The sequence below is a fragment of the Prionailurus bengalensis genome, chromosome A3, assembly GCF_016509475.1.
Source record: "Prionailurus bengalensis isolate Pbe53 chromosome A3, Fcat_Pben_1.1_paternal_pri, whole genome shotgun sequence".
In the NCBI taxonomy this organism is placed as follows: domain Eukaryota; kingdom Metazoa; phylum Chordata; class Mammalia; order Carnivora; family Felidae; genus Prionailurus; species Prionailurus bengalensis.
In genome coordinates this window covers 120,671,428-120,788,726 of record NC_057354.1, presented here as the reverse complement: position 1 = coordinate 120,788,726, position 117,299 = coordinate 120,671,428, and the positions used below count along the sequence as shown (strand labels likewise).

The window sequence follows — 117,299 nt, the reverse complement described above, 5'->3', positions numbered from 1 at the left end:
CAAAGGCTCTTCTCACAAGGACCTTACAATCAGGTAGGCAAGACAAGCAAACCAGTAAAATTTTCCATGCGGGGCCACAAGAGCAATGATAGACAGGGACATAGGTGCCATCAGAGCCCTCAAAAGGCACCTATTTAACTCTAGGGTCAGAGGAGCTGATGCATGAGCCAAAGCTTGAAAAACAGGTGGGGGTCAGATGATGTTGAGGGGTGTGGAAGAGTCTTGCAGGCAGAGGGGCTCGTGGTGCAGGGGTTCAGGGGCATGAAACAGGGTACTATGTTTGAAGAAGTATAGATAATTCGAATGGAGCACAGGAGGGGTGCAGGGAGAGAAAAGCTGAAGAAAGCCAGATCACAGAGCCCCACGCCAAGCTCACAGAATGGAGTTTACCCCTGAAGGATTCTAAACAGGGCAGGGATGTGTCCAGATTTGCAATTGAGCGTATGTTGCTCCTGGCAGCAGATGGAGTGAAGTGAGCCAGACTGGAGGCAGGAGGAGCATTCAGAACACTGCCATGGGAGGCACACAAGATATGAGGAAGACTTATTTACCGAGAATGCCAGCTAATAAAATAGGAGAAGTGGCAAAATCACTATTTTGCGATCCCAGTTCAGGCAAGGACTATGATTATCCACAGATACTAGGATAGCATGTTTCCAATGGAAAGATAGATCTTTCCAATGGAAAGATCTAGTGGCCGTCACATGAACCTCGAGGTCAAACTTAGCACAAGGAAACAATTCAGTGTTCTTGCCTTCTGTTGTGATGCAGGAAGACACATAACACCTCTTATCCAGTATTCTTTCCAAAGATATTTAATCTGAATTTAATCATGAAAAGCAGACAAATCCAGAATGTGGAAGATTGTCTAAGAAAAATGGCTGGAACTCTTAAAAAATGTGGCATATAGAAAACAGAAATACAAAACGTGAGGGGAATATTCTAAGTTGAAGGAGGTTATGGAGACCCAACAACCACGTACATATGGAATCCTTAATGAGATCTTTGATAAAAACCTGGAAACACCCATAAAAAACATTTTGGGGACAATTGGGGAAATTTGAGTATGAACCAAATATTAGATATTAGTTTTCTTAGTGTGATAATGACATCATTCCTACATAGAATATCTTTATTCTTAGTTGATCTGGAGAATTGAAGAGTGAAGTGTCTTGATATTTTCAATCTACTTTCAAGTGGCTCCATAAAATGTGTGATGTATATATATGTACATATGTGTTATATATGAATGTTTGGGCATATATGATATATGTGTGATATGTATGGGTGCTCTTTCATATCTATGTCATATGTGTATGTGTGAGAGAGAGAGAGTGCAATATGGCAAAATGTTAATAATTTATGTTTAGGTGGAGAATATATGAGTTCTTACACTATTCTTTCAAGGCTTTTGTAGGTTTAAACACTATGAGAAAGAATAAAAAGGAGAAGAAGAAGACCTAACGAGGGCTTGATCCAAGACAATGACAGCAGGTTTGGGGAGGAAGGTTGGAGTCCAGAGAAACACAGAACTCCCAGGAATCAGTTCCAATCTGGAATAATGGTAGGGGATTCACCTGGAGTGAAGTTATGGGAGTAGGCCCGGTCAGGAGTCCCAGCCCTGGCTAAAGGTTTAATGAGGTACTGTCTTTTTTTTTTTTTTTTAAGTTTTAAAACAGATTTTACTTTTTTTAAGAGCTATTTTAGGTTTACAGCAAAGTTAAGTGGAAAGTACAGACAGTTCCCATAGATCTCCTCTCCCTGCCCTCCACAAAGCCTCCCCCACCATCACATTCCCCATAGGAGTGGGACGTGTATTGCAACCCATGAACGTGCATTGACACATCGTTCTCACCCAGAGTCTACAGTAGGGTTAATGAGGTACTGTCATAATGCAAACAGTGGCAGCACCACAATAACAGCAGCACTTAACTTACCCCACGGGGAGGCGGAGGGCAGTGACTAGGCATCGGGATCCTGGGTTCTAATCCCAGCTCTACCACTAAGCAGCTATGTGTGGATGAGTGTAGCTCTTCTGGGGCTCTTCCTGACAAGAAGATTGGACGAGACATCCTCCGAGGTCCCCTTTAACCTTCTGCAAGTGCATAGTTGTACTTATCCTTCCTTATTGATGTTACTCAGAGCCATCTGAGCTAAGCATTAGTGAAATTTTGTCATGCCTGCCATTTCATTCTTTCAGGCTTGATTTATTTCTCCAACCCTTTTGGCCACCCTCCTTTGAGAGGTGAGGTTCTCGCTGAACATCTTGACTAGATGAGGTTCTCGCTGAACACTGGTCCTGAAGTAAAGCTTTCATAGCTGCCAGCTCCTGACCCCATCTGCCCCCTGACTTCACAGCAGGACTCCTTCCCAGACTCCTGGATATGGCTTTCTATTGACAGCTCTTCTGATTTTGTCTTTGTTACAAAGCTAATACACACTTATGATAGAAAATGCAGAAAATGTGGGAAACTATGTAGAAGAATATTTAAATTGCCCACAATTACATCATTTCACTGATAGTACTATGAATTTTTTTCTGAATGGATAGGAGTGGGTTTATATACGTGTGTTGCATGGCTGATCTCTTATATACATATTTTTGTATTCTTATTTTTAACTGAATTGTATACATAATTTTTTTATTTTTAAAGTTTTTATTTATTTTCATTTTGATTATTTTATTTTGATTATTTAAAAGTTTTATTTGTTTTGAGAGAGAGAGAGAGAATGAGCAGGGGAGGGGCAGAGAGAAACAGAGAGAGAGAATCCCAAGCAGGCTCCACACTGTTTAGCACAGAGCTCAGTGTGGAGCTCGAACTCACAACCTGAGCCTTTGTGGAGGGCGGGGGGAGGGGATCTATGGGAACTCTCTGTACCTCCCACTTAACTTTGCTGTAAATCTAAAATGGCTCATGACATGAGCCAAAACCAAGAGTTGGATGCTCAACTGACTGAACCACCCAGGCATCCCTGATTTTTTCAGACTTAACATATCTTGGGGACTTTCCTGTGAGCAAATGGGACAGATTTCTTTTTCAAAATTTTACAAGCATGGGAGGTCATTTTGGATCCTTATTGTAATGAAACATATTGTATACTCAAGAATGAAATAAATGAAACATTTAAATGTTTCTTTATCCTTATTTGTATCTCTGTGTATAATAAAAAGATTCAACTGTTTTCATATAAGATATTTTCCAAATGATTTGACAGCTCTTGGATGCTTTCTTCTTGTTCTGATATAAGGCTGGCCTGTTACATCATCAATGCAATACCAGGGAATACCAGGATAGAGAAAGGACAAGGGGAAAAAAAAGAATTTCTCAGTTTATGATACTCTATCATTAATGGTAGACCCATATAACCACTTCTGGATAACAGTGGTGGGATTTGTAGGGGGTGTGTGTATAGTGAGTGAGTAGTCGGGGACAACCAGTTGAAGGGAATAAGGAAATGAATTAAATAGGATAGGGATAGGTGTGGGGACACATACAATAAGTACTTGGGAGATTTCTTCTCTTCTTTTCTTACTAATGCTAAATAACAAAGTTTAATTTTAATGTATTGTGTGTGTGTGTGTGTGTGTGATTGTGTGTGTGATTGTGTGTGTGTGTGTGTGTGTGAGAGAGAGAGAGAGAGAGAGAGAGAGAGAGAGAGAGAGGGAGGAGTGGGAGAGACATGTGAGGGGGGGATGCATTCTAGAACTTTTTTTTTTTAAACCAGCACTGGGGCACCTGGGTGGCTCAGTTGGTTGAACATCCTACTCTTGATTTCAGCTCAGGTCATGATCCTAATGTCGTGGGATTGAGCCCCACGTCGGGTTCTGCACTGAGTGTGAGCCTGCTTGGGATTCTCTCCCTCTCTCCCTTTTCCCTTCTCCCCCATTTGTACTCTCTTTTTTTAAAGTAAAACCTTTAAGAAAATCACTAATCATGAGCACTTTCTAATGTCATGAAATTAATTTTAAAACATTCTAACAGTTGACAGATGGATATTGCTTACTATTTCCAAGGAAGATCCTGAACCATTCAACACCCAAGCACTTAATATTTTGAGTCAAGAAGTTCAAACCACTTAACTTGTCTTCATGGCTTCCCTGGGAAACAAGGAAAAATAAGAAGTTATTCTATACCCCCTCTTTTATATGCTATTTGTCTATAAATGCAGAAATTGTCATTATGCACTTCACAAAAAAGGAAATTCCATAAACAAGTGCATCTCTCTGAAATCACTTCTAACTATCATAGAATATGTACATTGACCTGGCATTGTTTCCTACACACTCCCTGTAATCCTGCAACTTTCCAAATATACACATTTCTCTGACCATCATGCTTATTGTTTTAATGGCTATATAATATTCCATTTTATTGATTATGCCACAGTTTACTCAGTTATCTTTATTGTGACATCTTTAGGGTCATTTCTAAATTATTTTAAGTATCATCAGTAGTGCTATGAATGCATCATTGTGCAAATGGTTTTTTTTCCTTTCTTGTCTCATTGATGTTGACTTTTATCATTTCATTTTTTCTAGGCTTGCAAGTATAATAGAACCTCTAAGATGTTTGATTTGTATTTATCTAATTCCTATTGGTGGTATAGGCCATAGTTTCTATTTTCCTGTTTATGAAATGGTCTATTCTCATCCTTCTATACTCTGACCAGTTGCCACAGAGAAGCTAAAGATTAGCCATAAAAATTGTTATTAGATCTAGATTTTTTAGCAATCTAAGCTCCCACAAGTTATATTTGTCATAAATCATTTTTACATTCTGTGGTCTTTCTTTTTTAAACTTTGTTCAGTTACATTATTTAATTTGATGCATGAATAGATGTTAAGAAGAAACTGTAACAGGATTTGCTTACAGATTCATTTCCAATGACTTCCCTTGCCCTTGGAGACCTACTTATCACCCCTGCGATTCCTAACACCTGAATCCTCTGGTCTCAGAGCAAGAAGAGAAACTAGCATTGGCTCAAGGTTGAGGTGGGGTCTGGGACATCCTAGGAACATGGCCTCCTCCATGTGGAACGTGACTCAGAGCTGGGCTGTCCATCCCCAGGGACATTACTATCAGCACTCTACTTTTCCACTTCACTATTTGTTCCAGATGATCGTGATATCTCAGAATCAAGCCTCTGACTGTCCCTTAAACCATGTAGTCAGGGACCAGAACGTATTATTCCCAGAGTTGCCTGTGGGTCCCAGGGGGAAATGAACGAGGCTGGTGTGTTTGTTTTGGCTCTGACATGCTTGCTCCAGGTCACTGTGATAACACAGCTGTCTCCCTTCCCTTATCCTGGGCCCGAACCAGGCACTGCACGCTTCCCTGGCTTGGGGCTAGAGGTGTGAGACAGATCCCAGCTCCACACAGAAGATGATCTTTATGGCTATTTCGGGCAGAACACACTACGTGTGTGTTGCCTGCCTCTATTCTCTGTTGTGCATCATACCTGCGTGGCAGCGCCTTATGCCCAGGGAGCCGTGATGTTTGGATGCACGCTTGGCCGCAGCAGCTATGAAGTGAGAGGTGCTCACATGGCTGCTGAGCCATATTCACAGACGCAGTCATTCTGCGCGGCTCTGGGCACTTTGACCACAGTGGGTCATCACACCGAAACTAAGCTCGCCTCTCTGATTCTGCTGAGGTGTAAATGATATGACCTGGGGTGAGAATCCACGAGATGCCGGAGAGGCTGGGGAACATGATGCTTTGCGGATGGGAGTGCGAGAGGGGGAGAGGAGTATACCAATTGTCTACCACTGTATTTCAAAGAAGGCTTATTCTAAAACTTTAAGATAAAAGGATATATGTTTGTTTGAAAAAGTCCTATTAAGAGTTCTGAAAGGCATATCAACAGCCTGAATTAGGGAACTGCAGAAGCCAGTATGATATTCCTCGACTTACAGGGGGGTTACATCTTGAGAAATCCCTCATAGGTTGAAAATACCGTAAGATAAAAATATATTTCGTACTCTTGACCTACAGAACATCATCGCAGCTCAGCCTCACCCACTTTCCACGTGCTCAGAACACTTCCATTAGCCTAGAGTTGAGTCAAATCATCTACCACAAGGCCTGTTTTATACTAAAGTGTTGAGTATCTTGGGGCAGCTGGATGGCTCAGTCAGTTGAGTGCCTCACTTTGGCTCAGGTCATGATCTCACAGTTTGCGGGTTCAAGCCCTGCATGGGACTCTGTGCTGACAGCTCAGAGCCTGGAGCCTGCTTCGGATTCTGTGTCTCCCTCCCTCTCTGCTCCTCCCCCACTCACACTCTGTCTGTCTGTCTGTCTGTCTGTCTGTCTCTCTCTCTCTCTCAAATAAATAAACATTAAAATAAATAAACATATAAAGTGTTGACTATCTCATAATTTATTGGAGACTGCACTGAAAACGAAGAACAGAAGGTATGGGTGCAGATGGGTTGTCATTGTGTTGGCTGTTTACCCTTGGATCACGTGACTGGGTGCTGTGCTCACTGCCCCCGCCCAGTCTCACAAGAGAGGGTCGTCCACATATCGCAGTCCAGGGAAAAGATCCAAATTCAAAATTGGAAGTATGATTCCTACTGAATGTACGTTGCTTTTGCACCATCGGAAAGTCGGAAATTTATAAGTTGAACCATCAGAAGTCAGGGAATGCCTATATTGAGGACATGGTTAGAGAGAGCTGTTCACACATGGAAAGAGAGAGAAATTTCAAGAATAAGACAAAGGAGGATAAGACTCAGGGCAAACACTGTGTAAAGAAAGGGTCCAGGGTGGGTAAAGGGAAGGGCAGGACAGGGCTGTTCTTGGGAGGGCTGACCCAGGGCAATATGGCACACCAGCAATTTTGCAACCCTGTTCCCCACCAATAAACAGCTCTCTGAGTACAATGCCACGAGTACCATTATTTGCCCAATATTTATCACGGACGCTCTTTTTTAAAATTTAAGTATCTAGCTTCATCTAATATAATATTATCTGGGAAATCAGGTTTGATATGCTAGCTATATATAAATTTCTTATATATATTAAAACAAACACATAATTATTATATATATTATATATTAAAGGATAAATATTGGTGAAGCGCCTAAAAAATCTCGGGTACTGATCAGTAGTATGTGCGCCATTCTCTGGAAAATCCATCCACCCTTCAACCCACAGCCCATACGTAAGCCGTCATCATGTCTTATTGGAATTATCTGAACTTTGCTCAGAAAACTCTCTTCCTTCTCTTCATCTCCTACTGTAGGCAAAGTCAGGCTCACTCCTCAAATTTCAACCTGGCCTTCACTTCCCAAGGAAATGCACCCTCCCCCCAACTGCTACCCCTCTAGACTGGGGAAGGGCTCTTACCATATGATTCCATATTGCTCCCTCTTTCCTTATTTACTGACTACACTTGTTACTATCACTGATTTCATTATAGCTGCCCTGTGAACAACACAAGGGTTGGGGGCACTGACCCCTGCACAGTAGAAAATCCACATGTAACTTTTGACTCCCCCAAACTTAACTACAAATGGCTTACCGTTTTCCAGAAGCCTTACTAGTAACATCAACATTTGATTAACATGTTTCATATGTTAGATGTATTCTATACTGTATTCATGCAATAAAGTAAAGCTAGAGAAAAGAAAATGTTATTAAAATCATAAGGAAAAGACATTTACAGCCCTGCACTGTATTTATTGAAAAATATCTGCATATAAGTGGATCCACATAGTTCAAACCCGTGCTGTTCAAGGGTCAACCGTATTTCCAACCCTCCATTGAAGGTGAACTCTGCCGGGGCAAAGAAACATTCATCTTTTTCATCATTATATTAGCAGGCCGAGCTCATTGCCAAGTACGTTGTAGCACTCAACTAGTTGTTGAATGAATGAATTCCACTGTTTGGCACCCCTAAACAATTCTCCCTTTTATCAAAATCTTTTCTTAGCTGACTTTCAATTTTCAAAATATTTAGACCTCTGGATTTAAAGGCCAAGTGCATAACTGGCTTATTTGTGCGATCCAGCTAGCCAGTGAGATGTTTCCTGGCAGACAATCTACTTGAAGTTCTTCAAATCACGCTATGTTGCAGGGTCCTCTATGTGTGGTGGCTGTCAGCAGCCTTCAGGGTTAGACTCCAGGGTTCCAGCCTCCAATTTCTCACTTATTGTGTGACCTTGAGCAAGTTATTGAACATTCCATGACTCGATTTCCCCATCTGTAAAATCATACCCACTTCATAATAAGTTTTTAAAAAATGTTTTTAGCATGGTGCTTGGCACACGTAAGCACTCAGTAAATTATCATTATAGCTACTAGATGCCTTTCTCTCAACACACTCCAGTTCATTACCATCTCTTTTTAAAAGTGTAACCAGTCAAAATTAAACCCAACCACTCTAGTCTGACTAGAGTAAAAGGTGCAGGAGGCTAGCAACACCCGAGTTTTAGATATTTTACTTATTTTAATACACTGTAAGATCACTCTGGTTTTGGTTTTGGTTTTAGTAGCCAAATCATACTGTTGAGCCATATTGACCTTGCATTTACTATGGGGCACCTGGGTAGTTTAGTTGGTTAAGCATCCAACTTTGGCTCAGGTCATGATCTTGCAGTTCGTGAGTTCGAGCCCCACATCAGGCTCTGTGCTGACGGCTCAGAGCCTGGAGCCTGCTTCTGATTCTGTGTCTCCTTCATCTCTGCCCCTCCCCTACTCATGCTGTCTCTCTTTCAAAAATAAATAAAAGAAATTAATAAAACCTTCAGACCTTTTTGTGTGAATTTCTGTCCAAATAGCACTCACTCTTCCTGTCTCTTAACAATTAATTGATTTTTTTTAATGCAGAACTTTTGCATTTGTTCTTGTGAGTTTTAATTTTGTTGTCTTAGACATGGTATTTCAGTTCATAATGATCATTTTGAAGTTTGATGACATTCTGCCATATTTGTTATCATTCTTAGATTGATGGCATCTGCAAATTTAAGTACATTTTAAAATGGTATATATAAATCATCCATAAAGTTGTTGAACAGAAAGAATCCAAGGGAAAAATCCACATAACTTTAGTAAAGTCTCTGCAACTCAACATCAATGGACCAGCAGCATTCTTCATATGAAATCACCCAGCCTAGAAATCATCCATCTTGTCCATTAGGATTCTAGATTCCACTTCTCAATTAAGATGCCTGCAAAAATTGGGGTCCAAAGATGTTTGTTGAGGTACTATTTATAAAAGCAAAAAATAGAAAACAATCTCAATGTCCCACAAACGGTAATTGATTGAATACATTTTCGTACATACTTTCAATGGACTATTCTTTGTCATTGCAAAACAAAAATTAAAATTCTGCAGATTCATGGTTTCCAAACTTATTTTTAGCCATAGATATTACAGAAATTTGCTGGGTTTGCTCCCTAGTTTTTATTCCCTCTTCTAATAATATCACTCTGACATTCCAAGGGGGAAAGTTCCCTTTCCCACTGGTGTATTGTTAGTGAAACTAAAAATAAATAATAGAGTGACTTTTGCTTTCCTAGCCAGAGGGTGTACCCCTGACCCAACCTAGACAAGTGGACTCTCTCTTCTAGCACTTTAAAAATAAAAACTTGGAAGTGATGCATCATAGCAGCCATGCCCTCATCCAACTGGCTATTAATCCTTGCTGCCGGGAGCCCAGAGCTGCCCTGGCTCCTGCCCTTTCTGATTCTAACTTTTTACCTATGCCTTTGGTTCGATGAACTACGCATAACCTTCTAATGAATTGCATTTTTGTTTAAGCTACCTAGTGTTAATTTCTGTTGCTTAAATCAAAAACTCTATGTATGGTGACAGACGGTAGCTACACTTGTGGGAGGCATAGCATAATGTATAAAGTTGTGGAATCATTACGTTGTACACCTGAAACTAAGGTAACATTGTATGTCAAGTATACTTCAATAACAAATAAATTTAAAAATTAATTTAAAAACTCTAACTCTAGAGCCCTTTAAAATCTTGTTAAACCATTTTAAAAATTCCAATATATAAAACAAACAAGCAAAAACAGAGTGTCTGTGTTAATGGGAGGTCTAGCCACTTGACTACCTCTTGCCCTGTACAGCAAACGGACAAGGCTCTCTAAATACAGTGTAAAATACAACAAATACAGTGTAAAATACAAGTCGCCTTTCACGGATGTAATATCTTCCCTTCCCTTGCTGGTGATGCTAATGCAGTTTTCTTCGATTACCTGCATTGTCTCTATTTTCTGCAAGTCTTCTTCTACTGTTTGTTTTATGTTTTGTTCTCTATCTTTCATCTTAGATGCTTTTCTTAAATGTCTGATTATCTTTGGCTTTCAGTTCATATTTAAAACAACTCACTAAAATATGATCAGAAATGTAGATGGACAGGAATGGTATCCAATTCTCCTGTTTTCAGCTCCACTCTTAACATCTGGTTCTTAGTGCCTTTGATTCCTGAGAATTCCTGGAGCTCTGCTGTCCAAATTGCCTTGTTTTCACTGGCATCTTCTTTGTAGGCACTTGCTTTCCCCTTTCTTCGTCCTGCCAAGTGAGTTCCATGCATTCACTTATTTTCCATCTTCCAAAAATGTGTTGTCATCAATGGCCCTGTTATCTCCTCTCCTAATCTTTTTATCCTTGTGGGTTCTTCTCTTTCTTATTCCCTTCATGTAATTCTAAGGTTTGTTTGTTTGTTTGTTTGTTTGTTTGTTTGTTTTTAGTTGAAGCAGGAATAACGGTTAGAGTTCATTTCACTAGAAAATTCTATCTACCTTTTCTATAATAACCATGGTTTCTTTTTATAGTAAAAGCAAAGAATGGTGTTTTTAACTTTTTTACATGTTTTTTAACATGTTTTTTTTTCTTTTTTACACGTTTTAACATGCAGTACCTGTGACATTCTCATTTTGCCTATCAATAGTCAAAAACCAATTAACTAATTGATTAACAAATTGATTCAAAAAGGAAATAAAGATGGTTACTATGACTGGTCCTTGGTAAATTCATATTGGTTCCAAGTGTTCATTTAATTATTTTCTAGGTATTCACAACAAGCAACCCTGTTTAACCAAGTGATTCTATTAATTATCAACATTTAACACCAAACTGGTAATTAGCAGAACCTACAATTTTCCTTCATACAAGGTCAATCCAATTTCAATTCCTCTCTAGTTTCTCATGAATTTTTAAGGTTTATTGATAGTTACTTTGCAATCCTTTCTCCAAGACTTCTTAGCATCTTAGAAAGTAATTTATCTAGACGTGGAGGTTTTGTTTGTTAAAATAATTAATTCTAATAAATTGCATCACCTACCTTAGGCTTTAATTGTCTTGTTGCTGTTTGTTCTAAATGTTTTCAGTTTAAAGACCATGGTAGACTTTTTCTGAGGGGAGTGGAATGAAACCACCTAGTATCCAAACTCTTCCTATGTGAGGGGATCCAAGATATGTAGGAGACAAGGCTCCACCTTCCACTATGGAAACCAAGGGAAACAGGTCTCCATGTTCTCTACTAAAGATATTAGCATGTGATCTACAATCAGTGAATCAGCTGCTACTATACAGGATTTTGAATATCGATGGAGTACTGTGAAGATACAGAAGGTGGGAGTTCTTTGTTTGTGCAGTGGTGAAGGAGTTGAAAGAACGGATGCAGAGGAATGGGCATCACAACAGCAAGTAGCCAATGGTAGTGGTGTCAGTGATGGTGGCCTTATTTTGGTGGCATGATCTGGATGGTATTTGGATACCCAATCACTCTTGGTTCCTGGCTGGGTTTTGATCTTGGGCTTCCTATTGACTGTATACTATTCTAGTGGATTTCTTTCCTGCTTAAGGTAGCCATAGTTAGTTTATGTTATCTGGACCAAGAACCTTGACTAGTATAGAGAAACTGGTGCTGGGAAATGGTTGCTGGCAACAGAACCTTGGGGGAAATGGGTGGAAGAGAGAATCTGCTACCTGACCTTCTCTCTTCTTAAGACAATGGGGCATGTGGCCCCATTGAAGTCCTAGGGCTCTTCCTCTGCTGGTGTCAGTACTTTTAAGCCTTGACATGTCAGTAATCAATATCACAAACTTCACTCACTCTCTGGTTGCTTAAGACCAAGAGCAGCAAATATCATTCATATACAGGGGTGATATGTCCATGGCATACAATGATTGAAAAAAAGTTAAAAGATAAATAATGCCTCTGATCACTGTTCATTAAAAGCAACTATTTGCTCCTGCCAAACTACAGGAAAGTCAAAAAGAATGAAATCAGTGTGGAATGGTATCACTTCTTCTTTTGGATGTAGTTTGCCTAAAAGAAAACAGGTTACAAGCTCAAATCCTTAAGTTCTCAGATTGTAATACAAATTTTCTAAGACTAAAAAAGACAAAGGACAGAGGTAACTGAAAGCTAAACTCCATGAGTTGCCAAATTACAAAGTCAGCTGAATTCACAGCCTCACTAGGTCTCTGACGTCAAAGTTAAAGCATTGATCAGGAAAGTGTTGTACCTCAAACACTAGAAACGGAATATATGCAAAAGTTTGAAGAACTGAGAAAACCCTATTCCCCTAAACCTCACTGAGCCTCCACCAGCCCAGACAGGATCTGCTCCTATGTCTAATGAGGTTATTATTGCTTTACATGAAGATATATCTTGCAAAGAGAAGCCAATTATCCTTTCCTACTCTACCCCCTTCACTCCTCATTATCTCCAAACATAAAACTAGAATTAGGTACCAGCATGCCCAGGGGGGCCAATTAGAAAGGACAGCCTATGAGTTAATGATTAGCACACACTGTGACAAGTTGCATACACACACACACACACACACACACACACCACACACGCACACATATACACCAAGTTTTGTTAATTTATATGATTATGGGGAAAACACACATGGGAATAGATTTTTTAACAAAAAAAAACAAAATTTTAGATTCAGACTGAATTTATAGACATGGATGTATTTTCTAGAAATTTGAATTTAACATACTAATTTGAGTAGCTGGAAATGTTTCCACATATTTTCTTGGTGGGCTTTCTAAAATCTAGTCACAGTAGAGAACAGTGCTAAATAAGGCTGAGATACAATGTAGTGTAATGTTGAGGAAGGAGTTCAAAGACACTGGAAGGTAGAAATATCAGAGGACATTTATCTAATGTCCTCTTTCTATGTCCCCAAAGCAGTCCAGAAAATGCTCATGAAAGAAATCTTTGAGAGTGCTTTGGTGGCTATTCTAAGTCATCCAGGAATAGCTGTGATATGCTACAGCTGAAATGGACTCACCCCCCCACCCCAATTCAATTATGGTGGACAGGGAAATGGGCCTGGCCAAGGATTCCTAACTATAGGGCTGCCAAGGGTTGAGCGTCTTTCGGGAGAAAAGGAGGGAGTGGTTTTCCAAAGCCAATGCGAGGCCATGAATAGACAAGGCTGGAGAGCCTGGGTTTGGCTCAGGCAGGACAGGGTAACTTCCTTAGAGATTTGGCATCTGGCCCCATTGAAGTCCTAGGGCTCTTCCTCTGCTGGTGCCACTTTTCAGATCTTAGAGTTCAGTATTTCACAGGTCCTTTCTGTATTCTTCCTTAGTGGTCAGGTTTGTAATTTTCTGAAGGTGTTTTTCCCCCTTCTCCAATTTCATTTAAACCATGCTCTGGCCAGGTTAGCCAGACTCTGGGCAAACCTGTTCCTTCTGGCTATGGTGCAATGCAGGTCTCCTTAGCCAAGGTCTGGAAAGCCAGATCTGACCTTCAGAAATCAACTGTCTGACTAGCGAGCCACTTCCCATGTTCTCTTCTCTCTTCTAAGCCATGCTGATCAATGGATGAAAATGATGCCATGGGTCTTCAAGTCCTTCAGTGTGTCCCAGTGGAAGCAAGCATCAGGCAGGCTGGAGATGGGAAATGATGGGTGGGGAACCGGTGGCTCCTGACAGTTGGGAGCAAGGACAGAACAAAAGGACGGAAGAGTGCGGGGCAAAGGGCATGGTAATGTCTGAGCTGTTTACTAGAAGCAAATGGATATGGATTTGAACTTCTCATAGGAAAGGAGTCTCTTCTCCAGGGACCACAGGCAATAGCAGCTAATGAAAGGAACCTGACTGTGCTCTGGAGGGTGAACATAGGGGAACCAAAGGCAGCAAAGAGGGCGGGTCAGGAGAATTTGCTTAGTACTTTTAAGCCTTGACATGTTAGTAATCAATATCACAAACTTCACTCACTCTCTGGCAAAATCTGGTTTAGTGGAGGTGAAATCTGTCTGCAGCAGTCGTCTCCACCCCAGATGCTCAGGCCCTGATCTCATGGCAGCAGGCAGCTCTGTCCCCCTGTGTCCCTCCGGCCACCCAAGGCAGCTTCCAGGAACCTGGCCAAGAGCACGTCCTACTGACCCGGCCCGTGAGCTGTTTCCTGTGTTGTGGAGAGGCATTCTTTAGCCCTTGGATACCCACCTGCTCCTATACTTGGATATTGTTTTTATAGGCTATTCTTTCCCTGCGGCTTCTGAGAAGTAGGTCAAAGTACCTGCTTCAAGGGAGAAGTGCCAGGGGTTCAAGTCACCAGGCCTGGAGTCAGGAATCCTGAGTTCTATTTCAGGCTTCACAGCTAACCAGCTACGTGACAATCTTAGGGGCGCATTCTCCCCTCTGTTTCTCCCTGGACCCTTCTCTAGGCCTCATAATTTTTTTTTTCCCTCTGAAGCTGAATCCCCTGGTGCTGTCATCTTCTTCCCTTTTCCCTCCTTCTGGAAGGCCCTATAAAGCTGTTGGCTGCTTAAGGCTGGTGCCCAGAGCAAGAGCTGCTGTAGCTGTTTGGCCGATGGGGTGATTAGAGGCTTCCGGGCAGACACAGTGCAGCTGGGGCAGCTGTGTGAGGCTGGAGCACCGCAAGCCAGGCTCCTGGACTGAAGGACGGGCCTGGTGGCATGCTGTGGATGCTGAGGCCCCAGATGCGAGTGAGGCTCCTGGTTTTTACGCAACAGTTGTGGATTACCTCCCACTTCTGAGCCCCCCCTTTCTCTGTAACACGGGGAAATTCAGCCTCTGGTTCATATGGAAACTCTGCCTTCCAAATCCAGGTAATAGGGGGGGTGAAATACAGATGAGGAAGGGGAGCCAATATGTAGGTAAAAGGAAAGGAAGGGGGCATGGCCTTTGGACTTTTAGGAAGAACTACCCAGTTTAATATGCAATTGTTTTGGGGCACCTGAGTGGCTCAGTCGGTTAAGCATCCGACTTTGGCTCAGATCACGATCTCATGGTTCATGAGTTCGAGCCCCACATCGAGGCTCTCTACTGTCAGCACAAAGCCCACCTCAGATCCTCTGTCCCCCTCTGTTTCTGCCCCTCCCCCACTTGCACTCTTTCTCTCTCTCAAAACTAAAAATAAATGTTTAAAAAAATGAATAAATAAAATGCAGTTGTTCTGTGTACATGAGTGTGGACTACAAGGCATCAGTGTGTGGTGGGAAGAAAATGCATCCTGGGCAGAGTGTCCTGGGCTTGAATCCCTGCTTGATATTCACTAGAGTCCTCTCACGTTTCTCGGCTTTAGCTTCCCAGCTGTAAAATGGGAGTAACACTATTGATCTTGCAAGGTTGCCGAGAGCCTCAGCTGAGATTACCTGCGCAAAGCGCCTGACCCAGAACCTGGCACCTAGTGCGCACACAGTAAGTGTTATTTCTTCTCCACTTTCCTTCCTGCCATACTTGCCACCATGTTTTGAGTTTCTGCAGAATCAGGAAAAGCCTAGTTAGGCTAGAAATCCCAACTCTGACTTTTCGTCCTCACCACAGTTCACCTAAATAGTTGATATCTGCTTGATGTTTTTTTCATGGGCACACCATTCTGGATATTGGGACCCTTGGTTTTTACTCTTGTGTTTACACCGTGAGCCAGAAGACTGTGTCCTACCCCCACCCCGCAACTTCCTCATGGGGGTAACACCTGCCAGACATTTCACTCCATGAAGACAGTGTATTTCCCACTGTGCTGCAGACACCAGTGGTTAATGAGTCTCTTTTGTATTGAACAGAACTGTGGACTGGGAGTATCCCCCCGTGTCCAGACCAAGCTTGACTCCAAATTCTCCCTTCCCTGTCAGCAGATCTCAAAGCCACCATCCTAAAACTGGAGAATACAGACAGAGCTTCTTTGTGAGTCATCTGGGGGTCTAGACTAAATGTGAGATCTGAGAACCCTCCTGGGATTTCCTTGGGGGGGGGGGACAAAACCTGGAAACAGCAAGGGAGTAGGAGGGGATGATGAAGGCAGAAACAGGAAACATGGGTTTGGGGTACACAGAGAGAGCCCTGTTCCAAGAGTCCAGCAACCAGGATTATCCTTCCAGTTCTGTTTCTGCCCTGGGTGAGGAAAGAAAGAAAGAAAAGAACTGTGAGTTCCCACGGTATACTTTCATGTAGGTTTTTATATAAACTTCCCAATAGTCCTGCGGGAAGCTGAGATTCAGAGAGGGTAGATGACTGGCCTGCAGACACACAGCTCAGAATCTAGGAAAAAGCACACACAAATTAACCACCTCAGGTTGTTACCTCTCTCACTTCTCCTTGTGGGACAAAAAACCTCAAGCTTGGGGCAAGAGGAGAAACTAAGGAATAGGGTACTTGAAAGGCCAGGTGAATGTGTGAGACGCAGAGGAGGCTGGTTGGAGAAACCTTTAGGAAGCCCTGGGCTGGGCCAGAAGTCATTAGGGTTGGGGCGTGAGCGTTCTGCCTCGGGTCTGTTTCTCACGCGGTCACAGAGGGTGAAGCAGGCCTGGGGCACAGGTGAAGGATCCTGCATGCAAATCGTATGATTTACACGTATAATCCGGGAGAGGTTTACACGCAAGCGGACTTCCTGCAGCAACTAGGGGGTGCGGTGGGGTGGGGTGCGCTTCCCGCGTCCCAAGCCCAGGAAGGAAGCTCTTTGGTAGCAAGCACCCAGCCAGAGATGGGCTGGAAGGCGGAGTTCTTAGTTCGGGAATGGGGCTTCGCTAAGGGAGCCAAGGAAGAGAGGAGAGGTATTCCTCAATTCCTCTTCCTTGCGCCCCCTGGCTTAGCCTACGCATCCTGGACAAATCTGGGGGAGGGTTACACCTGCAGCTTCGGGCGTCCCTGCTGACCCTCGGGGCCCATTGGTTAGGGGTGATGTCTGTTGTCGTCCTGCGCATTCCGACACGAACGGGGAATTTGAGTGGGTGACTCCCCCAGGAACGCCGCATCTAGAAAACGCGCCGCCCTGGACCTGGGGGCGACAGGCTGGGAAAGGCGCGTCTGGGGGCTCTGGTTTCTGGCTGGGCTGCCCGGGCCGCTGCAGGCGGTGGGCGGGAACTTGCCAGGGGCGGGGCGGGGCGGGGGTCGGGGCGGCCTGGCAGTGGCCGAGCCGAGGGGGAGGGACGTTCATTAGCATAGCCTCCTCCCCTCCCGGCGCGGCCCTGCCCAGCAACCCGAGCGGAGGCAGGCGGCTGAATGGGCGCTCGGCTCCGGGCCCCGGCCCTCCCGCGTCCCACCCTCGCTCCCGCTCCCGCCCCGCCCCGGCCTCCGCCGGCGGCCGCCATCCGCCGCCCCGGCTGTGAATGAAAGGCAGGCGCCGCCGGCGCTGGCTGCAGGCGACTGGGCGACGCGGCCTCCCAGGAGGCGCTCGCCCCGCAGAGATGTACGGTAAGGAGGGCTCTGCCTCTGGGCTCGCAAACTTGCAGGGCGCGGACCATTGTCCTCCTGCGGGGCCCGGCGAGGCCAGGGGACGCGGTCTCGGTGCCCGGCTGCGCTCTTTCTGTCTCTCTGTGCGCGCGCGCGGGTGCGCTGAGAGGACAAAGATGCTTAAGCCCGGGGACCCTGGGGTCCTCGGAAGTCCTTCGGGCCGGTCGTTTGCTGCGTGGGGTGGGTGGGCGGTGGTCCGTCAGGGGGCTGGGGGCTGGGGTGATCCCGAGCGGCTGCGTCCTGGGGAAAGCGGGTCTCCCTTGGAGCCGAGCTGGCAGAGCGCGTTGGTGGAGGTGATCGTGTGACAGCATTTGCAGAATTAACAAAAGCGTGTTGTGCTGGGGAGTTTTATGCGGGAAGCCGGTCTGGAATTGCGGTGAGAGCTCGCTGCCTTACGCTCGCCTCTGAGGATTTGGGGGGCGGCGCCGGTGCAGAGGGCTGGGGCACCAGCCAGTTCTGGGAGCCTCGTGTCGCCGCCCCTGGGTGGACGTGGCCTCTGCCTGTTCCTGCCGCCCGTGGGTCCCAGGTTCCCTAACTTCCAGCTGTGCCCTCCGCAGTGGTGAGGGGAGGAGACGCTGCTGAGGGTGCAGCGCAGCTCTGGGTCGTTGGCCACCTTCTGGCTGCCCCGACCTCTCTGCCTCCTTTCCCCAGCCATCCCCTCAGGTGACATGCAACAGTTAGCCAGACCCTCCTGATGCACTGTTCTGCTTCAAAATTTGCCCGGCATTTCTCTGGTTTGGAGGCAGTGTGGATGAAGAAAAGAAAGCGCTTTGGGTCTCCCATTGCACCTGTAATGAATGGAACACTGGAAACCCAGAGCAGTTTAGAAATCAACTGCGTTGCAAAGCCTCCAGACGTTCTGAGCTGCGGTGTGTGTATGTGTGTGCGTGGGGGGGGGGGGGGGGGCGGGGGAGGGAGAGAGAGATGTGATCCCAATGGACATAAGTCCATCAGCCACCAGAACTCAGGTTCTGGCAGCTATTTAGGGTCAGAGAAAGAACTGGAGCTGTGCTCATCTCCCATCCCCACCATCCCCTCTGCCAGGCTGGGCACTGGCTCAGGTGGTACCTGAGGGGTGAGTGTTGTGAGAAGAGCAAGTTCCCCATTTAACCCACCACCGGAGACCGGCTCAGCTGCCTCTCTCTGCACACAGACTGTGAGTCACAAAGTTTGATGGAGGCAGAGGAGGACGCTGAGCATGGTACAAAGGCTCAGCGACTGGTGGGCCTCACTATTGAGAGAGAGAGAGAGAGAGAGAGAGAGAGAGAGAGACATTCAGACTTGTCATGAGTGTCCTTTCCTGCCCCGTTGGTCCCACATCTGCATTTCTGAACCAGGTTGAGACATCAGCAGATCCTCTCTGCAAGTGTTATTTCTCTTGGATGCACCAAAGGGAGGGAGCTCGACCCGAGAGTGTGTTCTGCTGGCCAATGGGGACTCTGCAGGAAAGTAACAAGATGGTTGTTTTATAAGCTAGGAGGTTGTGAGGCTCCCAGAATAAAGGTATAGTTTCTTTCTTTCTGTTTCCCTCCCTATTCTTCCCTGCAGACTATGCAGCCAGAAGCTGCAGATCACTTGACAAAAGCATGTGACCGACTGCAGGGCACCTGCAGTGGGGAAGGAGTTAGGATAAGTAAGGCCCATCAGAATGGGTAAGAATTAGGAACCCTGGTTCTGCTGGGCCACCTCCCTGCATTTAGCCTGAGACAGTTTTGAAAACTGATCCCAGATGTCTAGACCTTGGGGGTCCCACCCTGCCTCTGTTGTATGAAGCAGATCAAGGGAGAGTTGGTTGGTACAGAAAGGTGAACTGGGAGGCCAACATATCTGGATGTTATTTTTGGACGCACCACAGATTTTCATTTCTCTGTTATGTTTTTATTCCTCCAGATGCAAACAGAGATGGTACTTCCTCCTAAATCATTCATAGAAAGATTGGAAGGAAGGGATCCTCTGTGCAGTTGCCTGCAGCAAGGGAAAATCACGGCAATGCTGGTTGGGAGATTATTCCTGAGTCTTGCTTAGCGCAAAGCCTTGTCTTGGAAGGTATAAAAGGGAGCCCACTCTCCAAGGGGAGGGCTCGTTGGCCTGGATTTTAGTCTTGTCTTGGTTTTTGTGAAAAGAAAGGGTCCATGTGATACTTAACAATCATTCTCTCTCCAGAAGTCAAGAGTGTGATGCGAAAAGGAGGGGACAGGGAGGTTGGAAAGGCAGAGAGTCACAGAATTCTTATAGTTGGTTCTTATCTTCCCATATTTTCCAAGTGATTTGTCCAAGGTGACACAGTTAGGTGGAATGGGGGAAAATGAAAACCGTTCAGTGCGCCCCCCATGCCTTGGGTAAATGCTTACTAGGAAAATGCCACTAGGAATTTTATTGGCTAATGAGCCGCGAGTCTCCTATGTATGGCCAAAAGTCACCTAAGCTTTGGCTAAAGGTGTCTCTTGACCACTCACCTTGATGACTTGATCCGCTATGAATTTGTAAAACCTGATTCCTGTTGCCACCTCTCAGCTGCTTGGAGATCCTGAGCAGATCTCCCTCCCCTCTCCTCTTCTCCCCTCCTCACCTTACCTTGGACCCCAGCAACTCAGTCTTCCTGTGTCGTCAGTGTCTTCCAACCCCTTCCTTGTGTCTGTGGGAGAATAAAGGCCCCTTGTCTTGGCTGTAGGATACAGTGCCATCTGGGACAGAAAGACTCCTAGAACTAGGGTCAGACTTTCTCAGTCTAAGAGCCAGTTCATGGCTATGTAACTGCAGACAAGTGGGGCCATCTCTCAGAATTACATCTCCGTATGAAGTGGTGGAATGTCTCCCAGGTCTGTGGTGAGCCTCAAAGCTGGGCAATGGATGTCACGGTGCGTCAAGGGGTTCTGCACTCACAAGACCGGTTGCTCGAGAGCCTCGCCCCTCCAGGTCCTCTTGGCCCTTTACGCTTCTCACTGCCAACCCCTGAAGATGGCTGTTTGCATCTCCTCCCACCCCGGCTTAACCACACAGGCCATCTTCCCTCGCCAGCCATTCAAGCCCCTTCTGCTTTCCCTTCACCAAACTCCACCTCAGCTGCCTTCTCGCCACTCACTCATTCCTAAAGCCCAGTTGCTTTCTGGAAATGGCTCTCCTAAGGGACACAGGTGACTTCCCACAGTCTTGTGTATCTCCATGAACACAGATTGATAAGGAATCTGGAAAAATACAAGCACTTTGTACTGAGGTAGAAAGGGTGTGGGCAAATTCTCTGAAAAAATGGGTTCCCCGTAGTGTTTCTTTGTGTCAGTTTCCCTATTCCTCTCTTTTGGGATTGGAGCCATGGCGGTCCTGTCCAGGAGTGTCCCACTTACCCACTGAGGGGAGACAGAGCTCTCTGAGAAATGCTACGAGGGCAGTGGGCCGTGGAGAGCAATTGGACAGGATGTCCCCAGAACCACAGTCCCGACAGCCCGATCCCACCAGAGCAGAAGCTATTCCAACAGCTCACCTCCCATCCTCTAGGTGCTGCCTCATCCTTGACATCTGCCCTTCTTCAGGCTTTGTGATTGAGAACGCTGACTCTAGGGAAGTGAGCAACGGTGCACAACTTTCTGTGAAGATGCCTTACAGAGCACACACATGTGGCACCCGTGTGGGTGGTGTGGAGAGGCTGCAGGGTGGAGCTGAGTCCCCCGGAGGTGCAAGGCTCACTGCTGCAGAAAAGCTCCGTAGTTCCTGCTGCTCCGTGTGGTAGGCAGCTCCCACAACACACACACACGCACACGCGCGCACACACACACATCTGCACACGCATGTGCAACCTCCTCTCCCAAATCTTGAGGCTCCCGCAGTCCTGTGGTGTCGCGTTTGGCTTGGGACGGGAGCTGTGTGGCCCGCCTCCCCTCATGCCCGCCCCCACTCCTCTAGTCCCCTCAGGAGAACAGGATCTCTCTTGCAGCTCACTGTTCAGCGAATCCGAAAGCAGTTTTCTTTTTGCACATGTATAAAAGTAGAAAGTTAATATTACCTTATAGACAGTCTAGAAAAAGGAGGAGGGAAAAGACTGCCCACAATCCTACACACTAAAACCAACCTTTTAAAAAATTACTATTACATAAATTACCACTAAGAGTTTGTACTCACCTGCTTTTGCCCATTCCTTGAGGTTTCTTGCGCCATCCTGGCTGTGTTACCCTGGGCATGATGGTGAGGGAGCACCCGAGAGCCTCATAGCCTGGGTCTGAACTCTGACTCTGCCCTTCAGGCGACCTAGGACCTGAGCCTTCCTGAATCTGTTTCCTGGCTTTACCATGATGACAACGGCCACCCACCTCACTTCAGAGATTCATCAGGATAAGAGAGCTGCCTCCACTTTTTCCTTCCTTTCCCTCAATTCTCTCTCCTCTCTGTTTCTTAATAAAAAGGTTGCAGGGAAACAAATATATATGTCCCATAAGCTTAATGTTAGTGCTTGTGAGACCTGTTCCTTATATGTATTTAAAAACAAAAAGAAAGAAAATCTAATTTGAAAAGCTTCTTGTTTTTCCTGGTAGTCATCCAATCTTTCTAGAAAATCTGGAAAACACAGTAAACTATAAACAAGTATAATTGCTTTTGCTGTTTTGATATATTTCCTTCATGCATTTGTTTATGTGGCTGGAATTATTCATTTTACATATTTTTATATTGTATTTTTTTCTACTTAACATTAGAATATAAACATCCCCGGGGCGCCTGGGTGGTGCAGTCGGTTAAGCGGCCGACTTCAGCCAGGTCACGATCTCGCGGTCCGTGAGTTCGAGCCCCGCGTCAGGCTCTGGGCTGATGGCTCAGAGCCTGGAGCCTGTTTCCGATTCTGTGTCTCCCTCTCTCTCTGCCCCTCCCCCGTTCATGCTCTGTCTCTCTCTGTCCCAAAAATAAATAAACGTTGGAAAAAAAAATTTAGAATATAAACATCCCTGCCGCTCCAAGTTAATGGCCACCATTTTTAATGTCGGTGTAACTGTCCACTGAGTGCAAGTGTGATTTCCTTATTGCACATTTAGGTTGTACTCACAGTATTATAAGCCTGGGAAAGGTACCCGGTACCCAAAGCTTTCTCTGAATTTTGGGATATTTCCCTAGGCTATTGCCCTCCAAATGGGTTGATCAAGAAATATAAACATTTAAAATATTTGTTACATATTGTCAAATTGTTTTCAAATTGTATCAGTTATAATCCCACTAGCATTCTTGAGAGGACCTATCTTCCTGTACTCTCAAAAATATTAAATATTGAAGTTTTTTTTTACCCCTAATCTTTGCCAATTTGATGGAAAAGTCGTATCATTTTAACTTGTATTCTTTATTTCTAGTGAAGTTAAACACCTGCTGTGTTTTTTAACCATTTGCATTTTGGTGAACTTTCATAAGCGAGTGCTTGATTTATTGAGGATATTAACTACTTGCCTGTCATTTGCTTTATGCTTTGTGTTTTGAAGGAAATAGGTATAATTTGTCAAGTATTTGTGGAGTGTCAGCTACATATGATATTCCATAGAGCATCAAGGGGGATACAGAAACATATAGAAGTTTTTTCCGTCAAGAAAATTGCAATTTCAGTAGGTAACCAAGTGGTAAAACATGCAAAATTGTGAATGATACAAAGGTAGGTTCAGTGTTGCAGGTAGAATGGAGTTACTCGTTAGATGTTCAGCCAGCAGAATCTCAAGGTGGAAGAGAGCACTGCGAGGTGGAGCCTTTTGGGAGGACTTCAGAGGGAGTCCGAGGGCTGGATGGAGAAGAGGGTAAGGGTGTGCCAGGTAGAGGCCCCAATGTGAGAAAGTGCACTGGGGTGGGGAGAGAGCAAACTTATCCAGAGAGAACTTGGGGCAGGTACTAACGAGGTTAGGTGGAGAATGACTCGATGGATGAGATTTTGTCAGGATAAGGGCTTTTCACTTATCCCTATGGACGATGGGAGCTGTTGAAGATTTTAAACTGCCAAAAGGCTGATTTGCTCAATTGATCTTTTAGGGAAATAAAGCTGGGGGCACTGCACAGAATGGACAGGGAGATGAGGTGAAAATGAAAAGGAACAGAGGTAGTTGTTGCAACCACAGGTGGTAGCCAAAGGAGTGAGAAAACTTTGGACCAGTTACAATTGTGCATTTTCGATGGAAATGTTTGCCCCTTAAAAAAAAATAAAATAAAATAAAGGCAGTAGGACTAGGGGTGGGGGGTAGGGGGATAAGGGAATTGAAACTTTTATTTTTGTTAAAGTTTATTTATATATTTTGAGAGAGAGACAGCACGAGTGGGGGTGGGCAGAGAGAGAGAGAGAGAGAGAGAGAATCTCAAGCAGGCTCCGTGATGCCAGCGCAGAGCTCAATGTGGGGCTCAAACTCATGAAACCGTGAGATCACAACCTGAACTTAAACCAAGAGTTGGACACTTAACCGACAGTGCTCCCCCCCCCAGGGGCCCTGGGAATTGAAACTTAAAAAAAAAAACCATTCCCATGCTTCATAAAATGCGGGTTATGTAAGCACACATAGAAAATAGTTTATTTTGAAATAGGTGCTAAATCACTTAGGGCTATAAAGTTATTATAATTTAACTTGTTCTAAAGATGATTTGGAGCATATAATTTATACACATACATACACACATATAGATATACCTGTCCTACAATAAATAAAGAGATCAAAGCAAAGCAAATCTAAGAATTATACAGAAAAAAGTAGAGCCAAGTATAACGTTATTTCAGGAAAAAAAAAAAAACACATACCAACAGGCCCTGTTGTAAATTCAGTTTTGAGTTTCCTACAGGAAATTCAGTTCTGAGCTTCCTGTAGGCCAAAATAGAGGGGAAAAGTCATTTGTAAGACTCATAGCATCTGTAGGTATTTTTATTGTTGTTCAATTGTCTAGGCCAAAACCAGCTTTTTGAAATGCTGAGATGTGAGAGAAAATCCTCCCTGAGTTCCTCCTAAAAGAAGAGATGTTTCATAAATATGGGTCTAAATTAGATTTTTCTGTTGCAAATATAGTTCCCTTAATCTGCTCTATACCTGTTTGGAGAGTATTAGGACCTGTCCAAATGCAAGTTTATGATTCTGGTTCCTCACCTTGAAATTGCTCTGTCCTCGACTTCCTTCCTGGTTTGACACAAGCCAAGACTCGCTGAGGTTCTTGACCCACTTCACGGCTGCAGATATGAGTTCTCCTTCCATGGATGAATGTGAGTCTTCTAAGGGTTTTCTCCCTGGAGAAGCCATTCTTGTCTTTCCAGCTAGAGAAGCCGTCTGGTCACTCTCGTTCACGATCCTTAGCTTAACTCCCTGCACAGCTGTTTATCACCATCTAGTATTTCTCTTGTCTGTGCCCCCCTAGACCATCAGCTCCATGAAAGCAAGGAACTCATTTCTCTCTTTCCCTCCTGCCTTTTTAGGGCATAAGTCACTGCCTGGTACAGAGTAAAACACTCGGAAACCTCACTGAATGAATGAATCCTAAGTTAAGTGTCATCTTTTTTATTTACCTCTTTGTAACTTTTGATCCTCTACATGTTTCAGCCTTAAATGTATTTTGAATAGCAATACAATTACTATTACTTCAGTTCCCATTCATTGGGCACTACTGTGTACCAAGCAGTCGTCTAAGCACTTTTTATGTATTAACTGATTTAATCTTCCCCAAACTCTATGGGTCAGGGATTATTATTTTCATTTTAGAAATGAGAACATGGAGGCATTGAGAGCTTTAGTAACCTGCCCATGGCTACACAGTCATGTGATGAGGCTGGGATTTCAACCTAGGCAGAGTGTGGACTCCCCCTCCCTGACACAGTGCTGTCTCCATAATATTCTGAATGTTTCAGAGAATATAGGCCTTTCCTTTGCAGAGCTCACTCTACCTCACAGACTCACCCATGTGAGTGCAGAGCAGTGCCAGGGAGTGCAGAAGACACAAATGAACCCCTGAGGAGGGTGTGCCTTGTCTTTGGTCCCAGGCCAATCAACACAGATGTTGAGAGCTCTCACTTCTGAGTCTGATCCTCTGCCTCTGGGCACCCTTCTCATCTCCTTTATCATTGTTTTGCTTTGTGGGAGAGAAAGGGCCCCAGGAAAGCCCTAGGTGTGGATAAGTAAGTAAGATAGGAACCAGGAGAACAGATTGGTGAGGGCCGAAGGTGGATACAGGAGCCAGTGATGGCATGAGAATCAAGGAGGCCTGGGCACTCATCTCAGAGAGAGGGGCAGGTAGAGGAGTGGAGTGGGGCTCTCACAACCACCACTGAGTCACACAGTGGTGTGGTCTAGAGAACAGAGACTGGGGACCTTCTTTAGCAGGAGTACCTTCTGCTTCTCTGACAGTTTAGCTGGGAATTAAAACTCCTGGGGCACCTGGATGGCTCAGTCGGTTACGTATCTGACTTCAGCTCAGATTATGATCTCATGCTAAGTGGGTTCAAGCTCGATAGCAGGCTCTGTGCTTACAGCTCAGAGCCTGGAGCCTGCTTCAGATTCTGTGTCTCCCTCTGTCTCTGCCCCTCCGCTGCTCACACTCTGTGTCTCTCTGTGTCTCAAAAATGAATAAACATTAAAAAAAAAAAAAACAAACCAAAAACCCTCCTTCCCTGTATCTTCAGGACCAGCCAATCTGGATGCAGTAATCACTGCCTCTGAGGGGTGGGTTAGGACTGAGCTGTGTGTGTGAGAGGACAGTGGCCCCAGTCTCACAGGGCCACTTTCTAGCCATAGGACCCTGGACAGTTCCCCTCTCTCTGAGCCCATTTCCTCCCATGTAAAATAGGGATAATCAGTCTGCCTGATGCAGTGAGGGTAAATTTAGGGGGGGTCAAATGAGATAATGTCTAGGTGCATGTATTTACATTATTGGACATTATGCCCATTAAAGGTGATATTATCCCCACCCAAGCAATTCTAATGGATGCTTCTAGGGCATGTCCACTACCTCTCCAGAAACAGTGACCATCCCTGCGTACAAGGATGGAAATGTCATGTTTAGACTGTATTTGTTAAATGCCTTAGATGGAAGGGTCTGATACAAACAGTGTACAACCAGAGAACTGCTTCCTTATTGTGAGCTAGACATCTGTCTCTGAAATCTACCTGCCAGATTGGTCCCCCAAGATGCAACAGCGGTAACACTGATTATATTGAGCATTTTCCTGTCTCCTACAGGACCATCCATGGATTGGACCATCCATGTCATACTGGTCATGGTCCATGACCATGTCCCTCTCATTCTAGCACCAGAAAGATGAGAAAATCTCTTAGACCACAAAGAGGATAGACGCGGAACCTTTAGCTAAGTCTTACACTATGCTAAGTTCTTGTGCATTACTGACATTTAGCCATGATTATTCCATGTCATTCTATTCATTACCTCAACTCAGAATAGCCCTTTGGTGGTGGATGCCATTTTCCTGGGGTTGAGCTGACACAGAGATTCAGAAGTCCAACAATTTGCTCAAGCTCATGCAGCTGGTGGAAGTCATTTCTCTCCATTGTCTCCTAAGCAGGCCCTCATAGAGCTTCGTGGGAGATCAAACACTGCCTTTGTACCTGGTGGCAACTAATGTGCCTTATGCCAAACAGCAAATTTCACTATAAGGAAGAATTCCAAACTGAACATTTTAGTAGATTTGGCACAGTTTCGTTGTAGCTTTACATCTAGGACTTTTAAGCTCAGTGCCCTAATGCACATCTTGTGGTCTGACTATACATCTGAGAATTAGGGCTTCTGGGTTCAAATGCTGACTTTGTCATCACCGTACAGAAGAACCCAGATACATTCAAGCACCCGGGAAGCAGGAGTCTTAGATTCTTAACTTGGCAGAGCTCTACGCTTCATCTCATGCTTAGTGAGAAAGACTTTGCTCTGTGTCCCAACTTTCTTTTTAGGTGGATAATGCTTTAAATAACATTTATAAATCGTGTGAAGAAGAATCCCCAAATTACAGGAACATTTATAAAGATCTTGGCAGAGATCCCTTAGAAAGGAAATACCTGTAATAAAGTGATGTCTTCTCATTACTTTGTACAGGAGGGATGCTTCTAGGGAAGAAGTATACAGGATAATGCTGAAAAAATCCAAAGCCGTGCACCCTCCTGCCACATCTTCACTGTATCTTTGCTGTTATTTTTGTTATTTATTTGTCACACTGAATGTCATTTATTTCTTCCTCCACTAGATCTGTGAACCTCTTGAAGACACAACCTGTACCTTAATTTTCTTTATTTTTCCTAGCATCCAGAAGAGATCTTTGGGATATACTATACTAGAGCTCAAATGTTTGCATTGAACTATAAAATCATTGGATGTTTCATCCATCCATCCATCCATCCATCCATCCATCTAGCCAGCCAGCCAGCCAGCCAGCCAAACCGAGCAGCCTATGTTTCTAGGGTACGAATGGTAGTGGGTGGGGGCAAGGTGGGGGGATTCAGAAAGAATCCTGTAGTGACAGCAACAACATTTCATCATCTTACTTTGTCTTCCCCCATTGGTCATAAGAATATACCAGAATATAGCCATTTGACTTTTCCTCTAGACTTTGATGGTGTTTAGTCATGAGAAACAGCCACTTGACCTGCCTGCTGAAACGGTGAAGGGCAGTGAGAGATACATTCTCACACGTTTCCTCCTTGGTTTGTGGAGCTCAGAAAAAAATGCCACAGTCTTTTTCTTCAAAAAATGAAGGTCACTTCGTAGTATAATTATGGGTAAATATTTATTTTGATTTCCATTCATATCTTTTGTGCATTATACTTTCACAAACCAAGGAAGATGAAAAGGCCCTTTAAAAAAATTTTTTTTAATGTTTGTTAATTTTTGAGAGAGAGAGAGAGCATGAGCAGGGGAGGGGCAGAGAGAGGAAGGCACAGAATCTGAAGCAGGCCCCAGGCTCTGAGCTGTCGGCACAGAGCCCGATGCGGGGCTTGAACTCATGAATTGCGAGATCATAACCTGAGCTAAAGTCGGATGCTTAACCGACTGAGCCACCCAGGTGCCCCAAAAAGGCTCTTTGAGGCAGAGGCAATGAAATGTCTGTTTCTCATTGCTTGGAAGCACCTGGCCTGAATGTTCCTGGGTAAAGCACTACATGGCCTTGTGCACCTTCAGTCTCAGAGCTGGAGTGTGGAGGCACCGAGTGGAATAGCGGGGATGCGAACCTTGGCTGAGGGTCATCGACAGAATAGAAGGGGAACAAGCACCAGGGTCTTCCCATTGTTTCCATCAAACTCCTGAAAGTGCCTGGTCCCATTAGCAGCCTGGCCCAGCCCCTGACAAATACAGTAAACACGTCCGACTGTCTTGAGAAGTTTTGTCCCAAAGCTATTCCACAGCACTGCTAGGAATGTCCTCTTCTCCCCCAGACAACACCATCAGAGAAGAACAAGGGTGAGTGTTCTGGAGAGGAGTGGGTGGTGCTGGACGTCGTATAACGCTTTCCTTCTGCTTGATCAAGGACGTTCACTTCTGTGTCGGGAGGGAGAGCTGCCCATCAGGGCTGATTCTGGCTCTGTGAATTTGAGCAAAATTCTCAACCTCTCAGATTTAGTTTCGCCATCTGCAAATTGGGAGAGCTGGCCTGGATGGTCTTTAAGGGTCTCCCAGTTCTTAGATCTGCTAATGGCTTGAAGGAGCTGTCTGTCCCAAGGGCGAGGGAGCAGGGGCTGAGGGTATACCCACAGCAGGAATCTTCAAAAGATCTGGATGGCAGTATAGACACCTGTCTCTGAAATCTACCTGCCAGATTGATCTCAGGTCCTCTATGTAAACTGGCTATGCATCCACTTCCCCATTGATAAGATGAGGATAATGATCTCTTTGTTAATCCAAACAGTGTCTGTCTTGGGGTCCTGTTGACTGGGGTGATGCAAGCTAACGAGTATGTTGGGTTGGGTGTGGGTAAGAGCTGTGTGGCTTCCAAGTGCTGGGCGCTACAATTTTGGCTTTATGTACATTCCAATTTCACACAAATCCTGTGTGGGCGGTATTCCTTTCCCCTGGCCCATTGTCAGATAATAATAAGAAAGGTCAGAAAAGGGGATGCCCGATGGTCAGTTGGAAGGGCATGGGACCCTTGATCTCAGGGTTGTAAGTTTGAGCCCCACGTTGGGTATAGAGATTGCTTAAAAATAAAATCTTAAAAAAAAAAAAGTTCAGAAAATTCAAATGACTTGTTGGAGGTCAACCAGCTCATAAAGTGGCATAGCCAAGAAAAGAACCAGATCTATTTCATTGCAATGTTATTTTCTTCTATTCTGCCTGGATTCTTATTGAAAACACCATCATTAATTGCACTACATCAAAATTTAAAACTTCTGGTACCAAAGGGCTTTCAGTTGCCTGCTCTGAGATGAGCAACAGAGTACAAATGCAGTCCATGGAAGGGGAGAAAATATTTGCAAATCATACATCTGATACGAGATTACTATCCAGAATATACAGGCAGTGCCTACAGTTCAACAACCACCACAGCAAACTTGTTAGAGAATGGACAAAGGACTTGACCAGACATTTCTTCAAAGATATATATATTTTATATATATATATATAAATGGCAACAAGCCCATGGAAGGGTGTTCAGTGTCACTAATTACTAGGGATTTGCAAAACCACAATGCGATAGCACTTCAGCTCCCTTAGGATGGCTCCGGTGAGAATGTGGAGTGATTGGAACGCCCAGGCGCTGCTGGGGGAATGCAAAATGGTGCAGTCGTTCTGGAAAGCGGCATGGCGGTTCCTCAAAGAATTAAAAATAGGATTACCATACGATCCAACAATTCCACTTCTGGAGATATACCAGAAGAAGTGAAAACAGGGCCTCAAAAAGGTATTTGTACACCCACGGTCATAGCAACATCATTCAAAATAGCCAAGAGTGAAGGCAACCCAAGTGCTCATCCACAGATAAAATAAGGAAAATGTGATGTATACATACAGGGGAATATTATTCGGCCTCAGGCATGGTTGATGACCTGGCATTAGTCACCTGATTGCTCATGGGGTGTAGAGAAAAGGAGACTGGAAACTGACGTCATCATATTCTTTGGATCACTGAAAAACTCCTCCAACTTCAACGACGAATGTTAACTTTTTTTTTTTTTTTTTTTTTTTTTTAAAGAAAGAAGATCTATATAAATAAAACTGAGGGCAGGTCTGTTACTGCATTCGGTGAAAGGGGCTGGAATGGGGACGACGTTTGGCGGATGCGGCAGGGGCGGTCTGCGTGGAGCAAATGTGCATTCACCCGGGTTGGGGGTGGGGGGGGGGGGGTGTCCCATGGAGCTAGCCTCCGTGCTTCTGAGCGGTGAGACTGAAGCTCCGCGAGAGGTCTGGCGGGAAAGGCACGCGAGACATATTCCACAGCGGAAAATAAAACAGTGGATTCAGATGTTGACCTCAACTGACCCACAGGGGCTGGTATCTCAAATCGCAGGTTGATTTTTGCCGCAGCCGCCTCTCACACAGGCAGCTCTAAATGGCCTGCTCTGAGGTGAGCGGCAACAATTTTTATTTATTTACAAAAAAGCTTCGGCTCCTCCAGGGAGCCAGCCTATAATCAATGCGCGTGTACTAGCCCTGAAAGAAACCCGCTGGGATACTGACAGTGGTTATTTCTAGTGTGCTAGGATCACGGGTGATTTTTGAATCTTCTTTAAAAAAAATATTTTGCATTTTTCACATTTTGTATAGTCAGTGTGTATTTTAATCGCAGGACACAAATATAATTAAAAGCATTTTTCGGGGCGCCTGGGTGGCTCAGTCAGTTAAGCGTCTGACTTCAGCTCAGGTCATGATCTCAGGGTCTGTGAGTTCGAGCCCCGCATCGGGCTCTGTGCTGACAGCGCGGAGCCTGGAGCCTGCTTCAGATTCTTTGTCTCCCTCTCTCTCTCTTCCCCATCCCTGCTCTCATTCTGTCTCTTTCTCAAAAGTAGATTTTTAAAAAAATATAAAAAAAAGCATTTTTCATCATCAAAGACCTGTGGATAGTTATCTAGAATCTTCTAAGTATGTTTTAGAAATGATTATGCAAGAATGCACGCAAAAACGATAGAAATTAGAAATCAGATAGTGGTTGGGTGAGGGGCTTGACTAGAAAGGGGAACACTGGGGGATCTGAAATATTTTCTCTCTTGTTTAGTGGTGGTTATACAAGTGTATAAACAGTTGTCAAAACTCAAGGCCGTGAACTCTTAAGATCTGAGCATCTCTTGCACGTTAATTATATTGCAACAAGACCATAGGAAACCCAGGAAAAGAAAACACGCATGCAAACAATAGCAGGTCTGTTTTGCATCGCTGGCAGTCGGGTGTGCCAGGATACAGCCAAGGACCTGTGCCAGCCGGCACCGGGGATCTTACCCGCAGCCCAAGATGGTCCCCAGCACCCCAGTAAAAGCGGTCATTGAGAGCTGCTGGGCAGGGGCGTGTGCTGCTAGACAAAGTACGTGCTGAGCAGAGGGTGCAGGAAGCTGCTCCAGGAAGTCGAGCTCCTCGCTGGCAGCCAGGGAGCTGATGGTGCTGGCGGGGCCGTGGGCAGAGAGCCCACAGAGCGGGGCCAGCTGGTGTAAGGCCTCTCGAGCACTGCCACTGCCATGGCCGACTCTCTGGGACTTTAAACGGCAAAACAAAGCCTGGCTTTACCAGCCCTGCAGCACGTCTCAGTTCTGACATAGGCACGGCTGATGGCTGGGCAGGGCCAGGCGTGTGTACAGGATTGATTTTTCCATTTCCTCCGTGGGGCTTCTGTGACCTCACAGCCCACAGGGATGTCTTTTGTCTAAGAATGCTGAGCCTTTAATGGCCTAATTATTCACCTGTTCTTAATAATTCTTAATAATGTGCTGGCTTGTGCCATTTCTGCACAGAGACCTATATCTTCCTGGCTAAAAAAAAAAAAAAAAAATTCTTTGTCTAATGACACATTGAAAGGGATAAACTTCAGTGTCTCCTTTGCAGGCAGAGGTCAGCTGTGAACAGTCAGACAGGCCTGGGTTTGAATTCCACCTATTTCACGTAACAGTTAAATGACTTTGGATAAGTCCCTTAACTGCTCTAAGCCTCAATTTTCCTCATCTATAAAATGGGGGCAGTAGACCACACCTCAATATTGTCAGGAGGATTACATACAATAATGCATTCGAACCTCTTAATGGCTCCTGACACATAATGGGAGCTTACATGTTAGCTGATGTTAGTGTTAACAGGAGAGCTCGTAATAGATATTTTACTATCAACCTCCTCTTTAGTGACAAGATAGCAGTAACAGGGCTCGGGGATATGCTTCCAAGGAGGCATTGACAGCTTTCTAAGGAGCTGTTCCTTTCCAGCTGGGTTTCTGCTTTCAGAGACGCACCGCACTCTGCTCACCTGCCTTCTTAGCCCACCTGCTTTTTGCTTCATGCGGAGGGCAGAACCTTCTGGAGGGACTTTCTTCCTCGTGCAGATACGTCCGGAACACCCATGCGCCCTGGAACCGCTTCATTAAAAATGGGTCTTGGCTGTGCTTGGCCTGCTGCTTACTTGGCATTTTTAGTATGACTCAACCTAGTACTTGTTTTGCATTTTTGCAGAATTCTGGTGCTCGCTCCTGATTCTGTTTTGCATTTCAAAAGTGTTGCTTCTGAAATTTCCCTCTGGCAGCGAGACCACCCTGGTCCCGGCTTTATTTTTTTAGCAGCTCTGGGCATGGTGCCTGTTTTGTGTTCTGGCACCAACAGCTCATGCTGTGACAGACTCTCTGATTATATATTTGGACTTTTAAATGATTGATCTTGGATTCATAGCCTTTGAGAGTCTGCATCTTAAATCTGCTAGTTCTTCTATATATTTAGAGTGCTCACACTTGCTCTCAATCAGTTTGGCTCCATAACAATGAAGCTTCCTCTGGTTTCTATATTTGGTACTGTGTGTTCATTTGGAAAGCTGGAGGTGAGTAGCCCTGCTTTTTATAGGCTGCCTGGTGACCGCAGTAGGAAGCTGGACGCATTATGGGAATGGGGAAGGCATACATGTGCCGTAAATCCTAAATCCTAATTTCTAGTTCTTAGCTCCAACCTTAAACCAAACTGCCAGGGAAATTTCTAATATTGTATTGTTTTCACGTAATGGATTCTACTGACTATGTCGCAAGCTTGTTGAGGGCCGGTCTTACTTACCAGAAGGCTTCTTCTCCTCTATAGTTCACGTGGTCTTAAAAAAAAGAATCAAAGGGTGCCGGGTGGCTCAGTCGTTTAAGCATCCGACTTTAGCTGAGGTCATGATTCGTGGTTCAGGAGTTCGAGCCCCGCGTGGGGCTCAGTGCTGACAGCTCAGAGCCTGAAGCCTGCTTCGGGTTCTGTGTCTCCCTCTCTCTCTGCCCCTCCCTGCTGTCTCTCTCTCTCTCTCTCAAAAATAAACATAAAAAAAAAAAAGAATCAAATGATCAGTGTGCTGAGTAGTAGGTATTGAGAAGAATACATTTCAGATGAATGAATTCCCACAGTGAGCTCAGAACACCGTGCAGACAGCTACACACATAAGCATTAACTTTTTTTCCCCTTTGCTCTCATTCATGAAGATTCCCTGGGCTTAAAACCACCACAAAATACTTCCTTCCACAAATGTAACTAGTACACTACTTATACTGATAAACAATGCTAATAAAGTAATATTAAGTACATTGGAAAATAGCAACAATGCTCTGTTAACAGCAATTCTATCATCAAAACTACAAAATATGTCTAGGGTCCTGAGGCCACTTTCAAAGCACAAGGTGTGAGGGTCACCTCAGACGTTGGCCACCTGCCCACCCGCCCCCCCCCCCCCCCCCGCCCTGGGGCCTGCACTGCTGATACTGGAGACGGCCTATGGGTCCTCAAGTATGCACACCTTGCAGCCGGGTGGGGGTTGGGAGGTCATGGCCGGGGGCAGGGGGTGGGGGTAAGCTGCCAAAGCAACGCGTCTGCCATGATGGATGCACAGATAGACCAAACATTACTTTTGCTGTTAAGTAAATGACTCATGTAATATTCTAGGTGCTTCTAAATTAGAAGTGAGGGAAGCTGACATTACACCCTACACCTCTTCCTCCCTTCATGGTGGTTGTCCACTTACCCATTGTATTTGAGATTCCACTGTCACCTCTCTACTGAAAACCTGTCCGGAAAGCCGCCAGCAGAGGCCTGACTGCCAAGCCCTATGCCTTTGCTGCCCATTTAACTCTCAGGTTTTCCCTTTCTTGACCGTTTGCACTTCTTGAAACTCTCTTCACCCCCAAACTGGGTGCTCACCTCCGTCTGGTAACAGACGTCCTTGCCTGTCACTGTGCAGATGCTGTGAGGCTCTGTCCTTGCTTGTCTCCAAGGGTCCCCCTGAAAGCCCCTCCACCCCCCCCTGCAGCTGTCAACTCCCCTTGGTGACCCCCACGGGAAAAGGGAGGGAGAGAGGCTGAGGGGAGCCCGCATTTTGCCCATCTCATCTCTGGTCCTCCACAACCGCCCCAAATGTCATCACTCGCTCTGGGGCAGGTGAGCCACCAAGCAGAAGCCCTTCCTTCCTCCTGGTTCCCTTTTTACCTGCTCACCACTCCACTGGCAGCAAGAGACTGAATTTGCACACCCGCCCAGTGTGACTCCCCACGTTTGTCACACCTCCAAGTGGGCACCGCCAGTTCACAGCTTGTCTCAATCCTCTGCCTGGGAAGCCTCATTCCGCGGCCAATGGGAGAGGCAGCCCGCACTCCAACCCCCTAGGCACTGGAAGTAGATTCCTTACACATTCTACAGCACAATGAAAAGTGGTCGAGAGGTGCTTGGCTGGCTCACAGTCCATGGAGCGTGCGACTCTTGATCTTGGGGTCATGTGTTTAAGCCCCACATTGGGTGGAGAGATTACCTAAAAAATTTACTAGTAATGGTAATTCTCCCCTTGGCCTGCCATCCGAGGGCACTTCACCACCTGGCCCCTCCCCACCACTCCAGCCGCACCGACACTGCCCTAGATAGACTGGCCATCCCTCTCCCGGAATGCTCCCTTGGACTCGGCTCCTCTGAGCTTTTGCTGATGCTGTTCCCCCTGCCTGGAATGCCCTCGCTTCTTGTCAGTGCACTATCTGTGCCTCGTTTCTATTGGGAGGCATCTAAACTGAAACGACATCTCCACCCTCGGAAGTCTCAGCACGCTGTCTCTCTGACTCCAGTGACACTTGTACTTCCTTTTGTTATGGCTGTTTGCATACATGCTTTCACTCCAGGGGGACGGTGCCTGTGCATTCTATTTCTCTTCATCTTCCACCACGTCTAATGTACTCGATGTGTTTGCGTTGCATGCATGGGTGTGTGCCTGCGTGAGTAAATGAAATAACTTCTGTGTCCTTCATACCAACATTGTGTCAAAATTCTAGCAAGAACCAAGCCGCGCAAGCGCAGAAAAGAGCCTGTGTGTGTGTGTGTGTGTGTGTGTGTGTATCTAAACTCTTAGATTCCAAATATTTAAACGGAAAATTATTCTTACCAGATTTGAAAATAAAATGGAAAAACCATGAAAATTATGTACGTTTATGTATTGCCCATGCATAATACATTTTTGTATTATTATCATCAACATTGTTATTGGGAGAGGAAACTGAAATAAAAACTAAAACTCTAAGTCAGAGCTGTCCAGGAGAACTTTCTGCGAGTACGTAAATGTTTTATATCTGCGTTGTTTGGCACAGTAGCCACTAGCCACGTGTGGCTATCAGACACATAAAATGTGCCCACTGTGCCCGAGGAACTGAGCTTTAAATTTTATTTGATTTAAGTAACCACAGGTGGCTAATGGCTTCCATACCGGGCGCTTTGTTCCCTCAGCCCCAGGCCCCAAGCGCCAGCCCCCGTGCTGGAGGGAACCACTGCCAACCTGGCCCTGCCTATCCTTACCGGCCCTTCTTTGCATTTGCAGTCTGTTCTATACACATATTTATGTACATGCTGAGTGTGCTCGGCCTGCACGTGTGTCACACAAACGATGTGATGCCATATGTGTCCTTGTTAATTGGCAGTATGTTTGGAGAGTTACTGGGGCAGCGCGCATAGCCCTGCTTTATTAATTTCAGCTGCTGCGTAGTGCCCACTGCCTGGAGGTTCCCTGGTTTAGTTAGCCAGTTCCCTCTCGGTGAACATTTAGGCTGTTTCCAGACAAAGCCACCAACCCATTCTTATCTGCTCCCTGTGCATGTGGGCAGATGCAGAGACTGAGAATGGAATTCTGAACCAAGAAGAGGGTAAGTGTCCGCATTCCACCCATGGTTCTCCCAGCCCTGGCTCTCCTGGACCATGTGGGCAGGGTCAGGGCCAACAGACGGTGCCTAGGTGCCGTTATTATTATTATTATTATTATTATTATTTTGTAGGAAGCTGGCAGCCGTGTACTACTGTGATCTTTGTTTTCACTGCTCACACCGAGAAGCTGAAAGTTAGATTTTATCTAACAGGTTGTGATGCGCTCTGAAAATACTGAGACATTAATAACAATTTGAAGATGCCACAGGCAGCATTCAGCAATATAAGCAAGCTGAGTTCCATGCAGAATTTGAGAAAATTCTGGAATGTTCAGGGCCTCCTTTTTGAGTTAGATTTCTAAACGAGGCAAAGGAGGCCCAGGCCGTGGGAATAGCCACGAGTCCACGTGAATTAGAATGAGGAGAGAGGCCTTTGTCTGTTCTGGTGGCCACGGTGTATCTTATCTTGTGCTTTTTTTGTTTTTGTTTTCTTTCCCCCTCAATTGCGAAGCATGTTGCAATAAAAAATTGTTTAAGATTCCATGCTAGCTTTTTTCCCCCACTGGTTACCAGGGGTTACTGGTGATTTTAAAGTTTAACCCCGGAGGAGGAACGTGGTGAATAGCAGGTAGCATTCTTTGAATTAGAAACGACCCTCCGCAGCCAGGAGAGGGAATGGGCCGTCCTCCAACCAAGAAGGGAGAAAGGAAAGAAAGTGAGAACAGGGAAGGGAGCAGCAGCTCTGAGGGAACAGAGCCTGCTAGCCACACTCACAGACCAGCGGAACTGGGGGAAAGAATGCAAACGTCCAGCGTTCATGGCCATGAAAACAGAAGAAAATTCACTGTGGTTTGACACCCCCAACAGGTCAGTCACGTGGTTTCCTTTTCTGAACATCTCCTGTCCTAATTTAATCATAATTTCCATAGTTTGGGCCAGACCGGGGACACACTTTAGTAGGTACCTTTCTCACTAAACACCCCATCCTAAAATGTTTCCATGTTGTCACCTAGTCTTGCAAATTCTGCCAGTGAGGTTTGCACTTAAATTACTTATTCAAATACATTTCAGCCCGCTGGCTGGGTTTCACTCCGAGTTCCTTTGTTTACAAACACCGTGGTGAGCGTGTATCCTGTGCCCCTGATCGGCGGACATCTGGAAAATCGGAGTTCCGGTGCCGAAAGGCTTCCCTCCATTGTTTTCCCTCCAGATTTTTATCAACTTTTAGTGCATTGATTTTACTGGATAGTTTTGAGACTCTGGCCTCGATTCACCTTCTTTCTCATGGCTGATCCCAAACGTCGCACGTCACTCCGATGCAGTGCTCCTGAAGCTGTCGTGCCACAGTGGTGGCTGAGTTTCTCACCCTGTTTCCAGGGCCAGTGTGGCTAGTGACGCGCTGCTGGGGATGGGGAGTCCCCACTTTGGTCGCGGGTTCCGAGCGCTGGACTTCCACCTCCACTTCTGTGCTGCTGTCAGCCTTGGCCTTGGGCTGTTCTTGTTGAGGGTGTGGCCCATGGGGCCCTTCCTTTCTCTTCTCATTGCCCTTACCCTGACTCTGGCCCTTATTGTCCTATGCCTTGGTTCCTGCTCCTCTTGATGGCCTCCCTTCTTCTGTTCTCCCTAAACTCAAATTCAACTGTCCGCATTACTGTTGTCGGTCTTCCTAATACACGATCCTCACCCTCTCACACTTGCTTTGCAACAAACCCTCAGATAACTCCTCACCTACGAGATACTTTCTTAATATCTGGGAAACTGTCCTAAGGAAATAATCCAGAAAAGGAAAAAAGCTGCAATGTACACGGACTTGTTTTTAACATTTCTAATAGCATGAAAGTGGCAAGAAGATCAATGTCAAATAATACAGAAAATGTTCAGCAAATGATTTATTAGATCTTCTCACTGGGATTTTAAGCCACGTTAAAAATGATGATTATGGAGGCGCCTGGGTGGCTTAGTCAGTTTAGCGTCCAGCTCTTGATTTCGGCTCAGGTCATGATCTCACAGTTTGTGGGTTCAAGCCCCACACTGGTCTCCTCGCTGACAGTGTGGAGCCTGCTTGGGGTTCTCTCTCTCCCTCTCTCTCTCTACCCCTCTTTGGCTCATGCTCACTCGCCCACTCTCTGTCTCTCTCTCAAAATACATTTTTTAAAAATGATGATTATGATGACAATTTGGCAACAGGAAAAATGCTTATGAAATAAGTGGACCAGAGAGCTCACATTTATGGAGCACCTACTGTGTGCCAGCTCCTGCTAGGTGTTCGGTTCATCTCTCACCAATGAGGAAACCAACATACGGGCTTCGATGACCTGTGTGAGGTCACATAGTTCCAAGTCTGGGTTTTGCTTAATTTCAAAGTTCCTTGTTTCTATGCTATAAAATACGAAACCGTAGTTTTGTCATGACACAGTTTCTATTTGCAGTGTGCACCTGCTAGGCCCACATTCTTCCAGGCTCTGCCTAAATCCTACCTCCCCAGAGCAATCTTCCTTAACCACTCAGCCTAAGGAGCGAGAACTCTTCTCTGAAGTGCTGTAACATGTGAAACTTCTCTTGAGAAACATCAGTCCACCCAGGCTGGCTTACGTTTTCTTTATTGGTTGTACCTTTCTCTCCAGCTAGACTGTCAGAGTCCCAAAAACCAGACCGGTGTCTTGTTAGCACCCAGGCAGCCTTTGGCAAGGGGGCGGGGCATAGTAGGTGCTCAATGTATATGTCGACAAGCCTATTTCTCCCTCCAGTTGTAGCCAACCTAGTGCCGGGCTGGCTGGTCGCTCAGACGGGCAGGGAGAGAGGCTCTGGCATGACGATGGAGCAGATCAGAGTCCTAGGTCAAGGTCCTCTGCAGGTTACCACCTTCATTATATGCCAACTTTTAAAAAACTGCTTTAAAAATTTTTTTTAACATTTATTTATTTTAGAGAGAGAGAGATCACAAGCAGGGGAGGGGCAGAGAGAGAGGGAGACACAGGATCTGAAGCAGGCTCCAGGCTCTGAGCCATCAGCACAGAGCCCGATGCAGGGCTCGAACTCCTGAACCGTGAGTATATGACCTGAGCTGAAGTCTGACGCTCAACCCACGGAGCCACCCAGGCGCCCCAATCTGGATTTGGATTTAAATCTCTAAACAGTTGTTTGTGCTTCACTTCACACTCCAAGTATAAAATAAAACCAAAGGACTGTAAGGGTCAATCTTGCTCTGAAATTCCATTTTAGGGGCACCTTCATGAGTTTGAGCCCTGCATCCAGTTCTACACTCCAGTGCAGAGACTGCTTGGGATTCTCTCTCTCTGTCTCTCTGTCTCTCTCTCTCTCTCTCTGCTCCTTCCCTGCTTGCTCTCTCTCTCTCTCTCTCTCTCTCTCTCTCTCAATATAAGTAAACTTAAAAAAGAAAAAAGAAATTCCATTTTATTCTGTCTTGCCTTCTCTCTCCTAAGCTGGGAAAGAGATTTTAATAATGATTAGACTAATGTTGATGATGATAATACCTAAGAGTTTCTGAGTGCTGTCATATGCCAGAAAGAGTTCTTAGAACTTCACCTGTGTTGGCTAAGCCTGTCTTCACCACAACCCTATGAGGTGGGGTTGTTATGCCAATTGTGCAGATGAGTAGCCAGAGGCACAGAGAGCTTAAACCCCTTGCCTAAGCGTGCACAGCTGGTGAGAACCTGGAACTGGGGTCAGAAACTGGGCTGTCTGGTTCCGGAAAATAGTCAGGATACATTTTCCCGGCCGTCAGTGGTTCCACGAGACAAGGAATGGAAAAACATTCTGTTTATTTTTAATGAATTTCTCACTTGAAGAGCAATACTGAAGCCCAGGGAAGCTTACAGTTAGTAAAGAATGGAAGCCTGACATGAAATCAATTGGACGCATTTGTTTTTTCTTTTCTTTCTTTCTTTCTTTTTTTTTTTTTTTTTAATTCCCATCCTCAATTAAGGTGGTAATCAGATTAACCAAGATTGGCCGGAAAGCAGTGAGCACGTTGGAGATGCAGGGCGCTCCGAAAGGTCAGGCTGCTGACAGCTATTGGTTTGCTAGACATGGTCTGGCCCAAACTGTCTCCCTAGGGAGAATTCAGCTGCTATTTAATTCTATTTCCAATAAGATCCATCCTGAAACTTGGACCCTGCCTGCTTCCTTAAGCCCGTTTTTGTCAGCACATCCTCTTGGTCTGTTTACTCCCGAATCTTCCTGAAAGCAAGAAGACAGCTCCAGGCCCCTGCAGACCACTCTCCACTGCACCACCAGTCCGGCAGCCACATGTCGCCATTTGATTTCCTTATCGCCAATAAAACCAAACCAGCCTCTCCCTGTGCGATTCCCTGCTTTCATTACCAAGGGCGTATTGCTGCATCATTCAGAATGATGAAAACTTAGGGACAGCAATGAGAAATGATTAAATAAATCAGAGTCTGGTCAAAAGGCACAGTAGTGAGTAGCTTAAAATGAGGTTCTGAAAAATATTTAGTAAGAAGGTAGATACAATATAAAGAGAAGAAAATAGATTTTAACACTACATAGGATGATCCCAATTTCATGCATATATTTAAAAGTATGCCCTGGGGCGCCTGGGTGGCTCAGTCAGTTAAGCATCTGACTTCGGCTCGGGTCACCATCTTACGGTTCGTGAGTTCGAGCCCCACGTTGGGCTCTGTGCTGACAGCTCAGAGCCTCGAGCCTGCTCTGGATTCTGTGTCTCCCTCTCTGTCTCTGCCCCTCCCCACGCTCCCTCTGTCTCTGTCTCTGTCTCTCTCAAAAATAAATAAACATTTAAAATAATTAAAAAAAATAAAAATTAAAATATGCACCAACACCAAAGCAAAAACTAAAACACACTAAATTTTAGTCGGGGCGGGGCGGGGCGGGGGGGAGCCACAAACTTAACAGGAAACTGAACAAGAAATAAGAGTGAGAATTACTTGCGAAAAATAAAAACATGCAATTGTATCTGCAAGAATTTTCATGGGGAGAGGGGGCGCCTAGGTGTCTCAGTCAGTTAAGTGCCATGATCTCGATGTCATGATCTCGAGGTTCTCGAGTTCGAGCCCCACGTCAGGCTCTCTGTTATCAGCGTGGAGCCCACTTCAGATCCTCTGTCCCTCGCTCTCTCTCTCTATGCCCCTCCCCCACTTGCACACAGTCTCAAAAATTAACTTAAAAAAAAAAGAATTTTCATGGAACGTTACGACCTATCAAATTAAGATGTCCACATTCTCTAACACAAATGAACGGATCTGAGAAAAGGCAGTCTGAACACACCCTAATACAGTGCCACCCAACAGAACTTTCTGTGATGATGGAAATGTCCCCTTATCTCTGTGCTGCCTAATACAGAATCTACTAGCCACATGAACACTTAAATACACTAAAATGTTAATAATCACAAATAGTGTGATTGCAGGTGATATTTCCATTCATTTTTACGTTTTCCTATTTTACACATGTATACACGTGAGCACGTATTCCTTTTAAAATCAGAAACAAGAATAAAAAGGAAAAAGAGAAGGTAGAACCTCTTTGGTTTTCTTACATGTTTCCCCTTTGGAAAGCTGCTGATTTTTCTCTCTGTGGATTCACCTATACTTACCAGCTGTCTCTGCCTCTAGAGATCCAGTTCAGATCTTGCCTCTTCCAGGAAGCCTTCCTGGACTCATTAAACTGCCAGAGATTTCTTCAGGCTTATGGACTCCTTTGTTTCATTGTGACACATCATGACCTTTAAATGTGTGTGGTCTCAACTGGAGAGTAAATTCCTCGATGGCAGAAACTATATATTTTAAACTTCCTCCTCTTCCCCACCGCACCCAGCAAGCACAAGTACTGTGCAATGTGCTGGGTCAGTTAGCATCAGCTGGACACAGGCCTGGCCCTCTCCGGAGGCACTTGAGTCTACACCCCTTTCTCTCCGAACTTTGTTCTGTTTCCTCCAATTCATCTGGAAGGGGTGTCCATGCTATCAGCCCTGGGTGAAATTTTATTGTAAATTGCTTAAATAGAATTAGTTTGTTTTGGTAAGGGTGATCCAGGTCAGGCCTTGCCTTTACAAGGGGATTATAAAGCTAAGAAAATAAATATGAACTATTTTGAGCCGAAAGGCATTTTTCTTGGTGAATGGGGAGAATGCAGTGGATGTTTCTAAAAAGGAAGCCAAGGGCCGGGAGAGGAGGTGACTTCTCTGGGTCTCACGCTGATCAAAGGCATTATACGTCACACCAGCTTTCCTCCAGGCCTGGTGGGCTCAGGATACTGTACTGCAGTCAGAGGAAAGAGACCTGAGGAATTTACAGTTTATCCGGGGGGAAGAAAATATGAGTCACTGGAATGACTTAGGCTGAGCAAGCGGTGGTAAGAAGAATGTGAGATGGTACAATAAAGCAGCTGACAGGGGGGACGGTAATGCCCGGAGCTGGGGTGCTATTAATGGAGGTCATTCAAGGAGGACCTAGCAGGTGTTAGTCTGTGACTCTCCTGCCTCTTCACCATCTCCAGCTTCTGCCCGGTCCTCGTCACCCCAGCCCCCTCTCATCTGCAGCCGTGGGGCTGTCCATAACCGGGGGGCTCCCCCTGTCTGCTCCTCTGCAGACCCCCCCCCCCTCTCTTCTTACAGCTGGCATGGCCTCTGGCGGCTGGGCCAAGCAGTCGCAGGAGTAAAGCCTGGGGGAGAGGCCTGCCTACCGCCCCCCGGAGGGGGCATGCAGACCAGAGCACTCACCCCCCCCCCTTTATGGGCCATCCCCTGTTGAATACAAAGTGGAAGTGATGACATCTAATGTAGTGGCTAGCCCCACTCACTGCTTGGCTGTGAAACTAAACCCAGCAACAATTTGCCTCAAAAGTACACTGAGAATGACGTGAAGCAAGGAGACCGGCCAAGTGGCATTTACAAGGACTGGATATCAGATGCCAAGGAGGCATCCTAGCACAGTGGCTGTGGCAAAAGAAAGCACGGGATGAACCTGAGAAATTGCTGAGGATATATTTTAGGGAAAGTGATGGGAGAATTAGAGAAGCCCTATGGCAGAATGTCATGTGCTGTGTTACCTTGGGCAGGGCACTTAACCTCTCTGATCCTGCTTCTTTATAAAATGAGGATAACAGTACTACATACTTTATTGCATTGTTAGGAGTATTATAGTAAATATTTGTAAAGTGCTTGGTGTGGTGCTAAGCACAGAGAAGGTAGTAAACCCTGGTGTTTGTGTGTGTGTGTGTGTGTGTGTGTGTATATGTGTGTTTTAATATTAAAGATCAGCACATGAGAAGCTGGGGCAGTGATGAAGGACAGGAAGGACTCCAAGGGAATGAACACTGTATCTCAGGGGGCCTGGCAGATGATTCTGTGTTAATGGGACCCTAGATGTTTTAAAGAATGATGTATTTGGTGTTTGAGGTTTTCTGTTTGTTTCAGACTCCCAATTGCCCTGGTTAGTGGGTGGCCCCTATCAAGGGGACAGATGAGTAGAGGAGACCGGATCAGGCAAACAGAGCAAAGGAGAAACAGGGCTGCAGAGCGTAGGAGTTGCAGGGACACAGATGCTGCTGGCAGGGAGGTGAGAGGTCCAGAGCCCCCAGAGGCTGTCAGCAGCACTGAGATCTGCCCACACATGCTGGGCAGCAAGGAGCTGGGCCCGTGCTTCTGCCCCTGGCTGTGTGCCCGAATCACAGAGCGACACCTCTGGCCCCTCCTGAGATTCAAAGGTGATTCTGATGAGCAGTCAGGGCTGCAGCCACAGGTCAAGGTGGGGCGGGGGGAGGGGCAGTGTGTGGCAGGGGCAGGGCACGAGGAACCCTGACTCCAGGCTGCCCGCCCCCTCACTACCCCCCCCCCCCCCCCCCCCCCCCCCGTCTGGAGGGAGATTGGCTCTGCGAGCCTAGCCTCAAGAGGCACAGGCGGTGACAACCCCAGAAGATGGGCTGGAGCCAATGGTTCTCCAACATGCCCATTTCCCTGGGCCCTGCTGGGGAACAGAGGTCTTTTGCTAAATGCCTTGTCCTCCCCTTACTGACTCTGACATTCGTGATTCCTTTTCTGCCCAGTCGCACACTCATTCTTCATTCAGCAAATATGTACGATCATCAGCCCCTGCGACCCCAAAAGATTAGACCCTGTCCAGGCTCTGGGATTCAGCAGGGACAAACAGGCAAGGTTCCTGCTCTCCAGAAACTTACCTGCGGGGGGGGGGGGGGGGGGGGGACATAGTGCAGACACATAGAAAGTGTGTCAATTTGTAACAAGTGTTGTGAAGAGGACTGAAGCAGGGGTAAAAAAATCTGTACAATATGGCTCGTACAGTTAGGGCAGAATCAGCCACAGGGAGATGGCAGGAAGGGAGGGGTAGAGCCACTGGGGCAGGTCTAACTATTCTTAGAGTTTTCAAGTTCGAGGAAGCCACTGAAATCCTGTCATCGGACACTGTTAATCCCTACTGATGTGATTTCTCAGTAACCAGAGCAGCTATATTCTAGTGAAGTTGGCCATATCATTTGTCCTTCTCTTTCTTAAAATAGGTATAAAAATATTAGGCAAGACAGGTCCCAGAGACAGAGGAGGACCCTTAATAAATTTATGTTTAGCTTCGTGTGGTTGGATCTGCTAGACGTGATCCCTGGAGAGTACGAGAGAGCCCTAAGGGAAAGTACTTCTGCCTTAAAAATAAAATGGCTCAGAATGTAAAAGGTTCTTTTACAGGCACATGGCAGTGCGTTAAACCCCACCTACTTCTATGTACTAACATTAAGAATAAGTATTATCAGTAGCGGGACTAAAAATATATATATAAATGTGTCACTGAATCTCTCGTGGCAATGAGCTGTTTTCACATTCTTTTAAACGTCTTCTGTTCTTTGGTTTATTTCCCCAGCTGGGTTGTGGCTACTTTGAATCCATTGTCTTCTGGTTGGAAGCTTTCTAGCGGTGCCTGTGGGTTCCCATCACCCCCTGAGCTGCTTTGGCACCTAGAGGCCAGGGCTCCTGACCAAGCCCCGCCAGCTCTCTCCCTTATGAGAGAGGCGACTTTCATCTCCTGCATTCGGCTCTGATTACTTACCCAGGAAGTGCAGACTGCTGCTCAAGGCTTTCTGCCCTCTCGCTGAGATTCCAAACAATCTCTTTAGTTATATGACTGGTCCCTTTCTAACCCTGAGCAGATAAGACGGTACATAAATAGCATTATGTTTCTTTTCCTCAGTGATTCTTTCTTGCGTTTCCTCCAATCAGGATAGGGTCAGCTATATGGCTTCAGAGTTGTCCACCCCTCCTCTTTTGAAAGTTACCTCTGGTTGCTTAAAAACAAACAAAAAAGCAATTAACTTTTTCTATACCTCCTCTCTGCCCCCAAAGAGCAAGCCTATTAATTTTGCTTCTCTATCTAATTTTCCTTAAAACCGGCTATGTAAAGGGTTAAAAAAAGGCAACAAAAAACTCCAAGTCCAGCATAGTAGATCAGTTTACAGACACTCGTATACTGGTTTCCTCATATAAACACTCTACCCCTGCTCCATGCCTCCAAGATTCTACTGTTAGAGATTATTTTGTTTAGCTTTTAGGGCTTTTTAAAAAGATGCATATGCCCTCTGGAAGACTGTTCATCAGCTGTTAGCATCTTGTGAATTAGATAATCAGATCACTGAAGCAGACAATTTTGATTTTCAGCAGGGTGCTAATAAGGGCATGTTCCTGGGACCGATGTGAGCAGCCTGAAGGTCCCAAATGCCTTAGTTGGAGAGCTTTAGGGAAGGTGAGAGAAATGAGGAAAAGGTGAAATGCTTTACAGCGAAGTAGAGGGAGGGGAAATAGGAAGAAAGCGTCAGAGGGAAAAGACAAGGCAGCCGTCTTCGGGGGGCGGGGGGGGGGGGGGTGGAGCCTGCCTTTTGCTCCTCCTGCCCATTTGCCCTGAGCCATCGGATCCTGTCTGAAAGCACTCGTGGTCATGTCTGGGCCGACGAGCCTCCGAGCTCCAGCCTTGGTGTCTCTCACAAGCCCTTGGCCTCCTCACCAACTGCCTGCTAGACGCTGGCCCACCTGATGTCCCCCCCTTCCCTGGCCAAAGCCACCCGTGTCTTCTCCGGTTCGGTGGAGGGTGTTGCTGGCCTTCCGTCATTGTACCTGAAAGCCTGCGGTCCCACATGGTACCATCCACCTCTCCCCCCTGCAGAGCCCCTCCAGTCCTGCTGATTCTGCCCCTCCCTCTCCCATCCGGATAGCATCCCTCACTGCAGGCATTTACCCTCCAACCTGGGGCGATCCACTCACTCATCTCTGCCTTAAATCTCTGTGTCCGGTCCTGCGTGCCACCTCCAGGTTGATGGTCACTGTCACCCACTGCTCACTGCTCCCAGAGCTCCCTGGTAACGCAGGCAAAACCTAAACTTGTCGGCCTGTTGCTTAAAGCTGTCCTCAGTCTGGCCCAGCCTGCTCCCTTGTGTCTTTCCCTCAAGGGAGTTGAAGAGAGAGGATGTCGAGGGCCGAGGTATCCCTTAACCCCCACCCCAGCCCCCTGGGAAGGAACCATGACCGTCTTCATTTTTCATGTGAGGAAACTTGGCTTTAGGTGAGGTAACTTATTCAAGGTCAAACAGTCGGAAGTGGGGAGAGCTGGGACTTCAGCCTAAGCCTGTCTGACCCGTGAGCCCAAATTCTTAACCACTGTGCCGGGTGCCTCACAGACTCAAAGTGCGGTCCCTGGTCCAGCAGCCCCGGGGAGCGGTGTGGTGGGGATGCAGGCTTTCAAGCCCCGGCCCCGGGGGCTCAACCAGGATCTGCACGTCTGTAAGTTCCCCACTGGCGTGCACTTCACAATTGGAGATTTTAGGGCAGAAAAAAAAAAGCGTTCCTTACCCTCTGAGGCCTGGGTCTGAAAATCAGACTGACAAAGACAGGGGCACTTGGGTGGCTCAGTTGGTTAGGCATCCGACTCTTGATTTCGGCTCAGGTCGTGATCTCACGGTTTCGTGAGTTCAAGCCCCGTGTGGGGCTCTGCTTGGGATTCTTCTCTCTCCTCCCAGTTTCTGTCTGCCTCTCCCCCACTCATGCTGTCTCTCTCTCAACATAAATAAATAAATAAACTTAAATAAATAAATAAAAATAAACTGACAAAGATTAGCAGGACAAAAGCACATACGTTTGAAACTTTACACGGACATGGGGCCTTCACTAGAGAATGCGACCCCAAGATCTGAGAAGAGCAGGACGCTTTCATACCTTTTAGGCCAAAAAAAAAAAAAAAAAAAAAAATCGAACCCAAGAAATTTGTGAAGAATTGACAAGACAAACGGGTTGGGGCTGAAAGTGATGAAAATGGTAAATGGTAAAGAATTAACTAGGGAGATATGGGTTAGCTTAACAAAGTTTGTTTGCAGATTCCTCTGGTGCCTTCTCCGCCTGCAAAAGGAGATTCTCCTGCCTTTCTGCAGAAAAGGGGGAGTTTTTTTCTACATTTATTGCTTCTTGATTACCTTCAGGTCAAAATAGGTTCTATGTCAAAGAGGCATATTTGGGGGTGACGTATTGTGCTTTCCTCCAGGGCGCGATGCCTTGGTGGTTCTTCTCTTTCCGTCTAAGCCTCTGGCTCTCCCAGCTCCGTGGCAGTGCTAACCCGTCCCCTCCCTGGTATGGGAGTTAAGAACATCGTGGCCTCTGGAGAAGTAGATTTTGGGGGTTCAAATCCTGGGCTGCCACTTATCAGCTGTGTCGCTCTAGGCAAGTAACTTAACCCTTTGCTGCCTCAGTTTCCACATCTGTAAAATGGGGATAAAATAGTGCCATCTATGGGTTGTTGTAAAGATTTAAGGAGCTAACACTTGTAAAGTGTTTTAGCGCACTGTGCCTGACATGTGAGGAATAAAGCACCCACTGTGTGTTTCACCCCACACCTTGCTTGTCCCTCTTTTGAGAAGCCCTTCCCCTGACCGTCAAAGCTCTAGGTGATCTCGCCTTTTCTCCGTGGCAAATTCCCTAAGAATTGCATCTTAGGGAAAATCTTTTCCTCTTATTATATTGATGAGGAAACAGTCTCACGGATAAAACGGCAGAACCAGGACTTGAACCCAGTGCTTTTCAGATCTAAAATTAACTCTGTTTCCAATGTACTACGTTAATACACTTTCTATCCCATTGTGGTAGGCTGTGCATGTGCCTTGGAAAAAGATGTTAAAAGTATTCATCAAGGTGATATTTGTAATTGCAAAAAAAAAAAAAAATGAGAGGTTGGCTTGAACATATCTCCACAGATTCCTTTACTTTATGACTTTCCAGCGGCTGTAACAGGCTGATTTGCACTGTGAATCTGGAATAGGGAGATTTGGTATGCACACTTTCACATTTCATATATTTGCTCCGTTTCATATATTTATTTGTCCTTAGACCCTTTTTCTGGGGGGTTCTTGCTAGCGTCTCACAACCAGTGTGTCACAGAACATGGTCTGGGGAAGGCAGCTCTGTTCTCCCTCCACCCCATGTGCTTGTCAGTTCACTGAAGTCTGTCTACCTTCACTTCCACCAGAGTGATGCCGGCAGGTTGGGTGTGAGGACCGAGGGGGAGGTCCCGCAGGACCAGGCAAGAGGGTCCTTGGCTTCACGCTGATGAGCCAGCAGGAGGCGAAAACAGGCATCTTTATTGAAGATGTAGAGAGAGCAGATATAGACGGACCATCCGTGAGAGTCGGAAAGAAAAGGGGCCCGAGTCTCGTCTCTCTTTGGGGTCTGGGGGTTTTTACTGAGGGCAATGGTCTGGTGTATGTGTCCTCTCAGGCATCCAGGAACCAGTTAGAACGAAGACGAGAACCCAGGTGTCATTCCTTAGAGCCGGGGGGGCCTTGGCATCGAGATATCCAGCACCTGTGTTCTGGAACACGCATATGATGGCTTCCTCGGTCACCTGGTCCTTCCTTACATGTTATCTATTCCAGAGAAATCATTAACTCTTTGCAGCACAAGAAGGACATTACCTTTGCATTACAAGGCATGTGTGGAGTAGGGTACGATGCAGGTCCTAGCAAGACTAGAAGCCCAAAAAGAAGCCAAGCAAAACCCCAGCCTTTTCTCTCACTTCCCTTCTGTCTTCCTGTCCCAATGCATGACAGTGGCTGTGCTGGTGACAGACCTTCTGAGGCCCAGTCCTGTGCATTCTCTCCAGTGACCCCCTTGCTTGATCTCGGCTGCACCGGACTCTGCTCTGTCGCGTGAGCCTCTGGCATGTCACATCTGCATTGGGGTTTGCAGAGTTAGTGCTGAGGCAAGAAGGTTCTTGGGGACGCTGGCTTTGGGAGGGTGCTGGCAGTCACTAGAGGTGGAGGTCAAGTTATTGTGACTGGCAAATACATAGAGCTGCCTTGGGCAGGTGGTACACGTTTCAGACCCACAGGTCAGTGCGGTTTGATCTGAAGGAACGTGCCTCGAGTCTCACTTCTCAGGCCTTTGGATGTCTGCGGGCCTTGATCGCTGTCGCTGAGCAAGTGCTCAGCGGGGAAAGCGTGGCGGAAAGCCCCGCTCAGCAAGGGCTCAGCGGTTCTAGGCCCGGGGATGCAGAGGGAAGGACCCTACTGGTGAGCCTGCTGTAAGGGCTTGCAGCCATCAACTCACAACAGCCTTTTGACATTCTCGCCCAGTGTCCTTCCTTGCTCAAGGTCACACATCTGGGAAGCGGCAGGCAGTGCTGGGATTTAACTGGAAAAGCCATGCTGTTGACCACTTTGCCTCATACGCTCTCAAGGAGTCTGAGGAGGTTGGAAAGAAGAAACAGACTAAGAAGAAGCACTAGGGCGCAAGTCAGGAAGCATCCCCGGAGCAATGGCGGCTTTGCTGATAGGGGGTATCTGCTCTCCGCTCTTGTTCTCCGGGCCTCCTTACCTCTCCCTGTCTGTGGGAAAGTGCCCTGGGACCTTGAATATGACTGGCTCCCAGCGGGGCCCTATCCTGCTGGCTCCTCCAGGCCTTTGTGCATTCCAGGGAGAGGCCCATCAGAGAAGGAGGCACTGAAGCATCCTGAGGTGCAGCCCTTCTAAAACACAAAAGAGCAGGAGATCAGCAGGCTGCCTGGTTTCTACTGGGAAGAAACTGAGCCAGCGGGCCTGGCCCCGCTGCTGTAGTCAAGACCCCCAAACCCCCTTGGTGCCCCTGCACAGAGGTCTCTACCCTGAGTACCCAAAATGGGTATTTTCTCGACAAGTCAGAGTTTCTAACAACCGTGAGCTTGGCCTCTGTCCCGTGCAGGCCCTGCCTCATCGGTCTTCCAGAAATGTTTGGGGAAGGGACTGACACTGGGGCTTTTCAGTTCTAAGTTCTCTGTGTTGCTATTTTCTCACTCCCTTAAGACACAAAGGGCCCGTGTTCCTGTGTTCCCAGTTTGGGGGGTTTGGGGACGGTGAGGAAGGAGGCTGCCCAGAGAGCAGAGGGCACATCCTGGGGGCATCTTAGGAAGAAGCCTGCTGACAGCTGCACCTGGCAGAGGGCAGGGTGGCCTAAGGGGGGAAGGAGGATGGGTTTAAATCCCGGGCTTGGAGGCTCAAGATGGAGAACACCACCCCCGGAGCTGCTCCGTCGTGAGAACTGGCCCTGGATGCCAGCCAGCCAGAGCCCTAACGCCTCCTCCCAGGCATGGGCAGAGAGGGGATGAGGAGATGCCAGGCCAGCCCAGCAAGCCTGACCCGGGAGGGCCTGGCTCTGCAGCCGTGGACCAGTTCTGCTGTCCTCCTGTCCCCTAGCAGGTGGGAGGCGGGGGCACACAGCTACCCGTGGAGTGGGCGAGGGGTGTCATGAATCAGTCCTTCTTCGGGGTGCCCCTTGGCGTCTCCAAGATAGCACCCATTCCCTTGTATCCCAGTCACCCCTATGGCCCAAATCTCTGCTCCTTCCTCCTCCTGGCACGGCCGCCCTGCACCCCCTCCCAATCAAAATTCCCAGAGAGCCTCTTTTCTTCACAGCTGTAAAGCTCTTTGTGTGATTAAAGTAATTCCCAGTAAAGTAAGTCATTCTTTTCTGAATGACCCATAGGCTTGATCCCTCCAGGGTGCATTTGCATTTCAACTGGAGAGTTTGTACAAGCAGAATTAAGCATTAATTAGTAGAATGAGGGAGCAATTATTTTTGGGGGGGTGGTGGACTTTCCCAGGCCCTTCCCTTCCCTCCCCTCCGCTCCTCCCCAGAGTGCCCACTCCCCCCACCGGGCAGTGAGGGTTGCGGCTGGGATGCCGAAGGAGAGATCCCTGCAGCCAGAGGAAGGCTGGACAGCATCGGTTCCCAGATGGTCCAATTTCCTTTTCATTGAAAACTTTTTATGACCTTAAAAGAGTCAGTTTTTCATTTTCCCAAGGTTTGTTCTATTATTGCTGATTTCCTAACACCATCATTTGACAGCAGCAAACGACAAAGAGGTCATATCAAACAGTCTTCTAAATGGAATAGATTCAGCTTTCTAAAAATGTACCACATTGTTCTTAGTCTCTCGTTTAGCCACAGACTGGTGGACTCTTCATGGGGTGGGGGGGCCGGCCTACAGGACCACCACCCGGCTGGCCCCTGAGGCCCCACCCCCCAACCCCCGAAACACCATGGTTTTCAAACACCACTGCACACTGCATTAAAGATGCATTTTCAAATGTTAATAATTAATGGTAATGTTAATTTATCATAGTTTCATCTAACATTCTGTAATGGAAATGGCCCCAGGGGACAGGATGGCAGAGGGGATTGAGGAGCAGAGAATAAAAGAAGTAGGGAGTCCATGAGGGGCATTGGGAGGAACGAATTCCACCTTCCCAGGACACCGGCGAGATTCTTGGGCTGTGGGAGGAGGTTTATAGTCCTGCCCGAGAGAGGGAAAGAGAGAGAGAGAGAGAGAAAGAGTCCACGTGTGCACGCCTGCCTGCATGTCAGGGAACCGGGGAAATATATGTAGGGTAACACCTGACCTTTGGGGAAGCTCCCACCCCTCCAAATGCTCCTCCACGGCCTGGCTTCGTGAACAAGAGCTTGTGTGCTAGCATCACGCTCCCATATGCCGCTGTCCTTGACCCCCAAGCAAAAGACACGAAGCGGAAAGGGCAAAGGTTTGGAATGTGTGCCAGTCGTGGGAGACGCCCAGCGCAGGGGCCCTGGCACTCTGGGGGAGGGACCTTTCTGTTTTCCACTTGGGTTTGGCTCCTTATGAGCCGCCTTGGCCTGGTCGCCAGGTCCCTTCAGCCTGCCTGGGAGGCTCCGCTCATGGGTGTTTCTTGCCATTACAGGTGTGTGTGGCTGCTGCGGTGCTCTACGCCCCAGGTACAAAAGGCTGGTTGACAACATCTTCCCTGAGGATCCCGAGGTGGGTCCCACCTCCGCCTGGCTTCACCCCGCGCTGTCTCACTCCATCCAGGGCTGCGAGGGGGAGGCGGGTCTCCCGGGCCTCCTGCCGCTGCGCCTGCTCAGACCCTGGTCAGTGGGGAGAGGCGGCCGGGGGCCTGCAAGGAGAGGAGGTCTGGATCTTTCTGGGGTCAGGATCTGCAGAGGGCTCTGGAAGCTTGTTTTGGCAAGCTTTGGGCCTTTGCTATACAATTGAGACGTCTTTCCCACCCATGTCTATCTGAGTGATGGTTCCTTGAACCGCTAACTCCCTTGATGGTTCTATGTCCCTGCCATTTAGCGTGAGTACTTCCATTCTCGGGTTTTGGCTCAGGAGCCCATGTCTTCTCTGTGGCTCCCTCTGGTACCTGTCAGGTGGTCTGGGTGTATGCACGCCGGGGGCCTGGCTTACTGGCTTCCAAGCTGCCACTCCCCACTCAGGCTGCATTATGGGTCGTGTGGTTTTGGAAATGTCAGGATGTGACATATTCTCGACTTGCTCTCTGGAAATCAATGACAGCTTCTTGATAGACAGTTGAAGGGTCACATTTCCAGCATCCTCTGGAGAATTCCCTAATTGCTGCTAAGCTGCCCCCTCTTCCCAGTCATGCCTTGGTGCTGGATATCCAGCATATTTTAATTCTGAATTGCTTTCAATGAAGCCTTATTATTCATACACACATGCATATTTATACATTCATGTATATATATACACATGCACACGCATACACATACATATGTACACTTATACCACTATTCTCATTTATAGCTGGCATATTGTGGGCTAAGTTGTGCGTTCCTGGAAGGCAGGAACCATGCCTTGGTCATCCCTGTATCCCTGAAACCCACACGGGGGGGTTGTCGCATACATAATGGCACTCTGCTAAATGATGATTAAGTTGGCATATTATTTACTTTTAGACTTGAACCCTTCTAGCCATGGAACGGCCACAGTGACACATGAGGGCCTGTCTTTTGCAGGATGGCTTGGTGAAGACCAACATGGAGAAGCTGACCTTCTACGCCCTTTCAGCTCCAGAAAAACTGGATCGAATTGGCGCCTACCTCTCCGAGAGGCTCATCCGCGATGTGGGTCGTCATCGATACGGGTAAGAAGTGTGAGAAAGTGAGACAGATACTTTCAGAAGTGGTATTACATTTTTAAGGCAAAACACAGGGTCTTTTTATGAACATGACGGTAGACTGGGTTATTGAACAGACTGAGAAAAAGGGGCCTGGGACTGAGGGATGGGCTGCATGGGTTCTTCCAATGGCAGGGTAAAATCTGATGCTGTTGCCAAGATGCGGGAAGAAGGAGATGTAGACTTCCTGGGAGCACCTCTTTTAGCATCCATGTACCCCTTGGGTCTCCATCTAGAAGCCCTCACGTGCAGTCTGGGACCTTGAAAAGTTAGTCTAGTCCAGAAAGTGCCATTATTCTCATTCAACCGATCAACCTACTGTCTTAAAAACCATCTATGGATGAGCCCTGTTGTATGGAAACCAATTTGACAATAAATTTCATATTAAAAAAATAAATAAGCATTTGTAAAAAAAAGAAAGAAGGAAAGAAAGAAAGAAAGAAAGACCATTTACATTCTAGTGAAAAGGCAAGGTTAGGGGTAACTTGTCCATTAAAAATACACTTAAATGAAATATTTATCAATCTTCTGAGAGGGAAGACTTGCTATGTTTAAAAGAGAGAAGAAGGGGTGCCTGGGTGGCGCAGTTGGTTAAGCGTCCGACTTCAGCCAGGTCACGATCTCGCAGTCTGTGAGTTCGAGCCCTGCGTCAGGCTCTGGGCTGATGGCTCGGAGCCTGGAGCCTGTTTCGGATTCTGTGTCTCCCTCTCTCTCTGCCCCTCCCCCATTCATGCTCTGTCTCTCTCTGTCCCAAAAATAAATTTAAAAAAACGTTAAAAAAAAAAAGAGAAGAAATCTTAAATGCAAATGATCAATGGATTTAGCTGTTTAAAAATTTAAATATTTTGATGTCAACAAAGAAACCATCGAAATTTAAAAGACAAACAACAAAAAGATGTGTTTTGAAAGAGATGGGGAAGCTGAGAGGCTCAAAAATGTGAAGCAAGGGCCCCAAAAAACCAACCCACAGAAGAGGAAATAGGAATAATAATATTCAATAAATTTATAATCAAAGATGTGCCTTGAAATACGAAGATACCATTTTCACTTATAAACTGACAAAAAAGTATTTCCAGTATTAACCAAGGAATGGCGACATGAGACGCACTTTCATACTTTTCTAGAATGAGTGTGAATTGATTGAAACTCTTTAGAAGGTAGTTTTGAAATATAGGTCAAATCTTCAAGAACATTTATGCCCTTTGATCCAGTAAATTCGTTTTCTATTCATCTATCCCAAGAAATCAATCTTAAGTTATAAACTAGCTTTACACAGAGAGAGACTCATTATGGTGTTTTTTACAATAAAGAAATAGTGGAAATTAATGTCCAATAAGAGGAAAATAGTTTAGTAAATGATGATGTTTACCATTTGGTGAAATATTATTTATCCAACAAAAATGATGTTTATAAACATGTTTTCCGTATAGTAATGAAAATGCCATAAGTAGAAAAATAGAATACATAATTATGTATACAGTGCTTTATAATCAATTTAAAAAATAAACAACAACAAATCTCAATGCCTAGAAAATATAGTAAAAACAAATATGCCATAAAAGTGAAGAGTGCTCATTTTTTGAGCAGTGTGGCTGGGTGTGTGTGTGTGTGTGTGCGCACGCGTGCTTTGTTTTGTTTTCTATCTACCCTTTTTGTGTGTTTCCTAAATGGTCTCTGTTGAGCATGTGTTACTTTCCAATGAAAAAAGTGAACAGTAGGACCTGCCCTTCCCACACCACAGTTTGGAGCAAAGCTGAATGTAAGAGAACCCAAAGATGTCCCTGGTGATGGGGCGAGGGACGGGGTAGATCCACTGGGCACCTGGGTGGCTCAGTTGGCTAAGCATCCAACTTTGGCTCAGATCATGATCTCAAGGTTCATGAGTTCGAGCCCCACACCAGGTTCTGTGCTGACAACTCAGAGCCTGGAGCCTACTTCGGATTCTGTGTCTGCCTCTCTCTCTGCCCCTCCCCCACTTGCTCTCTCTCTCTCTCTCTCTCTCAGGCATAAATAAACATTAAAAAAAAAAAAAAAGATGGGGTGGATCCAGAGCAGTTGTTCCTAAGGTCCATTGCTTCTATTCTCCACAAAGTCCATCCTGTACTTTCCTCTGCTTCTACCTTTCTTCTGTTGCAGACTCCAGATTACAGACGGCAGCATTAGAAATTGTCTCCCTGCCCCGTCTTTCCTGTTCTGGTCCTTCCAGTCGAGAACTGCTAGCTCTGATCTCCAAAACACAGACCTGAAGCTATCCTTTCCTGGCTCCTTTAGAATAAAATCCAAGCTCCTCAACTTGACCTCTGGAGGCTTCTAAACCTGCCCCTAACTCGCCACTCCGCCAGCCATGCTCACCACACCTGCCCTCCCTGCTCTAGACCCACTCCACGTGGACTGGCTGACACTTCTCCCTGGGTCTCTGGGCCTCACACCTCTGGGTGCAGCGCTGTCTCCCCTCGACCCCCGTCATGGGCCCCCACCGCTGCGCATCAGCCCTACCACCCGCCAAGGCCCCTTCTTCCTGGTGAAGCCGGAGCAAGAATTGGAGTAAAAAGGTTTACATTGTGCTTATAGGGTGTAGACGTCCCACCTCTGCAGGACCCACCAACAAATCTGAAAGCAAGCTATCCCGAGGATAAAAGCAAGACCAAAAACAGTACATCCCTATCATCATTTTATAAAATAAAAGTAGGCTACATGCTCAATAAAAAGGGCACAAATACACTGTACATGCTGATTATATAAATCGCCTTGACATATTATAAAGCATATTCAGGCAAGTAAAAATGACTTTATCCTAGACTGAATCTAAAACTAATATGCTAGCAATAACATTAAGCATTTAATACTAATTTTATCTGCCCTCTCTGCAGTGATGGTTCTCTTGGTAAAAATGTGCTGTAGCCCGCACAGCCACTTAGAATCATTCCACTGCCCTCAGAACTACAATTCAAAATTGGTATCGTTCTGTTAAAAATAGGCATTGCAGCGTCTAAGTAAAGCCTTGAACGCCTCGTTGGAAGCTTTAATCATAAACATTTGGAGAAGAATCTGTTAGATCTGATCTCCTATTCTCTCTCCTTGCCCGCCCCGTCTTTCCCTACCCAGTGCCGCACTCATCATTATTCTCTTCCTTGTCATTAGTATCTTCCTGATGGCAGCTTTGGAAGGACAAAATATTCACATGCAGACAGTCTGAGGGGTTGTGTCTCCCTGTCATCATGCACGTGTCTGTGTTTGCTGTTTGATTTTACGGAAGTGAACCTTGGGTGTTCGACCCAAGTCATAGAACCATCTTCTACCCCACGGACTCCCCGCTTTATCACCCCGCTCCAGTTGTGTGTGAACTCTGCCTTAATATGTGTTTAGCATCAGGGGTGATAACGAAATGTGGGCAGAGAGGGAATAAGGTGTGAATTCTAAGGTGCTGCTCACTGACGTGAACGATGATGGGCAGAGATGTCTGCCTTTCCTCTCAGACCACACCTGGTTCCCAGGCTCTGTGTACCTACTCCTTCTTGGTTGAGCACAAGGTGTTCATGCAGAACGAGCTGCCCCTTCTGGAATTCAATAAGAGATACTTCTTGCCTCATTCCCTGTATATTTTCCTCAGGTGTTGTAACTCACCTCCTGCCATGGGCCTTGCCCCGGAGTTCCTGTTATTATAACCCCCAAGTGTCCTCTCTTGGTGTTGGTTGCTATCCATGAACCCAGTTCTAGCCCAGACTCCTTGGGCTCTGCCTTACTCACCTGCCTTACTCACCTGATGGCTCTGAAGCCCTCCCAGTACATCCAGAACCCTTGCTGCTGTTGTCTGTACCTCGGGCTCCTGCAGCGGGCTAGTCTTCACCAGCACCTTTCTGCCTTGACCCACTCCTAGTACTCAGACCGGTTCAGTTTCCTGGACCTATTACTTCCCTGGATTCCTTCCAGGACCCTGAGTCCAGATCACCCAGGCTGACTGGCCCTGGTCCTGTTGAGCAGACATCACCCTGAGAAGCCCACACTTTATTCTCTTGGAGACTATAGGCCCAGCTACAGAAGATTCCTGGGGAGGTTAAGGTAAGGTAGGACCAATGCAGAGAGCCTTGGACTAGGAGGTTCCAAGGTCCCTTTGCCTTCTAATCTTCTAAGATGCTTTGAAAAGCTCAAGTTCATCGTTATAATCCTTCCATCCTTAGTATGGGGGCCCAAGATGGGGAACAAAGAATAGTATATTCAAAGAACTAGGCCTTAAACTTCTTGACTTTTCAGTTTCTCTTCTACCATAATTTCCAGTTTCCATCAAAATCTCCACTCCTGGTTAGTAGCCAATTTTTTTTTTAATTTATATTTTTTAATCCATTCATTCATTCATTTTGCTAGCAAAGGATGGCTTTTCCTTTTTAGGATTTTCTGGGAATTTTTTTTTACAGGAAAAGGAAAAGCAGCAATCTAAACTCAGGAATTTGGGAAGTCTTCTAGTTTCTTCTCTTGCCAAACCCCACTCCACCCCTTCCTTTCCCTCATTTGAACTCTGTGAGCTAATGGTGAAGCCTTTCCTACATAGGATGCTGGGATGATTCATAGGAGAATAGAGTTCTACACTGCTTGCCCCTGTTTTCCCACCTGCCATGTTTGGTTGCTCAAATGTGGCCAGGTTTGTCTGCAAGGAAAGCCTGTTTCTTTTGGAAGGGCCCCAGCCAGGCTGCTTCGCTGACCAGGACAGCCAACCTGAAACATGCCAGGACTTCTGCAAGGCATGGCAGCTTTCCTGGACTGTGACTACGATGGCCTCTAAAGAGCCAGGAATGGCCAGCACCGCCCCCCACCCCCGCGCCCAGCAGGACATGGTGGTTCTGATTCACCCGAAGGAGCTCAAAGACCCGATGCTGGCTCTGTCTTTGAAAGACATCCTGTAAATAAGAGCATGGCCTGATCCATTTGTAAACATGCCCAGAGATAACTATGTAATAGCATTTAATGATATTAAGTAATAATTTAATAAGAGTGGACTCAATTCACCTAACATTTTAAAAAAGTGGACAGGATAATGTCAGAGAGGCTGTTTTTCTTATGATCGCTCAACATAGAAGTTAGCTCAGAGGTACCTAAGAAATGGTATCTGATGTCTTTTAAAAGATTAGGAGACACCATGACTGCTGTTACTTTATATATTTGGATTTGCAAAGCTGGCTCGCGCACCGTGAGGCAGTTTGGACACACAATGTCTGAAACTGAACGACTGCCAGGAGAAGCATTGTGCGCCTTGTGTCCTGTCCTCCTGGCACCTCCAGAATTCACCTTGTCGTCATCCTTCCTGTGCTTTCTTTTTATTTAACCAAACTTTGTTTTAAAAAGAAGACAAATGGGGAAAGGAAGGAAAAATAAAATAAAAACAGAGAGTGAGGCAAACCATAAGAGATTCTTTTTAAAATATTTTTTTAATGTTTTTTATTTATTTTTGAGAGAGACAGAGACAGAGTATGAGCAGGCAAGGGGCAGAGAGAGAGGCAGACACAGAATCCGAAGCAGGCTCCTGGCTCTGAGCTGTCAGCACAGAGCCCGACGCATGGCTCCAACCCACAAACCTCAAGATCGTGACCTGAGCCAAAGACAGACGCCCAACAAACTGAGCCACCCAGGCACCCCTTAATGGGAACATTTTAATCATGTGGCCTGACCTAGCAGCAGAAGGGGCTGGGAGGTGGTCTTGATGAACAGCCACGAGCTCAGTTAAAGTTCTAAATTACTAGGGAAAAAGAGGGGAAAGAGATTCCGAGGGAAACTCACAGCATTCTGCCTCAGATATCTAACTCCCTAAAGAAAACTACAAAGATTTGAACTGGAATAATTTTGGACAGATTTGCAGCAGCTTCCTCAATAGAATTTAAATGATAACCTATTCCAGTAAATGTCTACTCTATTTTCTTTAGTATGCAAGGGCCTTGCAAGTGGGGCATGCACCCCTTCATGCTGTGTCTTACCTGACCATGGGCTCCTGTCGCCACTGTGGAACAAATGTTGGGTTTGGGCTCAGACGTGCCCTCCTAATTCTCAGCAGGAATTTGATTCGTGGCACTTTTCTGGGGATTCAGGAGAGGGGTTGGAGAAGACAACCACCAGGATAATCAGGGGTTGTCCTGCAAAGGCTAGTTTGGAGAGGATTGGGTATTTTGAGCATAGAGAAGAGCAAGAAACAGGAGATTGCTGCATTCAGGTGGTTGAAGGGCTTAGCCCTCTTTTATAACTGCTCCCAAAAGTAGAATTATAAATACAGGATAAAGGTATTAAGGTTTAGCTTGAAAGATAAAGAAGTTTTAATTTAGTTGTCAAAAAACAGGATGGACTGACTTACTAGTAAGCCCATTCACCGTTGGATGGTGAGTATTTCTGGTTTCAGAAGATGTTCACTCAGGTTTTAGACTTTAGAAGAATTAAATAGTTAGGGCCTTAAAGTTGGCATAGAACATCGTCTTCATTAGGTACAGTATGCATTACCTAAACATGGTAATACCATGAACCATATTGTGTGACAACCCTAGGACTTCTGAGGTCTTTAAACACAATACGTGCAGATTTTATATTCCTTAACCTTTGCAGTTGACTGGTCCTCAGGCCCATCTCAGATTCTTCATAAACATTCTTCCGAAAGTTCTTCTCTTCCTCCCACTAGAGCTATCTCTCTCCTTCTTTGGAACCCTTGTGAGATGTCCTGCATGATTTTCTTGTAGCGTTTCTTTTTAGAGGAGGTATCTGTGTGTTTATCTTGTCCATCCAACTCCAGGCCCCGTGAGTTGAAGGACTTCCTCCTTACACCCCTGCACTAAGACAGAGCTTTTCTCCCGCGGGTGCTCAACAAACGCTTCCTGACCTTGGATCAAATGATTCTCTGATCTCATTGGGGTTGGGTTCAGAATTTGCTCTTCTGAGCATCAATCCTTTCTGGTTGTATCTAGTCACGAACTGGTACACCTCACCTGTCCTCGTGTTCTTCATCTGTGGAGGGAGGGGCTGGGGGGCCGGTGTCTGGGCCCCCTTCTGGCTCTGGTTCCTTCTGACTCTTGTGCTGGGCTGGAGTGGGCACTGGTTGGAATGGCTGTGCAGATGCTGGCCACCTACGGAAGAGCCTCATTCCCCAGATGCTGCCCAGGTGGCCACTACGCTGACATCTAGATTGTCCCAGTCATGTGGTGAGGGTGGAATGGGTGTGAGGCCAAGTGACGGTGTTGCTTTCCCCAGGTACGTGTGCATCGCCATGGAGGCACTGGACCAGCTGCTCATGGCCTGCCACTGCCAGAGCATCAACCTCTTCGTGGAAAGTTTCCTTAAGATGGTGGCCAAGCTGCTGGAGTCGGAGAAGCCCAACCTGCAGATCCTCGGCACCAACTCGGTAAGGAGCTGCCCAGGCGCTCTGGAGTGGGGAGTGGGGAGCATGGCGGTGGGGCACGGAGGACGTCTGGGTCAGCATTGTTATCAACCAGTCCCATTTGGTTTCCGATCCTAAGTACAACTCACCTCTTATCTTAGTGTCTGTCCCTCTGAATAAAGGGACTTGTCTGAATAAAGGAGTATTTGGGGGTTTTCTTTTATTTAAACAAATATATGAGAAATAAAGTAAATTTTAAAAATAAAGTTCACCATAGTAAAGCATATGATTCAATGGTTTTTAATACGTTCACAAGGTTTTGCAACTATCACCATCTACTATATTTATCTTTAGATCTGTGATCTTGAAGCTTTTTTTCTAGCAATAGATTTTTCCCTTAAATAATTTTAAGTGGAGCCCCAGTAGATATAAAAATAGATGGAAAAGGAGTCATTCCTTTGAGGGCAGGGCGTGCCCTATGCTTGGCCCCTGACTCCATAGGGCATACTTTGAAAGCTGTCCAGCTTGTACTTCTTTCAAAGAAGCATAGCACAGAGGCATCGGTAAGTGGAAAGATCATGCAGAAACAGGAAACAGGGCTTCTGGCTTAGTTCTGTCCTTACCTGGCTGGGTAACTTTGACGGGGCTGTCTTTTATGGACCTGTCTTTTCATCCATACCATGAGCTGATTGAACTTGGTCCAAACACAGTGATGCTGGTCTCCGTACAAGAGGCTGCTATCTTGATAGCTATGGCTTGGGGAGAGAAGGGCTATTAGATGTGTCAAGAACTCCCTGCTTCATATTTATCTATATATACTTGAATATCCTGGTGGCTTTCTTCAATGTCTTGCCCTCTGCCTTATTCCTCCCCCTTCAGGGCATACTTTCAGCTCCAGGTCTATAGGCAGCTTGGTGTTAAAAGCCCTGATAGGCACCTATTTTACAGACATCACAAAAGGAAAGCTAAAGGTTCGCTCCTAGCATTCCCAGCCTGACATTTCTGAATTTTTATTGCACGGATCACAACTGCTCTCCTGTTCTACCTAAGTTGATTTACCCAGAAGAAGATAGTCTTTAAATTTTAATTTTAAGGAGCAAAAGTGGCAACTATTCCCTTCTCTTTCCTCTCCCTGTGAGCCAGCTGCCTTTGACAAATTTCATATACGGTAGCTGAGGGTGAAGTCTTTTGTCAAGTTGCCCTGGCAACAGCTTCAGATACTGTTTCGTTTGCCCTGTTAAGATAACTCTAGTCTAGGAGAGAACATCTGAATGGAAAATAAACCAGTCATCAGGCATCCAGAGGGCCTCTCCCCATGGGGGGCCACAGAAACAGGTGGCTGCCAGAGCTACCTTTCCCCATAGCAAGCCCTGGCCCGGGGTAGGCGATTGGTTAGTTCCTGCCTTGTAAATTCCTAGATTCCCATCACAGCCCATCAGTGCATCAGCAACAGATGAGAGTCGGCTAATGATTCCTGTACTGCAGACAATGAAGGTTATATAAGGACAAGCAATTATGAGTAAATTAAGTCGAATAACTAGTAGATACAGAGTCCAACTTTGGAGGCAGCTTTTGCTAGTGCTGTCCCTCATCCACGTGCTCTTGCCAGCTCTCAAACCCTGGGGACGTCCACAAGCCTCCCTAAGAATCATGTTCTAATGCTCCTCATTGTCTTAGAACCGCCAGCATGCTAATACTTGATGTAGTCTTAGAGAGTCTAGAGTAGGAGTTTCAAGTGGTTTTCATGGGGGTTCGAGGCCTCGTGGGGGCAAAGGAGGACCTGGAAGGAGGACTAGAAAGATCCTATGTGGAGGCTTGCAACCTTTCATTTGGATGAAGGGTTTGGCTGCTAGGAAGTTAACAGAAAGACAAGGAAGGAGGGAAAGAGAATATAAGAGGAAAAGAAAAGGAAAAAAAACCCACTGAGCTCATTTAAAACCTTCGTTTTGCTGGATTTCTCTGCTTGGAAAAAGAAGCCCCAGAAGTCGGATAGCTTGTCTGCTCGCACAGCTGAAGCGCTGGCTTTAGACGGTGATTTATTTAGCCCCGTTCCTTGTTCTGTCCCTAGAGTGCACTCCTGTCCCTAGAGCTCTGCTGTGCCACCCGCCTCCCTGTGGCCAGGCCAACTCCGTGACAGGTGGCCCACTGCCTTGTGGCTGAGAAGTTGAGAGAAACCTTCCCCCTGAGCCAGCTCTGCCTCCCTGTACCTTTTCCCTCAGAACTGGCTTTACTGCCTGAATCCACTCAACAAACCTCTGCCTTCTGCAGAGCGTCTCTTCAGAAACCCTAGACACTTCACGGTCCCAAACCTGGCCAATGACAGAGTCTCCTGCAGAGCTTTGGAAACCTACAGATTCCCAGGTTTCAACCAGACTCACTGACCAGCATCTCTGGAGGGAGCACGTGGTCACCTGGGAATCTGCATGTTTTCGCCTCCCATGTGATGCTAGCAGTGGATTTGGGGACCACTGACACACTTTAGTCTTCAACCTGTACAGGGTTTCTCTCTCCCTCCCCACCTCCATTCCTTTCTTCATCCCTAATAGATGTTTATTTAGCTTGTAAGAATGACCTTGGGTTGACACATGTCACAAAATCCAAATTTGCTAATACCGCTCCTGCACATTGCATGCAGTAAAGTGTAATTTTAAAAAATCTACCCTCAATGAGAATAGCTGAGTTTTGGAAGCTGATAAGTGACCGGGAAAGTCTGGAGAAGACAGGGAGCCAGGGCCAGCTAAGCTCGCTTTACTTGTTTGGGGATTTGCATTTATGCCTCTGCCTCATTGCCCGTGGGGTCTAAATGTGTGTCTCAGGAACAGCACAGTGACCATGTGTCCTGACCTTTAAGATAACTCACGAATGATGGGCACCTGGGTGGCTCAGTCGGTTAAGGGTCCGACTCTTGGTTTTGGCTCAGGTCATAATCTCATGGTTCTTGAGTTTAAGCCCCAAACTCTGCCCTGACAATGTGGAGCCTGTTTCAGATCCTCTGTCTTCCCCCACCCCACACACCTCTCTCTGATCCTCCCCTAAAACAAAATAAACATTTTTTTAAAAAAAGATCACTCACTAATGATAAACTGAAAATGTTAAGTCTGAAGATGCCAAGTTCCCCTACATAACCAATCTACTCTATTAGCCTAATGTATACAAATAGTAAACTCTTATGAAGATTCATGGATTACAGTTTGCACTTTTATCCCTGCCTCACAACATATACAAAAATTAACTCAAAATAGACCAAAGACTTAAATGTAAGAGCTGAAACTATAGAACTCTTAAGAGAAACTAGAGGATTATGTGTTCATGATCTTGGATTTGGCAATGGATTCTTAGGTGCAACATGAAAAGTAGAAACAACAAAAGAAAAAATAAACAAATGGACTTCATCAAATTAAAACCTTTTGTACATTCAAGGACACTACCAAGGAAGTGAAAAGACAACCACAGAATTGGAGAAAATATCTACAACTCACGTATCTGATGAGGGTCCAGCAACCAGAATGTATGAAAAATACTTACAACTCAACAACAAAAAGACAACCCAATTAAAAAATGGTTAAAGGACTCGAATAGGCATTTCTCCAAAGATATACAAATGGCCAAGAAGCACATTAAAAGATGGTCAACATCACTAATCATTAGGGAAATACAAGTCAAAACCACAAGGAGATTCCACCCCACACTCACTAGGATGGCTATTAAAAAAAAAACCAAACAACCTATAAATGACAAGTGTTGGCAAGAATGCATAGAAATTGAAACCCTCATATGTTGCTAGTGGAAACGTGAAATGGCGTTGGCCCTGTGGAAAACAGTTTAGTGGTTCTCCAGAAAGTTAAACATATAGGATTACCATATGACTGAGCAATTCTTCCTAGGTATATACCCCAAAGAGCTGAAAACAGATACTCAAACAAATACTTGCGCACAAATGTTCACAGAAGCACGATTCACGATAGCCAAAAGATGGAAACGACCCAAAAGATCACATAGTGTGTAATTTCTATGAGCTGTCCAGTCTAGGTAAGTGCATAGATACAGAAACCAGAATAATGGTTGCCCAGGGCTGGGGAAGAGGGGCAGGAGAATGATTGCTTAGTGGGTACAGGGTTTCCTTTGGGGATGACGAGATGCTTTAGCTGCATAATATGAATGTATTCAATGCCACTGAATTGTGCACTGTAAGAGGGTTCACTTTCTGTTTTGTAAATTTTACCTGAACTTTTTTTCTTTAAAAAAATTTTTTTTTAATGTTTATTTATTTTTGAGACAGAGAGAGAGACAGAGTGCGAACAGGGGAGGGGCAGAGAGAGAGGGAGACACAGAATCTGAAGCAGGCTCCAGGCTCCAGGCTCTGAGCTGTCACAGAGCCCTACACGGGGCTCAGACCCACAAACCATGAGATTATGACCTGAGCTGAAGTTGGTCGCTTACCTGACTGAGCCACCCAGGCGCCCTGAGCATCTGACTCTTGATTTCAGCTCAGGTCACAACCTGACAGTTCATGAGACTGAACTGCATGTCAGGCTCTGTGCTGACAGTATGGAACCTGCTTGGGATTCTCTCTCTCTCTCTCTCTCTCTCTCTCTCTCTCCCTCTCTCTCTTGCCCCATCCCAGCTCATGCGAGTGTGTACCCACACACGCTGTCTCCAAAAAATGAATAAACATAAAACAAAATTCTTAAAGTACATTTTTGTCTTTGCCATGAGAAATCTGGGGAAACCAGGCAAGCAACCCATTCCCCACCCATCTCTCAGCTGATGTTTCATCTCAGGTAGCATTTCTCCCTGTTGACCACTCTTCCTTCAGCCCCCCTTGACATCCTGGTCCCGTCCCCCCAGCTCTTCCCACCTGGCTCATCCTTCTTAGTTTCTGTGGTTGGCTGAGTAACGGTCCCCCAAGGATGTCCATGCTCTAGACCCGTGAACATTACCTGAAATGGCAAAAGGGACTTTGCAGATAGAAATCAGGCTGAAGATCTTGAGATCGGGAGAGTCTCCGGGATTATCCAGGTGGATCTGAGGTAATCACAGGGATGCTTATGGGAAGCAGGAGGGTCAGAGTCAGACAGAAGGTGCAATTTTGATGGAAGCAGAGGGACAGAGGGAAAGATTTGAAATGCTACTCCACTGGCTTTGAAGATGGAGGAAGGCGGCCATGAGCCAAAGGATGTAGGTGGCTTCTGGAAGCTAAAAAAGGCAAGGAAACGCTCTCGTGGAGCCTCCAGAAAGCACACAGCCTGGCAGACCTGTTTTAGGCTTCTGATCCCCAGAGCCATAGATAATAAATTTGTATTGTTTTAGACCACTAAATTGTGGTAATTTATTACAGCAGCAATCGGAAATGAATATACTTTCCGGCAATGATTCTCTTCCTCCACACGCCCCTGAAATGTTTGTGGTCTCCACGGTTGCTGCCCCATCTTCTCAACCCGTGTGCTCCCCCTGGACCATTCATCAACTGTTGCGGTTTTGACTGTCATCTCTAGACTAGAAACGCTCCCGTATCCAACACCAGTACAGAAACCACTGCTGGAGGTGGGCTCCCCGAAGGCGGATTGAGTCTGAACGGCAAGGCCAGTGTGCAGCTTAGGTCACGGGGGTCAGCACCAGCAAATGCTGGGGATCCCTCTAGAGCAGAGGCAGCTGGTGCTTTCCTGGGTCTGTGTTTGCCCAGCCGGCACGTGGGGGCTGCTCAGGGCCGGAGAGATCACCTTCCCGGGCAGCAGGGACCGGGCTTTCCCAAAAGACCAGTTTTGCAAAGAATCTTGAAAAAGAGAGGGCATAATGTGGGTGGACAAGACAGGATGTCCTAGGTCTAGGGAATGATGGAGCCTCCTCTGGCCTCAGCAGGACATGATCGATCACATCACAGTGGGGCCGTTTCTCTCTGGCTTTACCGAAAAGTGCTCTGGGAAGTTGCTGTCAGCATGAGCAGCTGGCCGTCGGGGCAGGGGGTGTTACAGTCAAACCCGTGTGGTTTACAAGGTCTGCTTCCCAGCGAGGATTTGTCTCGGTGAAGCTAAGAAGCAGTTCCCGTCTCTCCTGGTGGAACAGCCTGCGGGCCTAGACCCCTGAGAGAGGCGGGCTCCTCTCTGTGTTCCAGACTGCGGTTCTGTAGTTGATGGCAGGAAGCCTCGAGGCTCACAAGCCTCTTCTGCCCAAGAGGGAAAGGCTCACTTCTGCTTGGAGACACTCTGTTAGCACAGACGTGAGGCCAACCAGCTCAGCTTCCATTTTCCACATGGGGTGGGGGTGGGGGGGAAGAGCTGTTTTTACAATGTCAATATTTGGAGATTACTTTCCCTTTATTAACTCAGGCCCTTAGTAACTCTCAGTATTTGCATAATTGTGGCCCCCCCCCCCCCCCCCCGCCCCGTGCGGAGGGTCGTGATCTGCTGGGGCAAGCGCCCTTTGTTGTGTATAAAGAGCTGAAACTTTGATCTTGAAAGGGTGGCCCTAGCCGTGCCTGGAGCCTTTGAAGTGTCACGTGCTCAGAATCTTCCGTTTGTTGCTATGGAGACCTTCCTCATCATTACTATATCTTAGAAAAATAAAACCAAAAGCAAACCCAGCTTTATTATTTCACAATCTTATTCATTAGGCAAGCAGCATTCTAACAAAAGCCATTTGTAAGGTATGAATTAGCAATACTGGGAATGAAACAGACAGGAAGTCCCTGCTGTCTCATGCTTTATAAAAAAGAGCCACGGCCTCACAGGTAAGGTAAATGGGCCCAGTGGGAATCCAGGGAGTGTTCAGAGCGAGCCAAAAGTGCACTGAGGGGAAAATGAGGCTGCACTGTCAACTGGGGTGGGTTGGTCATACCAAGTTGAAGAGGCAACTGCTCTCCTTAGCCCCATTTTACAGATGGGGCAACTGAGGCACAGGAAGCTTAATTAACTTGCCCCAGATAAGCTTCATAAGTAGAGGAGGTGACATTCAGAAATGCAGCCTGGGGGTGCTTGGGTGGCTCAGTCGGTTAAATGTCCAACTCTTGATTTTGGCTCAGATCATGATCTCACAGTTCATGAGTTTGAGTCCCGCAGCAGGCTCTGCGCTGACAACATGGAGCCTACTTGGGATTTTTCTCTCTCTTTCCCTCTCAAAATAAAGAAATAAAAGTTTAAAAATTAAAAAAAAAAGAAAAGAAAAGAAATGCAGACTGTCTCCAGACCCCTTCTTATCACCATAATGGTGTGCTGTCTCTCATTAGAGGGACGAAGGCCTTACTCACTCTAAAGCCCTAATATTCCAAACGCACGTCTGCTGGGCCTTGGCATTGCCCAGGCGGACTTCCACAGTGGGTGTGGTGCCTCGACCAGGGACCCCACGAAATACCCTGATTTGACCTTCTGAACCACGGTTACAGAAGGTTCCTGTCAGCCCCTGGAAGACTCAGGAGCAGCTTAGGGTGGGCACTCCCCAAGGGACAGCATAGGCCAACCCTCCCTGACTGGGCAGCCATACTTTCAGACTTGAGAAAGGAAAGCTCCTATCAAGCCATCACACCAAGGGTTCCTAGGGATGTTCAGAAATCTTGGTACCAAAAAGTTACCTATTTTACATTTATAATGCAATAAGCAGGGCACACACCCTCTGCGTGGGAGGTTCAGGATGGGCATTAAGTGCATTCTCATCATCAGACCTCTTAGCGGGGCGAGAGTCCTGGCACACATGGGAATGGAATGGTTGGCAGCCTAAGTCTCAAAGCTGTAGCCCCCAGGCCATTCTGGGCCCCAGAGACGGAGCCAAGGGGAGCCAAGGCTGGGTCACCTATCCAACCCTTGGCTTCACCCCAACGACTCCAGTTCGAAGGAGATGGTCTTCGAAGGAGACGGCCGTCTATCCAGCCTTGCCTGACCTCCATTACCAAGGACATGCTTCTCTACATTTCCCAGCATCCTGCATAAGCGGGCTCCCTCCCAGCCTGACTGGGAACATTTCCAGAACTACGGATCCAGCTTGCCAGTACAGGGACAAAGGACACAGGGTTCATAAATCCCCTGCCCCAGAATTTCCAGGGGGGGAAGTCGGCTGAGGGATGGCTCTTCAGAATGCAGATACCCGGGTCCTCCTCCCCAGGTAGTCTTGTTTACCAGGCTTGGGGTGGCTCAGAAGTCTGCATTTTCTACGAGCTCCCCAGGTCATGCCAATGCACATCAAAATTGAAAAACCACAGGTGGGGATGCCTGGGTGGCTCAGTGTCCGACATCGGCTCAGGTCATGATCACATGGTTCTGAGTTCAAGCCCCACCTTCGGCTCACTGCTGTCAGCACAGAGCCCGCATCAGATCTTCTGTCCTCCTCTCTCTGTCCCTCCCCCACTTGCATGCTCTCAAAAATAAATAAGCATTAAAAAATAAAATAAATAAAATAAAAGCCACTGGTAGAGGGTGAAGAGCATCAAAGTATCAGAATTCCCAAGTATGGAGCTAGGTGGCCCAGCTCCACCTGTCACAAGCTGGTTGACCTGAAATAATTCCCTTGCTCTCTTACAGCCTCAGTTTCCCCATCTTCACAATGGGAGCAATATAATCCTGCAAAACTCACTGGTTTGCCAAAAGTTACATTAGATGATGCATGTTTTGATAGACTGAAAAATGCCCACTGAAGGATGTCCACGTGCCCGTCCCTGGGACCTGTGAACATCACAGGTTTATGAGGAAACAGGGTCTCTGCAGATGTGATTAAGCTAAGGATAGTGAAATGGGGAGATTATCCTAGATTAGCCCAATGGGCTCTAAATGCAGGCACGAGGGTCTTATAAGAGAGAGGCAGAGGGAGATTTGACCCAGAGGAGAAAATAATATGAAGACGAAGGCAGAGATCAGAGTGACGCAGCCCCAGAAAACTAATACGATGCGTAAGCGGCAGGTGCCATGGCAATATTTAATGTGGTTAACTAACTAAAATTGAAATTAAAAAAAGAAAAAGAAAAAAAAAGATAGAGAATAAACTGAGAGTTGACGGAGGGGGTGGAGTGGGGGGTGGGCTAGATGGGTGATGGGCATTGAGGAGGGCACTTGTGATGAGCCCTGGGGGTTTTATGCAAGTGATGCGTCATTGAATTCTACTCTTGAGACCAATATTGCACTGTATCTTAACTAACTAGAATTTAAATACAAGTGTGTGTGGGGGTGGGGGGAAGGAAGCATTTAATGTCGTCATGACTTAGATCAGAGGTGTTAGCTGCTTCTTTTGCATACCGTTGCCATCCACACCCCACGGGAAAGATGGCACGCTGGGCCCGGTGTGACTCCACCTGATACGAATGCCTACCTACCAATAGCTTTTACTAGGGCCCGTGCCTTTTGAATATTTGGAGGACCTCCGACAGAACAAGGTATGAGTTAAACCAGAGTTCCTGTTAGGCCAGGCACTCAGGGAGCTTTTCTTAATTATCTCTACTTTATTCACATCCGTAAGAGATGACGTGTGCATTTGCAAGAGAAGAAAAACGACGTTTGGCCGATTTGTTCCTGGTCTTGCAGTGATGGCTGCTGGATGTCCCATGCCAGCCCCACCCTCCTGCCCCTGGGAGCTGTGCTCTGTCCCACCTTATTGCACTAAATGACCTCAGTCCCTGAATGGTGCTTCAGGGGGCCTGGCCTGGGGGTGGCTACGACTAGGTTTCTTCTCTTCACATCCCCAGACATCACATTCGAGGAGTGTTGCCTGCACGGTCCATGCTGCCCATCTGAGCTCCTCTTCTGTGATCGCCTGGCTGGGCCTGTGTTGGTGACACAAAAAGGACAAGGGTCCCACTGCCTAGTCCTGGGGCTGATGGACCAGACCGTACTCAGCCGCTGTCACCATGGTCACTGCAGCACTCCTCCGTGCCAGGCACTGTGCTGGTCACTCGGCATACGTCCCCTCATTTAATCCCGGTGTCTGCCCCGTGACATAGGTCCCAGTGTCTCTACAGATGAGGAACCCGTGGCTCAGAACTTACACAACTTGTCCACAGTCATGCAAATGACAAGAGGCAGAGCAAGGAGATGGCCGTCCAACAGCGGCCCCAGCAGCGCAGGGGGGGCCGTTGTCTATACTCAAATGGGAGAACTGTTATGTCAAAAGCAAAATTTGAGAAGACGACTAAGTTTTGGGGAAGAAGAGTGCAGAAGAGTAAACATCCAGGAATGCAGACAACCCCAGAAGGGAAGAGTGAGGGACGTTAAAAGAAACCATTCAGAAGAAACTGTTAGCCCAGTCTAGAAGGCCACCCATGGTTGTAGAAAAGGAATCTCCATGCGTGTTTTCTATCCTGTGTTGTCTCAGCAGCTATCATGGAATTTTCTATTTTTTTTTTAAGTTTATTTATTTATTTTGAGAGAGAGAGAGAGAGAGAGAGCGTGAGTGTGCGTGGGGAGGTGCAAGGAGAGAGAGAATCCCAAGCAGGCTCCACGCTGCCAACACAGAGCCCGAGGTGGGGCTTGAACCCACGCACCTTAAGATTATGACCTGAGCTGAAATCAAGAATTGAACACTTAACCGACCAAGCCACCCGGGTGCTCCCCAATTTAAAAAAATTGATTGCAATCTCAATTCTCACCTTACAGCCAGTGAGTACTAGTCAAAATATTTAGCAGCCTGTACAGGATGGATAACAGCCCGTTCTCAACAGACTCTGGGTGTGAACAAGTGCTCAGGCCGTGCCCTTGACCCGCAGGCCGTCAGTCCTGCTCCTGGCTTCATGGCGCTTTGAAGAAGAGGAAGGTCAAAGTTGCAAGTGAAGGGGAACTGGCTGTCACGTCCCACAGAGGTCAGGAACGGCTCCAGAGCAGAGTCAGTGTCAGGAAACGGGGCTGGTGTGCTTAGAAGACACCCAGGTGGTCTGTCAGTGACCCTGCCGTATTTCTCAAATGGGGACTGTCCCGTCAGGTTTCTTGGGTGGGACCCTGCTCAAAGGTAAACCCCTGGGGCTCCTCCCAGAGTGACTCAGCACGTCTGGAGCTGGTGGCAGAAATCCGTGGGGTTACCGAGCCCTGTGACTTTGTCGCACAGGAATCTCTCTAACTTCGAGTCATTCTGAAAAGTGAAAGAGGTGATGTGTGTAAGATGCTTCGGGGGGTACGGACATGCCTGAGCTGCTACACGCTCATCACCACTGGCCCCCAAACTCCCAAACGAGTGGACATGAAGTCTGCGTATCCATCCTCCTGACATACATTTGAGTCCCCGCAGTCAGTAAATGTCGGAGACAAAATCTTTGACTATTTCTCCCTCTACAGTATGGTCTCTTTTTTTTCAGTTTTGCTTTATTTTAAACGCGTTTTCTCTTGCATACACTCAGGTTATGTTGTTTGCAGCTGCCTTGTCATATGTGAAGTAGATACAGTATGCACTGAAAAATAAAGAATCTTAGTGAATGAAGACCGTGGGAAAACCAGAACATGAGGGAAGTGAAATGTCCCACTTGAAAGCCACACCGCCAGTGAGAGGTCGATCTGCAGTTAGAACTCCCCATGGTTGCGTGTCCCCTTTGAGTAGATGAACATTTAAGAACTGTCTTGAGAAGTTCATATAACAGGGGTGCCTTGAGTGGCTCAGTCGGTTGAGCGTCTGACTTCAGCTCAGGTCATGATCTCACAGTTTGTGAGTCCGAGCCCCACATCGGGCTTGCTACTGTCTGTGCAGAGCCCTCTTTGGATCCTCTGTCCCCCTCTCTCTGCCCCTTCCCTGCTCATGCTCTTTCCCAAAAATAAATAAACATTAAAAAAAAAAAATTCATGTAGTCAAAGGCTGACTTGATTGTTGTTTCTAGACTTCCTGAACTCATGTCTAATCGGTGACCACGACACCTCTTGTGCAGAACCACATCGATAATGCAAGCAGTGCCATTTGGATTTATTGCTAATATCAGAATATTCACTTTCAAATAGATGTAAACGTTTTAGATGTTAACTTGGCAAGAAAGATCTCCTTATCTGCCTTGTATGTTGAGATTCTCTCAGTCGGCAGAAAATAAATGCATATTTATTAGTGAAAGAATAACTAATGATTTTGTGGAAGTTACTAATTGTCATCCAGGAAAAGGTAACAAATTTTTCATAGTTAAATAGAGAAATAGACTGGCAATTGATAATGAATATTATGAGTGCACTAACTGGGTAATTTTAGAAATAATAGCATATCCTTTGAGAACCAACAAATGATGGCAAAAATTAAATAACAACACAAGACAGAATAATGGAGAATAGATTTTATTATAAGCGTAACCTTTTGAGTCGTTCGCAGCACTAAATTTATAACATTAAACGAAATAACCTATAAGAATTATGCTTAATTTTTAGCAATTTAACTCCACTTAGTCCATGATCCTTGCTTCTCCGTGGGATTCCCTTGAAATTAAGTCCCTATTTAGAATTGGAAATGTGCAGCCCGGGTGACGGCAGGAATCTAGCGGCTGATAACCCTGAGCAAGACTTAACAGAACTGAACGGGCAAACTTTAAAAATGTGCTCAAATTTTAAGCAATAAAACGGAATGACATTTTTAACATTTGTTTATTTTTTAGAGACAGAGAGAAACAAAGCATGAGCAGGGGAGGGGCAGAGAGAGAGGGAGACACAGAATCTGAAGCAGGCTCCAGGCTCTGAGGCATCAGCACAGAGCCTAACGCGGGGCTCAAACTCACGAACCGCGAGATCATGACCTGAGCCAAAGTCGGACACTTAACCGACTGAGCCACCCAGGCGCCCCAATGGAATGACATTTTTAAATCACATTTCAGATTTGTTCTTGATTCCCCAGAATTCGCTCTAAAGGGTTGAGGTATGGTTTGACCGTTGGCTTTGGCTGTTTCGGTGACTCCCTAACTGCTTTCCGGCCTCTGTGTGTTTGGTGCAGCTCTGGATGCGGATGGAGGCAGGAGCTTAAGAGAGACGCCTTCACGTCCTCACCTCTTCCATCCTCTGCTCACCTCAGCAGGGAAGGGCCAAGAAGGGTCATGGGGTCCAGTCTTAGAGTGTAAGCAGGAAGAGCGAGCAGGATTTGGAACCCATAGAGGTGTGCAGGCCGCGTGTGCTCTGGGAAGTGGACCAGAGCCAATTCCTGGAATGCATGTGTCCCATGGCTTTACTAGGGCAGGGGGCCAGGGGACGGCAAGTCCCAGAGCCTAGAGTCCGAAGTGCAGAGCGCACTGGGTCACCTCTCACCTGTACTTCTCTCTCTCCTCCCGGATAGTTTGTGAAGTTTGCCAACATCGAGGAGGACACCCCATCCTATCACCGGAGCTATGACTTCTTTGTATCCCGCTTCAGTGAAATGTGCCACTCCAGCCACGATGACATGGAAATCAAGACTAAGTGAGTAGGGGAAGTGAGGGGACCCCTCAGCTAATGACAAAGGCATCGGTGGGTCTTACAGAGTTCCCAGCCCGGAGTGCGCGGTCTGATTTCATCAGTATTTACCTCTGCTCTGACGTTTCTGGGGAGGAAGGGAGCACCTGGCAGGGCTTAGTGGGCAAGTGGGCAGAGATGGGCTCCCAAAACAGCCTTTCAAAGGAAAACCTTCTGGGGCACAAAAGAGGAGCAGATGGAAAGTAATGGTCCCGGGAGCCAAATTGGAGAGCCAGCAACAGCACACACATATACACGTGCACATACCTGTGTTCTTTCGTTCAGAAGTACATGCATTTATACACCCAGAAACACACCCACTCACCACTCTCGATCACAGTATATACTCTGTGCCCAGAGTCTGGCAGCTCTGTGCCTCTCCTTCCAAACCCCCTCCTCCCCCGTCAGTTGCTCATATCCCTGCATTCTGCTTCATCAGTTCTTGACATACTTTGAGCCTTTATATCCCGGGCTCAAGCTGGAACAAACCCAGAGGGCTGCTAACGAGGAGGAGATGAAGCCCACGTGGTACCCGGCAAGGGCAGTCTGGCAATCTCCAGGATAGGCCAGGGGTCGTGGCTTCCTGGGCTCGCGCCCACCAGCACAGGAAGCCAGCCAGCCAGGGGCTGGGTCACACGAAGGGTAGAAGGTGAGCTCCGTCCTGCCTTTGGGTGGACGAATGCATCCCACCCCCCATGCCCTCGCCTCTCCTTACCGCAGACACTGGGCTTCTCGGGGCCCGGGAACTACCTGGCTGCATTTTGCCCCTTTCCTTACAGAATCAGAATGTCAGGCATCAAAGGTCTGCAAGGGGTGGTGAGGAAGACGGTGAACGATGAATTGCAGGCCAATATCTGGGACCCGCAGCACATGGACAAAATTGTCCCATCACTGCTTTTCAATCTGCAGCACGTAGAGGAGGCAGAGAGGTAAGCAGGGGAGGCTGGAGCTTGGGCAGTGACACACGCAGCCCTCCCAGGCTGCCTTTCCCATCTGCTTGGGAATCACACGGCTCGGGCTGGTCGTTAAAAGCCTAGCTAAAAGGCCAGTGATCTTGGCTTCCGTGGCTTGTTCTGCAGTGAGTCCAAGGCTGGCTCCCTAGGAGCCTCGGGTCTGGCCTTCTGCCAGCTTGCTGCACCCCCTAAAATCTGCATTCATGAAGGAAGGCTAGTACCTGTGCTGGGCTCTCTGGGGGTAAGTGTTTCCTGGTAGGAACACAAAGGACCAAGAGTCGGGTTACCTCTGTGCCTCTGAAAGCAGCAGGCCAAGGAGGTTTTTAAATGCTTTTCATGGCTCTAATTACTGAGGACTTTCCCTTCCTGACCTTCCTTCCTCCCTCACTTCCTAATGCTATTTCGGGCCCTTAAAACATGCTTCACCAGCCAGCAGCCACTGGACACAAGTGGCAGATACTGGGTTTTAATCTGGGAGCCCTCAGACATGGGGTTCATTCTGTCCCCGCCCCTCGCTCTTCCCATCTGTAAAACGGGATGCAGGGAAAGACTCCTGTTGCTGTGCATCCGGGCGGTGCATGAGGTTGTTTGAGGTCCTCTGTCCTTTGAGCCTGTGGCAGGAGACAGAGGGGAGGGAAATAATGTGCCCCCTGGTGGCTGTTCCTGGAATCGCACCTCACCGACACGCTCCCTCTGTGGTCTCTGGTGGTCTCAGGGCCCAGAGGCCTGGGGCTCCTTCTTCTGTCCAGATCTGAGCCCAGCCCCTGTGACTTCGGTACCACTGAGTCACATCTGAGGTAACCACCATGCCTCTCTCTTTTTCCTCCCTCCTCTCGCCCACTTTCTTTTGCTTTCTCTTACTCTGTGTGCCTCATCATTTTCCTTCCCCAGTTTGGGGGCACGGAGACACTCGTGGTCTGTGCCTCACCAGGCCCATGGTGCGCAGGGTATCTGTCCTTCCCACAGGGGCACATCAAGCCTGTCCTCATGGATTTCCAGAAAGAGAATCTGACCCCTTCTCTCATGATCTTCCTCCACCCTGGGCTTCTTTACCCTATTTAATCTCCGACGGCCATGAAGTCTCCCTCATGGAGCTACCTCACGTAGCCCACGTCAAATCCCTGCCTGTCCTCCTGCCACCGCTTGCCAGGATGCAGTGCAGATACTCAGGCTGCGCCAAACCCGACTCCAGCTTTGCCTTCTGTCCCGTATTACCCACACACCGCGTGTTTCCGCAGCCGCTCCCCCTCGCCCCTCCAAGCGCCAGAGAAGGAGAAGGAGAACCCAGCAGAGCTGGCCGAGAGGTGCCTTCGGGAACTGCTGGGCCGGGCCGCCTTTGGCAACATCAAAAATGCCATCAAGCCTGTCCTCATGTGAGTGACCCCTGCCCCCAGCCCCAGCCCTCAGAGAACCGGTCGGGGTCCTGGCATCTTGCTGACTCGGAGACAGGGGAAAGAGGTGTTACGGTTGTGGTGCCGTGGCTAAGTCGGTCCCTTGTCTGTGCCTGCGTTCCCTGCGCCGTGACAGCAGAAGCCATCACACGGTGGCCGTGCGCAGTGTCGGGGACAAGAGTTGGTAGGAGGCCCCCAAAACTGAAGCTGGGTGCCTGGCTTCATTCCTCAGTCCACAGCGGTGGAATTCTGTTCCTCGGCTTGCCTCCAGCTCTTGCTGTGGGACTGCCCGGGGGTCCCTCATTCCTTCCGCTCACTGCCACCTACAAGCCCTTCCTCACTTACCGGGGAGCCCTGCGTGGGGCTGGGTCTCTCGGGAGGCCGCTCCGCCGGCAAGTTTGTCTCTCCTCCCCAACGTTGCTTTGCATTTCATAGTCGTCCCCCCATGTTTTCTCCTGCACAGCCATCTGGACAACCATTCTCTTTGGGAACCCAAGGTGTTCGCCATCCGTTGCTTTAAAATCATCATGTACTCGATTCAGGTACGGTGGCTCCCTGTCCAGCCTGTCCTCCTGGCCGAGGGCGCCTCTGGGAGCAGGACAGTGCACCAAAGGAGAAAGCCAGCTGTCCTCTGTGACTTCTCCTGAGCCCCTAGGTGTCTACACGTGCTGCTCGATCTAGCTGAGAGGAAGGGCAGTTTTCGTTTTCTTTCTGATACAGCACAGATCAATACTGTCTAAAATACAATTAGTGAGAATTCTTAGAAAAAGTAAATGAAAAACTCATGCAAAATACGAGCCCACAGACCACACTTGGCTGCCATGCATGGCCTTCTCACATCGCTTACTAAACACTTACTCTCAATTTCTGTACTATCCCCCTGTAATTGGGCTACGCTTCGTGCAGCACCGGACTAAATAAACCCTGTGGCCTATGGTGGCCCTTATCAATATAACCTGGGACCCGGGAACGAGGAAAAGGAAGACAATATTTTAAAACTGACTTTTGACCCACTTGAGGCGGAAGGGCCCAGGACAACCGTGGCAATCCAGGTGGCCACCGGGACTGGGCTCTGCTCCTGTTGGACCAAGGGAGAGGGACTGAGGAGAAGGAACCAGGGTATCTGGGCACCACCTCCAGTGCCCGCCCGCCTCAGGACCTCACTTTTGTCCACCCCGGCCTTTGGGTCCCAGTCGAGGGCTGCCCTGGCGCAGAGGCCGCGTGGGGGTTGCTGTTTGGGGCCAGCACGTCTTCCTCCCCCCAGCCGCAGCACTCCCACCTGGTTATCCAGCAGCTCCTGAGCCACCTGGATGCCAACAGCCGCAGCGCGGCCACGGTGCGGGCGGGCATCGTGGAGGTCCTGTCGGAAGCTGCCGTCATCGCCGCCACCGGCTCTGTCGGTAAGGGGGCCCTGGGTGACAGCGTGTGGGGGCTGGGAAGGCTCCAAGGACAAAGAGCTGCCCCTGGCAGGAGGCTGCCTCCCCTTCCAGAAAAGGGCAAGGGAGCGCAGGGAGGCGTCAGAGCCGGTTTTCTTAGAAAGCAGTCAGCCGGGGCGGGGTGCAGAGGAAGAGGAAGCCCCTGGCTGGAACGCAGGGCAGGGGAGAACGGGCCGAAGGTTCTAGCCCTGGATCTCGGGTCTCCCACCCACTGTGCTCAGGGCCCACGGTGCTGGAGATGTTCAACACTCTACTGAGGCAGCTGCGGCTCAGCATCGACTACGCCCTGACCGGGAGCTACGACGGGGCCATCAGCCTGGGCACCAAGATCATCAAGGAGCACGAAGAGCGCATGTTCCAGGAGGCTGTTATCAAGACCATAGGTGGGCCCGGGGACGGGGCCTGAGTGGGCGGGGCCCGGCGAGGGGCGGGGCCTGGTGGGCGGGACCGGGCGCCGCTGCGGGGTCCGACCCTAGTTGGGTGGGGCGGGCGGCGGCCTCCACCAGCGGCGCGCTGGGGCGCTGGGAAGAGGGTCACCCGCTCCTCCGGGCAAATCGCGTTATTCGCGGACGTTGGAGAAAATGGAGTCGGTCAGCGGCGCGCACGGCTCACGGCCTGGCTCGGTTCTGGCCTGAGGGAGAGCACAGAGCGATGTCCGTGGGTTGCTGGGCTGGACTTCAGATCAGAGGCTGAGAGCGGCGAACTCTTCTGCACCCCAGTCCCCGGCCGGCCTCTCTGATGCTTCCCCGTTGGAGCGATGGGAGGGGAGGCGAGAAGGAAGAGAAAAGGCAGGAAGGAGGAAAGGGGAAAGGCCACGGATGTGCACGTGGTTGCCAAGGGGAGAACCGTAGAGTCACCCCTCCGGCTCGTAGGGCCCATGACTTCGGAGCCTTGCTGGCTTAGCACCGTTGGCTCCCCTCTCCTTCCCAGGGACTCTAGCCAACCGCAGCCTGGGCGACAAGTGAAGGAGCTGGAGTTAGGAAGAGCCCCCTGGAGTCATCTAGGTTTCTCCCTCTGCTTGCCTTACTTCTCTTCCTTAGAGACACAGCCGCTGCACTCTGGGCGGTAGTTTCCTCATCTGAGACCCGGGCAGCTGTGGGCCTCACCTGGGCCAACCCCCTCCACCATCCCTTTCCTGCAGGCTCCTTTGCCAGCACGTTGCCCACTTATCAGCGCTCCGAGGTGATACTCTTCATCATGAGCAAGGTCCCACTGCCTTCCCTGCATCATCCCATGGAGACGGGGAAGACCGGGTAAGCCTACCAGCCGTCCTCCCCTTTTCCTCTCTTGCCCATTCCACCCCAGCTGCCCTTCCAGTGTTTTCTGGCTGACCCCTTTCTCCACTTTGACTTTCCTGGTTATGCCCTCACTTCTCTCCTACTCTCAACTCCCTCAGCAGCCCTTAGTGGGATCCTTGGACCCCACAACAGTTCCTCAGGCTGCCCCACCACTAACTGCCTCCCACCTTTGGGGCAAGCCATTAATTCTCTGGTCTGCTTCCTGGCTCTGCAAGTCAACTGTCCCGAGTAACTCAACAAGATAAGCCTCATGGAGAATCTAATCCCAAGGGGAACGGGGCAGGCAAGTGTGGGGTCTCTGCCCACATCACCATCCTGGTGAGTATTTGTGTCTGGTCTACAGAGAGAACAGGAACCGGCTGACCCAGATTATGCTGCTGAAATCCCTCCTTCAGGTGAGCCTCTCCTGTCCCCGTTCCTACTAAGCCTCTACAGGAGGCAGCTCCTTCCCAAGGGACCAAGAGAAGGCTACCACATACAGCTGTGCAGGTTGCACACTGCACAAATATGCCCAATCAAAAGGGTGAATAGGGGGCTGAAATCCAGCCTGTGTTAAACTCACTAGCAGTCTGGGCATCCACAGACCTGGGTCATCCAAGGCAGGCAGGGCACGTGTTCCAAATTTTCACAAAGGTTCCTTATCAGCTACGGATCGCCTTGTCACTCAAACATCGTCTCTGTACTGGGTTAGAATCTATTGGTTCCTGCCTTTTTTTCCCCTTCCAAATACCTGCCTGGGTCCCTTCCACCTATTTCCCCTTCAGCACTTGTGCCCATTCCAGTCTCCCAGCCACTATCTTTCCTTTCATCAGTGTTTTACATTCCTCTTCTCTACATCCTTGCAGCCATCACCGGAGTCCAGATTCATTGTTCTCAAATGCCATCTCCGTGACCAACTTGTTAAAATATATAGAGCTTCCCTAGAAACGTTGAGCCCTCAGTCTGAGTGGGGTCCTGGAATCTGTATTTGTAACAGGCCCCCCAGGTGTTCTCATGCACAGTCCTGCCTAAGCTCTGGACATCTCACAACTAGATTATTCTCATCATTGCCCTTATCTCCATCTGTCCTCACCAATCATAAATACACAACCACAACAAGAATTTTCTAGAAATACTGTTCCCCACATGCTGCTCCTTTTCAAATAGTAGGTCTTGGCTTACAACTGATGTGCCTCTAGGTTTCAAACTTCTCAGACTAAAGGCAGAAAATCCCCAGTCGCCGGGGCGCCTGGGTGGCTCAGTCGGTTAAGCATCTGACCTCCGCCCAGGTCATGATCTCACAGCTCGTGAATTCAAGCCATGCGTCAGGCTCTGTGCTGAGCCTGCTTTGGATTCTGTGTCTTCCTCTCTCTCTGCCCCTCTCCTGCTCCTGCTCTGTCTCTCTGTCTCTCAAAAATAAACAAACACTAAAAAAAAAAAAATTAAAAAAAAAAAATCCCAGTCACCTTTCCCTCTCTTGACTCGTCATCTCATCCCTAGCCCCAGTTTCTGTTCCAGCCACGCCAATCTGCACAGCCCAGTTACTCTCATTCATGCCTTGCCTTCCCTCTCCCTAGCCCATGCTGTTCATTTCACTAGGTTTTTATAAAGGCTTTTCATGCCGACGCCGCCCACATCTGGTTACCTCCTCGGTCTGTGTGCTCCTGCCATTCCTGCTGAGTTTACTCTCATTATCCTTATTGTACCCAGCACCTTATCAAGGTGACGGTTTGCACTCTCACACACACACCCCTTCCGTGGATGTTTACTGTTGACGCCACCAGGCTCTGCTAAATCCTCAAGGGCCTGCTGAGTCATCAAAGGCATCATTTTCCAATATGGACTTAACAGTGAATACGTTTTGCGGCTTTTGAATGCTTTGACAACATCACGTGTGATGTGTCTACTGATGCCCCCTGGCTTGCATCAGAAGATCCCCAGTATGGCCACATAGAAAAGATGGAATGGAATGGTTGTTGCCCTTGTGTGGGTTCTGGTTCCTCAGCCCAGCTGTAAGTTCTTCCACTGTCTCGCCATGTCTTTGCGACTGTCCTTGCTCTTAATGCAACGCTGTGTTCCTGGCGGGTGTTCATCAGCTGAGCCCTGACGGCTGGAACATTAGGTTCAGAGGCTCCCTGTTCCCGCCCCCCCCCCACCCCCCGCAAGTGCTTAGCCCTTGCTTGCTTTTAACAACTTAAAACTTGTCTAGGTGGTTGTTGGCATGTTCAGAAAAGTTGCCACAGGCATTCAGGGCCTAGGGTGGAGGCCAAGGGGAGCTGGGCTGCGTGATGGCTAGAGAGGTTGGGTGCCTTAAACCCCACTTCTGCTGGCTGCTCCCCATCTCCTCACTGCATGGAAAGGGCCAGCGTTCCTGAGCGCAGCCATGCTGGGCTCCCTTGCAGGTATCCACAGGTTTCCAGTGCAACAACATGATGTCAGCCTTGCCCAGCAACTTCCTCGACCGCCTTCTGTCCACCGCCCTCATGGAGGACGCAGAGATCCGTCTCTTTGTTCTGGAGATTCTCATCAGTTTCATTGATCGTCATGGCAACCGCCACAAGTTCTCTACCATCAGGTGAACTTGGGGGTCTCCCCTCCAGTTGGTGTGTGATGGGGCAGAAGGCTCCCGATAGGTGTCACACCCAGGTGAGAGGACAATTCCCATAGTAACCGCTTGTGTCCCCTCCCAGTACCCTTAGCGACATCTCTGTCCTGAAGCTGAAAGTGGACAAGTGCTCCCGACAGGACACCGTCTTCATGAAGAAGGTTAGCAAGTGTGACCGTAAGGCCCAAGGAACCCCAGGTGGGCCAGGCTCTGTGGACTCCCACCTCCCAAACCCCAAGTCAGTGCTGACCCCTGTCCCCAGGCCGGCTCTCTCCCTCTTTGAGTTTGCTTAGTGGGGATGACCAGTTGACCCCTCGGAGGGTCAAGCCCCCAGGGTCACCCTCAACACTGAGGCCGGAGTGAGGAGCACTGCTGGTGAGCCAGTCCCGGGCTGGGCTATGGACCTCTGCACACAGCTGGATTTGGGCAGCAGCTTCTATTGCTGGTTTCACTGCACTCACCCTTCCTTAGACGTGTCCTCCTGCACAGTGGCTTCCACTGGGGTCTGCTCTAAGGCCGTGCTCTCCCTGGGGTGCCTGCCTGGCTCAGTTGGAAGAATGACTCTTGATCTTGGGGTCATGAGCTCGAGCTCCACGTTGGGTGGAGAGATTACTTAGATAAATAAAACTTAAAAGAGGGAGAGAGAGAGAGAGAAGGCATCCTTTCCCGGAGGGTGGAGGTGGGAGGGGCACCCAGCTGTGGCACCGCCTGCAGATTAGTCCTCCTCCCCGATCTCCTTGCCCCTCCTTTCTCCACCCACCCACTGTGCCCTTGCCCCCACCCTTCCCCCCACCCAGCACTCCCAGCAGCTCTACAGACACATCTACCTGAGCTGTAAGGAGGAGACGAACATACAGAAGCACTACGAGGCTCTCTATGGCTTGCTGGCCCTCATCAGCATTGAGCTGGCCAATGAGGAGGTGGTGGTGGACCTCATCCGCCTGGTGCTGGCTGTTCAGGTGGGACCTGGTGTGGGCAGCGCATAGGGGTTGGGATCAGGGCAGGGGACCGGTTTGGGCCAAGCACTCATGACAGCACCAAGTAGAAGTGGCTCAACAGCGATCCCCAAGCCTGGGAATACGGCACCCTTGGTTGGCCCTTCCTCCAGAGACCACAAGCCGTGGTTCTGTTCGGGAAACCACCAAAGAGTGCTTCAGTCATGGCTCAGGCTAAAGGAGACCCAGGGAATGGGGTCTTTCAAAAACACCCTTTAGCCCCTAGTGTCTTGAGTCTCGCAAGGTCCAAATGAGACCCCAAGGACTATCAAGAGGGCGCTCATATAAGCTCCGCGTGATCCCAAAACAAACTTTGTCTAAAGATCGTCTGATCCCCAAGCCTGGCTGTGCCTCAGAATTACCATAGCGTTTATTAAAAATACATGTTCCTAATTCTACCCCCAAGCCCTGGGACCTGGAGACTCAACAAGGCTCCATCACGACTCTTAAGAGAGCCATGCTTCACCACAGAGGGCTCCAGACTTGCAGAGTCTTTCTGGGTGGAAGTATACTGTCAACGATGCTGGGATCTGGGGTGGGTCCTTCAGACCTCAAAAGACCAGGGTCTCCGAGGTCCTGCAGCTAGGTGGGCATCGTATCCCACCCTAGGAGCACGAATTATGGCAAATCTGGGAGTTGAGTGGTGGCCACCAGTGCTGCCTTGAATCCTGCAAGGCCAACCCAGCTGCTATGATGGTGTTCAGCCTAGAATCTGAGATTCCTTTGTGTCCCAATCCCTAGTAACTGTTGCTTCTTTTTCAACTTAACATATGGACCCAGTTTAGCAATCCAGTCCGGTCCCCCAAGAATCATTCAAGGTCTATATTGAAGGACACAGCATCCTAGAGGTAGGATTCATGATGAAGGTTTGGACCGTCAAGGTCACCAAAGCTGGAACTGCAAAGTGGAAAATGCAGTCAATACCCCTCTACTCAAGTACTTATGAGCCTCCAGCTCATGGATCGTTCTAGGGATGATTCACTTCAGCTGTAATGAGGACGACTTCTGTCTCTCAGCAAGTTATGGGGCAAATGCTGGAAAAGGCTTAGTCTAGAGAAATGGGCCATCTGTAAAGAAGGTTGGGGGAGGTTGGGGGAAGGGGGGCACCGGTATAATTTGTCAGTTAAGAAACTCCAGGGCCCCTCTGTGTTGCCACAGGATGTGGCCCAGGTCAATGAAGAGAACCTGCCTGTATACAACCGCTGTGCCCTCTACGCGCTGGGTGCAGCCTACCTGAACCTCATCAGCCAGCTCACAACAGTACCTGCCTTCTGCCAGCACATCCATGAGGTTGGTGTCCTTGTGACCCTGACAGCCCAGGAGCCCCTCAACCCTGGGTTTCCCCAGAATAACTTTTCCTTAATTGTATAAGCCCTGTGCTCAGTCCAGGCATTGAGGAAGGGTTGACGGAAGAACTAGGGACAGTGAGGAGTTTCTAGAAGTAGCATTTCCTCCTGGGTAACATGACATAGCATGGTGGGGTCCGCCACAGGCAAGAACCTATACCCCTTCCTCACCTGCTGCTACCGGCCCACCTTGACTTCCTGTCCCTCTGTGCTGCCCTCACTCCCAGAGACATAGGTACACATGCCTCTCATGTGATTTGGGACTAAAACTACTTAAAAAAAATTTTTTTTAACATTTCTTTATTTTTGAGAGATGGAGAGAGACAAGGCATGAGCGGGGAAGGGCAGAGAGCCAGGGAAACACAAAACCTCAAGCAGGGTCCAGGCTCTGAGCTGTCAGCACAGAGCCCGACACAGGGCTCGAACTCAAAGACTGTGAGATCACGACCTGAGCTGAAGTTGGTCACTTAACCGACTGAGCTACCCAGGTGCCCCTGAAACTACTTTTTAGAAAAGTTTTATTCTGAAAGTTTTCAAATATCACAAAAGCAGTGTGAGTAGAACCATGCAGATTAAAGAGTTATGAAGGTTTTCCCATGTTTGCTTCATCTATCTTGTTTTCTTTTTCTTATTTTAAAGCAAATCTCAGCTATCATGTCCTTTCACCCCTACATATATCAGCATTGTGCCTCATGAAAATATGGACACCTTCCAACATCATTGCCATGCTATTAACAATACCTGATTAAGTTATCGGTAATGCCTTGGTGCTAATACCCAATCTATAATCACATGTCCTCATTTGTCCCCCAAAGACATTTTAAAACACACTGAAGTATTGGGGCACCTGGGTGGCTCAGTCAGTTGAGCATCCGACTCTTGATCACAGCCCAGGTCTTGATCTCAGGATCGTGAGTTTAAACCCTGCATTGGAGCCTACTTAACAACAACAACAACAACAACAAGAGGTGCCTGTGTGGCTCAGTTCAGCGCCCGACTTGATTTCAGCTAAGGTCATGATCCCAGGGTTGTGAGTTTGAGCCCCACATCGGGCTCCACACTGAGTGTGGCACCTGCTTGGGATTTTCTCCCCCCCCCACCCCTTTCTCTCCCTCCCCTACTCATGGGCTCTCTCTCTAAAAAATAAAATAAAATAAAAATTTAAAAACAAACCAACAGGGATGCCTGGGTGGCTCAGCTGTTTAAGCGTTGAACTCTTGATTTCAGCTCAGGTCATGATCTCACAGTTTGTGAGATCGAGCCCCACATCGGGCTCTGTGCTGACGGTGCAGAGCCTGCTTGGGATTCTCTCTCTCCCCTCTCTCTCTGCCCCTACCTTGCTTTCTCTCTCAAAATAAACTTAAAAAAAAAAAAAACAACAACAAAATAAGGAAAGCAAACCACAATAATAAAAACCACTGTAGTATTTACAGGTGGAATGGGATAGTGTCTACGATTAACTTTAAAATACACTAGCAAAATGAAAGAAAATGGGAAACCTCCAGTCTCAGCTGGCTTGGGGGTGCTGGGGGGATGGGGGAGGGTGCTGTGTCACTGTGCCGCCCAGCATGGGCCAATGAGGGGGTGCAGGAAAGGCAATGCCCTGACATCCTCTTCATTACAATAGCAGCATCGTGGCTTCCTCGCCTCCTGCACAGACTTGTGCACCTGCTATCCTCCCCCTGCTTGCGTCTTGGTAACTTCCACCTTTCCCGTCAAAAATTTGCAAAGGGTACTGAGGGAAACTCCTCCTGTGACTGTCCCTCAGGATGTTTTTGCAGTGCACCTGGGTTGGGGGGGATGGTATGACTTAGCCTCCCTTTTCCTGTTCACATAGAAAGCGGAAGTAGGGCACAGGAGCCAGAAACCGCAGTCCCTTGGGGGGCTAAGCACCTGCATTTGCAGGACACTTAATGCATATATGTCATGTGTCACTGGGGATAGCCTGAGCAGTCTGCCTCCCCTGAGGACCCCTGTGGATCTGAGTTTATCCCTCAGGAGCCTATCGGTAAAGGGCTCCGCCAGGGAGTTTGCTGGAGGAAGCAACTGCTTGGAGGGAGAGCGCCGTCATTTGCCTATGCAGAGCTCCCCCTCCCTGGCAAACCCAGCTCTCATGTGATTTCCTCCCAACTCCAGGTGATAGAGACCAGGAAGAAAGAGGCTCCGTACATGCTCCCTGAGGACGTGTTTGTGGAGAGGCCTAGGTGAGGAGCATACTTGGGACATGATCAAGGACACCCAAGGTAGCTGAGTAGAGGGTAAGGGGTCTGAAGCCGGGAGCTGAGGCCTCTATGGGCTCAAGGGATGAAAGTGGACCCTGCCTGTGGCCCAGAAGTCCTGGGTCAAGTGTGGCCTTCCTCACGTGGCCGTAATCCACGCCTCGAGCCATGTCGGTGCGTTGTGCGATAGAGTATGTGACATGCCCTCTGGGAGCCTTGCCCAAGCCCATGGGACGTGCATCTTGGAGGAGCCGTTCCTACAAGACACTGGATCGATCCAGGTGGCATTCTGGGACTGAAGTCTGTGGGCCAGTGTCACTTGAGCCTCAGAGGAACTCAAGGAAAATACTGGGAAAAAACAAAATGTCCAACAATAGGGGTTTATGATATTATTAATATAGCTTTATGGACCGTGGCCTTTCCACTGCAATGTTTTGGAAGAAAAGTTAATGGGAAGCAGGTGCTGTGTAATCGGTGGATAAAATCGATCACAGAACAGGAACTTATGGGGTGGGGTGGTGTCTGTGTGTGTGTGTGTGTGTGTGTGCATACAAGTACGTGGCTGAGGGATTCTGCACAACATGTAATGATGTTGTCTCTGAAGGGTGGGACTATGGGTGGTTTTCTTTTCCTTCTGCTTCCCTGTCATTTTGTATGATGGATGTTCCTTGTGCAACAAGGAGAGTCATTAGGAAATCACTCTGGTTGCCTCTTTCCTTCTTTGGCTCCCAGGTTGTCTCAAAATCTTGATGGAGTAGTGATTGAGCTCCTCTTCCGCCAGAGCAAGATCAGTGAAGTCCTGGGGGGCAGCGGCTACAATTCAGACAGGCTTTGCCTGCCCTACATCCCTCAGCTGACAGGTAGGAGCCCCGTGCGAGGACTTCCAAGCCTGCCTCTGCCTCTTCCCCACCAGGAAGGGTCCTGAGAGTGAGGGACTTGTGTGCCCGTAGGTCGCCTCCCCGGCACCTTGCGTGTCACCCAAGAGCTGAAAGACACAGTGAGATCCCCTGGATTCCCCAGCCTCTTCTCCTCAGGGCAGGATCCCTGGGGAACGTGGCCCACGAGATAGGCTGGCCTGTGGCTGGGAGAGGCCCCATTGAGCCGGAAAGTGCCCACGTGGGCTGTGGTGTAGAATCAGAGACCCAGTTCTCTGCAGCTCACTTCCTGAAAAATCTTAGACAAGTCTCCTGGCATCTCTGGGTTTCGGGTTCCTTGACTATAAAATTGGGATTAACCACACCTGCCTTAGAGGGTTGGTGTGAGACGGGCGTGAAACAATAAAGGCAAATGCACTTTAGCAAGTGCTTCACCAGTGACAGCTAGCTACTTGCGCTGTGAGTGGATGACACTTACTCCAGGTGACATGTGCTCTCTGGTCATGAGCAGCTTCTTTGTGCCCATTGATGATTTCAAAATCTTAGCCACGAAGAACTAAACCCACCACCCTAAGATGAGCAGAGGAGGCCGGCAGCCTTTGATAAACCAGCTGTCACCTTGGTGTATACTGAGCCCTCAGAGGACTGTGGGCCAGGCAAAGGTGGGGGCGGGGGAGATGGTGCTAGAGGTGTGATCCTGGCTCACTCTGAGCCCTGGGAACTCTAGCGTCTGGGCTTCCCTTTCCCAGATGAGGATCGCTTATCCAAGAGGAAGAGCATTGGAGAAACCATTTCCCTGCAGGTGGAGGTGGAATCTAGGAACAGCCCAGAGAAGGAGGAGGTGAGTGTCCTCTTCTTGATATATTGTCCTGCATCCCAAGGGGAGGGGACCTGCTCTTGCTTCCTATGCAATCAGATGCTCCATGTTCCAGGCTTCCTTAACTGCATAACCCATTTAAAGTTGCAGGGAGGGGCGCCTGGGTGGCTCAGTCGGTTAAGCGACCGACTTCGGCTCAGGTCACGATCTCACAGTCCGTGAGTTCGAGCCCCGCATCGGGCTCTGGGCTGATGGCTCAGAGCCTGGAGCCTGCTTCCAGTTCTGTGTCTCTCTCTCTCTCTGCCCCTCCCCCGTTCATGCTCTGTCTCTCTCTGTCTCAAAAATAAATAAACGTTAAAAAAAAATAAAATAAAATAAAGTTGCAGGGAAAGCAAATTTCTCAAATATCCCATTTTCTTACTGACTCATCATATATGTCATAGACCTTTCCATCTGGAAAAATTACATGTGCGCCCCCCACCCCCGGTCGCACACTCCCATGACAATGTCACACAAATCACTCTTGAAAGGCTTTCTGGTAGTTATTCCCCATTTCCAATGGAGGCAGACATGCACCATGTTGGATATTGGAAGGCCTAATAGGAGAGATGGGGGTGAGAATAGTTTTCATGGTGTTTCTTCCAGATCGATCAATAGAGGTGCTTTTTTAAAGACCAAGTTGCAGCTTCAAGATGTCTCCTCCACCATCTCTTGGGGGCTGTGAATATCTAACTTCTGTTCGAAATAACTTGTGGCATCTCCCCTGCCCTTACTTCCTCTACCTGAGAAAATAAAGCAGATGTGCCCATGAGTCAGCGAGAGGAAGGAATCACAATGAAAACACCCAACTTCTGCAGAAGAGATGAAAATAGGAGAGGGGCAGAGGGGGAGAGAAAGGGTTCATGAGGGAGGTGAAGCTGTAAGACAAAATGCACTTGTGTTTAATGGTGTCTCCTGCCGTTAAGGGAATTGACAGAGTCATGGGGAAGCTTCAGTGAGAAGTGAGGAGGATGTTCATTGGGGGTGGGGTAGGCCAGGACAGTTTGGGTTGGGGGGGTGGTATGCCTTCTGCCCCTTGGGCCTGGTGTAGCCATGGAGGACAATGTCAACCCTGAGCCTTTCCTCAGATGCACTGGAGCAAGGAGAAGTCACTGGGGCCTGGACCGAGCCTCCCTCTATGCCCTCAGCTGCTTTCTCAACTCTTCTCTCATTGGGGTACTCGTCTGGAACTTTCCTATGGAAGGAAGGAGGCTCTGACTCACACTAATTGGAAGAGGGGAATGAGGCTGAACCTAGTGTCCTCCAAGGCCTTCTGGCTCTGCAGGACAGGGAACCTCAAATGTGTCAGGACCACAGCATGAGCTGGCTGCTGTTCCCTCCAGAGTTGTGGTTCTCCCTTCCCGAAGTTAACAGAGCCTCGGGAATCGAGGAGTAAAGCAAGGTGGAAGGAGAAATGCTGGCATGTGTACAGAGCTTCCTACTCTCTAATGTCGCCTGGGCCACCAGAATGGGTCCCTTTCCCTCCTGGAGAGTCCACCTAGCTCGGGGGGTGACTTGGTAGCTGAAGCAGGGGTGTGGGGGCCTCCACCCCATGACCTTCTGCCAGGCTACCCTGCTTTCCACCTTCAGCGCACCATGCCCCACCTGAATCCTGTGCTGGCTCCCTGTAGCCTTCTATGCCAAGTTCATAGCAGTTGATCAATAAATGCAGGTTTAGTCAAGCCCCAAACCCAGTACCTGGCATTCAGAGCCATTTATAGTCTGGACTGGTCCTACTGGATCATGTTACTTCCCTCTCCTCTGTGGCAGAAGCCACTGTGCCCCTGGGGCTGGTCTGCTCGGTCTCCCCCACGTGGTCCCCTTCAGCTGCCGGTCTTTGCTGTAATCCCCTGTGTGAGTCCCTTCCTCCGCACCTTTGTTCTCATGAGCCACCCACTCCTCCGTGCCCAGCTTGTGTCCTGTTTTCTCCATAAGCCTCTCTCTACCTGCCCTTAACCAGTGACCTTCCTTTTCTCTGTTGCCACCACCCAGTTCCCTAGCACCTCACACGTTGGTCAGTGCTGAGTGGCTGCGTGGATGGATGTGCAGAGAGGATGACTCCTGAGAGTGACCGATGGCACAGCTGTCTCAGGCTCATAATTCCCGAGCTAACAGATTGTGCCATTTCTACTGAGGGACCAGCCAAGAGTCCTGCACAGACTCAGTGTTCACTGAATATTTCCTAAATGACTGTATCCCAATACGTACATCTCTGGCTTTTCCAGCCTCCATTGAACACTAAACAAATCAGAAAAATACAGTAGCTCAGTGAATTTTCACACAAGGAATGTATCCGTGCAATCACACCCAGATCAGGGAATAGAACACTGTCATTGCCCAAGAGACCCCCCTTCGCAAAGGGAGGCACTAGCCTGTCTCAGGTCACTTCCTGACCTCTGTGTCAGTGAGGTCATTCTCTTCTGTGTCTCTTTCTTCCACTTAATGTTATGTTTAAGTGATGGGAGATGAGTGAATCGTGGGGCCTGCCTCGAGCAGCTCAGAGTCTACCGGGGACTACCTGGGACTTAGTACAAACGTCTCATGACTTTCAGCCTCTGGCCTGAGGCGACGATCCATGGGGTAATCCTTCTTTGGGTTCATTATTTGCCACCTCCTTTAACAGGCTCTTTGAGGACTGAGATCCTGGGACCCAGGTCCTTGGACCAGCCCCAGCATGTCTTACCTTTAGTAAATACTCAAATCACCTCGGAAGATAATTTTATATCCTAAGCCTTCAAAAGTGTTATCCAGATCTTGAAATTTACATTTGAGATATTTGCCAACTGCTTCCTCTCGCTGCCAATATTTTCCGTTACGTTCTCAGATTTTTTTGAGTTTGGCAGTGTTTTCTTCCCATGGGGCTTAATGCGACCAGCTAGGGGTGAGGGCGGCGAGTTCTTTTAGGTGATTCTCAGCACTCTGAGGAGGAAGGGACCTTCCCCCTCCATCTCACCGCAGCTCTGTCCTTCAGTGGGGAGCTCTGCGCCTGCCTGCGTGGGGAGCTTCGGGGACCCTGGTGAGCAGGTGGTGTCCTGGGGGCGTTTCCCCCCATCGGGACGGTCTTTTGAGAAGCAAAGGGGATGCCAGATAACTGAGGAAGCCAAGGCTGCCTCCCATACCTCCAACCCCCTTTTCTGAACACTTCTGTTCCTTCTCCCTCAGCGAGTGCCTGCCGAGGAGATCACCTATGAGACGCTAAAGAAGGCCATCGGTAAGTTGGAGGGGATGCCGGGGCTGGGTCCTGGGGGGAGGCGTGGGTGTGGGCAGCCTGATGCAGGATTCAGCCCAGAGGTACAGGGAGGCCGGCGGCTTCCCCTGAACTCCCAACAACTACAAAGCTGCAATTATCAATTCTGCTTTCCGGATGGGGATCGGTAGTGCTGCCCAGCATATCCACGTCAAGCCACCCTTTCTCTACTGACAGCTCGCTGCCTGTAAAAGTAATCAGTGGAGGGGTGCCTGGGTGGCCCAGTCAGTTAAGCGTCCCACTCTTGGTTTCGGCTCAGGCCACGATCTTGTGGTTTGTAAGACTCAGTCCTGCCACAGGGCTTTGCGCTAACAGCTCAGAGCCCGCTTGGGATTCTCTCTCCCTCTCTCTCTGCCTCTCCCTTGCTTGCTCGCTCACTCTCTCTCAAAATAAACTTAAAAAAAAAAAAGTAATCAATTGAGGGTTGCAGCCAGTTAGGGAAAAAACAATTTTGTATAAACACTTTGGCTATTTTTTGGTGGGTTGTGTTACAGAAGAACGGGCGGACCAATGAAAGATATTAAAAGCAAATCAATTGATATTTATTGGCAATAGATCTTAAAATGTAGTACCTCATTTATCTGGATTATTGGGCAATGCAGTATTCCAAATAAGAGAATTTTTCCCAGAGCTGATAATAAATTGCTCTCAAATGCCAAACGGTTTTAATTTTTGTTGTCTTTGAGGGTATTCTTTCTGAATGTGCATAGAGTGTGAACGTACTTGACCATCTTCATTTTTGCCGACTCATTTTGGATACTAAAAGGAATATGTAGAAGCCTCGAACTAGACAGCCTCGGACTGCTGGGCCATAGGGACCTAACTTTGTATTGCCTCTTGTGACCTGTGTGGCTTTTCCATTGTTGATGTCCCTTTCAAATTAGCACCAGAGTACTTCTTGTTCCAGGAACTCCCTTTGAGAATCCAAGTGGTAATGCCACTCAGGGCTTTAAAAGCCCAGCTTAAGGGTCCACTTACCTAGTTCTCAAACTCTTTCATAAGGAAAGTGGCTGAGCTCTCAGGCTGAATCAGGAAAAGATCTAGACCTCGTGGGCCAAATAATGGCACCCTCTCTCCATGCCCCGCTATCACCCTGCCCACCAGCAGAAGGCAGAGCCTGAACCACAATCACAGACAGTGCTCCCCTGGAGGGGTCCTCCCATCTTCCCATCTCCAGCCCTTGCCCCCACATCAGCGGAGCAGGACCTAGGGGCTGACTCGGCTCTCTGTACCACAGTGGACAGTGTGGCGGTCGAGGAGCAGGAACGTGAACGGCGGCGACAAGTGGTGGAGAAGTTCCAGAAGGCACCCTTTGAGGAGATTGCAGCACACTGCGGGGCCCGGGTGAGTGAGGCACAACAGGGGTAAGTCTTTGGGGAAAGAACAGATACTGGCTTTAGGTCCAGGATGGAACTGAGTTTCTAGGAGACCTTGGCACTTTTGTTACCCAGAAATTAGAGATTCGGTCCCCCCAACAATGCCCTGGCACTACATTGTTTCCCCCCAAACCAAAAGGCTTGGCTATTAGCCATACGCTCCTTTAAACCTCACAATCTCCACGTAGGGAAGAAGTCCTGACCTCAGGAGCTCCTGTGTCAAGCAGACTGTAAAACTTATAATAGCAAGTAGGCAACTAGCACTTAGGCACACACCCGAGCATCTTCCATTTATTAGCTTATGTCATTCTCATGACAACTCTGTGAGGTCGGTGCCTTTATGCTCACCTCGTCATGGAGTGGTGGGGAAAGGAGCCATGGCTTAAGAAAGATGGCCAACATTTGCAACACAGGGTTCCGCTTCCAACCAGGGGACCCCAGCAGGGGAAGTGGAACAGCCTGGCCCTGGAAAAGAGATTGGAAAGAGAAGGTGCCAGATAAGTAAAAAGAAGGACTCATGTCTACGTCTGTACTTAAGGGAAGAGCACAGACTTTTCTTGAAATTGACTATAGGCCAGGATTTGTTACTCACAGTGGCCATCTTAGTGACAGTGAAACATAATTGTAAGCATCCAGAATCCACAAATAACTTCTATTTTATTGTAATTTTTCCTCTCAGTAAAAATACATGTTATTTTCTTTTCCGTTACATATAATGTGTCATATATTTCTAGTATATCATAATACAGAATAATAACATAATCGTTTATGTAGATACATATAGATTTTTCTGGGCCTATGTTATTCTAACCTCATGGCCCATCTCCAGAGGCAGGTGCTGCTGGTTTCATGAGCTCAGAGTTGAGGTCCATCCCTGAACACGTACACAGCCTCACTGTCTGTGCACGTGGGCTTAGTTGGAGCCAGAAGGGACCGGAGACAGCATCCTCCCTAATCCAACTGTGCACAGCTGCTCCTTGGAGTTAAGGGAAAGTCTGAAACCAGCTCTGAGCCTCCTGACAATATCCCCGCCAAGCCTTACTGCCCCGCTCGGAGGAACTCGGCCCCTTAAGGGACTGCCTGCTGAGGTCCTTCTGGTGGTCCTGGCCTCTCTGGTTTTGTTGGGTGGCCCTCCCTGATCTGAACCCGCGGCCAGGATCCGCAGATAAGTGCTGTCGATGAGCTCACACCAGTTCCCTTCCTAAGACGGGACTCTGGACGGGTGGGCTCCCAAGAGCCAGCACGGGTGCGAGGGAGCCCCCAGCTCACTTCCTTCTGTTTGTGTCTAGGCATCACTGCTGCAGAGCAAACTCAATCAGATCTTTGAAATCACCATCCGGTAAGTGGCAGCCCTGAGCAGGGCCCCCTGCTCCCAAGTCCTCCCTCTCACCCCTGTCTCCAGGCCTCCCTGTCTGCAGCCTCTGTCTCCAGGGCTGCAGTCAGCCGCCAGCTCTCCTGGACAAGGAAATCGAGACAGCTCAGTGAACCCCACAAAGAGCCAGGGGCCCCAGGGTCCAGGGCTGGTACTTCCTAAAACAATGATGTCGTTGTAAAAAAGCCTTCAGTAAAACTAGACTTCAAGCTAGATCCTAGAACTTGAAACCTAGGAACCCATGGAGTGACAGTCTCTGGTCCCTGTGCGAAGAAAAACCCAAATCAGCTACTCTTTTTGACTGCATGGGTTGGGACCCAGAACCCGCTTCTCATGCCTTTGTCCTCCGTGTGTCCCTGCCTCAGCCCCCCGCCGAGCCCGTCAGGCACCATCACCGCAGCCTATGGCCAGCCTCAGAACCACTCCATCCCTGTCTACGAGATGAAGTTTCCGGATCTGTGCGTATACTGAATGCCAAAAGACAGAGCTCCTCGTAGGGGTGGGGTCTGAGGGAGGGGCTCGCCCTCACAACCCACCCCTGGGACATGGGAATTGAACTGGGATCGCAGAGAAAATGCACCTTGGTTGGCAAGCGCCTCCCCAGCTAAGCAAAATGGAGTGGCAGAGGGGGGTGGGGGGCCCTCTCGGCCCTCCCGGCCCTCCCACTTCCTCCTTGTCTTCCCTGAGGGAGATCAGCCTCCTGCCCCTCGGGGGCCAATAAGCATCCCACCTGCCCTTTGTTTCCTCCTTTGTGTCAGCCTGGAGCCGGGCGCCATGGGGGTCTTTTCAGAGGGAGGCTGGAGTCTCCAGAAGCTCCTCCTTGGTGTAGCATGGCAAGGGCTCTCATGCGGACGGGTCCGGGGAGCAGAGCCACCAGTCCCCCGGGAGGGAACTAGACAGAGCCAGGGTCAGGCAGAGGAAGGCACAGACTGCAGTCCAGAGGAAGCGGGGCCAAGGCTCCCAGCTCCTCCTGGAAAGTGGTGGCATACGAGGCTGGAAGATGGCTGCGCTCTTCCAGAGTATTCCCTCCCCTCAGCCCGGAGGCCTCTGGCCTCCGGGTGTCCCTTCCACTCTCCTGCTCACGCCGCCAGTTGTGTCCTTGTGAATCTTTCTAGTATTAGTTCATATCGAGCCCTTCCAACAGGAGGCCTTCCAACAGGAGCCCTTCCACACGGGGCAGGAAAGGATGAAAAAGAAGGGCAGCAGGCTGGCCACAGAGAGGGCTGCCCCTCCCCAGGCTCGGCCTGCCTCCTGTAGAGGAGCGGGCGGGCGGAAGTGGGCGCAGTCACGCCCTCTGTGGCATCTTCTCACTTCCTTCGTTCAGAGGGAGCTTGTTGGGTCCACCTGTGGCCCTCTCCCTTCCAGATGTTTCTCTGAGTGGAGCTTTCTCTCTCTGATGCCTTTCTTCCTGAGGATCCTAGCATGTTTCTACAGCCGCTGGGTTGCGGGAGGGCAGAACGAGAGAATCTGGTTCAAGAAGATCTGGTTCTGCATGGCATGAGAGGAGCCGCAAGGGCCTGCAGGCCTGCCCACATCACTTTCTTTGGGAGAAGCTCCCAGCCTGGTCTGGGGAAGGGGCGGGGGAGGGGGTTATGGGGAGTAGTACTCTGCATCTCAAGGATGTCAGGAGTCAACCTAGTGGATATTTCGTTCAAGGAAAGAAGGATCCAGCACCTAATACTGGAATGATCTCTTCACTCTTTGGATGAAGTCAGGACATCATCACTGCCAGCTGGCAGAGCTTGAGGCTTGGGGAGAGGCAGCAGAGACCCCTTGGGGTTCTGGGTTTCCATTTTCCCTGAGTGCCATCCGTGTGCAGAGGAGGGGCTGCTGCAGAGCTGGTAGGCCGCTGTGCTTCCCCCCCCCCACCTCCCCCACCCATCCTCCCTCCAGGGGCCTTTGTGCCTCCAGAGTCTCCTGGGCCCCCTCCAGCGGCAGAACCCCGTGGTCCAAAATAGTCCTTTTCTTCTCTTCCAGGCAAACGTCCCCTAACTTTTCTGAGCCGATGTAACTCACAGTAAGGTGTGAATGGTCAGATGATCCCTCCCTGGAGAATTTGTTTTTTAAAAAGAGGGAGGGTGAGTAGATTTCTTGACCCAAAGGAAACCCTTTTGAGGGTACAATTTTAGGCAGTGCGGGGAAGGGTCAGAAGCAGGATGTTTCTGCTAAGGGGAGGGCAAGCTTCTCAGGCCACTCTCCGGTCACACCCGTGCACACAGCCCTGTGCAGACACACGATGAAAGCCTGATTAGTAGGACAAATCTGTATTTTCCCAAACTGGGAAAACCTTAACATACGCACTTTCCCAGTACATGTGCAATAAACGGTTTGGGTGGAGGGGGCTATCTGACTCTCGTTCCCGTAGTTTCTACCCTTGGTCGGTGCCCCTGTGCTGTGGGCCTGTGGCTTCCAGACAGCCTGCATGATTACAAGGCCCAAGGAGCCTGGCTCCCGCGCCCCACCCGCACCCCACCCCCACAGCTTTCGGCTGGGTTCTATGGCTCTTGGCTAATGCTCAACCCAAATTTCTAAGCATGAACTTAGATTTCTCTTTACCTTACTATCTCTTTATTAGGAAACAAAGTTTAAAATAAAATGTGAAGGCAAATAACCTTTGGAAAAAACTTGAGAGAAAAATCTCAATCTTGTGAGCCACAAACATGTCTTCCCTTACTGGATCTTTCCATCTTTATCCCCTACTTGACTTTGATGAGAAACCTGGTTTCTTTCTCGTGTCTACTTGACTTTAGGGTCTACCCCATGACAGCTGCACCCTGAGCACTGCCCTTTTGGGTCCTGGTCCTGGGGCTTGGGCGTCGCGACCCCAGAGCCTCTTTCTAGAGCCAGCCCCAGAACCAGAGATCGGTAGTCCCACTCAGATGCCTCCCCCTCTCCCCCACCCTGGGACTAGAGTGAAGAAAAAGGTACAGGGCTCTCATTCTTCCTACACTCAACCCCGTATCTGTCTGAAGCAGGCCTTTCTTTACATCACGGCTGCTTAGCAGAGATGTGCTTCTTTTGGAGAACTAGCCATTTCTCGAGTGCTCTCTTCTCAGTTTCAGTTTAAAAACTTACAGTCACGGGAATATTGGATTGCCTGCTGACATGAAGCAGAACCTAGATTCTAGCCAAATATGCCTCAGAGTCAGAAAGTGTAAGGTGACTGTTAACTCAGACAATTACTTGGTCAACACAGCAGCGTCCTACACACACACACACACACACACACACCCTTCCCGCAGGCTCAAGGAGAGAGGCAAAGCAGAGTGTGGGGGGCGCTCAGACCCTTGGCTTAGAACCACTGCTTACTGCCTTCCAAGCCCTCTGGCGTCTGGCAGTCCTTTGTCACATGACCGACCCTTTTGGCCACCTGTCTCTGTTCGGATTGTAAGCCAGCAAGCCCATCCAAACCAGCTGCTCCCCAGAGCCGCTGAGGACTCTTGCTTCATGCCCAAGGGATAGGTTTGGTTAGCACTCAAGGCATGAATGTATTTGAGATTTGACGTTCTATTAATTTGGTTGAGTCATGTAAGCGGATAAGAAGCCGGTCAGCAGAAAGTACCGACATGATGCTGGAGGCTCCTTGTTTCCCTTGCAGTGGGGTCCCCAGTGCCCTGTGCCTGTTCCCATTTTCCTCTCTCTGAAAAGCAGAGATAAGTGGTTTCTTGACTCCTAGATGCCTCCTCACCAAAGAAAGAGCCCAAACAGGTGAGAAGCATTAGAATAGCCCTCACTCAGAGGCTGTCTTCTGTCCAGCCTCCTATACAAGTATAAACGGATGAGCAGTGAAAAGGTGGGACTGGGACCACCTACAGTACTTGAGAAGTATGAGGGACATATACATGCTGCCCTTTGCCCTGGGTGTCCTGGGTCCCATACGACGTGTTTCAGTCTGCCTAAGAGTCACAGCAGTCTTGGGGTACCTTTAAACAGTTCAAAGACCAGACTTGTGGGCTTCCCTGGGGGGCCCCTGGGTCATGATAGCTTCCAGTTGCTATTACGTGGTCCCCAGGCCTTCTGTCCTGGGCACAGAGAGTGTCACCGAGAAGCGAGACCATTTCTCCCAATCCTTCTCTGTGACCATAAAATGGCAGCTGGCCTATGGGGGTCTGTGGGAAAGGACTAGACCTGTGTGTAAGGTTGAGCGTTAAGCTTAAAGGTAGACAGGGAGGACAACTCATCAGAGAGGTCATGCCTGCTTCCCTTGACCCACAGACCCTGGAAGGCACATCCTCCTGAAACAAGGTGTTTTCCTGGTGTCTGAGGAGGTTTAGGGCCCTGTGCTGCCTCTTCATCCCCTAGAAATCTTCTGGTTAGAGTGACCCTAGGTCTGAAGATTGGGCCTGGCCAGCTGGGGAAGTGGGGAGGAATCGGGGACTGTGAGCAGGGCTCTGTGGCCTGTTGGAGTCAGAAGGCAGTTTTCTGTGCTCTCCTTTAGCATTGGCCAGGTTGGCCGGGTTTTTTCTCCTTCAGAGGACCTTGGGGCCTCGGGCGGTCATCTTCCCCTTCTGAGCTCTTCCTCCATGAATGTCGATCCTGGCCCGTGGAGTGCAGAGCGGCAAATCCCCGAATGCCGCAGCATTGCACAGATTGTAACGTGTCTGTGTCCACTCGGACCTTCGTGACCTGGCTGAGAGTGTTATGTGCCCACCTGCACACGTGTGTGTAGTGTAGTTCATAGTTGGCAATATATGTACATAACAGCTGAATTATTTACATGGGAGTGCAGAATTAGTGCCTGTGGCAGTGTTCTGTATTTTAAACTCATTGAATCAAATTAGTTTTATTTTAAGGAAGGGGAAAGAGGCTAGGGGTTGGGGGGCAGATTGTAGGAAGAAGAACTCTTAGCAAGATCGTTCTTTAGGATTATTAGTCATGGTTTCCCAATGAGTCTTCATGATGCCCTTTGCAAATAAATGTTAATGTTGTCACCACACAGTTGTCTATTTGATTTCTTTAAAGTAAATGGTTTTGGGGGGATGCAAACAGAATCTGAAAATACCAACATTAACAACTGACATTTAGCCACCTCCGCCTACCATACTTTACTCACCTAACAAGGAAGGAGAAGAGGAAAGGATGCTAGCAAGATGTAAACATAAAGCTCAGGATTGCCAGCATGGGAGCAGCATCTGCAGATGGGAAAGCCTGGGCCATTTCTTCATCACCGTGACTAGACCCTAGCCCCATAATATAACCCACAGCGGGGGAGACTTTATCTTAAGAATCTGGCTTTCTGATTCCCTTTACACAGGATTTCCTGGGAAGCATTCAGTTTTCTTTAATCATGAACTCTTAGAGCATCAAAATATGGGGTTATATGTGCAAGTGCCCTCCACAAATGTTTCCCAGCTGGATTTGATCTATGCTGCCCACTGGTATTAGAGCAATTGACACGTATGTGTATCTCTGTGTGCATATAAGCATTTGGGGGTTTCTTGTGAATTGTAAATGTGTGTGGCTGTAAATCCATGGCCTCGGCATTGTACAAACACCATGGGGACATATAAAAGAAGCATAACCCTTGGCCTCTGCCCTTTGGAGCTTAGAGTTTCCCTAAGGAGAACACAAGACATACGCGCAGCTAGAAACTTGCCACTCGAGCTGGTCTGCGTGCCCTCGTGTGCTGAGAATGAGGAGGCTCGGCTGGAAGAGAGCACAACTTTCCCAGCAGAATTGGACTCAAGTCCAGGCTCGTGTTGTACAAAGAGTTTCAAAATGGTGGGGGAAGGTGGCGAGTTCGGGCAAAGAGTGAAGGAGGAAAGGAAAAGAGAAGATCAGTAGGTGGAAACATGGCAAATGGGGTTTGGTAAGGAGAGTGAAGCTAATGGACAAGGGTCCTGCATGCCATGTCCCAGAATTGGACATCGATGGAATTGACTCTTGAACCAGGGAATGTGAGGAAAGCGAGATTTTATATACATTAATATGAAGAACTTGTGTGTGATGGGTTGGGGAGGAGAGGGACTGAAGACAAGGGCACCAGTTGGTTAGGAAACTGCTGGATGATCAAGGCTGAGCACTGAGAATAACGAGAAAGGCTGCAGCTAGGCAATATGGGGGGGGGGGTGCAGTTTGGGAGTAGCTAGAGGAAAAGGAAAGAGACATGAAGGCTTGAGCCTGAGGGACCAAAAGAAGCATCTGTGTATATTGTGTTGTATTTTTGCAGGCGTGTCTCTATGGCTGTGTGTGTATGTAGGTGAGAACAAGTGTTTGAGAATATCTGTGAGTAGCCTGGAAGTGCAGTGAAATCTGAATTACCAACCCTCAGCTGTCACACGTAGCTTCTCGGTGATAAAAACACCACATCCATATTCTCAGTCCTACAATAGCCCCCACACTAGGAAGGGAGGGATGGCTGGATGAGAGAACTAGATCTTGGGAGAAGTTTAGTGACTCGCCTAAGGTCACACAGATAGCTAGATCCAGGGAAGCGTTACCATAGCTTCCCACCCACAGCCCACAGGGGCCCCCCCAGTTGCAGCGAGCTTCAACCAATGTTGGGCTTGCTCTCCGAGGTGTTAAAAAGAAAACCACAGGCCCAAAATGGCACCACTTAGGCCATGTCACCAGGGCTTAATACCTTACCTACCTGCAGTTTCAACCTCCCTAAGAAATGTAAGTCTAATTCCTTAATCAGGCATTTCCTGATAAGCACCGATCAGGTCATCTATCACACAGGCCCTTTCCATTTGCGCACAGGTCAAATGCAGGCCTGTGCAGGCACATGTGTGGACACCCTCCCACCCCCAAAGGTCAGGTGATCAGCATAAGACTGCCTGCTTTTCCAAGGGCAAGACCTTGCCTGGAACAAGCCTTTCTTCTCTTTTGCTGGTAACTTTCTTGCCCAACCCTCCTTCCTATAAAAATCTTCCATCTTGGGGCACTTGGGTGGCTCAATCAGTCAAGCGTCCAACTCTTGATTTCTGCTCAGATCATAATCTCCCTGTTTGTGAGATCTCCCTGTTGTGAGCCTAGTCGGGCTCTGTGCAGATAGTGGGAACCTGGTTGGGATTCTCTCTCTCCCTCTCTCTCTCTGCCCTTCCTTGGCTCGCACTCTCTCAAAATTAATAATAAAACTAAAAAACCAAAAATTTAAAAAACCTTCCGTCTTACATAACTCCCCTAAGTCTCCCTCTACTTACTAGATGGGATGCTACTGGACTCATGAAGTCACTTAATAAGACCAATTAGATCTTCAGATTTACTCGGTTGAGTTTTTGTTCTTTAACAGAGGGGCGGTGGGGAGACCCTGCACCCTTCCCTTTAAGACCCACGGAGGGATGGGCATTTTCATTCCCACCATGACCTATAAAACGTACTACCACGTGGCCACACGGCAACCACTCTCTCTCCAATATATGCTGCTTTTTTTTTTTTTTTTTGGTATATGGATTATGTATTTTTATTTCATTCACCCAACGGACAAAGTCGGAGTCAGATGCGAAACTTGAAAGGTTTTATTTCCTAACTACAGGCAGCTTTAAGAGGCTGACTATCTGGGGCTATACCCGGCCTGAGCGAGTAGCACACCCAGGCTGGGAGGCGGCAGGAGGGCAGGGGAGGAGAAGGGGCCTTAGGGTCGACTTCCTGGGAAGAGAAGCCTCTGGCCCCGCTGCACGTCACTGGCCCTTCTTGTGGGCGTTCTTGATGATGGCGTTTTTGAACAGCGTCACCAGAGGCGTCTGGCTCTTCTCCGAGGTCATGAAGCCGCCGTAGCGCTTGTCCTTGGGCGGGCTGCCCCAGCGGAAATGCTCCATCTTATAGGGCCCTTCGTCCTTCTTCTCGGCCACCTCGGCCTCTGCCACCAGGCCGTACTCCAGGTCAGGCAGGGCCGCGGCGCCGTCGGCCGGGCCCTCGGGGCCGAGCGCCGGCTCCGGCCGCTCCCCGGCCAGCTCCCTCTTGAACTCGAGGGGGAAGGTCTCGACCGACTCGTCCTCGGCGCCGTTGGGGTACACCTTCACGGGGCGTCGCTTCTTGCCCACGGGCTTGCCCCAGCGGAAGTGCTCCATGGAGTAGGAGCGCTTGCCCTCGCGCAGGCCCAGCTCCCCGCCATCGCCGCGGGGCCCGGGGCCGCCGTCGCCCGCCGCGACCTCTTCCTCCTCGCGCTTCTGGCCCGCGCTGCCATTCCGGCGGCCGAACCGGTCCCAGCGGAAGTGGCCCATGACGTACTTCCGGGGGTTCTCGGTCAGCGGCTGCTCGTCGCCGTTGCCGGGGAGCACGGGCGTCTCGGCCGAGAGGTCCGGCTTGCACGCCCGGATGCACGCCTGCGGGGAGGGCGGCGAGCGCGAGGTTAGGGCGGTCCCGCCCTGCAGCCCCGCCCCCGCGCGGCGCCTGCGCGCTCCGCCCCTGCGCGCCCCAGACCCTGGGCACGTGTGGGCGGGTAATAGGCTAGGGCTTTGGCGGCCGTGGCCTCCTTGCCGAGGACCTGTCCTCATGGCGCCCGCGGACGTCCGACTCGGCTGCGGCAATCGCCGCTTTTGTCCCCTGGGCCCCTTGGTTCTTCTGCCTCGCAGCCACTAGAGATACCCCATCCCATTCGGTGGTTTACTTATCCCAGGGCTTTTGTGAATAGGGTCAGTTCCTTACCGTTATATGCGTGATATATAGGAATTGATCAATAAATGGTAAATCGGAGATAGTTGTTGGCATTTAATGGATATTGAATAAATAAATATGGTTCAGTTCACGTCTGGGAAGGGCATTGGGCTGAAATTGGGGGCAGAATCTATTCAGGTGGGAGGAATCTGGCCTCCAGAGCCTATATTTTCAGTTATGCCTCAACCTGACCCCAGTGATCTGCAAACCTAACTCATGCCCTACCCCAGCCATCTCCCTGTGCATGCGTCAAATGTTTTCCCATGCTATCTTGCACTTTTTTGCGTGGTTTTTTTTTTTTTTTCCCAAGTCTTTTGAGCTGATCCTGCACTTTCCCCAATCAGTGAGCTTTCGGAGGGAGTGGTTCACTTCCCTGTCACCACATTCTGACTGGAGGGAGGGGTAAACAGCCAGGATTGTTTCCATTGCTTGGGTCATGGAGCCTATGTCTCTGCTCTCTGTAAGCAGACAACTAGAGTACAGTGTACATTTGCTTGGGAAAATGACCTATAGGCTGCAGCCTGGAGTTCTCAGTTATGTGGGACTGCAAAGGAGGAAACAGAATGATCCCCACCCCTTCTGTTGAGTTGGGAATTTCATACTCCAGAGATTTAGAATTATGAAACTGCAGAATATTAACAGTGGAAAGTAAAAACTATCTCATGCTCCTCCCCCCTGGACACATAACAAAGCAGGAGGCTCAGGGACATGAAAGGAGCTTGGCCAGTTCCCACGACTCTTCGGTGGCAGAGCTTAGAACCCATGGGTTCTGACCATGCTCGGAGCTCCTTCCCTGGTGGGTTCTCAGCAGGAGAGGCTGTGCGGTGGGTATCTCCCACCGAGAGTCTCTTGGGTCTCTCCCTGAACCAGAACTCACAGAATTCCCTGGGCCCATTCTTTCTATTTTATTGTTTACTATTTTTCTATTTTAATTTTTACTTTCTATTATCTTTCTATTTTGCATGAAACACATGCAGATTGCCCTGTGTTTTTTAGTTCTCTCTCTCTCCACCTTAACTAGCTTCTCCACTGACAAAACACACTGAATGTAGTGACGTACAGTCCACCCTCACCAGGCGGGTGCTGGCAGCAGGATGGAGCTCAGTCACTGACACTGGCAGTGTGTCGTTTAGCCCTTGACTTGGTATAGCTTCTCATTTGTGCCTCCCAGTACACACACACACACACACACACACACACAATTCCAGCCTGGCACAAAGGGCCTTTACATGCTTCTGGAAAGGCCGTGGAAGGTCAGTCCTCCAGAAGAATCATGAGACATTTGGCACCAGTTAGAGGAAAATGGCACCCGGGTTCTTCCTTCTCCCTCTAGAGATGATTTGTAGTACTACCTAGCTGCCTTTGTAATTGATAGTAGATAGAAAGGGAGTAAAAATGGAATGAAAATGGCAAGGGACACGAGGTTATTTAAACAGGAATAAAAAGGCTGAAAGGTTGAAAATACAGAATCAATAGAGCGATAATTATTATTACTGTTACTATCACTCTTATTATTTTAATGGTGATATCTCGAAATAGCTTAAACGGAGTGGGGTCTTCATACAAGAAGACAGGGCAGGAAGATAATCAAGTGGAAATTGTGGGCCAGACCCATCTCCCTAGAGCTGCTTCCTCCCCTCCTTGGCTCAATTCTGGCTTCACCCTAGAGATCTGTTTCTGCCCTGAGCTGAGTTACCCATATCTCTGGGAATGAATTTTCCCTTCCCCACTCCCCTTTCTTTTGTGCCTTCCCAGTTCCAGCCCCAGTCCCATCTGATGCCCAACCAAGATGGCGGCCATAGCCCACATACCAGCAGGTTACTTTCCGTGGTGAGGTCCTGACACTGGCTGCTCTCCAGGCACCAGCCACTCACTTCCATGGAGGCCTGAAGCAGCAAGGCCAGCAGCAGGGCCCCTGGGCGGCTGCAGCACGATCTCGTCATCTTCCAGGCAGGCTGAGGCTCTGCAGAGGCAAATAAGATTGGTGGGACCCCTACAAGGAGCAGAACAATGTTGGCCACTGACCAGGAAGGACTGTGAGCCAATATTAACAACACATTCACTTGTGGAGCTCAAGGCTTTTTGAGGACAGGAGCAGTTCAAGGAGAAGTTTGGTGTGAGTTGTGGTGGAGAGGAGGGGAGCGGGACCTGGGAAATCTATGTGCAGTTTCCCCTTTGTCTCCTATTAAAATCAGATCCCAAAGGAGGTTAGGGCTGGAAGCTATTTTAGAGATCATTTGGTCCAGCCCCTTATTTGAGAGATGAGGAAATTATTATCTCCTCCCAGAGAGAGATAATAATTTGGGTGTTCATGACAAGGCAAGGCTAATTGTCCTGTTTCCCTGAACTTTCCTATTTCACCATTTTCATGAAGCTCCAGTCCTAACATGCCAGATTCAAGGAATAACTTGGGAAAGACAAAGGATTCTGAAATTCCTGCTCAAGATGGTCTATTTCCCTCCTGCTCCACCAGGATCCTATCATTCTTCAGAAATTGTTTCCTACAAATAGTAGGTTTGTATAAAGGCAAATAAAACCCCTGGTCAGTGTGGCCAAAACCTAAGCTAACCTAATTTGATGTCTTGTGCACAAATCACTCAGATGATCACTATTTCTCAGATTCCTGCAGCTTTGAGATTTATTTTTAAAGCAGAACCCCATTGTTTTAAAACTGGCCCATCTTCTTGAACATATACCAGACCTCCTCTTGTTCTCAGAGCCTCTCAGATGCAGTCTGAAATAGCTGGACTTGAAGACACTATAAATGTAGAAGCAGAAGGGCACTACCCACCCCCCATTGTGAGCACCCACCAAAGACACTTTCCGAGAAGCCAGAAAGTACCTGGGCAGATGCTGAAGTCAAGAGGTCAGGATCCAGTAAAGAGGAGAGCAGTGATGCTGCCTTTTGCCCCCTGTGCCCAACACTTTCCTCTAGCTCTCCCACTGCATTGTCCCCCCTCACCCAAGTCAGCTTCCAGAGTTGACCCCAAGTTTATTCATTAGCTCACCACCAACCCGCAATCATTTTGGATTTCAGAAGATCTCTTCAACCAGCTGTAGAAAGAAACCTCATGAAATGAGAAAAGCAATTCACATTAAGGGGTGGATGACTAATTTTCTTATCTCTCTTAATGGACATTTGCATTTTAAAATGTTTGCCTAAAAGAAACCTCTCATTTGTGGAAGGGTGGCCAAGGCTTTTTTATAGAAAAGGCTTTGGAAATGAAAGTTCTCTCTGGCTCTTGTTGTCTACTTTAGAAAACCATTTCCTTTTCTTTGCCCCAGCCCCACTCCCCCTCCCCCCACCCCCAAAGCTGAGCTAGCTCATGGCTCCCTTCTTGAATGATTGCCAGGCACAATCGGAGTGTTTTCAGAGCAGCCATTAGATGGCGCTGGCAGCCAGTGAGCTGGCCCATCAGCACCTCAGGCTGAAGGGGCAACTGGGAGAGCATCGATCCACCTTGGTGTCCAGTCTTGACCAGGGGCAGGCTGCTCCTGTTGTAGAATTTTGATGCTCTAGTTCGAGAATGGAGCCCTAAGTTGGTGGGCAAAGCAATTTAGATTAAAGCTCTGAGACCACACAACACATTTGGGCCATAACGATGCCAAGATTTACAAGAGAAGCAGAAAAATGGTAACTACAGGGGCACCTGGGTGGCTCAGTCAGTTGAGCATCTGACTTCAACTCAGGTTACGATCTCACAGTTCGTGGGTTCAAGCCCCACGTTGGGCTCTGTGCTGACAGCTCCGAGCCTGGATCCTGCTTCAGATTCTGTCTCCCTCTGTCTCTGTCCCTCCCCCTGCTTGCGCGCGCTCTCTCTCTCTCTCTCTCTGTCAAAAATAAATAAACATTAAAAAAATTTTAAAGAAAAATCATAATTACATATCACTATGGGCAAGTGTAAAATAACATATTCATAAAGAAAGAAGTAAAATCATACAGATCTGGCAGTCCCCTCAACTATACTTCAGTTCTCAAGGTTGGTCATTCTGGGATGATGATTTCCATTTTCTAAAAACACACCTCATGATTTCAGGCCTACCTGAAAAGCCCCCAGAGAGCATTTCCTCTCTCTCTACCCCACTGACTGTCTGTGTTGTACAACATGGTAACATTCTCACTGCCCACCCTGTCAGAGTTCCATTCTATTGCTAAAAAGTTAGTTTTCTGAAAGCAATTTGTTTTCTTTTTTACTTATGTGTATTTTCCATTTTCTACAATGAGCAAATATTACCTTGTGTTATTTCTTTTTTACAAACAATAAAGCAATGGGGAGATGTCGAATATTGTGCTTTTTGTAGGTAGGGAGAGTGTTATATGTAATACAATAATTGAAAACCTTGGAAAAATAAATAGAAATTTGTAATTTACTAATCTTGATATTAACTTTATAACAGAACTATACTTATTAGAATTTCATATGCGTAGATGAACGCTCTTTGAGCTAAACAAAGCATTGTGTTTGTCAGTCTAAAGCTGTACACTGGCCATGCCCTTCTGTAAAGATCAGAGAAGCAGAGATGCAGAGTTTTCTCCTTTCACCATGATACACAGGCATCCAGTCCTAAAACAAAGTGCCAATGGCATATTAAACCATCAAATAAGGTGTAATCTGGACATATCTTCACAATGGACAAAATAAGTGCACACTTGTACTTTCCTTGGCTTCTTCCAGCAATTCTGTGAGAACCACCACCTCCCCATTTATACACGAAGAATTTGGGGGATCCAAATGCCTTGCAGACTCTCCCTCTTTCCCAGGAAACCTCCTTTGCCTGAGACTCCATCAGCTCAAAGGGCTGCTTCCGCCCTGCAATCTAGGGTCTTGGGGCTGGAAGATCCACTGTGCGGTCCCGTGAAGGACACATACGAGGTGGTTCAGAACCTTGGACAGTTCCCACACAGGCCACCTCTTTTTAACCCCAGCTGGGTAGAAGAGACCCGTGTCTTGATGGGAGCTTAGCCACATCGGGTGCGCTAAGGTGGGCAGGGAAACGGAGACTCAGGGCTCTGAATCCAAAGACCTGAATGCAGGGAGTTTATTGTAACTTTTAGCCTTTATTCTCCTGCTACCATACCCAACGTTCATCTGCGCTAGAGTATATGGTATCTTTTAAGAAGTGACATGTACCCAAGAAAATCGGGAGGAAGAGGAGCCAAAAGACCGGGCTTTCCCTAGATCTCCCCAGAAGTTTGTTGGAGACTCAGCGGTCCTAGCAGCCCAACTCTCCGGAGAAGGCGAGGCAGCAGGCTCCTGGAAGGCACTCACTGCTTTCAGCGTCGCAGCCCAGCAGCCGAAGCCTGGCCCTCTCTGCTCCGCTTTGGGCTGCTTCCCACGCCGCATTCAGGAAACAAAGTTTTCAAGAAACTCGGGACCGCCACGAACCTAAGGCTCCTCAAGTCAGCGATCGGAACCGGGCGAGAGCATCCCGAGGCCCCGGGGCCGGGCGTTCCGGGGTAAGAGCGAGGTTCTGCGCCGCTGCGCGCTTACCTGTGGTGGAGAGACTGCGCTCTGGGCGAGTCCCGCTGCGCCGGGCGGGGATGCTCTTCGGCCTCGCTAGGTCACTCTTCTTCCTTCCTTACTCCCCGTTCGCCGCCGCCTGGTCCGGGTCGCTCTCCTCGGTCCTTATATACCTGCGGGGCTCGCCCGGGTGGGCAACCGACGTGAACTTCCCGGCAGCGTAACCAGCAACTCCCGCGACCATGAGAAGGGGGGGCTATGGGGAGTTCCAGGTAGGGGCTAGCGCGAGAGCAGATGTGCCCGGAAAGGGGGCTGGATCTCTGCCTCCGGAGGCTGGAATTAACACTGTTTCGCTGAAGGGCGCACCTGGCAGCCATCAGGAAAGAACTTAATTAAGGATGGTGTTGGGTCTCCAGGTAGGACGAGCAAGCGGCTTAGCACCCCGGTGTGGGGCAGGCCTAGGGCGCCTGCTGAGGTCGTTGAGGAGAGGGTGAAGTTACTTGTGTGCGTGCTTGGACGGGCATCTGCCTCCTTCGCATTTGGAGGTAAATATCACCGCAAAGGGGAGTTACGTCTGTAATGCCTCAGATTTCCCCATCGTTTGGAAACTGCGGTGAAGATGTCATGGGGAATCACAATCCCTCTGTTCCAGGTTAGGGGTGTGGTTGGGAGTTTGGGGGGTAGGGGGAAGGGGGGGGGTCCAGAGAAGGTCAGAAGTCACTCACCTGAGGCCCAGGGAAGGCCACCTTCTTGGGGGTGCAAAGTCAAGTTGCACTGCCCCTCCTGGGTCCCAGTCCAGAGGAGGCTCCCTCCCGCGCCCCAAATCCCCGGGGGGGGGGGGGGGGAAGGTGCTGTTCCCTTTGAGTATTAATGAGGAGTGGGAAGGAGTTGCTCTGTGAAGAGCAGGTGAAATACTTTCCCTGTGGCCTCTACCTTAACCTGGAGTAAAGAAGCAGAAAAAACTGTGAGGAGTCATGGGAGTGGAAGGGAGTGTTGGAACCAAACAGAACTTCCAGTCAAGGCGCTTGTTTTATTTTTTTAATTCTTTTATTTTTCAAGGAGCTTGCTTTACCCTGCCAATCGCAGGAGCTTTCTTTCTTCCCGGTCAGATGTTCTTTCGGATTCCCAAGACTCCCTTGAGAAATTCTGGTTGGTGACCTTGGCTTTATATGATTCCACAAACCTTTCCTTTTGGGACCCAGGAAAAAAATCTAAGTTCCTAAACAGTAAACACTGTACTTTATCAGCTGGTCTCGCCCTCTTTCCAGGGTCATCTCCCACCTGTCCATCTTGCTTCCTGGCATCTCAATCATCCACAACGTCCCCATTCTCATGAACACTACTTTCTCAAGCCGTCATCTCTCTGTCCGCGCCGCTCCCACAACTGGGACCTCCTTCCTGTCTCCACCCGCCCAGGAAAATTGGACTCTCCTGCATTAAGATTTACCTTGTCAATTATCACCTGTTGTCTGAAGCCTGACTTGGTTAATTGTGCTTCCTGGGGCATGAAACACGGCTTTCTCTGCTCACCAGAGACTCCCATTCCCACCCCACCTGTACGCATGGCCTTTATTGCTAGAACAAATTCCATGCTGTCTTCCGTCTCCCCTCCCACCTACTCCTGTCCCGCTACCACCAGGCTCGTGAGTACTCTAAATCAGATTGTGATTTTCTCTTATTGTTCTTTGTATTATTTCATAATACAATGAGAGGCAGCTGGTGGTAGCAGAAAAGCCAGACCAAGAAAAGTTCAGACTGACCCAGCTTCTGTCCTCCTTTGTTAGCTGAGTTCTTAATTCCCTGTAGCAGAACTGAAAGACCGCTGAATTGCATAAAGAATCGCTGGGCGGGTTGGGGAACCAGGATCCAAAGGTGGGGCGGGGGGGGGGGGGCAAAAGTTGGCTGGAATCAAGACCCAAAGCAGGCTGCTGATCAGATCCAATTAGAAAGAAAACCAGATCACTCCTGAAGTAGGCGGTTGCTGTTCCCACTCAAGCAGATGCCACCAGGAAGGACTGACCTGTTTCTTTAGCACTAGCTTCGCTTTGAAAGCCTAGAACAGGTCACTTTGATTGAGGTGACAATGTGATTCTCCCCCTTTATTGTGACAATGTGGCGAATGACATCGCTGATTTTTAGTGTTACACCAACCATCTACTCCTGGATTGAGCCTAATTTAATTATGCTGTGTTATCTTTATACAGCACTGGGTTCAATTTGCTAATATTTTATTTAAGATGTTTTATCCCTGCTTATGAGCTTGGCGCGTAATTTTCCTTTCTTGCAGAATGCTTGTCAGATTTTGGTATCAAATTTAAGCTGTCCTCATAAAACAACCTGGAAATCTCTACCCGCCACTCTTTTTTTATAGTTTGGTACAATTAGTAGTCAATGGTGTTTATCTCTTCCCGAAATGGTTGAGATAACTCATCAGTAATATCATGTTTGTTTGTTGAATGACTTTGAATTACAGATTCAATTACTTGAATAACACTTGAATATTAATATTAATTAATATTAATATTAATTAATAACACTTGAATAAAACTTGAATATATTATTAGAATATAATCGATTTCTTCTTGTGTCAGTTTTAGCAGGATGCATGCTTCTAGAAATGTATCCATTTCATCTAAATTTTCTAATTTATTGTCTTAAATTTGTTTTTTATATCTTCTTATTATCTTCTCAGCATCTGTGGACTCTCTAATTATGGTCCCCTTTTATCTCTAATGTTGGTAATTTATGGCATCTCTCTTTTTGTCTTGACTAGTTTCTTAGGAGTTTATCAATTTATTAGTGTTTTTAAAGAATCAATTTTAGTTTCATTTATTTTCTCTATTGCATGTACACTTTTATCTATTTCTGAAATTTCTACTGTTACTACTTTTTGCTTTCTAATTCCTAATTAGTTGTTCTTTTTACCCTCTTGAGTTGGACATTAAATGAATGCTTTTACTTACATAGTTGATATTCAACCTTTATTCTTTTTGATATATATGTTTATGCTATAAATTTGTTTTAAAGTATGGCTTTAGTTTAATCTCACAAGTTTTGCTATGTTGTATTTCTATTGCCATTTAGTTTAAAATATCTTATTTTCATTGAGATGTCTGAATTAACCTATGGGTTACTGAAAAGTGTTCTGCTTAACCTCCAAACATTGGGGATTTTCTAGTTATGTTCTGAAACTAATGTTTAGCCTAATTACCCTGTGGTCAAAGACCATGCTCTATTTTATTTCAGTCCTTTGAAATTAGGGGGGTGGGGAGAGCTGCTTAATAGATGGACATATCCCATTTTTATTAATGTTTTGTATGCACTTCAAAATAATATGTATTTTATGGTTGCTTAAATATTCTATATCCTTTCTTTTTTATTTTTTAATTTTAAGGAATCTCTACACCCAACGTGGGGCTTGAACTCGTTACCCCAAGATCAAGAGTCAAATGCTCTACTGACTGAGCCAGCCAGGCACCCCTCCATATCGTTTCTAATTATTTGTCATCTTACTTTATTAGTTACTGATAGAAGTGTGATTTTTAAATCGTCCCATTATTTTCATGGATTTATCTTCTTCTCCCTTTAGTCCTGGCATAAAAACGACTTTCTAAAAATCAAATGGTGACTATGGGGCAGTGGTAGAGGGTAATATAGGATCAAGGATAAAGAGAGCAGAAAGGTACTGAAGCGTGGTTACATGCTGATGGGAATAGTCCAGTGGTGAGGGGGAGATCACGAGGGGGGAAACCAAATAATCCAAGCCTTCTACAAATCCAAGTATTAGTAAGATGAGATCCAGAGGAAGAATCTGACCTTGGAACAGTAGAGGGTCTTCCTCTTCCACAATAGTGGTGGAGGAGAAGAAGGAGGTATAGACACAAGTAGACCTTGTAGGATAAGCCATAGGAAGATGAGTGGACTTCTCTCTGAACCAAAGCCTTTAGCTTTTAACCCGGTATTTCCTGGGAATTATCCTGAGGAAATTACCTAACAGTTACACTAAATGCCGTTCAAGACTATTCATGCAACATGGTTTATAGTAGCAATAAAATAAAATAAACATCTATAATGGGATATAGTTATAAAAATCATGGCAAAGCCATGTAATGAAATACTTTGAAGCTATTCAAAACCACGTAGATATTTATTTCCAGACACAAAAAAAATGGCCACTATGTGTTGTTAAGTGGAGAAAGTATAGTAAGATATGGATATAAATAGAGATAAAGATAGGAGTTGAGCTAAAGATGAAAAGATTTCAAAGTGTTGGGGCATCTGGGTGGTTCTGTCGGTTAAGCACTGACTTCGGCTCAGGTCATGATCTCTCGGTCAGTGAGTTCGACCCCCGCGTCAGGCTCTGTGCTGACAGCTCAGAGCCCGGAGCCTGCTTCGGATTCTGTGTCTCCCTCTCTCTGCCCCTCCCCTGCTCGTGCCCTGTTTCTCTCTGTCTCTCAAAAATAAATAAACATTAAACAAAAATTTTAAAAAAGATACAAAGTGTCAGTAGTGGTTATTCTGGTTATCTAATTACAAACCACTCTCAAAACTTAGTGATTTGAAACAACACTCATTTTGCTCAGAAATCTGCAGTATGATCAGGGGCCAGCATGTCCCTGCCCCACTTGGCATCAGCTTGGGTAGCTTAAAGGCTGGTGTCTATAATTATTGAAGCCGCTCCTTCACATGACTGGTTCCTGGGCTGGAAAGACTCAAACATCTGGGGGCAAGACGAGGTGGGGCTCCTCAGACACTCCTTTCTGTCTCTGTGTCTCCTTGCCACGTGGTCTCTTGCACGTGGCTGCTTTGCGGGGGCTGGACTTACACAAGGCTCATGCCTCCCAAGCACGCACCTGGAGGTGGTTTGCTCTGCCGGGTAGAGGCAGTGGGGGTGGTCAGCAAGAGCTCCCCAGAGAAGCAAATGCTGAGTCGGGCCGAGCCTTAATACGGTAGGTCACCAAGACGAAGAAAGGAAAGGCAATCCAGACAGAGGGAACAGCATGTGCAAAGGGCTTAAGGCAAGAGAAATCCGGTTATGTTCCTGGCACTCTGGGTGCAGGTAGCAAAGGGAGAGAGAGAATACTGGAAACAGAAGCAGGAGGGGAGGAAGTGAGGACCATTTATGGACTGAGTCAGAAGAACACTTGGACCAAATGTCTATGGCAGTGAGGATAATCAGAGGGGAGGGAGCCCGGAGACGGTAAGGGATGATCAGAGAAGTCCAGTGCTCTGCTCCAGGGCCTGGAGACCAGTGCAGCCAGGAGTGGCAGCGGGGAGGGGGGAGATGAGACAAAGGCGAGGGCATGAAGCACAAAGAGGTACATCAACGTGGGGGAAGGAGTCATGGACTCTTCCCTATCTAAGGTTGTTCTGGCTGCGTGGCTGGCACAAGGCCACGCCGTGGCTTTACAGCTCCACCACCAGACTCCCTGATCCTAACCCCCCTCAACGACTGCTGAACTGTGTGACTCGCGGCAAATTCCCACCCTCTCTGTGCTTAGTTGTCCCATCTGTGAAAGAGGGAAATGGTTGCGCGAACCCATGAGGTCGTCAGGTGGATGCAATAAGGTAACACACGTGAAGGTCTTAGAGCAGAGCCCGACCAGCCCTTCGGAGCGCTAGCCCTTGTCCTTATTATTATAGAAGCGCTGGCTCAGGAGGACCCAGCCTGGGAGGGGGAGAGGGGAAAAGGCAAGAAAGAAGGGAAAGGAGGAAGGAGCATACAGGGGGTCTCTGGACAGGGTAGATGAGGGCTCCTTTGGAGACGTGGAGTGTGACGACCCTGGGGCTGAGATGACGCACCCACACCTGGCGGTGGGCACAGGGCCAGAACTGCTCTCGTCATCCCAGCTTTTCACCTTTGAGGGTTTAATTGAAAAAGCAGTGTCACCGGGGTGTGAGTGCGTTACAAAGACAGGTGCAGGGGTGGCCTCCAGGGGCGAGGGAAGAGCTGGGAGGACAGCAACAAGGATGGGTGGCTGGGAGCCCAACACAGGAGCGTGGCCTTGCTCTCAGCCTCTAGGCACTGGAGCCAGGCAATGGGGGACATTTCCCTGGGAGAAGAGGAGCCTCTTGGGGCGGGGGGGGAGCCAGGGAGCAGGACCCCGCCAGGCCCCCGGTGGACCGGCCCTGTGCTGCAGACAGGAGGGTCTGTGAGAAGGTTACAGCAAGGTGGATGGGGTGACCAGGGTGGGGCGCTTTGGGCGCATTCTGCTTCCCTCCCCCACCCAGGAGCGGAGGAGGGAAGGGAGGGCAAGGAGTAGGGGGAGAGGCTGGGAGGGTCACTGAAGAGTCAGGGTCTGTCCTGGACTCTTAGGTTAGGACAGTTAGGCTCTGACTGGATGCAGGGTTTGCAGAGAGGGAATTCGGGCAGAATTTAGGGTGGGGCTGGGGGCGGGCAGGCTGGGAGGACTAGCAAGGGTGGGGGTTGGGGGTGGGGAAAGGCTGAGACATGCCGACTCGGAAGCAGCTACTGTCCAGTCTGCTCTCTGCCCCAAACCAGGCCCCCCAGGCCCCCGTGGTGCCCACGCAGTGCTCCCTCGGAGGTCACCAGGTGCGGTGGGCAAGTGCTGGCCCGGAATGCCCAGATCTGCTTCCATCACTCATTCACTCGACAAATGGCTATCGACCCTCACACGTGCCTGGACAGACGGCTTCTGTGGGGGATTCAGCTCTAGGGAAACTGAAAATAAAGTAGTCAGTATTAACCTGAAAAACAGACACTGCCAGGGCGCCTGGATGGCTCCGTCGGTTGAGCATCTGGCTTCAGTTCAGGTCATGATCTCACGGTTCGTGGGTTCGAGCCCCCACGTCGGGCTCCGGGCTGACAGCGCGGAACCTCTTGGGACTCTCTTTCTCCCTCTGTCTCTCTCTGCCCCTCCCCGACTCGCTCATGCTCTCACTCTCAAAAATAAATAAACTCTAAAAAAAAAAAAAAAAGATAGGCAATGGCTGTTATTTTGCCAGCAAAAATGGGTTTATTCAGGGGAGGATGGCAACCCAGGGCACACAAGCTGCAGCAAAACCACAGGCCAGTCTGAGGAATAAAGGAGAGGCGTGGTTTTTAAGGACAGAACCGGTGAGTTGGGAAAGCTGTTATAAACTAAAAGGACACTGGAGTAAACTGGGACTTTGACGGATGACTTTTCCCTGGTAGAGCTGTTGTCCTGGGTGATGAGAAAACCTTCTCTTCCTCCAGCTGGAGTAGTAGAGTAGTATCCATGTGCAAGGTCAGGTCTAGGTAAGGTCAAGTCGATCTCTTCCTGTCCTGTCGCCAATTGACCACAGGTGGGAGAGCATGAGAGCTGCCGACTGCATTGCAGTGAGGTTTCCCATTACTAATTTTCACATCCATAAACAATTACAAGTTGTGATAAGCACAAGGCAGGCAACTGAGTGGGAGAGGGGAGGGCAAAGCTCCTTAGCAGAAGCAACGGCTGGTGCCAAGACCCAGGGTCAGAGGAGATAAGAGACTTCCAGGAGCTGCTGGAAAGGGAGGAAGGGGAGGAGGGCAACCCTCGGAATGGAGGGACGTGAGGGCACAGGTCTTGAGGACTGTGATGTTGACTTAGATGATGACTTAGATTTTATGCCAAGGACAGAGGGAAACCAGTGCTGGCTGTTGATCAACGGAGGAACTGGACCCTCTCGAGTTCCTCTAAGACATGGTCCCGGCTGTTGTCCACAGAACCAAGCAGAGGGCGTACAACCAACGGCTTCGGTTTAGAGTCAGAATCAACAGGACTTGGAGATGTGGGAGTGAAGCAAAGGAAGAGCTTAAAGAAGTTTCCGGATTCTGGTCGTGAGTCGGTGGGAGCTGGGAGCCTTCAGACACGTGGGGGAAGACTCCGGGGGCGTGGAGGAGGTTTGAAGGAGGAAACCGAGCTCTGCGGCCTCAGGCAAGTTACTCCTCCGAGTTTCCCTGGGGACTTTCAAAGCCCCATCTCCTAGTGCTCAAGAGGGTTCTTGCACACCGAGCAGGTGTGAGCAATGCTAACTACAGATTCTCCAAGGGGAGCCTGATGGGGGTGGAGGGGGCAAAGAGCTAGCCTCCACAAAGGGGCCCTGAAACCTGGAGCAGAGCAGAGGGGAAAGTCCCTGGTGCCCCCTGGCCCAGGGAGTGGGGAGTGTCCCCCTGCCCCCCTCTATCCCCTGCCACCCACACTTCCCGGCCCCCAGCCCCTTTCACGGAGCTGCCCATTCAGCACTGC

The 117,299-nt window shown here is 48.2% G+C and overlaps 2 protein-coding genes across 4 annotated transcripts; one reads left to right on the top strand and one right to left on the bottom strand.

The window, feature by feature from the left end:
* Positions 1 to 17,508: 17,508 nt before the first annotated feature.
* Positions 17,509 to 99,963, top strand: EFR3B (EFR3 homolog B). 3 transcript variants are annotated; one of them, XM_043604390.1, is made up of 23 exons: positions 17,509 to 17,651; positions 53,152 to 53,228; positions 54,227 to 54,354; positions 61,606 to 61,756; positions 74,927 to 75,048; positions 75,861 to 76,010; positions 77,273 to 77,407; positions 77,889 to 77,967; positions 78,720 to 78,825; positions 79,083 to 79,244; positions 80,003 to 80,114; positions 80,503 to 80,554; positions 82,541 to 82,713; positions 82,829 to 82,904; positions 83,541 to 83,702; positions 84,897 to 85,028; positions 87,221 to 87,288; positions 88,036 to 88,163; positions 88,928 to 89,019; positions 92,197 to 92,245; positions 93,519 to 93,625; positions 94,947 to 94,996; positions 95,395 to 99,963. In XM_043604390.1, exons 1-23 carry the CDS (start codon positions 17,567 to 17,569, stop codon positions 95,498 to 95,500), a joined length of 2,502 nt encoding a protein of 833 aa, XP_043460325.1. In that variant the 5' UTR covers positions 17,509 to 17,566; the 3' UTR covers positions 95,501 to 99,963. The 3 variants fall into 3 exon arrangements, with proteins under 3 accessions (XP_043460325.1, XP_043460324.1, XP_043460323.1); XM_043604389.1 differs by having other exon boundaries at positions 78,717 to 78,825; XM_043604388.1 differs by having other exon boundaries at positions 17,510 to 17,651; positions 78,690 to 78,825.
* A 2,503-nt stretch (positions 99,964 to 102,466) lies between these two features.
* POMC (proopiomelanocortin) lies at positions 102,467 to 105,570 on the bottom strand. The gene is made up of 2 exons (XM_043553340.1): positions 105,450 to 105,570; positions 102,467 to 103,394 (listed from the first exon to the last, which is right to left on the bottom strand). The coding sequence occupies exons 1-2, from the start codon at positions 105,568 to 105,570 to the stop codon at positions 102,652 to 102,654; spliced, it is 864 nt and encodes a 287-aa protein (XP_043409275.1). The 3' UTR covers positions 102,467 to 102,651.
* Positions 105,571 to 117,299: the final 11,729 nt, after the last annotated feature.

Coding starts and splice junctions, on each gene's coding strand:
- EFR3B (XM_043604388.1), top strand. CDS start 17,567: ATGAAAGGCAGGCGCCGCCGGCGCTGGCTGCAGGCGACTGGGCGACGC. Junction 77,968..78,689: donor TCATCATGTACTCGATTCAG/GTACGGTGGCTC, acceptor TCCTCCCCCCAG/CCGCAGCACTCCCACCTGGT. Junction 79,245..80,002: donor GGCTGTTATCAAGACCATAG/GTGGGCCCGGGG, acceptor CCTTTCCTGCAG/GCTCCTTTGCCAGCACGTTG.
- POMC (XM_043553340.1), bottom strand. CDS start 105,570: ATGACGAGATCGTGCTGCAGCCGCCCAGGGGCCCTGCTGCTGGCCTTG. Junction 103,395..105,449: donor TCAGGACCTCACCACGGAAA/GTAACCTGCTGG, acceptor ACACGTGCCCAG/GGTCTGGGGCGCGCAGGGGC.